Here is a 144179-nt window from a genome sequence, read left to right as displayed (position 1 = left end):
TCAAATCTCAGGGCCTCACCTCCCTTCAAACAAAGGCATTTCAGAGTGAACTACTCTGTTGCTGGTCACCATCATGCAACACTCCTGGATTCTAATGGAATGAGTCTCCTGAGGTGCACTCAACATCGCCCACAAACTTCATGTGCATTTATGGGAATAACCAGAAAAGATAAGTTAAAAGAAATTAGAGGTGCAAGAATGAACAGATTCTTTCCTTGAAGGTAAATAAAGAATGACTATACAATAAATAAGATGCTTCTAGGTGTTATCATAATCATAAAATATAATAGTATCTTATTGCTAGATAGGAGATAATAATAATTGGTTAATACTTGTGTCTCTTCTTAGCAAAAACAAAGTCTTTTTCCTGCTGAAATAGGCAGTCATTAGGATAGTATGTATTAAATAATTAATAACTATTTTTATAATCATTAAAGGTAATATTTCTCTTGCAGTTATTACTGTCTTATTGTACTGGTCATACACATTCATAATAAAATCTTTAAAAATATTTTAAAAGCTCACAAAGGAAAATAAGAACACAAAACCCCACTACCCAGATGATGCTTGTTGCCATTCAGTTACAATTCTTTCAGGATGTAAGAAGCTAGCAATCTTTTCTCAATTTCTACACACACTGTTTATATACATATATGCATGCATACAACATTTACCCATGCTATTTTTAACATAAGATACATGTTGTTTTATATCAACTGTATTTTATTTAATATATCATGAACATTTTAATAACTTCAGATTTACTTATACTGTTCTACTGATTGCCCATTATTCTTTTACACAGATGCATCTTTATTTCTATATTTCACAAAGTTACCATAATTCATTTCACTGATGAACTACTGCTTTTGATATAGACAAATAACACTTTAAACTCTTTCATTTTTCCTTAAGCCTTGGGCAGGTTTTTCTAAAAGCCAGTTACTGCAGAATATGTGACAACATATTTTACACGACACATTTATAATTCTTCAATATGTTCCTCGGCATGCAAGGAGGCTTTGAGGCAGAATATATCTTTGAAGGCAATTAACACTAAACTGTTGAACCACTAAAATACATGATTATTTGTATTGTTTAAATTTTGTTGAATCCAATTTTTCATTATTAAAGTAATTCAGCAGTTGCTATCAAGTTCCCTGAGAGAGAATATACGCTGCTTTAATCTTTAATCACATAAGTGAGGCTTATTAGATATAAAGTTACTTTGCTTAATTTAAATATTTCCTTTAATAAAAATGCACAATATAATTTAAATATTTAATTCTAGTGGCTTCTCTGAACTGTGTATTGCTATTGAAGGTGCATTAACAGGGGGAATTTAAAGACTTAGTAATGCACTAGATAGAAATTTTTAACATTCTTTTACAGTAAACTCATTTTGTATAGTAATAAGCTTTGTCATTGCAAATGAAATGCACCACCTGCCACAATTAGTGTTATGCCTCTTATTTTTTTAGTACATCTCAGAGCTCTAGTACAGTGGCATAATTTGCATTGTTATAGCTCAGGAAAAAATGCTAGAACTTGATTCAGAATATGTCTTCCATACCTGGGTCTGAGGTCATTTAATGTATTAGTTACCAGTTAGGTACCATGAAATTTTTAAAGAAAGCACAGGGCTGGTAAAATCAGGGCAAAAATTAATATATAAGTAGCTAAATCTTTCAGGAAAGAGCACTTGACTCATGTAATCTAGTGAAAATTGTTGTTGCTTAGTTGCTGAGTCCTGACCAACTCTTTTGCAACCCCATGGACTGTAGCCCACCAGGCTCCTCTGTCCATGGGATTTCCCAGGCAAGAATACTGGAGTGGGTTGCCATTTCCTTCTCCAGAGGATTTTCTTGGCCCAGCAATCAAACCCACATCTCATGCATTGAAAGGTGGGTTCTTAACCACTGAGCCACCAGGGAAGCCCAGTGAAAATTAGAACCTCATATTAAAATATAAATGTAATACAACTTATCAAGTAAGTGTATTAAACTATGTAAAGGTAAAGTTGTAAAAATAATTATATTCAGCCAAAGCATACAAATTACCTTTCCAACATTCTGTGGGAAAATGGGAAGAAACCTAAAAGAAATAGTCTATTGAATAGACCTGATTTTATTAATTATACTTGAGAATAGTCCTTAGTAGGTTGAATATTGCACCATAACCATTAAATTTAAGACAATGATGAGGCCATTAAAACAACTGTCAAAAACATAGTAAATTATATCTCTCGATTTTGAGGAAGGTTATTAACAGTATTTCATTCTCTATCTTCCAAATTCCATTTAAAAATCACCGTAGAACATATATGTAAATGAGAATTAAAAATCACAAAAGCTCTGACATCTAAAGATAGAAATAGGAACCATAAGATATATAGATAAATAAAGATAGAAACAGAGATGTGTGCTGAATTAGAGAAGCCCAATTCTTGGATAGTGCTTTCAAAGTGTGCAGATGAACCCCTTTCAGGAGAAGACGGGGAGATAGGAGATTTTAACTCTTCCCTTTACATTGACCCTGGGTAGAGGAGGAAAGGCTCTGGAATGGGAGTGCCTTTGCCTTCATTAACAACTGTTCCCTTGTTCGCTGTGATCTTGTAGGTTTCATGGACACAAACCTCAGTGAAGGTGGGAGGTGGGAGTAGGGGGTTCCTTCCCAGTTGTATGAGGCTGTACTAGAGGTGGCGTTTATGGCAAGAGTACCTGTTTTTCTTATGAGTACCTGGCAATTATTCTTTCCTTTGATTTTTTTTCTTTGCTGTCATGGAGTTTCACTGTACACATGCAGATTGGTATTCAACCTAAGACCCCAAGAGACACTTCTGTAGATTTCCAGGGTTCTTTCTCTACGTAATTCCCTCTTTCTTCCTTTTCCATTTGCTATTGCTGGTTTTGAGGATTTCAGATATTCAATAAACGGCTTTTATTGTCAGTTTCTTGAGAGAGATCACTAGTGTACAGTCATGAACCTGCCCTGGCTATGCAATTAGTGATGTAATCTCTCCATTAAGCAAGCTCTGCTATCCAAGCAGACAGTATTTAAGAGTCTAGTTATACTCATAAAGAGAAGGTAACATTGTAATCACAGTTAAATTTCTGAAGTATACTTTTACCTAATTTTGAACATCCAAGTTTCATATGATACCTGTATTAGTCCAGGGTTTTCCAGAAAAACAAAACCAATGAGATATGTTTAGAGAGAGATAGAGCTTAATTATGGAGAAGGCAATGGCACCCCACTCCAGTACTCTTGCCTGGAAAATCCCATGGACGGTGGAGCCTGGTAGGCTGCAGTCCATGGGATTGCGAAGAGTCATTCAGGACCAAGCGACTTCCCTTTCACTTTTCACTTTCACGCACTGGAGAAGGAAATGGCAACCCACTCCAGTGTTCTTGCCTGGAGAATCCCAGGGATGAGAGAGCCTGATGGGCTTCCATCTATGGGGTCGCACAGAGTCAGACACAACTGAAGTGACTTAGCAGCAGCAGCAGAGGTTAATTAGCTATAAGGAATTGACTCACACAATTATGGAGGCTGGTGAGTCAGAACTCTGCAGTGTGGACCAGCAGGTTCAAGACACAGTTAAGCCAGTGGTGTAGGTGAAGTCCAAAGGTGGTCTGCTAAAGCTTCATTCAGGTCTTCAACTAATTTGAGGAGTCCTACTCAGGTTATCAAAGGCTATCTGATTCACCCAAAGTTTGCTAATTTAAATTCTAATTTCATCCAAAACCCTCCAAGCTGACACATAAAAGCAGCCATCACAATAACATTTAATGTTAATCCCTTAGGCTTATTAAAATACTGAGAAATAGACAACTTACAGTAAAAAATGTTTGATAAGTTAACAAGGACATGCTCATTTTATAGGATGAAATGACAAGAGTTATTGTGAGGAGAAGGTGTGGATTAAAGAAAATAGAATGGGAAATATTCAAGAGGTTGAGATAAAGGGGAAAATGGCGTATTTGTCATATTCTGTTGTTGAATCTCGATCGAGTACCTACTGTCTCAAAGCCTTACTTGCCAGTGGCATAGAAGGAGAACTGTGAAGCCTTGTGAGCACTAATGACTGCAGGTACTGAGTCACATGTGAAAACCCTACAGTTACTGTGTGATAATTAATTAGCAGTTTAAGTCACACAAGGGCTAAGAGACTTTTTTAGCCTTAGCTTTTAGTGTAAACATTGCTAAAGAGAAAGCCATATTATACACAGCGAGGATTAAATAATTAAACTTTGTTAAAGGAGTTCCTATTCTGCCTATTGCTTCCCTGCTGGCTCAGGTGATAAAGAATCCTCCTGCCAATGCAGGAGACCCAGGTTTGATCCCTGGGTCGGAAACATCCCCTGGAGAAGGCGATGGCAGTCCACTCCAGTATTCATGCCCAGGAAATCCCATGGACAGAGGAGCCTGGTGGGCCACAGTCCATGGAGTCACAAAAGAGTTGGACAGGGCACGGCAACTAAACAACAATTCTGCCTCCCAATCCATAGCAATCAGATTGATTTTTTTTTTTTTTTTGCTTTTTTTTTTTTTAAATTTCCCTTATCAGTCTTTAGGCAGGAGCCAAAAAACGAATGTGTTCTTGACTGATTTGTGAGGAAATTTCCCTGGCTGTTGGGAGCCGGTGTGAGGACCTCCACCCATGGCAAAGGTCATGAGGAAGGAGGCTCGACATAGGCAAAGGTGGGATTGAGCCTCAGGAGTTCCCCTGGAAATTCTTGAGCATCTACCCCCATAACCAGAGCCTGCCTACTTTACTACTTTGTGCTCTCACCTACACCTCTGACTTTACAGGGGGCTGTCCCCCACCACCTCTTTCGGAGAAGGAGTTAACTTAGAGCTCCAGTTAATAATAATTCCTGGGCGTGATAGGAGTGTTTCAATCTACAAACTCCTCTGAAGGTTCTCTAACCTGCCTAACAGGCTTGTCCGGCCACATGTGATTGCTCACAGCCTCCCAACCGTGAGAGGCAGGAGATGCTTTAAACCTTCTAAAACCAGGTTCCTTAGAAAAGTTAGAAAACCATTAGTATAAGTATAGTGGGCTGATTAGAAATTGTATTGGTGAAGGGTTTTTCATTTGTTGAGCCAATGTTTGTTGCTAAGTCTCCACATCCCCTGCCCTTACACACATTAATGAATATATAGAAGAAATAAGTATTAACCTTTGATATTAATCACATTAGACCTTAGGCTAAGCAAATTCTTTCCTTAATTAAAACCCACTACACCCTCACCCTATAGGAATGTAACTTTATCTGGCACCTTCGGAAGGTGGAATCTTTTTTAAGAATAATCACCCCTGGAGAAATAAGTGTCCTGGTTGACTGACTGCTGTCACAAGGAGAGGATCATAAATTGTCAGCAGGCCCCCTGGCCAGAATATGATGTAACACCCCTAAGACCTCTGTATACATTTGTATGTAGCACCTGACTTTGATAAAAGTCAGGACTGCTGACCCCGCAAGACTTTTGCATAACATCTCAGTGTATAAAAGTAGACCATGGAAAATAAAGAATTGGGATCAGTTTCTCGAAATACTGGTCTCCCCATGTCGCTCTCTCTCTCAAACTCTGGCTGAGTCTCCATCTGGAGCGCGGAACCCACCAAGCTTACTAATTTTGCCTGGGCTTCTAAGATCCGACCGGGGAGGCCTCAGTGTCTCCTCTCCTTCGGGAGAGTAGAAGGACGCCTGCGGCCTACATAAGTGGTGCAAACTTCTTGTCTTGAAGTTTTATTGGTCTCCCGCGTAAACCAAGCTATGCAGCCTCTTTTCTCCACTGAATTTTCCTACTGAGCTATCCTCATTCTATTACTCTTTACATCTCTAATTAATATCTAATTGAAGCTATTGTATCCTGATCCTCGCCGACGCCGTCCTTGCTTTGAACTCCCTGGATCAGCCGGGGCTGGACCTCGGCACTTGGCTACCTTATTTTCTTTTTTCTCCCAGCATACTTTAATATGTAAAATTCCTTTGCTACCTTGATTCCTATCCTCCACCCTCAAAAACAAGTGCCCTATCTGGTGATTAGGAACATTTTAGTCCAACTCTGCAGTCACACTGTCTGAAATGAGGGATAGAGAACAGGACCTTGTGCCTTTTTTGTCTGCTGTACGCCGTACTCTCCCGGAGTCAAGGGTTACTGAGCCGCCTCCGTAATCACAAGGTTCTAAACACTCATTCAGACATCCTCTTTAATCTCTAAACATATCATAAAATGGCTAATTCATTTGTCATTTTATTCCTTCATTTTTCAGAATAACATGCAGACTATTCTTATAGCTCTCCTACCACAGTTTTATTTCAATGTTTGGAAACAACACAAAGGCATATGTAAACATAAGAGTGAGTAGATGATGCTACAATAAATATCAATGAGATCTATTTTCATTAATCATCCATTCAAATGTGCACTTTCAGGCTTTCTAGATGAAGCTATCTCCCACAATACGAAAACATTTAGGTAAGTGTTGGTGAACATTATGTGCAGCCGTGTGATAACTCATGAACATTTATATGAATCTTTCATTGCCCATCCAAATAAATGCCACATTGAGCATTCAATATGTTTGAATGTGCAATCTCACACAAAAAGTATCCTCTTTCTTTAAACCATAATGTTACATATTGCCTTACCATCCAGCTTTTAATATCATATTAGAATGTGATTCTGCACATATCATCTTTGGGATTTTGTGCTATGAGCCATGGGATGCTCCTATACACTGCTGTCTGGATCAGTGGACCTGCGCTCTGTTATCCCACTGCAAACAGAAGGAAGAACAGAGGTGCTTGTCACTTACATCAGGGTCTCTTACTGAGTCTTTCAGTTAGTGAATCTCAGTGTCATTAAGGGTGATCTGAAAATTAAACATTGCAAAGCATTTCCAAAATTAACAATTGACTGCTTCACACAGCAAGATGAAGAAAATCCACTTCAAACTACAGGTGGTATTTTTTTTTTCTTCCCTTCTTTTTATTTTCCTTTAAACCTCCAAGAATTAATTAAACAGCCCATTTTTCTAAAGCCTACTAGAGATACTGGGCTTGCTGAAGTTAGCCATTGTAAGAAGTGTCAGACACAATCTGCCTTTTTTACTATAAAATCCTGGGTTTCTTGAAAGGAATATATTGTCTTTCTCAGAAAAATGTTAAGTAACAAAAACTCCAACATTCGTAAGTTAAAATAGCTGTCATGTGTGTCAACACTAAAGACAGTACAGAATAAACCTGATGAAAATTGAATCAACTTCATACCCTCAGAAACTACAGTTAAAAACAGGGAAAAATAAAGGTCCTAAAATTCTTATGAATGCAAAATCAAGGAATGACCAAACAGTGCAATGCCATTTTCAATCACTTTCTGTAGTAGATGATACAGTGTGCCACCCAGACTCCCCCAGCAAGACTCTGCTGGAGAGGGTGTGGAGAAAAGGGCACCCTCTTACACTGTTGGTGGGAATGCAAACTAGTACAGCCACTATGGAGAACACTGTGGAGATTCCTTAAAAATCTGGAAACAGAACTGCCATACGACCCAGCAATCCCACTGCTGGGCATACACACCAAGGAAACCAGAATTGAAAGAGACCCATGTACCCCAGTGTTCATCGCAGCACTGTTTATAATAGCCAGGACATGGAAGCATCCTAGATGTCCATCAGCAGATGAATGGATAAGAAAGCTATGGTACATATACACAATGGAGTATTACTCAGCCATTAAAAAGAATACATTTGAATCAGTTCTAATGCGGTGGATGAAACTAGAGCCTATTATACAGAGTGAAGTAAGCCAGAAAGAAAAACACCAATACAGTATACTAACACATATATATGGAATTTAGAAAGATGGTAACGATAACCCTGTATGTGAGACAGCAAAAGAGACACAGATGTATAGAACAGTCTTTTGGACTCTGGGAGAGGGAGAGGGTGGAACGATTTGGGAGAATGGCACTGAAACATGTAAAATATCATATGTGAAATGAATCACCAGTCCAGGTTCGATGCAGGATACAGGATGCTTGAGGTTGGTGCACTGGGATGACCCAGAGGGATAGTATGGGGAGGGAGGTGGGAGGCAGGTTCAGCATGGGGAACACATGTATACCCGTGGTGGATTCATGTTGATGTATGGCAAAACCAATACAATATTGTAAAGTAAAAATAAATAAATAAATAAATACTGAAAAAAAAAAAAAAAGACTTTAGACTGTCATTCCCATACCTTTGGGGAACACCAACAGCTGTGTCCCTCTCCAGAAATTTCCTTCAGCTCAAGTAAGCATCTAAACTCAGGTCGGCTACCATCCCCAAATGGTCTCAAGGCAAGGCCACTCTAAAGGACCACCCCAATTCCAGTGCTTCCTATGAAACTATGAGTTTATCTTGGTGACTCACTGAAGTTCAGGTTCTCTCTTTGTCCAGTTCTAGAGTGTTTATATCTAAATATTGGTATTGAGGGCACTGCCCAAGACACCTTGTTTTTTGCTGTTGTTGTCTTTTTTGCCCCAAACACTTTCCACTTGAAAATCTCCCACTCATGGTCTGTTTTCCAGAGTTCTGACTTACAACAATGTGTCAGCAGTGGCCCAGGTTAATAATTCTTAATATGGGTTGTTGAAGCTGGATGCTCTGGCAGCAAGCTGGCAAGGAAGACTCCATCAGTGGTGGTAGGCACAGTCCTACAATTTTAGCAGTGAATTTATTAAGTCCCTCACCTTTGGTGAATTGCTTTGGTGTACTTTCACAGGTACAGTATCTCAGGCTTTTGCGTGGCTGAGGAAAGTATTAGTTAGAAGGAAATCATGCCAGGTGTCTCTTATTGCATGACTTTGATGCATCCGAGAAAACCAATAAAAGGCCTTGGGGGATTAATCACCAATTGAAGGTGAAGTATAAAATTCAGAGGGCCTCTGTGGCAGCTTATATAGGGACTCTTATCTCCTGCAGCTAGAGACAGGGAAAAAAACTGAGTATTCTGCCCAGGAATTAATTATAATAATAGCAGAGAGCCTTCCAGAGAAGATTGAATTGTCAGTCTTTCCTGCAACAGTTGTGCCAGTGATAGATCCCTGGTTGGAAAGACTGAGATCCTGAGGCTCGAGTTGGGGACATTTGGGTTGATGAACTCCTTATATTAACTCCAGATCCCTTAAATCACCTTGACTTGAAGAAGAGGCCTGCTCCTTCCTAATAAGGGCCTGCACTCCTCCACTGCTTGAAAATTACTGAGTGATCACTGCTTAACAAGGAAACATGAACACCACTCAGCACCTGGCTGTTAGCTCCCCTTTAGATTCCAAGCTGGGGAAGTGCTGGGCAGGTGAAAGGAGGCAAGGAATTATGACCCCCAGGGCACCTCCCAGCAGACTCCTCGTGGGTCCACAGGACTTAGTCATATACATGGAAAGGAGCTGGGAGAATCTTACTGAGACTGCATCCTGATGGTCCTGTATCAAAAATAGAACATGAGATTGGATAACAGTTCCTTGATTTATTAAGAAGGGGAGAACTGTCTTGCGATAAAGGGTTTGGCAGCTTGACAAGATCTCAAAGGACATGTCGAATCAATGTTAAGATAGATCTTGGAAGCTTGGAGACAGTGAAAGCCCATAAGTAGAGTAGAAAAGTCAAAACAGCCATGGCAGATGTGGGCAAAAGGGAATTTTAAAAATTAATAAAAATGGCCAAGCTACTGGATTATATATGGCCTGAAAACCCACCGGTTAATCATGTCCTGAGGGAGAGCCTGGGATACTCCTCAGTTCCAAAAGCAACAGTGAAACTCTGGTGCAGGAACATCATTGTCCTTGAGAAGCTCAAGGACAGCTATTGTCTGTTGGCAGGACTCAGGGCAATAAAATACTGTCATAGAGCCGTGTTCTCTGCAGATAAGAAGGACGATGGAATCTTGAAAATACAGAGGTCAAAGGTAGCAACTAACCATCAGAAGCAGCGTGGGTGCAGCTGCCATGATGAGTAGTGACACAGGTATGGCTGCCACAGGCGTTGCCTCTCAAAGAGTTTCCCTTCAGACGACATGAAATAATGTTAATACTACTGGTATGAGCCTCCCCCAACACATGCTAAGACTGAGACTTGGGACTGGCTCCGTCACTACCCAGCAAGCAGAGGAAATGCAATCCTGAACAGAAGGTGGAACATTGACCTGAGACATGGCCTGACCCCTCATATTCACACAGGTAGTGATCTGTGAAAACAGCCTTGAGGAAGAGAACACCTTTGTAGATGTGATGGGGGCAGCGAGGTATCAACATGGAATTCAAGTGACCCACTTGGATGCTCCTGTTGCAACTTTCCTCTGAAATAATTGTGAAGAGACACAAGCAGGAAACTTGTCCTGGGGAAATGATGATCACCAAGAGGTTAGAACCATCATGAACGGAGGTCTGAATGAAACCACTAGATAAGCCACCAAGACTTTCAAAGCTGCCTGCCGAGGGTGAAACGGGGAGGCAACAGTGAGTACAGGGTATGGCCCCATGACCAACAGCAATAACAGACACTATTTGTTCAACCAACCACTGCCACCGTTCCCCTGCCACAGTCCTGCCAGGACCCCACTTCCTATGAGCTGATCCCAGCCAACGAATGATTATGGCAGAAACACCAGTGCCTTCCAATGGGCTACTTTGTCTTCAGGATTCTCCATAGGTATGACTGAAACTCTCATAGACATGTACTGAAGGCTGACATTTATTTTCCTACCCAGCCCCCCTTCCTCCCCTCTTTCTTCGAGGGGTAAGTCTTGCATAACAGTCTGATGGAGCCCCCTGCCTCCTGGTATTCCTCACAGTCCTGTCCTCCAGTACATCTTTTGCATGTCTAATCCTGTCTTAGCTTCTGCTTCTCAGAGGAAATGGGCTAACACATCTGTGATCCCTAAGAGAAGGGAAATGCTTGAGGTGAGCCTCATGTTCGCACTAGTTGCTGAGTGCATGCCACTTTCTGAATTAAAGTGTAAGGAATTAGAAGCCAAACAGAACATGGTTTGCTGTAACACAAAGTTGAAAAATCTCAAGACCAAGCTAGGAAAGAATATTACTGCATAAGTCCATCCCTAGGGAGCTCAAGCACAAGATAAACAAATGTATAGCGAGATAAATAACAAAGATTCACTGCATTTGGTAGATGGAGATTGACTGGAAAGGGGAACAAAGGGCATTTCCAGGATGATGGAAATGTTCTATGCTCTGATCAGAGTGCCAGTTATTGCTTATAGACTTTACCAAATTCATCAAATTGTACCCTTCATAATAGTACATTTCACCAAATGTCAAGGATTTTGATATATTTATTGATTTATTGGTAATGAAATAAAAATGACCCTTGCCAAAGTCCACAATGGACCATGAGAGTGAATAGCTAACTCCTTGTTACGCTTTTATGAATACCTCAATTCTCATATCTAATTACTCCTTTAAGTAAGTCTTTCTACCTTGATCAGACAATTATTAGGGTTGTTGGTTTGATGTTCGAGAGTTTTGAACTCTATCTTCAAAAGATATAAACATATTAATTTATTATATTTGAAGTGAAGTGAAAGTCTCTCAGTTGTGTCTGACTGTTTAGGACCTGATGGAATTCTCCATGGAATTCTCCAGGCCAGAATACTGGAATGGGTAGCCGTTCCATTCTCCAGGGGATCTTCCCAACCCAGGGATCAAACCCAGGTCTCCTGCATTGCATGCAGATTCTTTACCAGTTGAGCCACAAGGGAAGCCCATTACTATATATACATGTTATTAATTTAATGAGGCAATATAGTTAGGGGAAAACTCTCCAAGTTTAAGATTCAGAAAGACGTGTATATTATGCGAATTTTCTAGAATTACAGGATAGCTACATAGCTGTGAATTCATAAATGTAACTTAAATGGGATAAGCCTGCTAAATAAGAAACGTGCCAATCAGAAAGGATCAAGATTAAACCAGAAATACTACATGCTGCTGCTGCTAAGTCGCTTCAGTCATGTCCAACTCTGTGCAACCCTATAGACGGCAGCCCACCAGGCTCCCCCGTCCCTGGGATTCTCAAGGCAAGAACACTGGAGTCGGTTGCCATTTCCTTCTCCAATCCATGAAAGTGAAGTCGCTCAGTCATGTCTGACTTTTAGAAACTCTTGAAGATAAAAGTTTTATCAGCCAAGGAATAGACTTACAGAAAGAGAGTTTTGGCCATCAGCCTTCAAATACATTAGCCCACATCCCTATGCTGAAACAAAAACAAAAAAACTTTGCTCTTTGACACGTAGAGCTTTTGTATAGTGATGACAAAATTAATATGTCAGAGTCACTAAATTTGGTGGCTAGATGTTGGATCATGAATAATTTACTGTGGAAGAGTTGCCACTTTGTGAAGGATTTAAGGTATGGACTAACAAACCTTTCTTTTCTAACAGTATTATTCCTTTTGCTTCACCTGTTTTTATTTTCTGTGATTTATATAGAAAAAAAAATATTGCTAACATTTATTCTGTCTTTAAATCTCATATCCCTTCAGACTCTACAGACTTTGTCAGCTTGGATCTCTATCCATGATAGATTCAACTCTACCTGCCCAGTATGGATTTATCGCCTAAGTATTCATCTCTTAATGATTTATTATTAAATCTTATCTTTTGAGTCAGCTATTAGATCTACCAGTGGTAGGTCGTATTTTTCTGCTAAATTTTCACTTTCTTCCTAGTAAGGGGTTTACCCATCCTCATTATGGGCACATAGCATGCAGGTAGGCCCCTACAGTACTAACTCATTGATTTGGGTCTTGGCTACAGGACAAGCTGTAGCTAAAGGAATGTGAAAGAACAAAGCATACAGAAATATCTGAGGGGAAGCTTAGGAGACATCAAGAGTTCCTGCCAGCTGCCTTTCTAAATGTCCCAAATAAGGCCAGCTCCCTGAGGCTGGAATCTAGAAGGAGAAAACTTGTGGATCAGAACCACAGAACTTGAGCCAGGCCAATGACATCTACCATGAGCAAGACCTAAATATATGTTGTTGTGAGCCACTGTGATTTGGGTGGGGTCACTTGTTATTAACAAAGCTTACTAATAAAATTCATATGCTGAATTAGGAAATAATCAAAATGAACACTTGTGACAGCAAATTTGAACCCATTTTAGCTGATGGATCACATAAGAATGAAGAATAGGACTTCCCAGGTACCTCCGTTGGTAAAGAATCCTCCTGCAATGTGGGAAACCTGGGTTCAACCCCTGTGTTGGGAAGATCCCCTGGAGAAGGTAATGGCAAACCACTCCAGTATTCTTGCCTGGAAAATTCCATGGATAGGGGAGCCTGGGGCCTGACAGGCTACAGTCCATGGGTTGCAAAGAGTCGGACACAACTGAGCAACTAACACACACACACAAACAAAAATAATTAAGCAATTTAAAATTCACATTAATACAGATAAGAAAAAACTTAAATATGGCAGCAACTACAGTCCAAGATTGCTAAAAAATGATTTTTTTGTCTTTTGGTTATAATTATTTAAGATTAAGTAACTAGTGTTCTCATCGCTTAATCAACACCTGCATTTGAAAAGAGGTCCCTTTTTCTCCAACAAGTCCTCACAAATGAAAGCTGTTCTTCCTTGACATGTCATATAAATCAAGGCCAGTAATAGGAGAAATATCCTTTTTGGTTCTCCATTACATATACAAAACATCTCTTCATATCCTCTGATGCTTATGCCATCAGTAGTATCCTTCTCTACCACCTCTGATGCTATCATTTATAGAACACAGACTCAATGCACACGAGTCTGAGTAAACTCCAGGAATTGGTAATGGACGGGAAGGCCTGGTGTGCTGCAGTTCATGGGGTCGCAAAGAATCCAACACGACTGAGCTACTGAACTGACTGAACTGAACAGAACACCTACTCACTCACCGTAATTAAAGGCCTGCTCAACTCACTCAGTCCATACTTACTCCTCTTGTCCTCCTTGGTGACTTCAAATAATCATCTAAATGATCCATCTGAAACCCTAGTCTTTGCATTTTGTCTCATCTCTAGCAAAATTTGGTTTCACCTCAATTTAGTCTCCCATTGCCATAGATATTCTGTATCTTACCCTGCCATTAGCTTATTTTCCCCTGAAATCCACACTGTTAGTATCTCACTCTTTGAGTACTGACTCTACCTTTTGAACTTTGTCCTGTAGCCCTTTAAAATTATTTCAGTTCAGTTCAGTCACTCAGTCATGTCCGACTCTTTGTGACCCCATGAATCACAGTACGCCAGACCTCCCTGCCCATCGCCAACTCCCAGAATTTACCCAAACTCATGTCCATTGAGTTGGTGATGCCATCCAACCATCTCATCTTCTGTTGTTCCCTTCTCTTCCCGCCCTCTATCTTTCCCAGCTTCAGAGTCTTTTCCAATGAATCAGCTCTTTGCATCAGGTGGCCAAAGTATTGGAGTTTCAGCTTTAGCATCAGTCCTTCCAAAGAACACCCAGGACTGATCTCCTTTAGGATGGACTGGTTAGGTCTCCTTGCAGTCCAAGGGACTCTCAAGAGTCTTCTCCAACACCACAGTTCAAAAACATCCATTTTTTGGCACTCAGCTTTCTTTATAGTCCAACTCTCACATCCATACACGACCACTGGAAAAACCATAGCCTTGACTAGACAGACCACTATCTTGAAATTTCATCCTCTTGAGTTACAGACTTTACACATCTGTACCCCTTTTTTAAAAATGTTTGGAAGTATAGTTGATTGACAGTATTGTGTGGTACCATTCTGCTTTGATTCCCCTTTTTCCCATATTAGGTTTGGTGGCCCTTTCAACCCTTGTTAATCACTGTCAACTCTTTCCCTTTGCCATTCTTGTCTGGCAAAACCTCAACCCTGGTTGAATGCAAGTATATATATATGTGTTTGAAACCTGTATAAGTGAGCTCAACTGGAAGTAGGAAGTAGTCATATAACCATACAGACATGTCTCTCCTTAAATTCATGAGCTAAAGCCTCAAATAGACAAGGATTGCCTAAAAATAATGCTACATGTCCTAAATAAGTTGGCTTTCACAGGCTTTGAGATATATATATATCTCAGAAATTTGTTTTCCTCAAATACCTTCTTATATGATATCTTCTATTTCACTTAATTTATTGTGCACTGTATAATGACTTCTGGCTGGCCTAACTTCTCTTGCCTTTAGGGGCTTCCCTGGTGGCTTAGATTATAAAGAATCTTCCAGCAATGCAGGAGACCCAGGTTTGATCCCTGGGTTGGGACGATCCCCTGGAGAAGAGTATGGCTACCCACTCCAGTATTCTTACCTGGAGGATTCCCTGGACAGAGGTGGGCTACAGTCCTTGGGGTCGCAAAGTGTCAGACATGATTGAACAACTTAACACTTTCACTTCTTTTTCATATAATGGCTGCTGTTGTATTCGTTATTTATGTCATATCTGCCTAGCCATTTTCTGCTTCCTGGCCATTGTATTTGCTATTCTCTTAGCCTATAATTCTCTTACTGAGTTCTGTGGATTCCTATATCCCTCTCATTCAGCAAGTTCATTTCAACCATTACGTCCTCAGAGAGCCCTTGCCTGACCATCTTATTCAAAGAAAAACACCTTTATTACCCTCCGTTCCATTGCCCTGTCGATTCCTTCACACACTAATCACAATATGAAATTATCCAATAAATATTTTGGCTAACGAATAAATGAATGAATACCATCTGCAAATCACTTGATAATAGTTTAATTCTTTTTATAGTCTGTAAAATGAAGATGTAATAGTACGTGTAATAGTCATTTTTTAAACTTGTAAAGTGAGAGTGTGAGAGTGTATTAGTACACATGATAGTGTATGGTTTACAAGGTCTCCTGCAGGATTCTAGCCATTTCTTTAATTAATACTTTAACTGTAAGTTGTGAATAACTATCACAGGATTAAGTGGATAGTTGAATCCTAGTTGTACTGGCAGTTTGACATGTCTTTTTATGCTTGTTCTACCAGGTGTTGTCAGAGAGCTATCTAAGACTAGTTTTAAGGCTTCCTGTAGGTGACTTCATCTTCAAAGGGATCGCAACATCCATGGACAAGAATCCACTGCCCAAATATCTCTGCTCACCTTAACAGACCTATGACAAATATCTCTAATACCAAGGACACACGTTCAAAATCTTCATAGGTTCTAGGTTAGTCTCCCCAGGAATTCTATACATCATAAATGTTATAGTCATAGTCCACTCATGTCAGAGAACTCCCTGTAAACACACTACTCTGTCAGAAAGATTGTGAGTGGATAAATCCAATCAGCGTTCTTCTTCCTATCTCTTTCTAAGACATGCAGTCAAAAGGTAAAGAGTTTCACATTTAGGTCACACAGGAGGGATAAAATCGCCAGATATTTTTGATCTTCCCAGTAGAATTCTAAAGCACATTTATGTATTTTTCTAAGGATAGGATCACAGTTGTAACTAACAAGCTATCACAATTAGATAAGGTGTATATTTGTGAGCATATGGTTAACCACAATGCCACCATTACTGCTAAGTCACTTCAGTCATGTCCGACTCTATGCAACCCCATAGACGGCAGCCCACCAGGCTTCCCCGTCCCTGGGATTCTCCAGGCAAAAACACTGGAGTGGGTTGCCATTTTCTTCTCCAATGCGTGAAAGTGAAAAGTGAAAGTGAAGTCGCTCAGTTGTGTCCGACTCTTAGCAACCCCATGGACTGCAGCCTACCAAGCTCCTCCGTCCATGGGATTTTCCAGGCAAGAGTACTGGAGTGGGGTGCCATTGCCTTCTCTGATGCCACCATTATCCATAGCTATTTACACAAAGTTTTCTGGTATAATGTAGGGATATATGATAGTGGTAATGCAGTGTGTGTGTGTGCTCAGTCGTGTCTGACTCTTTGTGACCCTATGGACAGTGGTAGCTGGCCAGGCTCCTGTGTCCATGGGATTTTTCAGGCAAGAATACTTGGAGTGGGTTGCCATTTCCTCCTCCAGGGAATCTTTCCGACCCAGGGATCAAACTTGTGTCTCCTGTGTCTCCTGCATTGTCAGGCAGATTCTTTACCAATGAGCCACCTGGGAAGCCCCTAGTGGTAATGTAGAAGACAGATCAATTATTTATATTATGAGGCACAGGTCTTATGTTAATTAGACTCATTGTTTTTCCTTTATTCCCACAGGTGCCCTCTAGGGAATACCTATTGATTCATTCCCCTAGAGCAACTTTCTCTTCTGACAGACATTTGTAGACTTGGCATTTGAAATTTTGGTTAATAAGAGCTTTATTTTGTTACTTTAAAAAAAGCTGATATTGTGTAAAGTTCAATACATTAGACAGGTTAATCATGAAGTATATAACTTTTAAAGGAATCATTTACTTGAAGGACTGCAACCCAAATATCTGCAGGGGCCAAGAATTTAAAGTATAAATGAATTTTTAAATTCTGGAATAAACACAAACAAGAGAGAGATGAAACAGCTGCTGCTTAACTTCACCTAATTACTACCATCAGAGTAGATGAATCTGATGTTAACAAGTCTTATGATATTTTGAAAAGAAATTTGAAGTATTGACAACTAATTTTCTGTGTGTGTGTGTGTGTATCTTATTTCAGTCATTTCCTCATTTTGTGGGAAAACAAAATGCCTTTTACAGGCTATGTTGGTCACTAGTTTGCCAGTTAATAATTACCTCAATATTATTTTTCTTTAAAATCTTCAAATGACAAATTAAAAATAATTTGAAATGTCTGCTTCACAAAATTCAATTTACATAGAACTGTTCTGTGTTATAATATGTACATCAAAACAATATTTTCCAGAGATACTCACTGAATACTATTTTAACTATAAAAGCAATTACTTGAATATAGATATCTGGAAAGAGATAGACTTACACAAATGATTTTTTAGCCTTGAACAATTTTTATTACTATTTCTCTTTTGCTTTTATTGTGATGAATGGAAAGTCATATAAAAAGAAGGTGGGTTCCATAAAAGAAGATATTAAGTGAGTGATTAGATTGGGCAATCTTATGAAATATAGATAATAGAAGAAAAGATAAATTGGGTGAATCAGATACAAGACAGACTTTTAGAAGGTACAAAAAGATTAAAGAAATCACAATCCCAAACAGTAAATTCCCTAGGTGGTGACACGCAAAATTGCCTTTGAAGTGACCACTATTCAATAGCTGAGCAGTTTGAAGTGATATTGAGCCTTATGGTTATTCTTGTCCTGGTAGATAGCTTCTCCCATCACCATTAAGCACAGAAAAACAGCAAACTGAGAACACAAAACGTATCACTGGGTAATAAGGTAGGGCATCTGGAACTTGCCAAAGCATATATGGGGTGTGTGTCTGTTTATTTTAACATTCCAGAGGTGTGTGCAGTAGGAAATAAAACACCAGGAGCTACGTCTAAAAGAAATAACAGTTTATAAACAATTAAAATGTGAACTGTGAGCAAAAGAAGTGCTTATTTCCAATTGAGATATGTTTGACAAACAGAAGGTAAAAGATGTCAGAGAATATTTCAGATGGATATTACAACTTAAAGAATATTTGACTAATAGTACATAAGAATTGTCTCTTCTAAGGAAGTTCATGTTTTGAGATTAAGTATTAAAAGCAAAGGATGATGTAAGTGACATGCATCACTTAAATAATGCGTTAAATGATGGGGAAAAATTGAGAATGGCAATGATGGAATTTTTCCTGTTGTTCCAGTTATACTAGATTCATGCTTGTATCTGGTACCTAAAGTCAAAACCACTCTTGTGCTGTAAGCCTAGTAAATTTGGTTACTATGAATGAAAATAGTAACAGACAGTGAATATAAATATTAAAAAATATGTGAAGATTTTATGAATTTTTACATGGGCAAAACGAATTGATACAGGATGAAATTTAAAGACTAGATATTTTGTCCAGAAACAAAGAGCTTGAGTTGCCTATTGGTGAACAGCTGAATTTTCTTATTAATATGCTTCTTGTTCTTATTGATAATTGATTCATGGGTAAAAGGATTTGTTTGAATAATTCTTACTATATTGCTAGGTCATAAATAAGACCTTCAAGTAGCTCATCTGTGATGGTTAATTTTATAGTTGATTAGGCCGCAACACCCAGATATTTGATCCCAGCACCAGTCTAGATGTTGCTGGGATGTGTCCTTTAGATGAGGTGGTGGTGGTGTTTGTTTAGATGTTTAGTAGTGTCTGACTCTTTGCAACCGCATGGGCTGTAGCCCACCAGGCTCCTCTGTCCATGGAATTCTCCAGGCAAGAATACAGTGGGTTGCCATCTCCTTCTCCAGGGGATCTTCTGACCCAGGTAGCGAACCCTTGTCTCTTGTGTCTCCTGTTTGGCAGGCAGATTCTCTACCACTGAGCCACCTGGGAAGCCCATCTTTTAGATGAGAGTAACATTTAAATTGGGCATCCCAGGTGGCTCAGTGGTAAAGAATTCACCTGCCAATGAGAGTCGGGAAGATCCCCTTGAGAAACAAACGGTAACCCACTCCAGTATCCTTGCCTGGTAACTTTCATGGACAGAGGAACCTGGTGGCTATGGCCCACCACTGACACTACAGTCCCCGGGACTGCAAAGAGTCAGACATGCCTTAACCACTAAATAGCAACAGCGTTTAAATCAATAAACTATGAGTAAAGCAAATTACCCTCCATAATGTGGACCTTAGCCAGTAAACTGAAGACTTTAAGGGAAAAACAGACCAAGGTTCCCCCAGAGGGATACCTGCCCCCAGATGACCTGAGAGTTGAGCAGCAATATCAGTTCTTTCCTCTTTCCTAGTCTCCAGCCTGGTAGCTTGTGCTGCAACATTAGAAACTGCCAGCTTCCACAGTCATGCAACCTATTCCTTAAAATAAATCTCTTTATTTCTGTACATACACACTTTCTATTGTTTCTTTTCCTCTGGAGATTCCTGACTACTACAGCAACATCCTCACTATTAAAATGTCACAGGTACTAGCAAGGAACACTTGGAATTTGAAATGGAAAGAAGAAATATCTATACTAGCATTCAAAAAAATGAAACACTTAAGTATAAATTTAAATATGCACAAAATGCATATGAGGAAAACTACTAAATTCTGATGAAAGGAATCACAAAGGAACTAAATAAGGGAAGAAATGATCCATATTTATGGATAGGAAGACTCAGTATTGCCAAGATGTCCATTCCTCTCTGCTTTCAACAGAATCAACACAATTCCAATCAAAATCCCAGCAAGGTATTTTGAGGATATTGACAAACCAGTTATAAAGTTTACAATGGAAAGAAAAACCCAGAATAGCCAACATAATATCAAAGAAGAATAAAGTTGGAGAAGTGAAGCGACCAGACTTCAAGGCTCACTACTAAGCTTTAGTAATCAAGACCATGTGACACTGGCAAAAGAACAGACAACCAGCTCAATGGAACAGATACAGGACCCACCCAGAATATTCAACTGATCTTTGATAAAGGAGTAAAGCAGCAACATTCAGAAAAGATTGTCATTTCATAACAAATAATGCTGAAACGCTAGACATCAACATGCAAGTACACCTTCTGTATGCTTGTCACAAAAATTAACTTAAAATAGACAGTAGACCTACGTGTAATTTGGGAAACTATAAAACTTCTAGAAAATGACACATGAGAAAATCGAGATGAGCTTGGATGTGACGATGACTTTTTAGATACAGCATCAAGGACATGATCAATGTAAGAAATAGTCGATAAGCTGGACTTAGTCAAAATAAAAAATTTCTACTCTGTGAAAGTCAAGAGAATGTACTGGAAGAAAATATTGCAAAAGACATGTGATGAAGAACGGTTATCTAAAATATACAGGAACTCTTAAACCGAGCAATTAGAAAATGAACAACCTAATTTTAAAGTGGACCAAAGATCTGAACAGATCTCGTCACAGGAGATAAACAGGTGGCAAATAAACATACTGTGTGTTACTGGAGAAATGAAATTTAAAACAACAGTGAGATACCACTACATACCTAATACATGGCCAAAACCCCAAACGCCAAATGCTGGTAAGGATGTGGGCAACACAATCGCATTCTTTGCTGATGAAATGGATAATAATACAGCCACTTGGAAGTCTTTCACTTCAGGTTTCTTACAAATCTAATCATGGTCTTGTTGTTATTCTTTAGTAGTCATGAGGTCATGTCCAACTCTTTTGCAACCCCATGGACTACAGCCCACCAGGCTCCTCTGTCCATAGAGTTTTCCAGGCAAGAATACTGGAGTGGGTTGCCATTTCCTTCTCCAGGGCATCTTTCTAACCTAGGGGCTGAATCTACATCTCCTGCTTGGAAGGCAGATTCTTTACCACTGAGCCACCATCAGTCTCAGCAGCAACAGCACTCCTTGGTATTTACCCAAATGTTTAAAACATGCCTACACACAAACACAAAAGCTTATACATGTCTGTAGTAGCTTTATGAGTGCCCAAACTTGGAAGCAACCAAATGCTCTTCATATGCATTTGGATAAATAAACTGCGGTAGATGCAGATAATGGAATGTGTGTGTCTGCTAAGTTGCTTCAGTTGTGTCTGACTCTTTGTGACCCATGGACTGTAGCCCGCCAGGCTCCTCTGTCCATGGGATTCTCCAGGCAAGAATACTGGAGTGGATTCCCATGCCCTCCTCCAGGGGATCTTTCCCAACCCAGGGATTGAACCCTCATCTCCTATGTCTCCTGCATTAGCAAGTTGGTTTTTTTTAACCACTAGCACCACCGGGGAAGCCCAGATAATGAAATATTCAGTGTTAAAAATATGAGCTTTCAAGCCATGAAAAAATATGGCAGAATCTTTAAAGCATATTATTAAGTGAAAGAAGCAAAGGGCTGCATACTTTATCATTCTAACTATATGACTTCTGGGAAAGGCAAACCTATAGATACAATGAAAAGAACAGTGGTTGCCTGGGGAGGGGGCCGTGAATAGCCAGAACACAGAGGATTTTTAGAGCAGTGAATCTACCTGTATGACATTCCAATCGTAGATATTATCCCATCATTATATTGGTGGATATCATTGTACATTTGTCAAAGCAATTAGACATATAGACCACAGAATGTACAATTCTAAGAGTCAACTACAGACCATGGGGTGACAATGATGGGAAGGTGTACTTTCATTGACTTTAACAAATGTACTGCTGTGCTGTGGGGTGTTGATAGTCAGTGAGGCTGTGCATGCTTGGAGGTAAAGGTGTGTGTGGCTGACCCACCTTGACTCCATTGGTCAGCTCCATGTTAGGCCCACAGTCCAAGCCACCCCCATTTCCTTAGGACTGAACATTTGCCTACTCATAAGGAATGCACCTAAGCCCAAAGAGTTCCCCATCAACTTTTACCCTTGCCTTCACCAGATATGAAAACTGGAAGGATGTCTTTTGCTAATGCAGATGGTTAACAGTCATGAGACCTCCAGGGGGAGGGAAAACCGCTGGTCCCAGTCCCTGTTTATGTGTGTCTCACTGCGTAATCAGGTTCTGTTTTATAGGGTTTGTCCCTTTGAATACCTCAGTACCCCTTTTGTTGGACGGAATGCAATGGCAAATGTCACAGGCCCCAGTACCCCTTTTTTGGACGGAATGCAGTGGCAAATGTCACAGGATCCTCTGTATGTGAGTTACCCACAATAAACTGCATAGTTTGCACTTTCTGGAGTTGCCTGCTTTGTTTGTTGGTCTCCAAAGTTCCTTCTCAGTTTGGAGCATATTCAGTATCTCCACCTCTCAACTGCATATGTGGGCAGTCTATAACTTGCTACTCAATATCTCTGTAAATCTAAAACTGCTCTAAAAAATAGCCTATTAAAAATGTCATGGGCTATTGAAAAACCCCACTATGAGATTCCATGTGTCTATTCATTTCTTTCCAGCTGAAGTTGAGGGCACTGCCAGTAATTAAAACATGATTTACATTAAGTTAAAGGATAAAGTTGCATTTTGAAACTAACTGCCATTACTTGTATTATTTATTCATAGGGTACTGTGTAATTGCAGATTTGTGCTGAATAAAGACAAATGTGTTCTCTTTATTGAAGAACTTACAGTCCAAATATAGAATAGAAATTTAGGAGCAACTTTAATTTTTCAGGATCATCAAAACCAGTATTCTAATAGAGGGCAATAAGTTCAAAAGATACTTGTGTGGATAAGAGTTTTTACCCAACATACATATTTATGGCTCTTGTCCCTAATAGCACATTGAGAAGAATAAGACTGTCCTCAATTTGGTCATACTGTTGGTCTCTACATATTTCTAAACTTGGCAAATGATTGTGGATGCATATTTCATAATTCTAATAAGATGAAATAAATGACATTAAATTATACTCTCAACACTTAATTGTTCAAATATGGAAAGGAGGACTCTCTTGAATTTCATTGAACCATTATCAATCATTCAGAAGTGTTCACCTCTAAGTAAAAGGTGCTCTGCTTAACAAATTCAGAAACAGCAGCATTATACAATTGGAAAGTTCTTTTTTTTTCCTGGACATTTGAATTTGTCTTATGTGTTCCCATAACTAGTTCTTGGTTTGCTTTAGTTTTGCTGTTGATGGATTTGTTTTGTCTTGTTTGGGCCATGAGAACATTTTCACCAAACTGGAAGCTTAATTCATGAAATAAACTTGCTGTCCTCTTGAAGATTTTCATATTGTAACTTGCTTATTAGAGAAAACAGTTTGACATTGTGGAGGTTTAGATTAGTATGATCACACTGAGGACTATATCCCACTGTTTTCCTTTTCCATTTCTTGCTCCAACAGTACTGATCTATTCCAAAACTCCAGCAATGTATTCCTCCCTGTGTACACATATCTTTCCTGTGCTTGTTGAACCCTCTGCCTGACTTACCTCTTAGCTGTGCAAACTCCATTTATGTGTGCCCTTTCCTAGAAATCTTACCTTCCTTGCTGCCAAAAACTTAAGTGCCTTACGTGTTTCCATCCAGTAGCCTACCTACATATGAGATACATACTTCAAACCTTACTGTTAATTCATGGTGCCTAAATGTAACTTGGGCTTCCCTGGTAGCTCAGCTGTTAAGGAATGTGCCTGCAATGCAGGAGACCCTGGTTTGATTTCTGGATCAGGATTATCCCCTGGAGAAGGGAAAGGCTACCCACTACAGTATTCTTGGGCTTCCCTGGTGGTTCAGCTGGTAAAGAATCTCCCTGTAGTGTGGGAGACCTTGGTTTAATTGCTGGGTTGGGAAGATCCCCTGGAGAAGGGAAACGTTACCCACTCCAGTATTCTGGTCTGGAGAATTCCACAGACCGTATAGTCCATGGGGTTGCAAAGAGTCGGATGCAACTTTCACTTTCACATTGCAACTTATTTTGATTTCTTTTTCTCAATCTGTCCCCTCTGAGTGAGTTGTCTTCCTATCTGCTTAGTTGCTAAATTTTATTCACTACTGTATTTCCAGGTACCTACACATTATAGGGGACTGGAATGCAAAAGTAGGGAGTCAAGAAATACCTGGAGTAACAGGCAAATTTGGCCTTGGAGTACAGAATGAAACAGGGCAAAGGCTAATAGAGTTTTGCCAAGAGAACGCACTGGTCATAGAAAACATCCTCTTCCAACAACATAAGAGAAGGCTCTACACATGAACATCACCAGATGGTCACTACCGAAATCAGATTGATTATATTCTTTGCAGCCAAAGATGGAGAAGCTCTATACAGTCAGCAAAAACAAGACTGGGAGCTGACTGTGGCTCAGATCATGAACTCCTTATTGCCAAATTCAGACTTAAGTTGAAGGAAGTAGGGAAAACCACTAGACCATTCAGGTATGACCTAAATCAAATCCCTTATGATTATACAGTGGAAGTGAGAAATAGATTTAAGTGACTATATCTGATAGATAGAGTGCCTGATGAACTATGGACAGAGGTTCGAGACATTGTATGGGAGACAGGGATCAAGACCATCCCCATGGAAAAGAAATGCAAAGAAGCAAAATAGCTGTCTGAGGAGGCCATACAAATACCTGTGAAAAGAAGAGAAGCAAAAAGCAAAGGAGAAAAGGAAAGATATAAGTATCTGAATGCAGAGTTTGAAAGAATAGCAAGGAAAGATAAGAAAGTCTTCCTCAGTGATCAATGCAAGGAAATAGAGGAAAACAACAGAATGGAAAAGACTAGAGATCTCTTCAAGAAAATTAGAGATACCAAGGGAACTATTCATGCAAAGATGGGCTCGATAAAGGACAGAAATGGTATGGACCTATCAGAGGCAGAAGATATTAAGAAGAGGTGGCAAGAATACACAGAAGAACTGTACAAAAAAGATCTTCATGACCAAGATAATCACGATGGTATGATCACTCACCTAGAGCCAGACATCCTGGAATGTGAAGTCAAGTGGGCCTTAGAAAGCATCTCTATGAACAAAGCTAATGGAGGTGATGGAATTCCAGTGGAGCTATTTCAAATCCTGAAAGATGATGTCGTGAAAGTGCTGCACTCAATATGCCAGCATATTTGGAAAACTCAGCAGTGACCACAGGACTGGAAAAGGTCAGTTTTCATTCAAATCCCAAAGAAAGGCAATGCCAAAGAATGCTCAAACTACTGCACAATTGCACTTATCTCACACGCTAGTAAAGTAATGCTCAAAATTCTCCAAGCCAGGCTTCAGCAATACGTGAACCGTGAACTTCCTGATGTTAAAGCTGGTTTTGGAAAAGGCAGAGGAACCAGAGATCAAATTGCCAACATCCGCTGGATCATCAAAAAAGCAAGAGAGTTCCAGAAAAACATCTATTTCTGCTTTATTGACTATGCAAAAGCCTTTGACTGTGTGGATCACAATAAACTGTGGAAAATTCGGAAAGAGATGGGAATACCAGACCACCTGACCTGCCTCTTGAGAAACCTATATGCAGGTCAAGAAGCAACAGTTAGAACTGGACACGGAACAACAGACTGGTTCCAAATAGGAAAAGGAGTACGTCAAGGCTGTATATCGTCATCCTGCTTATTTAACTTCTATGCAGAGTACATCATGGGAAATGCTGGGCTGGAAGAAGTACAAGCTGGAATCAAGATTGCTGGGAGAAATATCAATAACCTCAGATATGCAGATGACACCACCCTTATGGCAGAAAGTGAAGAGGATCTAAAAAGCCTCTTGATGAAAGTGAAAGAGGAGAGTGAAAAAGTTGGCTTAAAGCTCAACATTCAGAAAACGAAGATCATGGCATCTGGTCCCATCACTTCATGGGAAATAGATGGGGAAACAGGGGAAACAGTGGAAACAGTGTCAGACTTTATTTCTTGGGGACTCCAAAATCACTGCAGATGGTGATTGCAGCCATGAAATTAAAAGACGCTTACTCCTTGGAAGGAAAGTTATGACCAACCTAGATAGCATATTCGAAAGCAGAGAGGTTACTTTACCAACAAAGGTCCGTCTAGTCAAGACTATAGTTTTTCCAGTGGTCATGTATGGATGTGAGAGTTGGACTGTGAAGAAAGCTGAGCGCCAAAGAATGGATGCTTTTGAACTGTGGTGTTGGAGAAGAGTTTTGAGAGTCCCTTGGACTGCAAGGAGATCCAACCAATCCATCCTAAAGGAGATCATTCCTGGGTGTTCATTGGAAGGACTGGTGCTGAAACTGAAACTCCAATACTTTGGCCATCTCATGCAAAGAGTTGACTAATTGGAAAAGTCCTTTATGATGGGAGGGATGGGGGTCAGGAGGAGAAGGGGACGACAGAGGATGAGATGGCTGGATACCATCACCAACTCAATGGACATGAATTTGGGTAAACTCTGGGTGTTGGCGATATACATGGAGGCCTGGTGTGCTGTGATTCATCCAGTCGCAATGAGTCGGACATGATTGAGCTACTGAACTGAACTGAACTGAAGGCATTTTCTGGTCAATAGGAATTGCTTAAGAAGGATGAATTTAATTAAATTATACATATTACTCCATCAGCAGCAGCAAATAGTGTTTTATTTGAAATTCAGAATATGTTTGTTTACTGCTTAAACATCAAAAGTTAACTTAGTTAACATCCTAACCATGCATTGCCAACTTCCTATGCATCCTGGTACCCTTCTCACTTCAATAAGAAGCTGTTTATTCTTGCAGTTTCTGCTAGTTGAGCAGGAACTGTGATCAAGCTGCATTAATGCAAGCGGGATTTCCCGAGACATCAATAAACTCGAAAGGCTCCCGGTGGGCCACTTGTAGTGTCAATAAAGGTTCATAATTACTTGCTCCTTTGAGCTTTTTAGACCCAACTTCCTTTCACTCTGCTGTGAATAGGAGGCTGGAGACCTGAGTGGTTCTTAACTGTCTACATCTTAGCTGAAGAATGGCAAACATCGCCAGGGATCCCAAGTTTTTAAGCAAAGGTGTTGGCTGGTATCCTTGTTATTTTACGCTGTCAGGGGACTAGAAACTTTTTGCCAGTATTGCTCCCCTCCAGCAAAGGACTGGCGGTGAACCTCACCATTTCTAAGTTCAGGGAGGTGGAAGGCCTAGGGGCCAAGGGTGGATGACAGTTGGAGCCACTGCTCAACCTGAAGGAACAAGAAACAGAACTGAGAGAGGCTCTGGGGGAAGGACTAAAAGCAGAGAGTCTGGGTCCTGCTCAGATAGATGGGGGAAATTCTGGCTTCCAGGCACTGTCTCACTTTAGGACTGACTCCCTCAGGCACCTCCACCATACCCACACCACACAAAAACCAAACCAAGGCAAACTAAGTGGCTGAGGCTAGGGGACCCAAGACTTGGAGAGGGACTATAACTGAAGACTAGAATCTAGGAAGGAAAAAGTGCTCCCGCCACACAACAAAGTAGAAGTCAAACAAACAAACAACAACAACAACAACAACAAAAAACAGTAGAGGGAAACAGACGGTGAAAATTAGGCTAAATAGAATTTACTAACTTTGAGAGAAAAGCTTGCTGTTTTTCCTTTTCCCCCTTCTTCCTCCCTCCCTTCCTTCATTTCTTCTCTCCTCCCTTCTTTCTTCTGGGTGTGTGCATGTGTGTATGCGTGTATGGGTCTGTGTGTGTGTGCGTAAGTCTACTTGAGTTTTAAAAAGGAGATTCTGCTTTTCTCAGACTCTGATCTCTCCGCAGGAAAGTTAAAGTGGGATTGGAGTTTCCTTGACTTCTGCGTGAGGAGTTTTCAAATGGCAGCGATCGACCCTCCTAAATATCCATCAAGTCCCCGTGACACCTCTGCCATCATTGGTTCCTTGCCAGATTCTGAGCTGGGCTGGTCATCCACCACCCACCCGGAGTGGGAGATCCGCTCTTGCACGCGTGTGTTTGTCCTTTCGGGATGGAGCGGCGCCCAGCATATCAAACGTCCTCCAACCCCCTCCTCCTCCCGCCCCCTATTCACTCCCCTCTGGAGGCTGTGCGTTTGGCTTGTGTGCGCCCGCGAGGGTGTATATTTAGCAAAGACGCCTGGAAGCGGCTACCCCTCTTGCTAGCCACCCCCAGCTCTCAGATCGCGTCTCCTATCTGTGTCCCCAGCCGCGGGGTCCTCTCCAAGCGGAAGCGGACAAGACTATCTAGGTGCGCCCTGCCTCCCAGATCGAGCTCAAGCTTTGCTGTCCCGAGAGGACGAGCTGACTTTTTCCTCTGGCGCTTCTCTCTTCCCACGGTGTGCGAGCACTGGTGCGTGCGTGCGTGTGAGTGTGTGTGTGTGTGTGTGTCTGTGAGCGCGATTGTGTCTGTACACGACTGAGCTCGCGAGCTTCCTCTCTACGCACCGCGCAGGCAATGCCGGCGACGTTACTCTGCAAGCAGCAGCCGGAGACCGAAGGCAACAGCAGCCTCCGCCCCCTCGGCGCCGTGATTGGCTGGCTTTGCTCATCATTTCCATGCTAGCAAAAAGGGAAGGGCCAGTGACGCCCCCGAACCCCGCTGCAGAAGCGGCCGCCACCTCCAATGCACAAGGTGTCTCTCCTGCAAAGGAACCGAAGCCCCAGGGAGGAGGCGCTGGACCGACCCGGGCAGAGCTGGAGGGAACCGCGCGAGAGAGAGCCCCGCTCAGCGCTCGGGTACCAGCCGGAGGTCGGCCGCAGAGGACCCTCGAGACCTGCTGGGGAGATCCCGGCTCCACGGTCTCCTCGGCTTTTACAGATCTTGCCCCCCCGCCCCGCGACTACCTCTCCCCCTAAAGGAATCTTTCTATGAAGAGGAGGTGAGGGAGCTGGGGCCACCAGGAGTTTCCCGGGCACCCAAGATGCGCTCCATCAGGAAGAGGTGGACGATCTGCACGATCAGTCTGCTCCTGATCTTTTATAAGACAAAAGAGATGGCACGGACCGAGGAGCACCAGGAGACGCAACTCATCGGGTAAATGCAAAGCTTCATTCTAGGATCTGACAAAAAGTCCAGCCGTGAATGAGATGTGAATTGAAGCGATCGAGTGAGGGTTGGGGTCGTGTTGGCGGTGGGGTCCGCCTGTGAGCGCTTAATCTGGTGAAGTAAATAACAAAGGATGTTGTTGAGGTGTGTGATTTCTCCACGGCGGGTTCTCAGTAGGAGTTCAACTTGCCCTGCGCGGTGATAGTGACAGTTGCCTTGGTGCCGGGGCTCGCAAGCCAAAGAAGTCCCCGCAGAGTGTCAACAAAGAACGGGCACCCTTGCCCTTTTTAGTCCCAGGGCAGAACTCGGTCCAGATGTCTTTATTGCCCTTCCGTCTTTCTCTGTGCTAGCTCTAAAGGGAGGTACCAGCAGAAGCTGGCTTCCTGAAAGGCTGAAGTTAAAGCCCAGAAAGTAGGAAAAGCGTCTCCTCTTCTTTACAATTGTGTGTGTGTGTGTGTGTGTGTGTGTGTGTGTGTGTTGGCTTCTAGTTAGATCTGTGTATCATCATTTGAATTAGAAACTCCAGGTCAACCAGTGATACTTCCTTGTTTGCTGTCCATGGGTCAAATGCATGGGCGTCATGGTTACAGTTTTGGAAACTGGGTTCGACTTCACACAGACTAGATTTCTGCTTTTTCTTTAGTTTGTCTAGATGAGTTCAGAATCTTCCTTCACCCTAGTCAGTTCTCTAAATATCACACTTCCTTCCTCCCTCCCCCCAGCCTCTGTGACTTTGAAGTTTACCCAGGAGGTGGTTGCAACTTTGTGTTGCTTACAGAGCTTGGAAGCGTTCGTTTTTTTTTTTTTTTTTTTTTTCTGAGAATGTGACCCCTGGTTGTCAACTCTGCTCGAAGTCCTGTTTCGGAAATCCTGCCTCATCCGGAGGTGTCTGCTGTCGCTATCGGAAACTCCACACTGGCAGTGATGCCAGCCTGGTTTTTCTTTTCCCTAAAGATGAGGACGAATATAGAACCCTTGCACGTTGGGGCGGGGAGGCGGGGGCCCAGGACGGCTAAAACGTGTGTACGCGCGCGCGCACACACACACACACTAAACTTAACGCGCTCCATTTCCTAATATTCCTGCTCTTCCCTAAGTAATGAGAATTTAAGTGAACAAAACGCCGGCTTATCTGTACAGAAGACGCTGTTCTTTGATAGAAAATTAACACAGAAGTAGTCGAAGGGGACTGAAGAGAATGAAAAAGCCAAAGAGGCATGTGCGGGATGGTTGTTATGCCTCAATAAATCTCCAAATGAGCTATTCGGGGAGGGGGTCCCCGAACTGTGTGAGGTCCTTCACACTGGGAGGGGGTGGCTTGAACCTTCAGCCTGGCTCGATTGTCAGAGAAGGACTCTGCGGGGGGCGGGGGGGTGGTGGTGAATGGGTGGGCATCCCCGGGTAGACCTGGGGCTTTGCAGACGGACAAAGGGGTCTTTTGGGAAGTGGTGAACCGGCGCCCAAGGGGGAGAGGCTGAGGCTGGGCTTGGGGGTGGGGGGTCGAGGCTCTCGGTGATCTTCCGGGTTCGGTGGGCTCCGCAGACGCGCCTTGAGCCCAGACAAAGCGGCCGCGTCCTCGGCCAGGACTCCGAGGGTCGGGGCCTCAGCGGCGGGCCACCCTGCGGGGCGCGAGCGGGCGGAACGGGTTGGGGGTCTCCCCCGAGGGGCCCCCTCCCCAGGCCTCCGTAACCCGCCGGCGGGAAGGCGGGGCTCACCCCGAGTCCTGGGATGCTCCCCCTTTCCTGGGCGACATGCCTCCTGTGGCCTCTGCCAGCCGGTGTGCGCAGCCCAGGGCGCCCGGGAGGAGGAGGAAGGGAAGGGGAGTGAAGGCGGGGGGCGAGCAGGCGTCTGCCTGGGCCAGAGGTCGGGTCAGCCCCGCGGGGCTTCTCTCGCACCTTCTCCGGGCCGAGCCCGCCCCTCCGAGGATGCGCGGGGTGGGCGCATCCAGCAGGAGGAGGGGTGCGCGCGGAACGGGGGTTCTCCGGGCCCCCCTCCCCGAGAGAGCTGCCCGCCCGGGTGGAGGAACCAGCCTCTATTGCAAGAATCAGGCCCCCTTTACAAATAAAATAATAACTTTCACTGCTCCAGTCCGCCCCCGAGCGCCTCCTCCCTAATTAAAACCCGCAATCACGGCCACGCAGGGCGGCGCGCGCCGCGCCTCGCTGAAACCTGGGAGTTGGCGCTGCCCGGGGTTCGGGGTTGGGGGGGCGCACCGGGAGGACAGCTGGTTCCCCCGAGCCCACACTCGCCCCAGCGCTTTACCCTCGGCTGAAACGTGCCCCTGAAAAGCTGGGGCTAGCAGCTGATTATTTCAACTCCCGCAAGTAGTGCTTCTGGTGGCAGGGTTGACTCATCCCAAACAACGGTTCTTCTCATTGACTCTCTTTCTACCCAAGCCACGTGGAGGGGCTGGTTTCTTTGGAGATGAGTAACCCAGCGTGGCGGTTTGGCCGCCTGAACCCAAGCCAGTTCTTCGCCCGAGAGGTAAACAGGAGTCTGACCTTTGGGGGCGCCGCTGCGTACCTTGTGAGCGGGCCGTAGATTCGGTGAAGGGCAATTCCATAGTCCTTGGATCAAACATCCTTCTGGATTCGGATTTAGCGTCCCTGCTTCCATCTGGCAGCAGACAGGTAGTTTCTTTCTTTATTCCACCTGCCTGCCTTTTAACACTGGAGGTCCCACCTAGAGTCTGTGTGACCTGGTTCTTCTTATATCCAGCATAGAGCAGTCATTCCACACAGAGGGAAAAGCAAGAAACTGCCGCTCAGCTTCCCACACCAAGCATCCACATTCACACATCTCCAGAGGAATTCCAGCATTGTGTTTGTCATAAGCAATGATTGAAGAATAGGTCGAGTAATTATTGGATGTTCAGAATTGTTTCTTTCAAAGCTAGCCTATTAATTGCCTGATCTGTTGGCTAGTTAATAAAATTTAACTGAAAGCTCATTTAGGGATATAAAGGGGTCTATTCTTAGCTGATATTTTTACTTAATGATGGAAAGTGGCATTTGCCTCTCAGTTGGCATATTCTTTTACTGACTGTATTCTTTGGATATAATTAGAAATATGCTAACTTAAAGATCCTACAGATAAAATCATGTGGGTGTACTCATTTAATGAAATAATGCATTTGGGAAAGTAACAAACTTTAATACCAAATAGACATTTGCTTTGTTACTCCTTAAAACTTACCACATACTTTTTTAATGGTGGACGTTAAATGGCACTTTAACTTACTTTTCTTATTATCTCGAGATCTCTTTTTTCACTTGGCTGTGCACTTTAGGTTGTCTCACCAGGTTATCTCCAGTATTAGTTCTGAAACAGGATTGACAGTGGAGATAAGCATTCATACTCAAGAGTATTTTAGCATTGTCAGCAGTGTTCATTCCAGTTTGTTCTAGAGTAGAACACGCTCTGGTAACTCAGGAAACCAGAATCTGCATGTTACTTCATATGTTATATTTGGAATTCTACTAAAAGCCATATGCTGTAAGTTAAGGTGGCACATCTCATTGCTTTTTAGTTGTTTGACACTTAGGTAAGGAAAACACAAAACTGCCTGCTATTTCTATTGAGGCTTAGTTTGATGCAAGTTCTCTTTGCATAAATAATGTACATTTTCATTTTAAATAGGAAGTTTAACTTAAGAGAGCACATTCCAAAACCAAATCAAGAAGAGTTTACAATGAGGTGGAATACAGGGCTTTTGGGTACCTAATTTCATGAACCTGAATTAATCCTCTGTATTAGGTACTGCAGAATTAATAGAATAAATTATAGTGATGCCTGGCAACTCATATTTCAAAGAGAAAAATATTTGTAAAGTCTAGTAGTAACATTACTACTGACTAGCTTCTATCCCTGGTATTACATGGATGGCTATCTAAGTGGGTTTTTTAGCTGCGTATAAGCAGGAATACTTTATATGTTGCTTTATTTCTTTTATATGGTGTATAATTATCCCTTTAGAAGTACATGTTGAACCTTCCTGTATATAGCCCATGCAAGAAATGTTTTCAGTGCAGCTGTTTGGATCTGGGATGAGAAGCTAGGAGTGGGTGGCAACATCCTTCATGCCTTGCATTCACAGGAAGGAAAAGGCTTGTCCAAGACCAAGTACTACCAAGGTCACAAGGGAAGAACCCCCTGGGACTCATTTAACTTTATACAAAGAAGTTTGCTCCAGAGCCTCAGATTGCTGGAAGCCTGGCCTTCTCACACATGAGTTCCACTGACTTCAAGAAGTGAGACTAGTTGTAGATACTTTCATTCAAAATACTTTCCAGTAATAAAAGTCTGAAGTTTGGCTGATCACCAGTTTAGTGAAAACAAAACAATTCAAAGGGCAGAGTCATGTGGCAGCATTTCGTTAATACATTAATAAAACTGATTTAAACTTTTAAAGCACTTCTTTAAATCTTTGCAGTTCTGAAAAGGCAGCATACCATATCATAGGAATCATTCTGCTTTATAAAAATGTATCTTTATCTACCTGTCAATAAAGCAATCTTCCACAGGTATTTAAAATGCCAGCTTACTTCTTCTATAAAAGTTTATTGGTGGCAAAAATAGTTATTTTAATTGTAATGTTAGGTAGTTAGAATAGGGAAAAGGAGTCCCAAATGGCGGTGGCTAAAAGACAAGGAAGGGAAAAGCCCGCAAAAATAGAACAGAGGAAGGTTAAAGGAAGATCCGAGGACCGGAGTAAGGACTTCAGGTAGAACAGCATTCCTGACTAAGCCAAATTTGCCTAGGGCAGCCCCAGGAGGAAGAAAAAAAAAACATATAAAAAGAGGAGCCAAAGGGCTGTTTCTCTCTCTCTCTTTCCTGCCCCTGCACGCGCTGGGGCTCTCTTCTCTTCGCGTCTTTGGATCTAAGTGCCCTCAAGCCTCGAAGATGGATTTTCCTGCTATCTTCTAAATAAAATAGAACTGTAACACTGATTTGTCTAAGAGCTAGAACATGGTCCGTTCACGACCTGAGAGCTATAACAGTCTGTCCAAGACCCCCGAGCTGTGACAGGCCGAGAAGGCTTTAATGTCCGTCACTCCAAATCTTTGTTGTGACAAGACAAAAACTGAGGAGCATACAGTCGCCTGACAGTAGCAATCTGTGTTTAGAAAAAGATGAATTAACAGGCCAATTATTGACAAGATGAAGACTGGGAAGATACTGACCCCTAGAAATGTTTGTGTCCATACCCTTGGAAGTACATCTCCAAAAGTATGAAGGTTAACTCTGTACATCCACATTTTCATTCATATATAGTTATCATGATTAGACATGTAATATAAAAATTGACTCTGGGCCACAGAGTAGTAATTGCACCCTGTTTCCTTACATCCTAAATGACCTCTATAAAATGACTATTATTAGCCATGCCTAGGCATGCGAGTGTATCGTTTTCATCAGTAGAACAGTTTAAAATATTAATTTTTATAGACTTCTAAATTTTACAGGGAGTAGTTGCATTTGATGCTTTGAGTTGCTTCAAATTGGAACTACATGTTTCAAAAAGAATGCAAACCAAAATACCAAACTATAAGCCTCCAATTACAGAATTCATCTAGCAGCTGTTGTACAGGCAGTGTTTCCATTGATAGTAGGGGAGGATTGCCTACATAATAAACACAGATTTAGACTTTGTGACTGAGCAAATAGCCATGCTGCTTTTTAACTATGTTCTTGAGATTCTAAAAAAAAAAAAAAAAAAAAAAAAAAAATTAAGAAGTGACATGTAAAGAAATACAGATTTGAAAGGGCTAGGCCATAGACAGGAGGCTTTTTTTTAATTCTCTGAGTCTGGATTTACATCAATAAAATGCCAAGAAATAGTCTACTGAACAATGAACAGTTTCAACTATAAAGGCCCTAAGGGCCTAAATGCCATCATAGATATCTGTCACTTACAGTCAGTACCCCTGCTGTTAGTATGCCTCATGATATACTTGCCCTATGCTGTTGATTGATGGGGGTAGCACAGTTGATTTTTTGATATAACTGAAAATACCAGTAATAATGGCTACTGAATGAGTATTCCCCCAATTGCAATCTCTTATCTCCCCACCCCAAACAACTATCAGAAAAGCACCTCATTGTTGAGATTTTTTTGAGACCAATGTAATTTCAGAATTGGCACTTCAGTTGTTTTATAAATTACTTTTACGTGCAGAGTCCCATTTAATACTCACAAAGTCAAAGCATATTAGTTAATATTTTTGCAATTTTCAAGGTAAGGTTCAAGCCACCTCATCACAGAGGATGAGATGGCTGGATGGCATCACCGACTGGATGGACATGAGTTTGAGTGAACTCTGGGAGTTGGTGATGGACAGGGAGGCCTGGCGTGCTGCGGTTCATGGGGTCGCAAAGAGTCGGATATGACTGAGCGACTGAACAACTGAACTGAACTGAAAGCCACGGTGGCTTGGAAAGAAAGGATTTAGGTGCTAGCGAGCAAGAGAGTCACAAACATGCCTAGATCACTTGATAGCCAGCGTCTTACTCCAAAACAAAAGCTCTTTCCGTTATGTCTCATGTCTCCTGTGAAAATAAAATTACTATCTTAGGAGTCACAGTTACACAGATGGAGGAGAACTGGCCAAACATCCTGTCTCTATTGTTACACACAGCAGGGAGGGAGGGATTAAAGGGGAGCAGAACTTTGATGAGAATTTTTTCCTTTAAGTACCACAAAGGTCTTTTCTTTACACGAAACAAGTCTTTTCTTTACACGAAACCAGTTTTATTTAAAAAGAGTAAGTGAAATAATAAGTGTAAATGATTGCCTGATAAAGTCACATTCACCTAATCTTTGTAATAATACCTTTCATCATGCTTATACTTCTTCTAACATATAGAAAATGTTGTATCTGTAAGCTGTCAACCAGTAATCTAAATCGGGTATTATGATATTATACAAAGTGTTTCTTATTTTTACAAAGCTTTTATTGTGTTCTGTTCCAGAGATGGTGAGCTGTGTTTGAGTCGATCCCTTGTCAATAGTTCAGATAAAATCATTCGGAAGGCTGGTTCTTCAATCTTCCAGCATTCTGTAGAAGGTTGGAAAATCAATTCCTCTTTGGTCCTAGAAATAAGGTGAGTTTCTTTAATAAGGCATAATGAATTTCACATCATGTTCGAGAATACACTGGATTTGGCAAATGTACATTGAATGCTTGATTTATAGTTTAAGTGTGAATACTTCAGTAAGAGTGGACCAGTGTTTAATGTTGCTCACTGAAAGATGTGAAGTCATAAGACTAAAATCACTATACAGTCAGAAATATAAGGATGGATATATGAGTTTTTAACATACTGTCTTTATGCTAATGAAATAAAACATTCAGCAGAACCCTAATATTTAACATACTTTTGTCTGTTAAAAGTGGACATATATTTTGAGAATTATCTTTAACTTCTCTAAAGTCTTTAATAATCTTGTGTTTTCTCATACTGGATACAAGTAAAGCCTATTCAACTGCTATTTTTGCCAACAGTTATAAATAAATTTTACTTATTCTATGAGTACTTATTCAATAATTATATCCTAAACAGGTAAAAATTAGCAAATAAGATTTCTAGAATAGAGGTTTATTCTTTGTAAGATTCTGTTATTTTCACTTAGATAAGCTCTTGAAATCAAATACAGCGCCTATCTATATTCATTATATCTTGTTTTCTTCAGTTATAATTCTATAACTAAGAAGAAAGTTAGGGCCTTCGTAATTATAGAGGAAACAAGATCATTTTCACTATAGTTACTTTGCTGTGTTGGTTGGCATGTTTAAATCAGAGCATTTCAGTAAATCAGAACTCTTTAAAAGTTCAAGAGAACAACCATCCTTTACATAATAAAACATTGCATTTTTCTAGCATTGGTAAAATGCTAATTACTCAATGACTGAATATTAACATATAGATTTTGTAAGAGTGGCTTAGTGGTTAAGAGGGTAAGCTGGCTGATCTCTTTGGGTTTCTTCCTCCTCACTTCTTGCCTCACATCTATATATAATGTAGAATGAGCCACTTGAAGGAAGGATCCACTACCCTCATCTGCAGTGTATGCATAGCAATTCGTAGAATGCATTGCATCAAAGGCACTCACTACATGTTAAAATATAATTGGAAGAGTGGCTGGAAATTAAAAAGAGATGGGTGCCATGGAAATGCAGGAATTGGTAGACCTCTTTGTTTTAAAACTTTCAGTCTGACTGGAGTGGAAACAGGAATCAAGCCATGCAATGTCAAGTGGTGTCTGTTTGGTTGTTTTTAGCTGAGGGTGAACTTTGTATATTTGAAGGCAGAGTACAAGAACAAGGAGATGAGTAGCATCTGACTGATGTAGTACAACTCTGACAGTTTATAATTCGATGTCTTCAGGGTAGAATGTGTGCAGCAATCAATATTTATTTCCAGTGGATAAAAAGAAACTTCAAACAGTTCTAATAAATTAGCAAATTCCTTATAAAAGTACAGATTTTCATATTCTCTTGAGAGATTGAAAAATGTGTGACTCTGGGCCTGTACTCCTCCTAAGACTTCCTTGGCTAAAACCCAACACTAATCATGGTATCTCCAGTTGGACAGTTTTATACCTTGGCTCTGATTTCTCATGATACCTACCTAGTGTCATCCTTACTATCTCATACTCCTATGCCCACATTGAAATTTAGAAACCCTGTAAGAGATGAGATAATTATGAAGGAAAAGCTACAGCATGTGGAACTAGAAGGGGCCATGAGTACAGTGTGTTTGAGTTTAGAATGGAGTAAGGATTTAATATTTCTTAGAAGTAGATCAGAGAGAGAGAGATATGGGTGATTAAAAAGAAAATATATGATCTACAAGAATGGCTAGAAAGAAAACTTTTAAGTGTGGATGATTTGACAAGAAAGGTGTCAATTACATAAGGTTCTATAGATCAAGTAAAGTACTGAAAGAAAGTAAAATCAGAAATTGAAATGCTTAATATAATTATTATATCTAATAATTAATGTAATGAACATATATAGCCATGCTGAAATAATAAATCAGGTAAAGTCTAATAAATAAAAATACATAATTAACAATATATTAATCAATAAATCTGGCCATGCCTTCTTAGTATCTGTGAAAAAATGAATACTACATAGGGGCATGAGGCTCCATCTATTGCTGTTTTTAAGATATTCAAACTAAAAGTATTTAACATAAGTTGACCCAAGCAATTTATTGTTACAACTTTACAAATTAATGAGAGTTGCATTCATATATTTAAGGGTGATTTATCTTCAATTATAATAGTTCATAATGTGAATGAAATGTAAATACTTCTTTCATATGGTTCTCCTTAGCAGGTAAAGAAGTAAACAACTAAACAGTGAGCAAATATTGAATAAGACATACAAAGTTGTCACTTCCTTTCAAGGAAATAATAATTTATAAAACCATTATTGCTCAATATGCAGTTTATAAAAATTATATAATTGCCTATCACAGTAGTGACTAGTAAGTATCAATTTGACACCTAATATAAAAAAATGTAGAATATAAAATAGCTAGTTAGTGGTTTAACTTTCTTTTTAAGTCCAACCTAAAACTAATCTTAAAGTATTTTGGTTATTTTCCTTTGTTTTTCCCCACACCTGTAGCATTTATGAAGAACCATATTAAATTTGTGTCGGTGAGTGGGTGTGGGCCTATTTTACAAGTGTTTTCAAAATTCGACTTTGAAGTTTTTGATTAAGACATTAAAACTAGTCAATTTTGATCTTACATGGTTGAACAGTGCTTACAAATCTTTCTCATTTTTGAAATCTCATTAAACTTATAATGCTCTTGTGACATTCCTAATAAATTATTTATCTATTTGCATTAAAATGTGAAACAGTCACTGAAGATAAATTGTTTTCCCGTACTTTTGTAGACATGCTTTTCTTTCTTATTACTAATTCTTCCAGCCCTATATACACTCTGCTGCTTGCATATGCTCATCAAGAAAGGATTCATATATATTCATCAAACAACTGTACCTCTGAGGAGTTATCTGAGAGAGATGATTTCATATATTAGTTCATTGTACTTTGAAAACTCATCGAGATTTTGGGAGGTTTACACATCCCACAGCTAACTTCACAATTAAACTAATTAGCTTGGTTAAAGGCTTGATTTTATTGTTAGTAGCTTGTTCTTTACACTGTAAGCTAAGAAATGACACGTTTAAGATGCATCAGATGTTGTCAGTATATCTGTGAACTATGTACTGAGAAATTGTACTAGTCATGTCCAACATTTGTGACTTGACTTTTTTTTTTCATCTTTGGGTTGTTTCTTTTTGTTCCCTCATTTTTCATGTGTTGACTGGAAATCTAAAGAATTACAATACCAGGTATAAATGTACGGAAATGTATGAGCTCAGCTGCTGCTGCTGCTAAGTCGCTTCAGTCGTATTCGACTCGGTGCGACCCTGTAGATGGCAGCCCACCAGGCTCCCCCGTCCCTGGGATTCTCCAGGCAAGAACACTGGAGTGGGTTGCTCATCAGAACCAGAATAAGCACATCATGATTAGTCAGCAAATAGATCTTCAACTCTTAGTGTCATTATATAACAAAGTTCTTCACGGGATAAAGTTGGTAGGTTGACTAACCATAACAGCAAATTTGTATGTGCTCCGGCTGTCAACAATAATTTGCTGTTGCAGGCACTGATTTACTTTAGAAGAAGGTCCATATACAGTTCCACTTGTTCAGTAAGTGACCATCTTGGGTCTCACAGGGCGCTAGTTCCCCGGTCACTCTTCAAAGCCAGGCCTCTCTGACTGTGCAACCAGAGCATCTTATTATGAGATAAATATTTTGGAGGGCTCAAGTTTAATACTAAAAGTGCATACTATTAAAACACATCTTTATGTAAAGTTCACAAGGTGGAGTTTTTTTGCTCTAACATAATAAAATATAACAGTATTCATCCAGTATTGCCAAATGCTGAACCAAATATCACATGGCTGCCTGACGTGTAAATTAAACTAAAACAGGCTTTTCTTCAAGCTTTTTTGAGACAGTTTTGCCTTTTCATTTGGTTGTGTTCAGAATTTCTTTATTTTAACACTAACTAGAATATCTTTCCTATAACAACTAGAACCCTAAGCTCAGAAGCTCTAACAAGCTATAGGTTATGTTTTTGTTTTGTTTTGTTTTGTTTTCAGAGCTTTAAGGCACGTTACCTTGCATAATTAATCTTTTGAAACAAAAAATTGTCTGCTTTCTCTAGGTTTAATGAAACACTTGGCATTTCTTAAACTTTTTTTTTTTCAGTGAAAACAATTGAGTGATTTTTGTCTAGAGTCAAAAGTTTGCAAAAACTGATTCCTAATATATGTGTATCACTACCTAATTCATTTCTCAACGTGTGATGCCTTCCAGCTGTAAGATTCGCCTCACAATACTTACTGATGAAGTCAACAATGTCATTTAGATTAAACTTTAGCTGCCACAGCACGTGTGCTTGCTGTTGACAAGAAACCTACAGAGAAGAAAGAGTGGCACCTGGTGATAGGTTAGCTATATTTAACATTTCACAAGTGAAAACAATGTTTAGTAAATTAATTCCCCAGGACTCTGCAGCTGCTATTTCAAGTGGTGGGTGACGTTGAAAGGGAAGTTGTCGTTGAAAATTCAGTTGAAAAGTTTCTGTATAGCATCTATTCCTGTCAGTTTCAGTCTAAACCAGTCTTTCGGTTTAAGCCAACTTTGCCTAACAAAACATTATCTTTATGACTAACTTTTTAGTCTTACCAAAAGTGAAAAATATTTTCTGATTCTGTCAGTTTATCGTTAAGACAGTTGCTGAATTTAGGTGTTTGCTTTTCGAATAGGGTTTCAGAAGTCACATTATGCTTACAAAGTAACAGTTAAAGACCTGTAAGGAATCCTTCAGGGCTTCCCTGGTGGCTCAGATGAAATCCTGCCATTGTGTTGTTCTTTGAAGCCACACACAGAAAACACAATTCTCTGCTTTAAAAAGCTGGTAATAACTTGACCACATATTAGGAAAGCTTACACTGGTACAGCCTGCATATTCAATATTAGATTCTGTTGATTCATGCTTCCAAGTTCAGAAATTGGAGTTTTCTATCTCTTTCCAAAGGTTTTTTTTTTTTTTAAATGAGCTGTTTTCATTCATGTCAATTTTATCTTGTGAGCAAAGCATGTATGTTCCCCTTGGTAATACTTAACATGTTGTTTCAGTTCAACATAAGTACACAAGCTTTTCAGGCTTCCAATGACGTTCAGTTAATTATAATTAAGCACTAGTTTTCTTCTTTCTGGGGCTTCCCCAGTGGCTCAGCAGTAAACAATCTCCCTGAAATGCAGGAGACCTGGGTGCCATCCCTGGGTCGGGAAGATCCCCTGGAAGAGGAAATGGCAACCAGCTCCAGTATTCTTGCCTAGAAAATCCCATGGACAGAGGAGGTTCATGGGCTACAGTCCTTGGGGTCACAAAGACTTGGACACGACTAAGCACCCACTCACTTTCTTTTTTCTGCTTTTTTTTCTTCAATAGATTTATAGTCTGAACAACAATTAGACTTAGCAAATCCATATAATTTTTATATTACATTAAATCAATAATCTAAAAAATACAGCCTACTGGGGAGGAAAAAAAAACAACTAAATTTTCTTTACTGCTTCCAAACAAATATCAAGCATTTTCATCAATATTTTCACTCATTGTAATTATTTTCAGTCTTTATTGTACCCTAGACTAAGAATTTTAGCTCAGATAATATTCAAAGCATAGGTTTAAGCCCAAAGAAATGAAAAGTTTGGTTGAATGTAGGAAAAAGAATAAGCTGGAGGCATTCAAGGTCCACCTCCCCTGTTCAGCTTAAGAAAGCAAATTCTATGGCAACAATTGTTCTGAGTTTTATCTAAGAAGCTTACATTTTTATATTTCAATTAGTCTGTGTGAATTGCTGTTTTGTATTCTGTTTTGTAAAGTACTTTATTTTTACTGCTTCCATTAAAAAAAACAAAACAAAACACTGTTGAGCCTGTAAGACAGCATTGGAATAATACATACAATAATATCATCTGTACTTAATACTTATTTATCACATTAAGCATTATTTTTTCCTGAACTCTTAGAGTTCACTTTTTAAATATCAATTTTCCCTAAGAACGAATGAATTGAAGTGTTCTCTTATCTAAACTCAGAGATTTAGAGATCTGTGTTGGAAAATATTTTTACTGCTAACTTTTTATGACACAGCAAAGATACTGAGATTGGAAAGTCCCTCTTGCCATCGGTTGACAAGCATTTAAGTGTTAACGTTATGAGTAAGGGGATTTTCCCTTTTGGATTTCCAAGCTAAAGAGTCCTTTTTCAAAGCCGGACCTGTAATCTATTCACCTTAGGCTTGCAAACATACCACAACTCCTGAGTTACATCTTCAAATACCTACAGCAACTCCTTTAAATTATGTTCAAAGGAAAATGATAAACATCTTCTAGTTTGTCAATTCGACCACATCCGTGCAGTCTTTAAAGTCAAGCTTGTCATTGTCACAGGAAATGAAAAAACAATGGTTAAAATACAGGTATCAGGCATTACTTAATTTTTTCACCAGAGAAGTAAGTGGGAGTTAATATGTACAAAAGTTGATTGCTGCTCTTGGTGCTAGTTAACTTTTACGAAGAATCACATGTGCTTAACATAATGAAAGGCTTCTGAATCTTCTGCAATTCGTATGCTCCATGGTTGCTGATTTCAACAGTGATTCTCTTCTGATGTAGTCTGTACTTTGTTAAGATGACTATTATGATGCCTTATAAGGTTGGTTAATTTTAAATGTTCATTTGTAGGTCATTTATATACATTTTCCTGTATAAATTTTACCCCTTATGAACCTGATAATCCAAATATTTGATAAAAATTTTAAAAATGTCCTTTTTTTTTCAGAGCTAATGGGCATATTCCTTGTGTATCAAATCTGGACAAATAAAATATTCAGTGATCTGGTTTCCTAATTAGATCACACGTTCAAGTGGGATGTGTTTAAAGCAAACCAAAGTAAAACCAAAGGATTATGGTTTTCTTAGGGTGTATGCCCAGTAGTGGGACTGCTGAGTCATATTATAGTTTTATTTTAGTTTTTTGAGGAACCTCCAAAGTGGTTGTATCAATTTACATTCTCACCAATAGTGCAAGGGGGTTTCCTTTTCTCCACACCCTCTCCAGCATTTATTGTTTTGATGGTTTTTGATGATTACCATTCTCACCAGCGTGAGGGCCATTTGTAGTGATATGGATGATACAGATTGAAGTAAGTCAGAAAGAGAAAAAACAAGTACCACATATTAACACATGTGTATGGACTCTAGAAGAACGGTACTGATGCACCTATTTGCAGGGCAGGAATCGAGAGGCAGACGTGGAGGACATTCTTGTGGAGACGGTGGGGGAAGGAGAGAGTGGGACGAATTGAGAGGGTAGCAGTGACATTTGTAATGTCAGTTACACCTTGACTACCATGTATAAAAGAGATCGCTGGTGGGAAGCTGCTCTGTTGTACAAGGAGCTCAGCTTGTCGCTCTGTGATGATCTAGGTGGGTGGGATGGGGGAGGTTGGAGGAAGGCTCAAGAGGGAAGAAATATATGTATACATATAACTGATTCGTCTTGTAGAGCAGACACTAAAAAATTTGCAAAGCAATTATATTCCAATTAAGAAATAAATAAAAAGTAAAGGAAAGATTCTTGTTGTTCAGTAGCTGTTATGTCCAATTCTTTGTGACCCCATGCACCTGTAGCATACTAGTCTCCTCTGTCCTCCACTAACTCTCAGAGTTTGCTCAAATTCATAACCACTGAGTCGGTGATGCCATCTAACCATCTCATCCTCTGCTGCCCTCTTCTCCTTCTACCTTCAATCTTTCTGAGCTTGAGGGTATTTTCAAATGAGCCAGCTCTTCGCATCAGGTGGCCAAAGTGTTGGAGCTTCAGCTTCACCAACAGTCCTTCCAATGAATATTCAGGGTTGGTTTCTTTTCGGATTGACAGCTTTGATCTCCTTGCTGACTCGGGACTCTCAGGAGTCTTCTCTAGCACCGCAGTTCGAAAGTGTCAATTCTTCAGCACTCAGCCTTCTTTTTGGTCCAACTCTAACATCTGTACATGATTACTGGAAAAGGCATAGTTTCCACTCTCTAGATTTGTCATAGCTTTCCTTCCAAGGAGCAAGTGTCTTTCAATGTCATGGCTGCAGTCACCATCCTCAGTGATTTTGGAGCCCAAGAAAATAAAATCTGTCACTGCTTCCACTTTTCCCCTTTCTATTTGCCAAGAAGTGAAGAGACTAGACGCTATGATCTTAGTGTTTCAAATGTTCACTTTTAAGCCAGCCTTTTCACTCTCCTCTTTCACCTTCATCAAGAGGCTCTTTAGTTCCTCTTTACTTTCTGTCTTTAGAATGGTGTTAAGCAAAGATATTAGTTGTTTTACATCCCTCTTTGCTAGTCATGCTTCTGCCTTATCGGGGAATTTCCCTTTTGTTGGAGTGTTAGGAAGAGATCATATTTTTTGCTCATTAATAAAATTTACAAATAGTGATGAAGCTTAAACAGTAATATCATTAGAGGAAAATGTATCTATCATATCACAAATATTATAACAATGACTTTGTTTTGTGCTTTCTGAAAATTCAAGCTTGGAGTTAAAGCACTTCAGTAAATAATATCCAACGTCCAACTCAGAAGACTGCTTTCTCAGATTGCTTCTAGTGGGTCTCTGTTTGGTAACTTGAGGATCAAGCAGTCTTAGACTTTTGTAAGCTAGGTTAATAGATATTTCTTTGTTAATATATAGTGAAAGTCACTCAGTCGTGTCTGACTCTTTGTGACCTCATGAACCGGGGCCTGCCAGGCTCCTCTGTCCATGAGTTACTGGAGACATTTGGGAGGTCCCAAATACTGAACTTTCACACAGTTTAAATTGTAAGCCATTGCTCGAGTTACTTCCTTCTATCTCAGCTTGCAACTTGGCTGTTTCATGTCTGACTTAACCTCTTTTGGTGCCTTGCTGAAAGGGGTAACCAACATAGCTATCCAAGAGCAACAAGCTATTATATGTAGAATATGACTCTCAGGTTATTACAGACCACAGTTTTAGCAGGTACTATCCTGTATCATGCCAGGAGTCACCAGCTTTCTGGGCAACTGTATCTATTTTCTCATTTTCCATCATCTAACTTAGCATAAATGCATATATTTTTATATAGCTTCTCACATCTTTTAACCAATTTCTTTAGTAGTTAGGGGATAGGCTAAGCTTCCACAGAAAGGAGACTTTAAAATACAGTGGGTCACAGGGAGCTCGGCTTGGTGCTGTGATGACCTAGCGGTGTGGAATGGGTGGGCGGGCGCAAGGGAGGTTCAAGAGGGAGGAGATATGTGTGTACTTAGAGCTGATTCACCTTGTTGCATAGCAGAAGCTACCGCAACATTGTAAAGCAAGTATCCTCCGATTAAAACTTTTAAAAAATTCAGTGGGCCAAACAATTTGGAAGTTTCTTCCTCCTATAGGAATATACTTGATTCACTCATATCCTGTTTAAGAAAACTAACTCAGATGACCAAATCCAGCTATACTTGGGTTTGGAAACTTGGACATGTTCTAGCTGAGCATCCATGTCCCCAAGTAAAACTTAGAAGATTTGATTAGGAAAAGAGAGAAGGGAAGAAAGAACACAGAAACAGTGAGTTGTCTCTGCCATACAAGGTCCAGTATTCTATCTGTCCATGTTTTCCTCTAATATAGCCATCCAATTTCCAGGATTCTTGAGCTTGGAGGAAAACTTTCATAAGTACATATTGCTGTAGTTTTAACATTACTTTAATTACAATATACACATGATTTGGTAAATGTCAATAATTTTATTGGAACAATCAGTCCTTTAACAGAGTTAACTAAAGTATAATTCCAAACAATTTCAAGTTTCTTCTATGCACCTTAACTAGACAATATTGAACCAAATAGATGATTATGGATAATTAATAAAGGTTGGCAGAATACTATCAGGCTCAGGTAAGTCAAGTCATGGCAATAATATTTCATTTAATAAACTAATTTTCTGTTTCATAGATAGAGGGCCTTTTTCACTCCACATATAGGTGTATATAGTGTATATCTATTTACAGAATCATTGAAAAACTATGTGAAAATGACTTTTTAAAAATATATTTTATTTCCTATAGTATCAACTTAATTGGTGGTTTAATTACCAAATGCATTTCTTTATAAATGATATTACCTCATTATTGACCAGAGACGTGTTAATGAATTTTTTGTTACCTTATTGACCACATTATTGACCAGAGATGTTTCAATTTCACTTACATAACAAATTGCTTGCCACCGGCATTAATTTCTACAAAAATCCCCCAGTCAATAACGTGTCTCCAGTCCTTGGATGTGTTGTCGTTAACGGGGAACTTTGCTTGTATCTCAAATGCAGGAAGAACATTCTTCGTTTCCTAGATGCCGAGCGAGATGTCTCCGTGGTCAAGAGCAGTTTTAAGCCTGGTGACGTCATACACTATGTGCTGGACAGACGTCGGACACTAAACATTTCTCAGGATCTGCACAGCCTCCTACCTGAAGTTTCACCAATGAAAAACCGCCGATTTAAGACCTGTGCCGTTGTTGGAAACTCTGGCATTCTGCTAGATAGTGAGTGTGGAAAAGAGATCGACAGTCACAATTTTGTAATAAGGTGAGTTTTCTTCTGTTGCTAAAATGTGTAACTTCTTCAAAGACCTTTTACTTAGGACTAGAACGCTGGCAGAATATGTAAATCTAATATTAATAAAGAATTACTGAAAGCTAAACCTAGCATTCATCGACAATATCTTTATCTGTGTAGTATCCAAATTTACTCACCGTGAAATGTCAAATTAAAATTATTATATCATTGAAAGAAAAGGTGATCTTGTAGCAATAATTCACACCAGCTTGTTTTTTTATTTTTTTTGCCAAATGATAATTTTATTACATATAATACATAGAAAAACTATTTGCTAATAGATGTAATTACTTATTATAATTTAATTTATTTAATTGTTTATTACTATTACTGAATAGTTCTTCTGTGTATAATTTATAATATATTTATAATTATTCTTTTCTATTAGTGAATGAATTAATTCACTTAATTGCATTTATAAGCCATTTATATTCAATAAATTATTTTACTTATTCACAAAATTATGAACATTACTCTGCAATGATATAACAGATGTAACTTAATTTTACTGTTTTAACAATGATTATTTAGCATATTCTAGGAATATACTGTAGCAAATTTATATTTGATACCTTGGGCCAAATTGATTTCATCATTCTTTATATGTGGTATTTGTGAATGTTAGTATATTTTGATTTTTCAGTTTTCTCATGGAATTAAACATAGCTATTTGTTTTTCATTGATGTTCAACAGATATTTGATGAATCATGTGTTTGGTTAGCTTTTGATTAACTGAAAGAAAGACAACCGTAGACTTAGGATTGTAATGATGACATAGATATTATCATTTTTTAATTCTGTTATTATTTTTAAATAGATTTGTTGTTTTTTTATTTCTTCAGAAATACTTGCTAAATAAATGAAACATGTATATTGAAATATGAAATACTACAATATAAAGATAAATAGGAAAATATGCTGATTTGCCATGTTGACAAATAGCTTGAAGTCTTGAAGCTATGCGGGAATCCTGCTTGTGGTAGTATCTTGAAAAAAATTTTTTTTGAACTATGGTATTAAAAATAAATATAATAAATATTAATCATAAATAGGCCACAGTTTTTTTATAAAGCAATAATAGCCATGAAAAATCATAAGAGAACACTCAGGGAATATAATTCATAACAATGAATATTGCTACAAACATTTTGTATAACTATCTTACTTTGCTTAGTCACATGCAGGGTTAGTGATTGATTTGACATCAGTTGACCCTTTATTTATTATTATTTTTTTTAATTTTATTTTATTTTTAAACTTTACATAATTGTATTAGTTTTGCCAAATATCATTGAACTGAGAGGAAAACCCTGTGAAAATGTAGGTATACAAACAAAATTGTGTCCCAAGAGGAAACAAATTGTTTGATGAGGGAATGATGGTGGAAATGGAAACAATGAGCTTAAGACATTGAAGTCTGTATGAAGTATGGTTGGGAAGAAAAAGTAAGGCTTCTAGAATTTCTGAAGAGATTAAAATCAGAGCTCAGATAAGATGAGGAGGAAAAGATTTTAGAGTATAGAAGAAATTTCAGAAAGTAGATAATTTGTAAAGATCATTAATACTGGAGGGATACAGGATTCGAATGTATCCTGTATCCTTATTAAAAAAGACTGACTCCTTATTCCTACATCTCTTTAAACCTCAGCATTGAGATCTACATAATGCACTGGGTTCAACCTCACCTCTAACTCTGAAATTAAGATTGTAATGTCAGCTAACACCTCAACCAGAGCACATAATTATCTCTTCTTTTTTGTGGTGAGAATAATTAAGATCTTGTGTTTTCGCAGCTTTGAAGTGGGTAATGCAGTACTGTGCCTATAGTCACTAGGTTGAATTAGATCTCTTGAACTTACGTGTTTGTTGCAGGTCACTCACTAATGTTTCAGGGCTCCCCAGGCGGCACTGATGGTAAGAACCCGCCGGCCAATGCAGGAGACATAAGAGACGTGGTTCAATCCCTGGGTCAGAAAGATCCCCTAGGGGAAAAAGTGGCAACCCAAGCCATTCTTCTTCCCCGGAGAGTCCCATGGACAGAGAAGCCTGGTGGGCTACAGTCCATAGAGTCACAGAGTTGGACGTGACTGAGCGACTTAACACACGCTGACGTTTGAGCATTTGCAAATGTAGAGTGTTTTTAGGCACTGTACTTCAGAAGTTCTTTATACTTTTCTCAGCTATGATTATTTGAAAAGCTTATTAACAATATCACAATAGTGGTCAATCCTTAGTGTCCCTATGGTCTTACCAAGAAGTATAAAACCCTGAGGATAAGCATTTCAATGAAGGCATAAGATTATTGCCATAATTACTTTTTTTTTTTCCCTTTTACTCCTATTTTTACTAGTTTCTGAAACTAGAAGCTGGAATGTTCTACATTAAAATATGTACTAGGAAAGCCTAGCCTACGGATGGGTTTCTGATTTTCCAAGAAAAATTTCAGCAAGAATACATTTAACATTAGAAACAGGTAATCCCTGCAGTGAAACCTGTTTTTTTGGTCATAGTATCTAGTCTGGAAACCCATTCCTTTGAGTCTCTTGGACACAAGAGACTTCAGTGACACTTCGTTATACCAGACCTCCACCCTTCCTAGAACTCGACTCTTCCCCCGGCGTGTGGCGTATCATCCGTGTGCATCTTTCCTTCCCTGGCTGTATGTGACCTTTTGTTAGTGTCTGTTCTACTCTGCTGCTGCTGCTAAGTCGCTTCAGTCGTGTCCGACTCTGTGCGACCCCATGGACTGCAGCCTACCAGGCTCCTCCGTCCATGGAATTTTCCAGGCAAGAGTACTGGAGTGGGGTGCCATTGCCTTCTCCAGTTCTACTCTACACCAGCAGAAAGGATTTTTGCTTTAAAACTCAATCAAAACCCATTCCTTGAAACATTAATAGTTTCCCATCCAGGTCAAACTGGTTAAAGTCACAAATTCTAGTAACAAGTTTTAAAAATCTTCCAAACTTCCCGTCTTCTCAGAGCTCTGTGGTGTGCACGTGCATTTACTTAGGTACATAGTTTTAACTGGTTGTTTGCCTGTATCACCTATTGCTCCCAGGTTGTTTGTTTCTCTTTTCTTCTTGTTAGATAATAAGTTTGTTATGGGAGAGAGAACTTATGTCTGATCTCTTGCCGAGGACACTGTTGGTTCAGTGACCCCTCAAGGATCAGATGCACCCAGGTATTATGTTCAATTTGACCTCTGACATGAAGCAAAGCATGCTTTTTAGATAAAATATTCATTCAACATTAGATTTCAAACTTTATCTGTATTTTTTCTGAAGGTGCTTTAGAGGAATGCAATGCTGTCTTCTTTGTTTAATGATGTACAGAATGCACTATCACGTGCAAACAGCAATCTCTTGCTCCAAACAGTTGTCCTATTGAAAAGGAGAGCAAGGTGCATGGAATAATTGTCCTGTGAAATGTATCGGTATTTTGGGAGAATGTTATTTTTAATGTCCCACAATATTTTTAAATAAGCTGCTTAAAACTGCTCATGTTATGTGTCTGCACACGTAGTGATAGCTATACACAAGAATTGACACACACACACATCGTCATGCATTTCTTCTCTTAGAGAGATACTCCCTCAGGGGCTCTTTGTATTAGAAGTTAATCAATTAAATTAAATGCTGGGTTTGCAGGGATATTACACAAAATGGGAGTTCGATCAATATCAGGATGCTTAAAGGGGAAAAAATGAGGGTCAGAAAAATCAAAACCTTACTCTGATTCTCTAATTACTAAATATTGAACTGATTTGTAAAATCTAGGTTTCACATGTACCTAAAAAACAGAAAAATGGGCATAAAAGAAATATTTTTATTTCTTAATAAAAATGCCTGAAGTCATAATTCAAATATTAGCATTATGTCCACACGTGCTACACTTAAGACCCCTAATCTGTAATTCTTCAATCGGTGAGTACCATGCTGCAAAGAGGAGGCCAGGACAGAGTACAGGTGGTCAGTCACTCACTCAAATTGAAAATATCTCTCTTTTCTGGACTTGAAATCCTGTCTGATAGAGAAAGTTCATTAAGGATGATAAAGTTCTTGTGCTGTTAAAGATCTTGTCATATAGCTCCAGATAAGCAAAAATTCAATTTAATCTGGCACCAGTGTGTCAGATATAAACCTTCTCTCACCTCGTAAGCATTAGAAACATTGTCCTATTGATGTTAAATTCTGTATTGTATATCTGGATGGCCTGACATGCTAAATATTGGAAAGAGAGAGAGAGAGAAAATCAATGCTGCAAAGGAAGACTATTGCCCAACATAGAGTCCAGGATTTCAAGCAGAATTCATTGTCTGTGATAGTGGATGAAGTTGTATACCTTTCTATACTTTAGTTTTCTAATTTAGAAACTGATATTATTATGTGAACTATTTCTCTATTCCTGGAGTGTTACAATTTACCTGCTCATAGAACCTAGAATGGTACAATTGTCTCTGGACAATGTCAGTGTTAAATTTACCCTATATACTCATCTAAAGGTATGCTGTAAAATTTCAAGAATTTAGAGTTTGGAAGACATTTATGCATCATTTATGTATCAGTATAAGTAAAAGAAAACAGAGTTAGAAAGCTCCCTTCATGCAATCTGTTTAAAAGTATCTTTAAATACTTTCTTGGGTCTTTTTTTTTTTCCCTTTGCTTTGTGTTAGGTATAGGTATAAAGTTATTTCAACAGTTCACATCTTAGACTAAAGAATATATCTCTTTAGTGGTCAAAGTTGGATTTTGCAAAATGATATTTAAAGTGCTTTTCAATTGTCCTGCAGTTTTGGGATGCTTTCTCATTTTTTGGATGCTTTAGTCCAATGTGTATTTACAAAAAAAAGTACATTATAATATTTGTATTGTTTATACTCAAGAATGTCATAGAATTAACAAGAGTGGTTTTCTTCTTTTTTTTTTCCCTGCCACTTTATTCTTTTAACTGAAGGATAATTGCTTTACAGAATTGTGTGGTTTTCTGTCATTCATCAGCAAGAATCAGCCATAGGTAGACCCATATCCACTCTGTCCCTCCCGAACCTTCCTCCCATCTCTCTCCCCATACCACCAACAAGAGTGGTTTTTCTAATGAGAACCAGAAAAGTAAGGTATTTCCTAAAACTAACGCTGAAAGGTGCTGAAAGACCATCTTCCCTGGTTCTTCTCTCCACACCCTCCCCCCGCCCCCATCGTGGTGTGGAAGCGACTGTGCATTCTTTCCATTTTCTGGGCTTGTGTGGATGGTAGGAAATGTCAAGCATCTGCCAGTGCTGGTTTTTCATAGAAGAAGGACAGCGTCCAGCCTCATCGAAAGTAAACTGAGCCTTGCAGTATACTGTCTTTGATGCCATATGGGGGACACTGAAGTGAAGTCAAGTGAAAGTTGCTCAGTCGTGTCTGACTCTTTGCAACCCCACGGACTATACAGTCCATGGAATTCTCCAGGCTAGGATACTGGAGTGGGTAGCCTTCCAGGGGATCTTGCCAACCCAGGGATCAAACCCAGGTCTCCCGCATTGCAGGCAGATTCTTTACCGGCTGAGCCACGAAGGAAGCCCGGAGGGCACTGAGGGAGGAGTTAATAACAGTTATAGTTCACAGCTGACACATTTTGACCATCAGCTGCCGCTCCTCTGTCTCCATGCTGTGCTTAAACAGAGATGCTAGAAGCAATGAGTAAGACTTAAGTGATTCAGACATGGTTAACCAAGAGCTGCAAAACACTTTGTGTTGTTCTGGCTGCTTGAGATTTCAGTTAATTTTGTTTATTGATTGCTCTCTTTCCACCTTTCATTTATCCATTCTGTCTTGTCCCTGTCTTCCTCTCGGATAGACAACTTTGCTCATTTTTCCTTTGTTAATCATTATTCTCATCTCTTGCCATGTTTGATTAAATCCTTTCTAATTTCCTTTTCATTAGTGTTTTTTCCCTAAAAACACAGGAACAGCAAGGATAGATCACTTAAAATATCCCTTTAAATGTATACATATTTATATAAATAAATCTTTGTCATTTAGATTGAGATTCTGAACTAGCAGCATTGACATCAGTTGGAAGCTTGTTGGAAATACAGAATGTCAAAACTTGCAAAAGACCTGCTAAGTCAGAATGTGCATTTGATCACGGTGCCTTGGTGCTTCTTTTGTGCGTTAAGGTTTGCCATGTATTAGAATTCCCAATATGGCTAAACAGCATGCTCTAGAGAAGCTGGGACTACCCAGTATGTCTGCTTTATGTAGCCTGTATCTTCAATAATCTAGCACCAAATTTGATACATTGAGACATGTGCTGTTTATTGAATGAAAGAATTAATGTAGGATTTGAGAAATTTTTGGTTTGTATTCAAGTTTTATTGTATTAAATTTATACACTACTGAATTTCAAAATTAATATTTAAGAAGAGTCATGTATAAGGTTATTTATGGTCATTTAAACCTTTACAGCAGAAGGCAATGGCTCCCCACTCCAGTACTTTTGCCTAGAAAATCCCATGGACAGAGGAGCCTGGTGGGCTGTAGTCCATGGGGTCGCAAAGAGTCGGACATGACTGAGCGACTTCACTTTCACTTTTCACTTTTCACTTTCATGCATTGGAGAAGGAAATGGCAACCCACTCCAGTGTTCTTGCCTGGAGAATCCCAGGGACAGGGAAGCCTGGTGGGCTGCCGTCTATGGGGTCGCACAGAGTCGGACACGACTGAAGTGACTTAGCAGCAGCAGCAGCAAACCTTTACAATTAAAAAGAAAATATAGAAATATGAGTAATATAATGAAATGTACTAGATGTTGGGAATCAGAAAAGCTGGGCTTTTGACAATTACTAGATTCATTATGTTGTACACCTGAAACTAATATAATATTATATATCAACTATAATTTAATAAAAAATAAAATGGAAAAAATAAAGCCATAAAATGTAATAGTGCACAAATATCTTAATTTTTAAGCATTATCATTTCCAGTGTCCAGTGATGATGATAATAATAGATGTATAATTTCAAAGTGATTTTCCAAGTATCATATGGGAAATATAATAAAGAAATGTATAAACTGTAAATCTAAACTAATGATGAATGATATTAAAGCATACCTTGCTTGAGTTAAATGTCATAGTTGAAAGTTAAATTTGTTACTGCATTTTCTAATAGCCATGACCATTGGCTGGAAATGCAAATTCTCTCTGTTTTACATAAACAAGAAGTCAGACCTTCCCCAAATTTGTCAACTTTATCAAACATGTCTATAGTTGATACTGAATAACATATTAGATAATATGAAGACACAAGAACACTACTCAAGAGTGTCTATAAAATCTGAGTGTATATAATTAGAAATAATTGTAGTGAAGTATATATTTCTTCAGGAAACCCAAGTATAAGATAAAAATGTTTTACTTTATGATGATCTAGCTTCCTAAGAGAAGGGATGAGATGTTTCACAAAATGAAAAGATGGAAGAACTGACTTACATTGACTGATCCCAGTGTATTTTTATAACTCAATCAGTGTTTCATTCTCCACTGGTAGATAATTTATGGGAAACTTTAAATCATTCTCTTTGACCTTCTATAAATGCTAACTCTTTTATAGCAAAATAGAATCTTTTCTGGGAGAAAAAATTATGCTTGCTTTTCCGTGTGTTCACAAAAATGGCCTTGTTTTTTTTTTTCTTCCACTCTCACTGAGGATGTTCATCATTAACTCAAGTGTTTTAACTGCAAACAACTAATTTTTGGTAGTGAATCTGGTACAGGCATTAGAAAGATTTTTTTTTAATTCTTATTGATTAAGATAACCACATTATATTTTAGAAATAGCAACATTGATTATTCAGTATGTTATTCATATTTTTGATCTATGAAATTTTATACTTTTCAAGAAACTACCACTGTTATTTCTATTGATTTAACCATAAAATTCATATTCTAGGTAGAAATCAGAATTTCTATTTATTTCTAATTAGTTATGGTTTTTAAAATTAACTTAGAACTAAATATGGAATTTTTGTGGATTGTGATGTGAGTTGGGCTTCACTGGTGGCTCAGTTGGTAAAGAATCCATCTGCAATGCAGGAAACCTGGCTTTGATCCCTGGGTTGGGAAGATCCCCTGGAGGAGGGCATTGCAACCCACTCCAGTATTCTTGCCTGGAGAGTTCCCATGGACAGAGGAGCCTGGTGGGCTATAGTCCATGGGATCGCAAAGAGTCAGACATGACTAAGTGATTAATAAGCACATGTGATGTGAGATAAGACTCTAACTTTTTTCCTTATAATCATGTGACTGCTAGGTTGAAAAGATTTAATCCAGAAGGAAAAAAAAAATTTTAATGGAAGTAACAATGAATTGACAAGCTATTTTAAGTTTTAAAATGCTTATCTCATTTTCTAAAAATGCAGTATTAAATACAGTTTCTTGTCTATCAATCCAACAAAGATATTTAAAATCCGTAATATTCAGCATAAAGTTATGTTGATATTGGCACTCGTATTAAATGCTTTTAAAAATGAAAACTGATACAACTTTTCCAAAACTAAGGTTGACAGTGTCCTCCAAGCCTTAAAAATAGTAGATTGCTTTATTTACCATTTCCAGTTCTAGGAATCTACCCAAATGTGAACACCTATTTAAGTATAAATGCATTTTATAACACAGAGCAAGAAAAGGATGAGTAAATCATTGTACACGTGAATGATACGTCATTCAGCACATGAAAAAGAGGAATCTCAGGCAGAGATGAGTAAGCATGGTCTTCAGAGAAGGCAGTGTTTGGGACTCCTCTGCTATTAGGTTCTTAATGAAACAGGCTGTGGAAGGGGAAATGGCAAGGTATGCTGGCCTTAAATCATGAAGGATTGTTTCACATGATATCCTATAGTCCAAAAGACGGCCTTGCAGTTTATTGGTTTATTTATTTGTTCTTGTTGGGATTTTGTTCTTCCTATTGTAAGCAGGAGAGGAATATAGAGGTAAAGAAGCATGAGCATATTTGCAAATAAAAAGACCACGATAATGAATAAATCAAAGACAAGAAAAACAAAGAGCACTCAATAAGATACTAGAGGAGGCAGATGTGATGAATTACAAATCACAGGACAGAGTAAGATGATAGACTTCAATGGGAAGAGTCATACTAATGTAAAATATGGTGGAGATCATCCTTCCCTGACACCAGAGAAGCATTAGCAAATGGGCAGTTCACCATTTCCTAGATTTTCAAAATATGGCTTCAGTTTGGGGGTTAAAGCATTTGCTACCTGCCTACCAACGTTCCAAAAACTGAGATCATGGCATGCAGTCCTATCGCTTCATGGCAAATAGAAGGAGGAAAAAGTAGAAGCAGTGACAGATTTTATTTCTTGGACTCCAAAATCACTGCAAATGGTGACTGCAGACATGAAATTAAAAGATGTTTGCCCCTTGGAAGAAAAACTATGTCCAACCTGACAGCATATTAAAAAGCAAAGACATCACTTTGCCGACAAACGTCCACATAGTCCAAGCTATAGTTTTTCCACTAGTCATGTACAGATGTGAGAGTTGAACCATAAAGAAGGGCTAAGCGCCAAAGAACTGTGGTGTGTGTGCTTTGAACTGTGGTGTTGGAGAAGACTGAGAGTCCCTTGAACTGCAAGGAGATCAAACCAGTTAATCCTAAAGGAAATCAACCCTGAATATTCATTGGAAGGACTGATGTTCAGCTGAAGCTCCAAAACTTTGGCCACCTGATGTGAAGAACTGACTCATTCGAAAAGACCCTGATGCTGGGAAAGATTGAGGGCAGGAGAAGATGGCAACAGAGGATGAGAAAATACTGAAAATAGTCTAAATATGGAGATAATGAGGGGCAAAATAAGAGAGTGACAGTGGGGATACATGGTGGAAGGCAGTTTAAGAAAATCAAAGAATATATGAATTGTATAATTTATGGCTCAACGGACGTGAATTTGAGCAAACTCCGGGAGACAGTCAAGGACAGAGGAGCCTGCCCTGTTGCAGTCCATGGGGTCACAAAGAGCCCAATATGACTTAGAGAATGAATAACAACAAATAATTCATGGAAAGGGCAAGTAATAATGAGTATGAGGATGCCATGTTTTAAAACGTAACATATTTTTGGATGGCAGAAAATGGATCTTGAATAATCCAAATTGGTTTCCATTGGTTCCTTTGAGAAAGTTAGGCTTAGGTTCAGTTCAGTTCTCTCACTCAGTCGTGTCCGACTCTTTGCAACCCCATGGACCGCAGCACACCAGGCTTCCCTGTCCATCACCAACTCCCGGAACTTGCTCAAACTCATGTCCATGGAGTCGGTGATGCCATCCAACCATCTCATCCTCTGTCGTCCCCTTCTCCTTCTGCCCTCAGTCTTTCCCATCAGGGTCTTTTCTAATGAGACTTAGGTTAACATACCACATTTTGTCATAGATCAGAGAGTCTAAATGACTTTCCTGAGTGTACACAGTAAGTTGAAGAAGGAAACAGTAGAACTGTTTCCTCTCAGAGTCTAATACTTTATTTTTAAGTGAAGATTGGAAATGCTTGTCTTTTTAAATATTTGTTTATTTGCTGGCTGCACAAGTCTTAGTTGTGGCATGGGGGTCTTCAGTCTTCAATGTAGCATGCAGGTCTTTAAATTATAGCATGCAGACCCTTAGTTGTGGCATGTGGGATCTAGTTTGCCAACCAAGGTTTGACCCCAGACCCCCCCTGCACTGGGAGCACAGTCTTAGCCACTGGACCACCAGTAAGTCCCTGAAAACATTTATCTTTTTAAATTAGAAATAATAGTATTGCACTAGAGTGTGAAGTTTTTTGGTTGCATGTTTATTCTGAAATGTGGAGACCAGTAAGAAATGATCTTAATTAGGAAATATTTCAAATTTTGATGACTTAACATGAAAAGCAGAAGAGGGAAGGCCATTTTTAATGTCTGATATTTCCACGAGGTACCAGCAATTCTTTAAAGGCTGGGTTAACAAAGCAAATTGAACAGCAAATAAAATCACACACACAAAAGCTGTGTGGATGGTAACTATATATGGCAATCCTTTTGAAATATGTACAAGTATAAAATAACCTTGTGTACCTTAAACATATACAATTTTATATGTCAATTATGTCTCACTAATGCTACGAAAAAAAAAAGGCAAAAAAGCTTAAATAAACACCAAACCAACCTTATAATGTTTAGCATTTTCTCCAGTTGTGGTCTGTGGATCATCCAACGAGAATTCTTTTCTTTTACTAAGCACTTGCTGTGTGCCAAAAATATGTCAAAATATTCTAGAGACAGATAATAGAGCAGGAGACTCATGACCTTTTTTCTCAGATAATCAAATGTAATAAACCCTTAAATAAGATAAATCTGGTTTCAAGTTCCATCTTTTCCATCCAATTTATTTTTGGTCTTAAATGATTTATTTACTTCTCTAAACCCCAGTTTCTTTATATGTAAAAGAAACTTTATATGATGAAAATAATCTCTTTCTTCCCTTTTTCTGTGGGTATAGATGATATGTGTGAAATTGACTAGAATAAATCCAAATACACGTCAGCTATTCAGTAAATGTAGATCTTCCTTCTTTTTGATGGTATTAGCATTAGCATATTGGTGGTATACTCATGGTGGTAAAATTATATCTGTGACCCAGGAACACAGAAGATGTAAATATTTGTGCTTAAATGGTCGTTGTTGCTCAGCAGTACGTATCCTCTCATGAACTGCAGTTACAATAATACTCGTCAGAGAGTTCAGAAACTTGGATCCCCTGGCTGGCATTGCCTATAAATATAGCTGTGTGACTTTGAACAAATACTGTAAACCATTTGGGGCTTCAGTTTCCTAATATGCCAAATCTAGCCGTTGAACTAGATGGACTCATAAATTCCTTTCTGGCTCTAAAAGTCTATGACTATCTTCTTATGATTCAATAGACAACTTTGGAATAGAGCCTGTCAACTTGCATTGTGGTTTGAATTTTTTCCCTTCTGGTTGTCATGTTCTATGAATAAATTTCCTTCTCATCAATCAACTTGTATAAATAGCATTCTCTGCTTAATACTGTGTATCCTCTAATCTGGTTTTCTGTTTCCTCTGGTCCAGGAGTATATTGCCTTGTCTCCTGATGTATGCGAGCCAATGTTAAGACCTAAAATTATGGGAAGGGTTTTACTTCTCAGCCAAAGAAAAACAAGACTAAGTTTTTGTTTGTTTCTTTTTAATTTTGATTGAAATATAGTTGACTTACAGTGCTGTGTTAATTGCAGGTATGTAGCGAAGTGGTTCAACTTTACATACATAAACCGTTCCCCTTTGATAACTACGTGCTTAGTTGCTCAGTCGTGTCTGACTCTTTGCTATTCCATGGACTGTAGCCCTACATAAGTTTGTTATTTATAGATCAAGATTAAGTTTTAATGATTTATACAGATTATTCTAAGTGTGATGAGGTCAGGGCCTTGGGAAGTCACCATACGTACAAAATACATGAGGAACTGGTGAATAAAAGTACTGTCAAAAGAGAGAGAAATTGTTTCACAGCAGTATCATTTAGGATAGTTTTGGGAAAGGACCCTGACATTTTTGTTGGAGATAAGACCTCCCACTTCTCATATATACTTCACTCAGTTCAGTTCAGTTCAGTTGCTCAGTTGTGTCCAAGTCTTTACCAGCCCATGGACTGCAGGATGCCTGGCTTCCCTGTCCATCACCAACTCCTGGAGTTAACTCAAACTCACATCCATGGAGTCGGTGATGCCATCCAACCATCTCATCCTCTGTCATCCCCTTCTCCTCACACCTGCAATCTTCCCCAACATCAGGGTCTTTTCAAATGAGTCAGTTTTTCGCATCAGGTGGCCAATGTATTGGAGTTTCAGCTTCAAAATCAGTCCTTCTAATGAAAACCCAGGACTGATCTCCTTTAGGATGGACTGGTTGGATCTCCTTGCAGTCCAAGGGACCCTGAAGAGTCTTCAACACCACAGTTCAAAAGCATCAATTCTTTGGCACTCAGCTTTATTTATAGTCCAGCTCTCACATCCATACAAGACTACTGGAAAAACCATAGCTTTGATTAGATGGACCTTTGTTGGCAAAGTAATGTCTCTTCTTTTTAATATGCTGCCCAGGTTGGTCATAACTTTTCTTCCAAGGATCAAGTGTCTTTTAATTTCATGTCTGCAATCACCATCCGCAGTGATTTTGGAGCCCAGAAAAATAAAGTCAGCCACTGTTTTCACTGTTTCCCCATCTATTTGCCATGAAGGGATGGGACCAGATGCCATGATCTTAGTTTTCTGAATGTTGAGTTTTAAGCCATTTTTTTCATTCTCCTCTTTCACTTTCATCAAGAGGCTCTTTAGTTCTTCTTCACTTTCTGCCATAAGGGTGGTATCATCTGCATATCTGAGGTTATTGATATTTCTGCTGGCAATCTTGATTCCAGCTTGTGCTTCCTCCAGCCCAGCGTTTCTCATGATGTACTCTGCATATAAGTTAAATAAGCAGGGTGACAGTATACAGCCTTGACGTCCTCCTTTTCCTATTTGGAACCAGTCTGTTGTTCCATGTCCAGTTCTATGTGTTGTTTCTTGACCTGCATGCAGATTTCTCAGGAGGCAGGTTAGGTGGTGTGGTATTCCCATCTCGTTCAGAATTTCCCATCTATTTCACTGGTGTCCACCAAGATTCTTGGAACTACAGCTTGATTTATGCCATTAATGGAATCTTTTTCCAGAATATTAGAATTAAATTTGGTACCAAATGTTTATAGTGATTGTCTTTTGGGGGAGACTTGCAAGTGCCCTATATTTGAAAAGTAATTGGGCTCCTGTTCTTGTTAGTGTTTGTGTGTGTGCATGTTTTCCATGTAGTGAATACCAATACTATTCTTAAATTGGAAATGAGAACAATTTTAACTTTGAAAATTATCTTAAAGACCTGAGGTATAGATAAGACGAGTGATAAACAGGGACTTAGGAAATTTGGGGTCATGTTACAGCTCTATCACTACCTGAATAATCTGGAAATATTTTTTTAAACAAACACATAAAACTGAAACTTAAAGATTTTGTAGTCTGTTGCTTTTAGTATTCTGTCTTTAGTGCCAAGTGTAGTGTGTGGGGGCGGGGAGAAAATGAATATGTATTTTAGACAATGAAAATCATTTGGATGCAGTATTGTGCAGTAAATTTTGGATTCATAATGTTTTAGATACAAAGTTGGATTTAAATCCCAACTCTGAAGGTTCGTAAACTGAAACTTTTTTCTTCATTTGTAGGATATGATTACTTACTTATACTTAATTATTTGGATGTGCTGTAAGTTTGAATAACAGATATGTATAGTATCTGGCATAAGGTAGTATATGATAGGTCTTATTATGTTTAGTGAATTATATAAATGATCAGACTAAACAATGTCAAGAGCATGGTGATCCTATAAAGAATTGAGAGGGACTTTTCTATTGTGATTAATAATTGTTTAGAAAAGAAGTCCAGAGTTAGGGTCCACAATTATTTTATAAGTATGGAAATCACATATGGCACAAATATATGTCTCCTAAATAACAAATAAGAAGCATTTACTTGAAGTTTTAAATGGAAGCAGTGACTCCATTAATTTGTAGTCATATCAGCAAGTATTTCTTCATTCAACTAATAATTATCAAGCAGCCACTAGATGACAAGATCTGAGGGATTTCAGTCTGTATTCGGGATATAGGGATAAATTACATGGTGTATTCTGTTTGAAGTTCACAGTCTGATGGAGGAGACAGTCTGATGGAGAGAGGAATAACAAAACAGGACAGTAACAGTAATAATAACAGTAAAAATGGAACTAAGAACATAGCATTGCTGCCAGGTACACACAAGAAATTAATTATAAAAGTGAGTGAAACTGAGTTTTAAAGCTGTTCAACTTGGGACAGGAAAATAGCCCCCTTTCCACAAATGTTGTGTTTGTATGGATATGCTTGCCCCTGCTCTTGGCATATACCATCTTATCGAAGGATTGCAGGGATATGCTTTTCATGCTTTTTAACTTCAGTGATTGAGATCGTTAATAATAATCCTACTTACCTTTTAAACATACATACACATGCCTTGTCCCTCAGTGTATGTTTTCAACTTTTCTAGGCATGATCTTCTGTATGTAACTTAAGAAAGCTATTAACATTTGGAATGTATTATTTGATTCCTTTAATACAAAAATGTTTCTGATACATTCTTTAATTATCTGCTGAGATTTCAGAGTCTTGGGTAATGTTAATGTATAATAGACCTTTAGGCATATCTCAACTTTTTATGTGATGTTTAACAAAGAAACAGAACACCGTCTTGATTAACCGGTAACTCAAAGTATCATTTATACAAACCATGGACTGAAACTGTGAGACTTTAATGAAAGGGAGAGGGGGACCCCACCAGTCAGTGAATGCTAAGCAACATAGTTTCTTTTCTCCACCTGTCACCCCTGTATATTCTCTTATAGGTACATTTTGACTTGTGAGTGTTTTTAAAAATCAGACTGAAAAATTACTATCGGCCTTTGGAACTCCGCTAGGCTTTCCTTGCTTGTTTTGAATGATGATGGCTTTGCACACAGAAAACACAGGTCACCTAGAATAGGCGCGTCAATGAAACAGATCGCATTTCTTATTGTAATGTAAGTAATTCCAACTAAAAAGGATGGTTGTGTTTCAATTTTTGTGTATTTCAGTTAGCACACCTTCTGAGGGTTAAACATTTTATCAGCTTCAGAGTTTTCAGCTTAACACCTGTTTATTAGTATGTTTGGTGATCCTTAATTCACTTCCCCAAACACACGCTGTATCAGCTTTCTAATGAAACGCCTTTAATATATTTAACAGAACAAACACATTAAAAGTGAAAATTGAAGTGGTTGTACAGAGAATCAGAAGATTTAGTGCAGAGCTCACGAACTGACGCCCTTGGGGCACAAACCAAGTGGTAGTTTTGTTTTCTTTGGCATTTATCATCATCAGCCCACGAGAGCCTGTCCCCTTTAAATGGGGAAATAGCCCAGCAAAATTGCCCATTTTTCAGAGTTATGTTAACCTGTGACCCAGAGGCCTGTGAATTTTCAGGACTTGGTTAAGAGCTTCAGCAGCACTCCTAGAAGACTTAAGAGATCAAGTAACCACTGTAAATTAAACAGATTCTCAATTCACATACACAGAATAACCGATGTTATTATTATAGTTAGCTTAACTAATTGCATTAAAGAGATAGCAACCCTATACAAGCAACTACATGTAATGGAGTTCCATATGTGATAGAATAGAGATAAGGTAAATATTTTAGATCAGTGCTACAGAAGCAGTCGATTCTGCCAAAGAAAACATATAAAGCATTGCAAAGGATATTAACCTTTGAGTTTTAGGAAAAGATAGGACATTTTGAGGTTGGAGGCTAGAGTGTCTTAGAGAGGGAGTAATTTCACTCAGAGATGTTCATCATAAATAAAGAGACACAGACAGAAAACTACATGGAGTAGTCTGATGCCATTGGGATACAAGACAGGCAAACATGTAGAGAGAAAATTCTGGAAAGAAAGGGTATGGGCAAGTTATGAAAACCCTTGGACTGATGTCACTGAAGGTTTTGGTTGGGATAGTATTGTGATCAAATATGCTTATTAATTGGAGAAGGCGATGGCACCCCACTCCAATACTCTTGCCTAGAAAATCCCATGGACGGAGGAGCCTGGTGGGCTGCAGTCCATGGGGTCATGAAGAGTCGGATGCGACTGAGCGACTTCCCTTTCACTGTTCACTTTCATGCATTGGAGAAGGAAATGGCAACCCACTCCAGTGTTTTTGCCTGGAGAATCCCAGGGATGGGGAATCCTGGTGGGCTGCCGTCTGTGGGGTCACACAGAGTCGGACACGACTGAAGTGACTTAGCAGCAGCAGCAGCAGCAACATGCGTATTAATAAGATGATACCATCCTTGAAACAGACAGATCAAATTGGAGTCCGGGTTTTATAGAACTGGTTAGAGCAGTGTTTTTCAGTACTGTTTAGTAAACATTACAGCAAGAAATACAACTTACATCATGATATCCTCCTCCTGTTGCTTCCCCAGCTATGGTCATTAATGCTACACACATGTAAACCTGAAATAAATTTCCATAAGGTGATGTGCATGGAACACTGTCACGTTCTGTTATAATCCATTTTATTCTCCTTCATTCTTTAAAAATTGCAGATCAATTCATGATTCATCAGTTGTTATAGCCAAGTAGTAATCAATTCGGAAATTATTCCAGTGATAGTCCAGACGCACATGGCAGTGCCTAAGCTTTGAAAATACCGATAAGAATGAAGAAGAGAGAACTTACTCAGGAGAGATTTTCTGAGATGGATTTTTAGGGCTTTGTGATGAACCAGATACGGAAGATAAAAGAATTGTGGAGATCAAGTCCTTCTGGTCAGTCAGAATGTGACTTTCTGCTAAATGGAGATAGAGAAAGACCCCCTTAGAATAAATATGATGTAATTAATGTGAGATGGCCTCGGCCTGCCTTGTGATATTAGGAAATGAAACATTCATTTTTATCCACGCATGGTATGATACTTTTCTGAATGCTTGGTGAGTATCAGAATACCTGACTCTTCTGAACATTATATCAACCTTCTTTCCAGGGGCATGTGTCAAATAGATTATATATACTAAGTAAGAAATCATCGTTTAATCTTGGATTGCTCTGGGAGATGGTGAAGGACAGGGGAGCCTGGCATCCTGCAGTCAGTGGGGTCCCAAAGAGTTGGACATGACTGAGCTACTGAACAAAAACCAAATGTATGTGTATACATTACAACCCTGCTGATCCAGTCTGGGTTGAATCCCAGGAAATCTCTGTAAAAGATCAGAAAAAGCTATGTGTAAGAAAATTAACTACAGTGATGTTCACAATAGTGATAACCTGGAGAAAACTAAATGTTTACCAATTGATTTTTATCCATTCCAGATAGAAACTGTTTTATATTTTCAAAGAATAAAAAAACTATATGGCAATTAAGAGGAATAAACTAAATTTACATATCTAAATTAAAATCTTAGTTAATGTTGAGTGAGAAAGAAATTTGAAGAAAAATATGTTCAACCTGTTACCAGTTATACAAATACAAAAAAACATAAACTAGATGTTGTCTATGAATGCATGAATAAAAGCTTAAAAAACGGGGAAAAAAAAAAGAAATGAAAAGAAAAGTGCATTTGTAGTTTAGAATGACAAGTTTTTGTCTTCTTAGACAAGAAAGTTGTGTCAGCGTGATATTACTGTGACGAGTTTGCTGATATCATCACGAAATGTTAGAAAATTCGAGTGTTTCCCACCACCACTCTAATGCTCACATGGTACTTAGTTTATTAACACTATGAATTGCAAAGAGAAAATGTTATAGTTTTTCTGCCTTGGTTTTCTGGCGTGGGTGATTAAAGTATCAGCTATAATATTTCATGAATGCTGTTTCTTTCCTTTTAATGTACAACATAATTTTTAAGAACATAAATTCCATGCTAAATCAGTTTTTCCCTCTGTAGAAAAAATAGTAACTGCTCAGCAACCACTGAAAAATGGTTCAGTTCCCTGACTAGGACAAGAGGGCTGAAAAATACATCCTAAGAATCTTGCTTGGTTTTCCTTGTCTTAAATATTTCCAGTAATGGATTTTTACCAGAAAAAAGGAATTCCTCAACAGGAATTTTTTGCCAGAATTTTTTCAGAAAAGTTAAAATGATCCTTCATTTTAATTATAAAGGAAGTATTTATAGTGTATGCTTAATATTCATTTCATATGCATTTTCAAGAAACTTATATGTATAATTCAAATAAATATTAGTCTTGCAACTATATATATTCACTTTGTGAAAAAGAAAACAATCACATGCATGGAAATTCATTTGATTTAGCACAGTATGTTCATTCTTTGGCATCCCTTTCCTTCTCCCCCCTCAGAAAAAAACTTAAGTTTTATTGAATAATATCTGTGCAGTTGTAGCAAATTTGCCAAATGGGTGATGCTATTTTGATTTTGACTGAAGTATGGGAATGACATAATCTAAGATATTTCTCTGTTACGTGGATCATTGTCTTCTAGAATGAGTTTGACTTTTTTTTGATTCTGTGATTTCCCTAGAAATAATATGACACTGTTTTCCCACCCTTGCCAGTAATATAAACAAATCTGGGTTTGTGAAAAGAAACCTCTTTTCTACTTAGTCACTTAGTCATTTTCATGCTATGTGTCATTTGCATTTATTTCTGTCAACTTGAGGATTTTATTCATTGTTATCAGCAAGCATAACGCACGATGTGTGTTTCTGTGTTTTTGTGTTCATCTACCATACTGAAAATTCAAATCTTCAACATGATGCTTCATTTCAAACTCTTACACTTTGTCTACTACATAATATTATACCACATATAAGTCATCTGTTAACCCTAGGCTTCCTATTTCAAAAAGTGACATCAACTAGCTATTTAATCATTTTACTAGCATTTTTAAAAATCCTTTCTTTCAAGAGACCTGAAGTGTAACTATTGTTTTGCTGTGTTAGATATTTAAAACCCCTTTGTTCAATAATTGCTCAATGTTTGGGGAATGTTGTGAGTGAGTGGCCTTGTAGAATATGCTTAAGACCAAATGATAAGGCATTCTGTTCCTTACAGGAGGGTTGGGTGAAAGATGAACATATAGAGATTTTCACTGATTCTGAAAGAAATCAGTGTGTAAACAGTGTCAATTAAAACACCTGTCCTGGAGTAATTTTTAAATAATTATCTTTTATTTTCTATACACTATGTCCTTAAACTTATTTCTTAATCGGCTTTGACCTAGTTCCTCACCCCTAAGTGAAGATAATACCACCCCTGACCTCAAAGTATTGCAAAAAGTATTGGCTTCAGTTCTACTACCTTCACCTCAGGAAAAGCCAGAGAGGCTGAGAGGTTGCGTGTTTCGGCTTCCCCTAGCAGAGTTGAGAGGGTAACCACAAAGCCTAGAATAAAACCAGGTATTAGAGAGTCAGTGTTCTCTTGACTCTTCAAGCTCAAAAACAGGATGGGAGCAGCTAGGAACCATGTGCTTCCTCTCAGGGCAGAAAAGAAAAGAGGTCATCTCCCATTTCATTGTCAGTTGACAAATGTGGTTCCCAGCTTATGATGGTTTCAGTTAAGGGATTTCAGTGTTAGTACAGCAAAGAGTGAGATTGGCTAACAGAAAAAAGGGTGTGTTTGTAAAATTATGTGATTGGAACTTGTCTGAACATTAATGTGAGAAAGAATGAAGATAAGGCTGTAATCCACTTAGTTGTTATTGACATCCTCCTGTATCACAGTGCATGCTGTTTCACCTCAGTGTCTCCAGTGACTAGTTCTGTAGGTAGCACAAAGGTATGTAACACACACTGTGGGATATGTAAACATGTGGCTACTTGAGCATTTTCTTATTGCTATTACTAATAATAAATGTCAGGATCATACTTTGGCGAGATTACATCATTGCCAACTAGCACAAAGAGTAAGATAGCCAGAAAAAAAAAAATTCTGAGCAATGTATTGTATTTGCACAATGAACTCTTAAGGCATATCTGTTGAACTTTTGAAAGAGGGACCTCCTAGTTGCTTAGACTGTTCAGCCATAACTTAAGGGAAATGCAGAGAATATTGCCAAGTCTACAAGATATGTCTTGCTGGAGAATGAGGTGGTTTTGAGCGATCATTGTGAAATAAACACAGCTTTCCTAAAAAATTAAATAAATTAAAATGCCTTAAAGAATATTTTATATAGCCATGAGATAAATGAAAGTGCCTTCAATTCTACATAAAAGGACTGTTGAGAAGGCATCACATCTAGCTTGAGATCACAGAAGAAATTTCAGAGGTCTAGGGTGGAAATGGAGCTGGCTGCATTCCCAAAGGTTTTAATCAGTCTTGGAAAATAAACACAAATGAATAGAAAATTGGGCAGCTTTGAATAAGCATCGAGTTTGGCCACCATACCTAATTCTTAGATATGGTTTCATGTTTTTGATATGTCAAAATAGTTGGTCAGTATAAAATTTTGGGGCTTCCCTAGTAGCTCAGATGATAGAGAATCTGCCTGCAGTGCATGAGATCAGGGTTCCAGCCCTCAGTTGGGAAGATCCTCTGGAAAAGGGAATGGCAACCCACTCCAGTACTCTTGCCTGGGAAATCCCATGGACAGAGGAGCCTGGTGGGCTACAGTCTATGGGGCCGAAAAAGAGTTGGACACAACTAAGCAACTAACACACACACACAAATTTAATTTGGCTAAAGAAGCAGAACTTGAGTGCATTAAATATTCTGTATACTCGGTAGTTTCGACTCACAGAAATCCACCATTTAAAAATCGAGCCCTCTTCAATTTTACAAGATTAAGAATAACGTGAAATAATGCTTCATAAATGCTTGCTACCGATTCTGGCTACTTTTGATTATTGTAATCCCTGAGAAGAGTTATTAAAAAGGAAGATGAAGAATGTGTGATTGCAAACCTATTTATAATCTTGCTCAATCAGCACCATTGCTACTAGTAATGCTGTGAAGTTCACAACGAGTCTACTGAATTGCTGGAGTACAACACAGCTGGTTGGTTATTTTGGCCTCTTTAATGCTTGCCCTGATTATATGATTCAGCTAATTATATGACTACATATCTAATCCAACCGCAGCAAAGTTAATTTGCTGGCCACATGTGGACGTGATATTAATCTTTCCTTCCAGTAAAAACTTAGGCATAGGCACTCCAAACAAAAAGAACAAGCAGGCGTGCGGAACCAGCATAGTCGACATGTCACGGTGTGTCCTCTGTCCACTATTTTCAGTACTCCCATTTCCATCCTTCACAAAGCCTGATGGGGCTGTGCTTGGGTCATAGAAACTGTACAGCGAAGCTCAGGTGAACTGATGATTCTTTGATCGCCTGATGCCCTTTCGGTTTGCATCACAGCCACTTAGCGTTTTTTACCTCCTCAGATACGTTAGTTCCCTCTTGATCACCCCTGTTCTCCAGAAATCATGTTATTCTGCTAATTTCCTTTTGTTTCCAAGGTGGAAAGTCCCTGTCTTTCAGCACCCAGCTTTATTGATGACTGCCTTATTAACTCTTCAATAACACCTGGCCAGACAGTCCTGTTTCAGAAACTGAGCTGAGGCTAAGAGTGGGTGTTTGCAAACATGAGATGTGGAGGGGCTTTTTTTCATGTGATAAGAAAAAGGAATGAAAAGCATACACTAAGTCTTTTTTTTTTTTCCTGAAAAGATAATTCATTGGGATGTTATCTTGGCTGTCTTGAACAGGGATGGCTCTGATTACTTGTACAATTATAGAGAAAATGACATTTATAGATATTGTTTTTCCTCTGGTAGAACCCTCTGAAAAGGATGGCTGAGGTATCATTACAGCAGAAAGATCTGTCTGAAGCTATCTCCCCAGACAGGACATGTTAACTGCCGTGTTAGCAAGTGCTATCTATTTTTTTACCTAAGGAAGGGGAAGTGTCTGCACCCATGTTGTTCAGAATGTATTTCCACACTTTCCAAATACATCTTATAATCAGCTTGGTTAGAATTTTAGACTATTTTTGAAGCTGATGTGGAGCGCATTTTAAGACTTTAAAAATAACCATATCCTTAGTCTTCTGTGAGTTACACTGTAAGATGCTCAGTTTGTTCTGTTCGCATGTAGCTGTTCTTTCCCAGGGCAGTCCCATCGCTAGTATCCTTACTGTGAGAGGAATGAGGAATAACTAATCTCCAACAGGGCATGGATCATGGATGGAGACAGATAAGTACTCTATCACATAATCTAGTGGGTATAATTAAAGTTACATGACTTGAGATTATTTCTAAATAATATGATGATGTGTTAACTTTGTTTTCTCTCAGTAGCTCAGTCTAGATAACAGAGACTCTGCTTAATTGTGTGAGATGAAAGATATTTGTTGTGTTAGATAAGTGTTGTCAGAGATCTAGGAAGTAATCAGATATATTAATTAAGAGAGATAAGGAACGATATATAAGCCAATAATTTTAATAGAAGAACACACACTTTACTTTCTAATTCAATTTAACTGGTTTGAGATTTAATTAATGTGGAGAAATGCAGCAGGTAGAGAAATGTGAGAAACTTTCATAATGCAGTCAAACCTGCAAAAATGCAGCGAGAGGAAATTAGTTTATCTTCCCTTCACTTGAAAGGTTGATGTAAACAACCAAAAAGAAAAGAAAACAAAAAAAAATCTGTGAAAGTGTGTTTTCATGAATGTAGATTCAAATTATTTTTTCCCCAAATAGCAAACTCTTGTTTGTTAAAAATTTAATTTTTCACTGATCAACTAATTAAAATGTGCCCTTTTTTTTTTTTAGCAAGTTTAACTATTATAAAATTTAAAAGCTGTTTTTCAAGTTTAATCAAATCCAGAACTCTTTGTGACAGAATCAAAGTATCACAAGTGGAAGACAAATTCCAGGTGCTTTCCAAAGCTTTCTTAAAATGCAAAAATCAGGTTACAAGAATAGAATCAGTATCAGGTACTTAGTGAGGCCCAGGAGCTCGGGTGTTGAGAACAGGGGTCCTCCTCCACAAAGGGCTCATGTCTGATTAGTAGGGAAGGCAGGTGTTTTGAGGATGTCCTCAAAAGGGACAGAAAGATATCTGATCCCTTGGTAGAGGATTTTTCTCTGGAAACATCTCAAAGAGGTACATTAAATGCAGTAACTCCATTTTCTTACTTTTCCTCCCCATTTAGGCCTAGGGAAAGCAATTACAAATAGGTTTGTGGAAAATGTTGCAAGGAGTTATATTTTTCCCTTAACCTCAGGGTACAGAAAAGCCATCTCCACTTACATATGTTTAGAAACTTGTTGAAATGACTTAAGCTTGACAAGTGGTGCAGGTTAAACTATCAGGTCAAGTATGTTTGACTTACTTCTAGAACAGCATGTGGCTTAGACTGCCTACTTCATGGCAGAGCTCTTATGAATTTACCATCATAAATTCCCCTATTAGGAATTCATATCTTGTGGTTTTATGAAGATAATAGAAATAAGTATTCTTCAACAACAGGTTGTGTTAATATAAATGACAATTTGAGCCCCATTATAATCCTTATTGAAGACAGTACTGTATTCCTGAAAGTGTGATGACTTGCTGAAAATGTAATTTTACCAGGCAGATTATGTTTTTTTTTCCCTACCTGGTTAAAAAAACTGAAAAAGGAAAAACATGCTCACTCCGCTTTTTCTTTTCATGAATGCCATTTTATAAGTGAATGCTTCATACTTACTTTTCATTTGTCCATTAATTTTTTCCCTCTTCAGGTGTAATCTAGCCCCTGTGGTGGAGTTTGCTGCAGATGTGGGAACTAAATCAGATTTTATTACCATGAATCCATCAGTTGTACAAAGAGCGTTTGGAGGCTTTCGGAATGAGAGTGACAGAGAAAAATTTGTGCATAGACTTTCCATGCTGAATGACAGTGTCCTTTGGATCCCTGCTTTCATGGTCAAAGGAGGAGAGAAGCACGTGGAGTGGGTTAATGCGTTAATCCTTAAGAATAAACTCAAAGTGCGGACTGCCTATCCATCACTGAGACTTATTCATGCTGTCAGAGGGTAAGTGTCTGCAAAGGACCAGTCTGTCCTTGGCACAATGGTGCATATACCTACACAGTTTCCCTAGACCAGAAGGAACTTCAGTAATTTATATATATATATATATATATATATATATATATATATATATTTTCTATTGTTTTATAATGGCTACTCTGCTTACCAACTTGAATTTTATTTACCTACTATTTTATTTTAGCGCTTCTCTTCTTTGAAAAGGCAAACATATGATCTTGGCGCTTACTTTTATCTGCTTATGAACAAACTACTGATTTTTATATGTTGCTGCATTAAAGAATAATAAGAATTCATAGTATAATTTGATGAATTTGGGGTAAAAACTATGAACAGAAGTGCTAAATAGCTAGTGGGCAATGTTGTGGAAGCTTAAATGTTAAATGTCTGTAAGAAGCAATTAAATCCCATCTGTAGTTAAGAGGCCAACCAGTGATAAAGCTGGCTGAGATAATATGCCTTAATGCTTCCCCACTAAAGTCACAGATGCCACTTTTATGGATTATGTCAATATTTTCCTTTTATTAATACAAGCTCAACAGAAAGACCTCAGGAGTAGACTCTTGTCTCAAAGTGGCAAATAACCAAAAGGCTAAATTCAGTCATGCATACATACGTGTATAACATGCATAACACAAAGATAAGCAATACTGTATATTTATTAAATATCTACTGAATGTCAGATACTCTAGATTCAAAATTGAAGAGCTGATCACTGCTTTAGAGGAACGCATAGGCTTTCTGGTAGAAATAGAGGCCTGTACAGTGAGCTAAGGCATAAACAATGATAAGGGGGAATATTGTCTGAAGTGTAGAATCTGTTCCTCATGTCAACAAAGAAGTCCTAAAAATCTAACATCTGAACTGGACTTTTAATGCAAGAAGTGATTTTTAAGAACTTTAAAGTGATTGTCAGGGGAAAAAAGAAGAAACCAGAAGGAAATGTTATTGCATCATTAGAGCAAACTGAGGCAGGAAAATAATTTAATGCGTTGTAAATTTGTGTAATAATGGAGTCCATTTTGGTGCAATAGGATACAAAATAACTTTTGTGATCTGGTTCGGAAGATAATCAATTTTATCCTTCCAGAAGCATCATTAGATATGTGAATTTAGGAGATTAAATCTTGTAACTGCAGACTGTATTGACAAGGAGAAGTGCTAGTGATACAAAGACCATATAGGCTTTTGTTCAATTTACTCATAAAATGATAAAAATGTAGAGCAAAGTCAGTGGACATGAAAACGATGGGCAAGTTCAGGGTAATTAAATACAACGGACAGGAGTCCCAAAAGAAAAATCTTTTCAAACTCAGAGTTAAAAATAGCTTACTTTATACACTGTCATTTGGACTGGGCTAAGGTGTTTTCTGTTTTGTTTTTCTTATTGAGATAATTTCCTTCAGGAATTTGTCATTTCTTTGTTTAATTCTTGAGACAGTTTTTTTTTTTAATTGTTATTCTGCACACAATTAAATTGCATTCTTGCAATTAGATCCTGGTTATTCAACTTTCATTCTCTTGACATTTGGCATGAAGTTTTAACAAAGATAAAATACATAGATTCAGAAGATAAGTAATTTTTTTTAAGTTACTGATTCCTGTAATTACAGATTGAGTCTGGAAAAAAAAAAAAGATGTGTTCTTAATAGAGAGCAACTTTGTAATGTGTTGTGCTAGGAACATCTTTTTAATTTCTTTATTAATCACATGTATTGCAAATATTTTTTCCAGTCTGTGGTTTGCTTTTCACTCTCTAAATGGTGCCCTTTGATGTACGGGAATTTAATTTTAACAAAATCTAATTTGGGCTTCCCTGGTGGCTTGGAGGTTAAAGCGTCTGCCTCCAATGTGGGAGACCCGGGTTTGATCCCTGGGTCGGGAAGATCCCCTGGAGAAGGAAATGGTAACCCACTCCAGTATTCTTGCCTGGAGAATCCCATGGACGGAGAAGCCTGGTTGGTAGTCTACAGTTCACAGGGTCGCAAAGAGTCGGATATGACTGAGCGACTTCACTCACTTCACTTAATTTGGTCTATATTTTTTCCTTCATTTAAAAATTGTGATAAAGCACACATTCCAGAAAATCTACCATCTCAACCATTTTAAGTGTACAGTTTAGTGGTATGAAGTGCATTCGCTTTGTTGTACAACCATCACTACTATCTGCATGCAGAACTCTCTTCCTCTTGCAAACTGAAACTCTTTATCTTACAACAATTGCTCCCCATCCCCTTCTCCCCCCACTCACTGGCAGTCACCATGCTACTATCTGTTTTTATGATTTGGACAACTCTAACTACCTTATTGGAGAAGGCAATAGCACCCCACTCCAGTACTCTTGCCTGGAAAATCCCATGGACGGAGGAGCCTGGTAAGCTGCAGTCCATGAGGTCGCTAAGAGTCAGATACAACTGAGCGACTTCACTTTCACTTTTCACTTTCATGCATTGGAGAAGGAAATGGCAACCCACTCCAGTGTTCTTGCCTGGAGAATCCCAGGGACGGGGGAGCCTGGTGGGCTGCCGTCTATGGGGTCGCACAGGGTCGGACACAACCGAAGCGACTTAGCAGCAGCAGCAGCAGCAAATACCTTATATGCGTGGAATAATACAGTATTTGTCTTTTTATGACTGGCTTATTTCACTTTGTGTAATGTCCATTGTTTCTTGTAATTTTTTTAAGTTAAAATTTGTTTTGTCTGACATTGGTATAGTAACTCCTGTCTTTTGTTTTTTAGTATTTTGTGTGTCTATGTGTGTAGTGAAACATTTGAATTTCTTTCTCATTTCCTTTGTGTGTATTCTAGAGCTATTTTCTTTGTGGTTACCATGGGGATTTCATTTGAAATCTTAAAGTTATAACACTTTTATTTGAATTTATACCAGCTGAACTTCAGTAACACAAAAAAGGTTTTGTCCCCACTACTCTCCATTGTTGGTGTCACAAAATTATATTTTTATACATGGTGTGTCCCAAAACGTAAACTAATATTTTTAATGCGTTAGTATCCTAAATTACGTAGAAAACAAGATTTAGATATAAACCAAAGGTACAGTAATCCTAGATTTCACACTAACAGTTTTTAATGTATTAATCTCTTAAGTCATGTAGAAACAGATGACAGTAGTTACAAACCATTGTTACAATAATACTTTTATAATTGCCCGTGAATTTACCTTTAGGGAAATCTTTCTTTCTCCACACATCTTTTTTGATGTGTTAAAGTTGAGTATCATTGATTCATAGAAAAACAAAGAAGTCACTCTGTCCTCTCTTACACACACACACACACACACACACTCTAACACATTCATATACATATATGCTTACATGTACACATCCATATACACATCTGCATGCATATACATGTACATATACCACTCGGGTTTCCCAGGTGGCAGTAGTGGTAAAGAACCTGGCTGCCTGCCAGGAGACATAACAGACGCCCATTCAATCCTTGGGTCTGGTCGGGAAGATCCCCTGGAGGAGGGCATGGCAACCCACTCCAGGATCCTTGCCTGGAGAATCCCATGGACAGAGGAGCCTGGTGGGCTACAGTCCAAAGTGTCTCAAAGAGTTGCACATAACTGAAGTGACTTAGCATGCACACGTACACATACACCAGTGATATCTTAAGATTAAATACAAATATTTTTAAGTAGTCCCTGATTGTAGGAAACTAATAAGAAAATTCAAGGTTACTGTGAATGAGTACTTTCCCAATAGATTATTTTTCGTGCAGATTTATGTTCACAGAAAAATGGAGAAGATGGTGTAGAGATGTTCCATATACTCCCTGCCCCCACACATGCATGGTCTCCATGGTCAAAATCTTCCACCAGAGACCTACATTTGTTACGATTAGTGGACCTGAATTTATAGAACATCATCACCCGAAGTCCATATTTTATACCAGAGTTTACCCTTAATTGTACATTCCATGGTTTTTGACAGATGTTATATGACATGTATCCACCGTTATAGTATCATATAAAGTTTCCTTGTCCTAAAAATCATCTGTGCTCAGACCGTCATCCCTTCCTCCCATTAACCCATAGCAAGCATTGACGTGTTTACTTTCTCCATAGGTTTTTGCCTTTTCCCAAATGTCATATTGTTAGAACCATACAGTATGTAACCTTTTCATATTGGTTTCTTTCACTTAGTAGTATGCATTTAAGTTTCTTTCATATCTTTTTACCGCTTGATACCTCATTCCTTTTTTAGGGCTAAATAATGCTTCATTGTTTTGATGTACCAGTTTATTCTTTCATCTATTTCTTCTAAGTTTTAGCAATTATGAATGAAGCTACTAAAAACATCTGAGTGCAGGTTTTGGAGTGGACATAGTTTTCAACTCATTTGATTGTTGGGTCTTATGCCTGGAGAATCCCATGGACGGAGGAGCCTGGTGGGCTACAGCCCATGGGGTCGCGAAGAGTTGGATGACTGAGTGACTTCACTTTCACTTTTCACTTTCATGCATTGGAGAAGGAAATGGCAACCCACTCCAGTGTTCTTGACTGGAGAATACCAGGGGCAGAGGAGCCTGGTGGGCTGCCGTCTATTGGGTCACACAGAGTCGGACACGACTGACGTGACAGCAGCAGCAGCATGATATGAGTATGTTTGGTGTTGTAAGAAATTGATAAATTGTCTTCCAAAGTGACTGTATCATTTTACACTCAAACCAATAATGACTGTGAATTGCTGTTGTTCCACATCCTTCTCTGCATTTGGTGTTTTCAGTTTATATTTGGGTGATTTTGATCATCCTAATAGGTATATAGTGATACCTTCCCTGTTAGCTCAGCTGGTAAAGAATCCGCCTGCAATTCATTCCTGGGTCAGGAAGATCTGCTGGAGAAGGGATAAATTACCCACTCCAGTATTCTTGAGCTTCCCTTGTGGTTCAGCTGGTAAAGAATCCACCTGCAATGCCGGAGACCTGGGTTCGATCCCTGGGTTGGGAAGATCCCCTGGAGAAGGGAAAGGCTACCCACTCCAATATTCTGGCCTGGATAATTCCATAGACTGTACATGGGGTCTCAAAGAGTCACACATGACAGAGTGACTTTCACTTTCACTTGTTGTTTTAATTTACATTTCTTTTATAACATATGATGTGAAGCATCTTAGAATATGCTTATTTTCCACCTGCATCTCTTCTTTAATGAGATGTCTGTTGAAGTCTTTGGCCCATTTTTTTTATTGGAGAGTTTTTTTGTGTATTTTGGATAACTATCCTTTATCAGATATGTCTTTTGAAAATATTTTCTCCAAGACAGTGACTTGTCTTTTCATTCTGTTCCCATTGTCTTAATGAAGTCCAGTGTATCAATTATTTTTTTCATTGATTGTGCTTTATGTGTTGTATCTAAAAAGTCATCACAAACCCAAAGTTATCTAGATTGTCTTATGAGTCATCATCTAAGAGCTTTATAGTTTTGCATTCTACATTTAGATCTATCATCCACTTTTAGTTAATTTTTGTGAAGGGTCTCAAGTTCTTTATCAGGAGTCATTTTTTAATAAGGGTGGCCAATAGTTCCAGCACTGTTTCTTAAAAAGACTGTCTTTGCCTTTTGTATTATTTTTGCTTCTTTTTCAAACATTACTTGACTAAATTTGGGGGGGGGTCTATTTCTGGTCTCTTTAACTGTTTCATTTGATCTATTTTGTCTGTTGTTGCCAACATCATATTGTCCTGAATACTGAAGCTTTATGGTAAGTTTTTTTTTTTTTTCCCCTCAGTTTTATTTATTTTACTTTACAATATTGTATTGCCTTGAAGTCAGGTAGTGTCAGTCCTCTGACCTTATTCCTCCATCAATATTGTGTTGACTATTCTGGGTGTTTGCATCTCTGCATGAACTTTGGATTTGTTACTTTATTCCCTAGATTCTGGTTTTTCTCTCTCCATTTACTGACAACAGCAAAACACTTAATCAGAGGAATGATTGAAATAGGGCATTTTCAATAAGTTAGAATCTAGATAGAATTACATATCTTTAACAACAGTAAATTCACATAGCCCCTTTGCATGTATTTTAAACATAGAAAGTGCAAAACTTTTTACTAATTAGTTCATCAGTCCTCTCCTTTTATGTTTGTCTTATTCACTTTTCTTCCATAAACTTTATACATATAAAATGTACATAATAAAATACCATTTTCTAAACATTTTATTCCAAAGAACAACAAAGTCAAGCTTCTGACTACTAGTGAAGTCTGTGATATGCTTTTAATTACTGTACTTTAGGTATTTTTGACAAGACTTATTTTGTATTCTCCAGAAAGAACTTAACTTGCTACTTTCATGCTTACACAGCAGCATCTTTCCCCTCAAGGTCAAGTTCTCAACTGTGGCCTAAGGTATAAAAGGTAGCCCTAAATTTACCTTTCACCTTTCAAGTAACATTGGAAATTTGTACATATGATGTTTGTGAAAGGTTGTTTCATTTATGCAACTAATGGAATTAACACATTGATTCATGCAAATGTAGCATTTCAACCTAATATTTGTACTCTACAAAGTTACTGAGACTCAGAAAGAAAATAAGGAAGTGGGAATACTGATGAAACAAAGAAGATTCACATGATATGAAACCATGAGCAAACTCCCCAAAGATATATTCTTGACGTATAAACATACGTCACATGTCTCTGAAACCCTGTGGTTAATACAATTCAGGAAAATAGTTTAGAGAGTTTTGTGTCCTCTATGGATTATTAGCGTTGTGTCTCATGAGAGGTCTTTCTTGCAGTCCATGCATTTTATGATGCACGTTATCACAGTATTAAAATGGAAAGCCTCTTCCAGGTACTACAGTTACAAATAGAAATTTTAAATGATTTGGAAACCAAAAAAGTCCTTGAACACCCATGAGAATCATTTAGTTCCCATACTGTCAAGCTTCATGATTTAAATTTTTTCCTCTCTGAAAATTATGATGGCTTACCAACTTTAAGCATCAAATTAATTGCACATGTTTTAAAGCTCTGAAAATATAACCATCAATCACAAAATTTGATATGGTTTTTAATGTGGAGTCATTCTTCTCAAGCCATGTTAAGTGAAACAGGAGGGGAAAATATCTCTATTTTCTAATTTTGAAACAGTCTTACAAAATAATGAAAGAGTAGTCTAATGGGGAAAATTTTAAAAATAAACTATAATTACAAATTAAAGTGAATACATCAATGTTACACTGGTTTGGGATTGCAAGCTGTTCATTTGTATTTATTCTGATGCTTCACATGTCTAATACTCTTATTACTATGTTGTAATTTCCCTTGTGAAGAATGGAACAATTTTCCTAAGACTTTAGGAGTGAAGAGGGAATTTTTAAACTTTAAAATGACTTGTTGAAATTTTAAAAATGTGATTACAAAATATAAAAATCAAGGTTTCTTCTTTATATATTGATAACAAAATTATCAATGTATAACCTGAAATCTGAAAAGAATTTAACCCAATAATGTGATTTAATATGCAATTTAATTATTCTGTAAGATATATTAAATATATTTTTGCAAAATACATATTAGGCAAAAAATTCTATTTTTATAATTACCAAAATGATTTTTAAGGAAATGATAAATTCAATTCATACATATTCTTTACTATTTTATGTGAATTCTCTTTATGACTTTCTTCCTTAACTTTTAGCTTAGAATATGTATCTACCCTTGTATTTGAGAAATATTCCAAATGATTTTTTTCTTTGAAGGATAATTTTGCAACTACAAAAGAAATGTGCAAGTGTGAGATAAGTTGACTATATGACTGCTTTAAATTTGCTTGGAATTAAGAATTTCTATTTGAAATGCTTGGGATAACCCTCATGACCTACAGCAATATCATTCAAATTGGAGTTCACAGATGTATTTCTCACGTTCTGAGAAAAAATACTTATTCTCTTTAAAACATGTTTTTATATTGATCCAAATTGAGAACACTGGCTTACAGAATTTTAAAAAATTACTTAGGAGTTTGACCTCCAAAGACAGTCAAAACAAACCCTTCTTATTCTGACCATAGACAAGACTGTTTACAATCTGGAGACTCAGATTTATATTCTATAAAATGTGGATATTGACATAAATAATCATCGAGATCCTTTGGGCTTTTGAGTTTCACTGATTCTGTTCTTTAGTTTTCTTACTCACATGAATATTAAAAATGCCACAAACATTTGTACTGAATTTTCATAAATATCCTCAGGAATATCCTCTCTATAACCTTAAGGGAGCATCATTTAACTTTTGATTTTCACGATAACTGAGGTAGCTTTCTAAAATATTCCTGCTTTAAAGTCATTTGTCTAGGAATTTAAATATTCTTCAGGTTTTTCAAGACCAGAATTAATTAAGAGCCTCATCAGAATGTTACACATGCACAAACACATTCATATACACACATAAATATGTATGTGCATATATGAAGATATAAAAGAGATAATTATATATGTTTGTTATGGAGCCATTTATCTATTGAATTATTCTTTCTTTGATTTCTGCAGTTATTGTTAAAAAAGCATAGATCTTTCTATAAATGCAAATTATGGAAAATTATTTCTGGAGAAGTGTTTATTTCTTGCATACTTGAAAAATAAAAGTAGTGTTCATATATGCTGTATATACATACTCACAAAATACATTCTTATATAATACAATTATAATACATTAAAATATATTAATATATTATTAATACCTTACATATATTTACTGACTAAATAATGTGTAATACACTGTTTTATATGTACATATATAAAGTACAGTATACTAATAATACATATGTAACAACTTATTCCATGCAGGTTGCTTTGCTAGACCTTGTGTGTGTCAAACAATACTCAAAAATACATTGTCTTACATTGCTTAATATACAGCAGTCTCCCATTCTGTATTTATATTGTTGGCATTTATTTTGCCATCTTGGATTTATTATTTCTAGTAATTTCTTCTTGTGTTGGAGGACTAAGTTTCCTTCTATATTGTTTTGAGCTCAGTTCAGCTCAGTTCATGAGTTGTGTCTGACACTTTGCGACCGCATGGACTGTAGCACACCAGGTCTCCCTGTCCATCACCAACTCCCGGAGGTTACTAAAACTCATGTCCATTGAGTCGGTGATGCCATCCAACCATCTCATCCTCTGTCATCGTCTTCTCCTCCTGCCTTCAATCTTTCCCAGCATCAGGGTCTTTTCCAGTGAGTCAGTTCTTCATATCAGGTGGCCATTGTACTGGAGCTTCAGCATCAATCCTTCCAATGAATATTCAGGACTGATTTCCTTTAGGATGGACTGGTTGGATCTCCTTGCAGTCCAAGGGAATCTCAAGAGTTTTCTCCAATACCACAGTTCAAAAGCATCAATTCTTTGGCACTCAGCTTTCTTTATAGTCCAACTCTCACATCCACACATGACTACTGGAAAAACCATAACCTTGACTAGATGGACCTTTGTTAGCAAAGTAATGTCTCTGCTTTTTAATATGTTGTCTAGGTTGGTCATAACTTTTCTTCCAAGGAGCAAGCATCTTTTAATTTCATGGCTGCAGTCACAATCTTCAGTGTTTTTGGAGCCCAAAAAAATAGTCTGTCACTGTTTCCACTGTTTTCCCATCTATTTGCCATGAAGTGATGGGACCAGATGCCATGATCTTAGCTTTCTGAATGTTGAGCTTTAAGCCAACTTTTTCATGTTCATCAAGAGGCTCTTCAGTTCTTCTTTACTTTCTGATGTAAGGGTGGTGTCATCTGCATATCTGAGGTTATTGATATTTCTCCCGGCAATCTTGATTCCAGCTTGTGCTTCTTCTAGCCCAGCATTTCTCATGATGTACTCTGCATAGAAGTTAAATAAGCAGGGTGACAATATGGAGCCTTGACGTACTCCTTTCGCTATTTGGAGCCAGTCTTTCATTCCATGTCCAGTTCTAATTGTTGCTTTCTGACCTGCATACAAATTTCTCAAGAGGCAGATCATGTGGTCTGGTATTCCTATATCTTTAAGAATTTTCCACAGTTTGTTGTGATCCACACAGTCAAAGGCTTTGGCATAGTCAATAAAGCAGAAATAGATGTTCTTCTGCAGCTCTCTTACTTTTTTGACAATCTAATTGGGTGATGATAATTTGATCTCTGGTTCCTCTGCCTTTTCTAAATCCAGCTTGAACATCTGGAAGTTCACGGTTCTTGTACTGTTGAAGCCTGTCTTGGAGAATTTTGAGCATTAATTTGCTAGCATGTGAGATGAATGCAATTCTGCAGTAATTTGAGCATTCTTTGGCATTACCTTTCTTTGGGATTGGAATGAAAACTGACCTTTTCCAGGCCTGTGGCCACTACTGTGTTTTCCAAATTTATTGGCATATTGAGTGCAGCACTTTCACAGCATCATCTTTCAGGATTTGAAATAGCTCAACTGGAATTCCATCACTTCCACTAGCTTTGTTTGTAGTGATGCTTCCTATGGCCCACTTGGCTTCGCATTCCAGGATATCTGGTTGCAGGTGAGTAATCATATCACTGTGGTTATCTGGGTTGTGAAGATCTTTTTTGTACAGTTCTTCTGTGTATTCTTGCCACTTCATCTTAATATCTTCTGCGTCTGTTAGGTCCATACCATTTCTGTCCTTTATCAAGCCCATCTTTGCATGAAATGTTCCCTTGATATTTCTAATTTTCTTGAAGAGATCTCTAGTCTTTCCCATTCTATTATTTTCCTCTATTTCTTTGCATTATTTCCATTATATTATTACTGAAATGTTTAAATAACTTGAATTTTTCTTCTTATTCAGAATATAAGATATATTCTAGTTTATCTATATATTTCATGATCAGTAAACTTATTTCTTGATTTTTTATTAAATAATGTTATGTTGAACAATGGGATATCACTTAATATAACCTCCCAAATTTCTCAGAGTTTTGCTGAATCATTAATGTTTTCTTTTAGCATGCAGCCTGTAAACTATTATAGCTGAGTATTTAATTCCCAATGCAGTAAGCAAAGTCGTAATTCCTAGTTTGTGGATTTCAATGTAGGAAGGAACAACACGCCTTACAGAAATGATATCAAATGACATCTCTAGCTTACCCCTTATCTGTGTAGCTCTCTCTCTGTTGTAAACTATTTAATTGGTTAAGTATACTTTTCTATTAAAAGAAGCACATATTAGTTCCTTTGTTACAATGTATGATTTTCAGTATGGTTCTTACAGATAAACACGTTGTATTTTCATACATGTTTCAGCATCAATGTCTATTCCAGTAAGACTAACACAAAAATACAGTATCAAAGACTTTATTTTCTGAACTTATCTTTTAGGTGTTAAAACCTGTCACTTTTAAATGAGTGTAACGATAAAAGGCTATATAAAATTAGATTGATCCTCTGCAGGCTAAATTCATGTGAATGGCATGTACTTGCAGAAGAAGTTGAATCAGACCAGGAATTCCAATAGAATCGTTGGTAAAAATATACACTGACATAGACCAATACTAGACTTCAGGAAACTTGAGTTTACCTCTGTTATACAAGTGGATTATTTTAGAGTATTGAATCAACTCAAAATTGAATAAGGAAAAGCAATTTTAAAAGACAGCTTTGAAAATGGAGACACTCACTCGGAACGCTTTCTGAAAATGGCTTACTTGTTTTAAATTTAGTTTTATGCCAAAAACACTTCCATATGGTTTCCATTTTGACTAATGAGCAACACAGCTGTAATACTTCTTTGTAAAACATGTATCCTTCTTTAATGCTTTTGAGCAGCTAGAAACTGCTTAATCGGTATTTTAAATGTCATGATATTTCCATGATGGAATATTTCTTCCCTTCCTGGCAACTCTGATATCCACCCGTCCGCATTGCAGGGTTTCTTGATATCTTAATCTAGTTGGCCTTGAGCTGTGGTACTGTTTTCTGGCAGCTTCCATCATTCATATTTTATTGTGGAATGTGACAGTATAAATAGCTTATATCTGAGAGGTCATTCATAGGTGTGTGGCTCCACAGGACCCTGTGGGATTGCCAGGATGTCCTCAGCCAGCCTGTTTTCCAGTTCTTGATTCTTCTCATTGAGACTAAAAGCTTTTGCAGGGTATCTAGAGTACTTTTAAGGGAGTAGAGAATCCTTCATGGCACTCACTGATATTGACGTATCCTGGAGCTTCTCCTTGATAGGCATTTTTTTTCTTTTCTCCACCTAGATCATTCTGCTTCTTCACTTTAAAGGTAAGAGCCAGTTGGACGCAATTCCTCACTCTTTTATTTATTTATTTTTTTGTCCTAAGACATCTTTATTTATTTATTTTTATTTATTTTTATTTTTTAAATTTTATTTTTAAATTTTACATAATTGTATTAGTTTTGCCAAATATCAAAATGAATCCGCCACAGGTATACATGTGTTCCCCATCCTGAACCCTCCTCCCTCCTCCCTCCCCATTCCATCCCTCTGGGTCATCCCAGTGCACCAGCCCCAAGCATCCAGTATCGTGCATCGAACCTGGACTGGCAACTCGTTTCATACATGATATTTTACATGTTTCAATGCCATTCTCCCAAATCTTCCCACCCGCTCCCTCTCTCACAGAGTCCAAACGAGACAGCAAAAGAGACACTGATGTATATAACAGTCTTAATTCCTCACTCTTGTCCCTTTCTCGGAAATTAACCTGGATGTCTTTTCTCTTCAGAAGGGATGTATATTTCAAATAGAACAACCATCAGAATATATGATTATTTTTTATATTGTTGTCTGTCTTTTTATATTGTATATTTCATGAGAGAAAAGGTTGATTTATTCATCCCTTTGTATACCTAAGAAAAAGTATGAAATCTCTGTGTTCATTATATTGGGGCCTGGGGCCTGGCGCCTGGGTGCAAGGGGAAGGAGAATGGAGTCATGAAAAAGAGCCAAGTTGTGCTGAAAAAAGACTTTGAAGTTTTGTTTAAGGGTTCATTATTTAGAGCAAAGCAGCAAGCAGAAGGAGGAAATGACTTTTTATAATATGAATCTGGATACCACTGGGAATCACATTAACCATTCAGCTTATTTTGAAATAGAAGGAAATCATGGAAATAAGGAAGGCTTGAAACTCAAATAATGAGGTTAAAACTAGAATAACTTGTCTTTCCCACAATTTATTAATTAATCAACTGGTACACATCAAGAACCATCCTGTGCTCAGTATTCACAAAATTGTGAAAGCAATGCTTACTAAACTTTACCAGCCTAAGTTGTTGTTAGAATGAAAATGTAAGAATAAGTTCTAACTAAAAAGTAAATAGGTCATAATAACGAAGTGTGACACAGGAACATTCAGACTACAAATTCATCCTGGCCACCTGAGGAATATTGTCTTTGTTCCATAATTTAGTAACTTAATGTTTTCTCTTGATTATTGTTTTTCAAAATCTCTCTCTCTCTGTGTATATATATATCTGTGTATATATATATATATATCGTATATATATGTATCTATTATTGTTTGATTATGATGCTTTCTAAAAGAAAATGGTTATTTAAAACATGTTAATGAAGAAAATAAATTTATTTTTATCATTTAAAAAAATTCCTATACTGACACTTAGTATTCAGAACAAAGGTTTTCTCTGCTATTTTAAGAGCTACACAAAATATTCATGAATTTATTTCATGGATTGTATTCATTACTTGCTTTTGGTTCTTTTATTTCCTTTCTACTCTGAAGACCCGATCTTGTAATGAGTGGTAGAAAATACATAAATAACATTAGAAATTCCCTTGTTTCTCTGACCTTTAAAGAAAAAAGAACACGGATCACTATGCAAAATATGTCTTGAATTAATCTGCATAAAGCTATTCTAATTTAAGTTCAAGTGATCTAGCAGTGACTACATTCAGAGACTTCTTATATACATTAAAAAATTAGTTGTGAATTTTAAATAATAGGCAAATATATAATAAATTTTTAAGTAGTATGACTATATATTGTCTAAGTTTGCTGAGGAATGTAATTGAATCAAAGGTCCCATAAATCTTTTAAAATGTACAGTTTCTTGAAAGTGGTTAAGTGTTAGCTGCTCACTTGTCTCTGACTTTTTGCGACCCCATGGACTGTAGCCAACCAGGCTCCTCTGTCCATGGAATTCTCAAGCCAAGAATACTGGAGTGGGTTGCCATTTCCTTCTCCGGGGGATTTTCCCAAACCAAGGATCGAAGTGGGTCTCCTGCATTGCAGGCATATTCTTTACCATCTGAGCAGTCATTTCCTCCAATTAGTATTGTACTGGGACTCTCACTTCATGGGCCTAAGTGAAGGTAAAATCCTAAGGTATTTTCTCCATTCTTACAAACAGATAGTTTTTATCATATCCTAAGAATTTTAGCCTTCTAATACGCTATTATTATCCTCATCCATAAATTAAAATTCTGTCTGTTTGGTAGAATTTTTATATATGCCATGAGGATTCCTCATCCCTCAAAAGATTTTACTTCTGTGCAATTTGAACAGATTTTTGTCTCAAGGAAAAATAACTACCTAAATTTAAGATATTCAGGAGAGAGCAGCTTAGATAAGCAGTAAGCTATACATAACTGATAAGTAATTTTTACTTAATTGCAAATAAATTGTTAGAATTAAAGGAACCAGTAAAATTGCTCAGTCGTGTCCAACTCTGCGACCCCATGCCTACCAGGCTCCTCCATCCATGGAATTCTTCGGGCAAAAATACTGGAGTGGGTTGCCATTTCCTTCTCCAGGGGATCTTCCCAACCCAGAGTCAAACCCAGGTCTCCCACATAACAGGCAGACGCTTTGCTGTCTGAGCCACCAGGGAGGCCCTAGGAGTAAAGGAAAGTAATCATAAAGGCCCAGTGAATATACATTGGGAGCAGCAGTACTGATATTTCTGTGCTACTGTTGCTCATACCCTGCCTGTGTGTCCTTATCCAACTGGATCATGAAGTTAGATCTCAGTGAAGGTTAGTACAAAAAACTGTTGGTGAAAAGTCACTGCTCTGTATTTGATATATACCTGCTGCATTCTTGCTTTTATGTGAGTTTTCAGCTCAGGACCTTGTTACCACAGCAATGATATTATTTAGCTATATTCCCTGATTAAATGTTCCTGGAGAGAGTATCAGTCAAATATTAGTGTATTAAGAACTCACAGTCATTCAGTTCCACCGTGCTTTAACTTTTATCCTCCAAACCTTCATCCAATGACCATGTTGATGGTCAAATGAAATGTGTTACAGAGATTAGGCTGGCAGTTGCTATCTTATCATTAATTCCTTACTAAACATGTAACAGGTCTTATTTCAGGCAGTATACATTTCCACTGTCAACACCAAATTGTTTCACCATAATGGAAGTATGGGTCATATTGCTTGTCCTATTCTGTAATTACTCATTTAAAGCAGGCTTTTTGAAGAAAAAAAATGTCCTTCTAGAGACAGTAAAGTCAGTGGGAGAATGCATTTCTCCTTCTTTAAAAGATAAGTAAAATGGTAAAGCTGAAGCTCCAGTACTTTGGCCATCTCATATGAAGAGTTGACTCATTGGAAAAGACTCTGATGCTGGGAGGGATTGGGGGCAGGAGGAGAAGGGGACAACAGAGGATGAGATGGTTGGATGGCATCACTGACTTGCTGGACGTGAGTCTGAGTGAAGACTCACGGGAGTTGCTGATGGACAGGGAGGCCTGGAGTGCTGCGATTCATGGGGTCGCAAAGAGTGGGACACGACTGGGCAATTGAACTGAATTGAGCTGACTGAATAAGGGAATAGTGCAATAAAGTAACTAGGAATTCTTGGATACTTAGCTTGTATAGGGTCCATTGAATGACTTACATGTACTGACTTTCCTTGGCCTTTGTCATAAAATCAGACAAATTGGCCAAAATTAATAAAGCTGTAGCACCAGCAACTGAGTTCAGATTTAGAGCTTCCTTATTTCAAGTCATAATATCTTTTCAGTTCACAGTTGGATGAAATTAAATAGCTAAAACAATCATGTGACATCTGGATATTCTTCCATAACTTAAAATGCAAGGGATTCTATATTAATATGTTTTGATGATTTAGTCTAATAGAATCTAACTTTATTTTTTCCTTTGCTTCAGTGAATCTTACTTAAAGCAAAATTATTACAGCTAAAGTCATGATTTTGCATTTTATTGCATTAAATCATCTTACTCATCTCAACAAAATTTTGTAAACTTTGTAACAGAAATTACTTTATAGCTATATATAAAATTTTCACAATATGACAGCCTGATCTTATATTACAGTATCTATTTTTCAGTAGAGTTTGGGAAAATTGTACAGTCATTATAAATACTTGGCAGTGTCTATTTTAAAATAATAAAAAGTTAAAGAAACAGTTGGAGTGGAAAATTGGAAGTTTCCCAAAACTCTCATCTTTGTTTTTGCTTCATGGTAGTCATGATTAAAAAAAAAAAAAAAAAGAAATTGACACTTTGTAGAATTCATAGAATTGTAGTCATATAACCCATCAGCAGGTCTCTGTTATTAAAAGTCACTAATAGGCAAAGTCAGCACATTTTGTAGTTTATTTAGCTGGAAAATATTTTCTTTCTTTTTTCCCTAGAACAGATGCCTACAACAGTATTAACTGTCAGTTTCAAAATTAGTAAGCTGATTATTTTATGGAAAATAACACAAAATATGTTTCAGACAAATATTTTAGTAGTGTAAAAAGCATGGCATTCCTATCAGACTGGAAAAGTAATGAAATACAAAATTTTTCATTAAAAAGTTTAGATTAAAGTGGCAAAATACTTCAAGTCACATAATTCCACATTTGGAAGATATGAACAGATGTGTTTTGGCATGTTTACCCGTTCACCGATTATAGATGCAACGTATTCCAGGAGCTGGGCAGGGTCTGAAACTGCAAAGAAAGTAAAAGAAATGTGGGTTTCCTCTAGTGATGGATTCCCCTCCTGCTTTATCCAGAGATTCATATAAGGAAGAGACATGGTAAGTTGCGAACTCCAGCCCAAGGAATTTGGCAAATGCCTGGAACCTCCAGTAGGATATATGAGCTGAATGGACTCACTGAGCAGAGATGCACAAAACAGTTTCCAAGCAGGATCAAAGGTTAACTAGAAGAGAATAGACCAAGAATTCACAGGAGTGCCTATTTGCAAATTGTCTAATAGCTAAATACTGCATAATAGTCCTCTTTTGAGAGAAATAAATAGAAAGATTTCAATAAGTTATGGCTTGACTTTTAATGAAAGACTATTCATTAGAATCCCAGTTTACACAAAGCTGTGAGACCCAGACAGTGATTTCACACACTAAATATTTTTCTAGAAAGGGATGGAAGGTGATAAAAGGAAACAGGTATGCAACCTGGTAGCTCAGAAGGTAAAGAATCTGCCTGCAATGCAGGATATGAACAGAAAACACATCTGTTCATATCTTCCAAATGTGGAATTATGTGATTTAAAGTATTTTGCCACTTTAATGTAAACTTTGTAATGAAAAATTTTGTGTTTCACTTTTTGTCCAGTCTGATAGGAATGCCATGCTTTCTGCATTACTAAATGCAAAATCAAACCCAGACCCAGGGTTTGATTCCTGGGTCAGGAAGATCCCCTGGAGAAGTGAACGGCTACCCACTCCAGTATTCTTGCCTGGAGAATCCCATGGACAGAGGAGCCTAGTGGGCTACAGTCCTTGGGGTCGCAAAGACTCGGACACCACTAAGCAACTAAGCATGCATACAGCTACTAAAAAGAATAACCTGTTTAGAATTAATTCAAGGTGACAGAACAAAATTATATTCAAATAGATTTATGTGTCTCTCTTCTTTCTCCATCGTGATATATGGTGGGCTTGACGTGTCCCTTGCTCTGGTTTTCTCATTTCACTTGGTGTGCACAGGACCTAATCCCTTGGACTTTTGACAGCATGCCAGGCACTAAATATGATGACGAGGCATACTGGGACTGCAAACATATTACATGGAGGGAGATTTACTGGGAAACAGAAGAGGAAGAAACAATTACAAAAAAAAAAAGTGACACACTGCTATTTTCATTCACTTTATTCTTTTGGATCTAAATAAAAGGAAATCTTTGTAGATTGGTTTTCTTGTATCGTGAAGAAACTTGGTGATAGGGAAATCACAAACACAAACATAGCCTGTCTGGGAAGGAGACTGAAAGCAGACTGAACTATTCAAAAGCTATGCTGTCCCAGCGGGCCAGGAGATGCTGGAGCCGTGCGGTTTCCTCTCCAGCAGTTAATGTGCTAGGAAATGACTCTGCATTGCCCAAGCCTGTGACTCACGATGAACTGAACTGTTTGGGGAATTTGGCATCCTCACTCAGGGTTCTGGACCTTTTAACACTTAGGTTTGACTGGGGACTTTCTCAACAAGCTGATGGTGGATGATTTTAGGGAACACTTGCATAACTTGTTCTTTATTATGTTAGAGTAATATATTGAAAACTAGTTTTGTAGTTTCTTTGAAAATCCCCCATATTTTACCCTAAGTTCAGTTCAGTCACTCAGTCATGTCCGACTCTTTGTGAGCCTATGAACTGCAGCACGCCAGGCTTCTCTGTCCATCACCAACTCCCAGAGTTTACTCAAACTCATGTGCATTGAGTCAGTGATGCAACCCAATCATCTCATCCTCTGTCATCCCCTTCTCCTCCCACCTTCAATCTTTCCCAGCATCAGGGTCTTTTCAAATGAGTCAGCTCTTTGCATCAAGTAGCCAAAGTATTGGAGTTTCAGCTTCAGCATCAGTCCTTCCAATGAATATTCAGGACTGATCTCCTTTAGGATGGACTGGTTGGATCTCCTTGCAATCCAAGGGATTAACAGTATAAAGGAATCTCTGAAATTGTCATGTATTTATATACATATATTAAGGCAACTATATACTCTGATTTGGATTTCTTTAAAAATATCACTATAATCTTCCTTAAAATAAGTAGAAAATATTTTAAAATATTAAAGAAGGTGTGAGGAAATGCATAACTGCTGAGAAAACTTTAACTTACTTGAAAAGCATTTCAGATTGTCATTTCATGCATTAGAAAATTTTGTCAAGTCTCATTGATAAAACCACACATAATAAAAGTTCAGGATCAGAAATAGTTTAAAAAGATTAGAGATGTGGTAAAAATATTTGAAGGATATAATTTTAAATATAGAGATACTTTCAGTTCAGTTCAGTTCAGTCACTCAGTCATGTCCGACTCTTGGCGACCCCATGAATCACAGCACACCAGGCCTCCCTGTCCATCACCAACTCCCGGAGCTTACTCAAACTCATATCCATCGAGTTGGTGATGCCATCCAGCCATCTCATCCTCTGTTGTCCTCTTCTCCTCCTGCCACCAATCCCTCCCAGCATCAGAGTCTTTTCCAATGAGTCAACTCTTCACATGAGGTGGCCAAAGTACTGGAGTTTCAGCTTTAGCATCAGTCCTTCCAAAGAAATCCCAGGGCTGATCTCCTTCAGAATGGACTGGTTAGATCTCCTTGCAGTCCAAGGGGCTCTCAAGAGTCTTCTCCAACACCACAGTTCAAAAGCATCAATTCTTCGGCGCTCAGCTTTCTTCACAGTCCAACTCTCACATCCATACATGACCACAGGAAAAACCATAGCCTTGAGTAGACGAACCTTTGTTGGCAAAGTAATATCTCTGCTTTTTAATACGCTATCTAGGTTGGTCATAACTTTCCTTCCAAGGAGTAAGCGTCTTTTAATTTCATGGCTGCAGTCACCATCTGCAGTGATTTTGAAGCCCCCAAAAATAAAGTCTGACACTGTTTCCACGGTTTTGCCATCTATTTGCCGTGAAGTAATGGGACCAGATGCCATGATCTTAGTTTTCTGAATGTTGAGCTTTAAGCCAACTTTTTCACTCTCCTCTTTCACTTTCATCAAGAGACTTTTTAGTTCTTCTTCACTTTCTGCCATAATACATAGGTAATTAGTATATATCAAAGAGGCTGATCCTTAGACACAATTGAGCTATAAACCCCTCATTTTACAGAGCATACTATTGAGACCCAGTCTGATCCAAGACTACTTGTAGATATTCAATTAGTGGCAGAGCCTGTATTGCTGATTTCAGCAGCTCACTTTCCAGCAATATCTCTGTATAAGAATGTAGCTTTATATTAGCATGACAATATTTGTGCCATTTTATCATTCCTTTTGAATGTATGATTTTTGACTATAATAAAACTATTAATTTATGTAGCTTTGTACTCTTTGCCAAAATGATATTAAAAAAGTGAATGCATTTCTATTTATATCTTATCACAGATCTTGAACTGTTTCTGACTTGTGTTTCCTGGCCAGAGATAAAAGAATGTTATTTTTCATAGACAAAAAGAGGAAGCAACTGAGGAAACTCTGTTTAGCTAGGGACTTATACCACAAACTTCAGACACAAGTTCCTAAGTAATCCTAAAATTGAATTCCATTTTGTTTCCAACTCTTAAGGAAATAACACAGATCCTATAGCTGGGTTCTGAAGCATTTCATTAAATTGAACTTCATGTATCTACCCAGGCTTTCAGCTGACTTCTGCAGAGCAAAACCAAGATCTCTTCTAGAAAACTGAATGATTTTGTGCATATTATTTGTAAACCTCAAATCATCTATATTTGAAATATTTTAACCAAAATTTGAAACCCGTTAAGGACCTTTAGGAGAAGGAAATGGCAACCCACTCCAGTGTTCTTGCCTGGAGAATCCCATGGACAGAGAAGCCTGGTAGGCTGCAGTCCATGGGGTCGCACAGAGTCGGACTTGACTGAAGCGACTTGGCAAGGACCTTTAAAATTATTTGCCCAGAGAATCAGTGAAATTTGTATCATAACTGAATAACAAATCTTTTTTGAACTCAAATTTATTTATTTTAATTAACGCTAATTACTTTACAATGTTGTATTGAAGTAAGCCAGAAAGAAAAACACCAATACAGTTATCAGTTCAGTTTAGTAGCTCAGTCGTGTCCAACTCTCTGTGACCCCATGAATCGCAGCACACCAGGCCTCCCTGTCCATCACCAATTCCCAGAGTTCACTGAGACTCACGTCCATCGAGTCAGTGATGCCATCCAGCCATCTCATCCTCTGTCGTCCCCTTCTCCTCCTGCCCCCAATCCCTCCCAGCACCAGGGTCTTTTCCAATGAGTTAACTCTTAGCATGAGGTGGCCAAAGTACTGGAGTTTCAGCTTTAGCATCAGTCCTTCCAAAGAACACCCAGGGCTGATCTCCTTCAGAATAGACTGGTTGAATCTCCTTGCAGTCCAAGGGACTCTCAAGAGTCTTCTCCAACACCACAGTTCAAAAGCATCCATTCTTCGGTGCTCAGCCTTCTTCACAGTCCAACTCTCATCCATACATGACCACAGGAAAAACCATAGCCTTGACTAGATGGACATTTGTTGGCAAAGTAATGTCTCTACTTTTGAATATGCTATCTAGGTTGGTAACGCATATATATGGAATTTAGAAAGATAGTAACGATAACCCTGTATGTGAGACAGCAAAAGAGACACAGATGTATAAATAACAAATCTTACATATTCTAAGTTGCTGAAAGGCTATAGGAACAAAAAATAATCTGTTTGTTTGTTTTTTTTTTTAACTAGCTTTGTTCACATGGTTTAAACAATTTTCCTGGGAAGCTTATTGTGCATGACATTGTCTCACAACTGACTGAGAATACCTAGTGACAACTGTGTTTTCTAGTCTATACATTTATTATTCCATGCAAAATAATCATTCATGAAGATATACCTGAGACAATTGTCAGAGAATATATTCTAAGTAGCTGCAATGTTGATGACTTAGACCTCAGTCTGTGGACTCAAGTCTGTATTTATTTGAAATTCAGATTAAACTAACTGCATTCTTATAGATAAATAAGCAAATGGCTAGTTACACTGGGACTTCTACTTTAGTGTTTAATTTGGCAGGTTTTTTCTCTAGTGCTCCCAACATAATTTGTTGTTAATGTTTGGACTGGAATGAGAAAAATATACTTTATATATTATTTCTGGTCAAAACAGATTTTTTAATGTACTGTTATGGCATATATTTGGCACTCATGGTGTCTATTTGGCACTCATCTCTTTGCTAGTAGTATAACTAATATAATGTTGGGCTTCCTTGGTGGTGCAGATGGTAAAGAATCCGCTTGCAATGTAGACCTGGGTTCGACACCTGGGTTGGGAATCCCCTGAAGAAGGGAAGGGATAACTCCAGTATTCTGACCTGGAGAATTCCGGGGACAGAAGAGCCTGGTAAGCTACAGTCCATGGGGTCGCAAAGAGATGGACACGGCTGAGTGACTTTCATACTTCATACTTCACTAAAATACCTGCTTTCTCTCATTTCTCTTGTAGAAACACCCTATCACTGTTTCTGTTCCTCTTCTTGATTATGGAGTAGGGACATCAAACTGATGACTAACAATTCATTTCCAGCCTATTGATCTGTTTAACAACACAGATATTTTCAAATGAAATTTGTTGCCAATATTTAAGGTCCTTGAACTATCAAATAAAAATTTTAATCTTTGTTGATTCTTTAGAAGATCTGGCAGTGATTGGTCCTTCATTTCTTCAAAATGCCTGTGAGCCAGAACTGAACTGTTGTCTTCTGTGTCTAGCTGTTGTTATCCTGTTCTTCATCATTCACACAGCCCTTTATCTCTTCCATCCTGACAGTCAGCCTGATTCACTTATCATAGTTTTCCGCTGTATCCAGCTCTTAACCATTCGTTTCACTGTTCTATTTTTGGGGAGGAGAGTGAGGTATAAACATATATGGCAATGATTCAGACAATCTTAGAAATGGAGAAAACTTTTCATATCATCTAACCAAAATTCTCATTAAAAGTAATGACATTTATGCATGTTTGGACAGGTTAGGTGACTTACTAAGATTTGCATATAAACAGTAGTTTAGTCTCAAATATCCATCTATTGATACTAAATGTCATGCTCTTTTCACCATCTTAAGAAACTGGTTGTGAAATAGTTGCAGAAAATTACTCAGCATTTCACCAGTAGAGTTTCTTTTCAGGCAGTGTGTGCGAATAAATGTTTAATATCAACTCTCTGGGAAAACAAACCTGGATTACAGCATTTGCTGATAGTGTAAATACTCCCACCTTGTTCAAATCCAAGCTACCAATGAGACATCAACCACCTTATAAAAGTCAAGAAAATTTAGCAATAGCTATTGTCAATCATTGAGCCACATCCAGCCCTCCAGAATACATGTCTGATTCAAGGATCTTGCGTATATTAGAGAAATTCAGTTGACTAACATACATGCTTATTAAACAAAATCATTTCTATTACACTGGCAACCCTTATCAAAAATGTCTATCTCACTTATGAGAATATTTGCCTTTTATTTTATCTGTTATCATGGCTTAGATCAGCTAATGGAAATTCACTGACAATACTGATACATATAAAAGCAAAATCAATCACTCTTATATAATTCATCTCTGGTTTATTATTCTGACCAAATATAAGCATGCATAATGGCTCATTTATATGATAATTTCTAAAGTGGAGTCTTTGATTGTTATTGACTAAGGAAAAAGTACTTGAGTTCTTTATCTGCTATTGAGTTTGGCCTGGCTAAGCACTTTGAATGGCATTCAATTTTATTTTGTTTTTCAGAAATGGATATGTACTATAAGCTTTTTATTATCTAAATATTGTTCTTTTTTCTAAAATGTAAGAACTCCTAATCTTATTAATGATAGCTATGATATGGCAAAATTCTTATGTTCTAGTTTCTCTATTGTAAATGCTTGAAAGTATTTTGACAAGAGTCAAAATTTTCCATTTTATCCTGCTTTTTGACATTGATTCTCATAGGTAAGAGAGTCATTTACCTACATAATTTGAAATTTCTGATTTATTAATGACATAACATGAAAACAAAGATAATATATAAAAATGGTAACGATCTATCTGAGCAAGTAAAATTGTATTGTCATTTACTTTAGTCATAACTGAAAAATTTAAGAAGATAGTTTTGGGTAAAAATATTATAAAGAAAGCAGAAGTAAGATTTAATACTTATAATAATAATACATGATTAAAATATATATGTGCATGTTACTGTGCTTCTAATTCTATATTAGATATTCCAGGAGGCTAATGCAGTTTTCTATGGAAATAATTGTTAATACATGTTAAAACTCATTTGAAAATAAAAAAAATTTATGTGTGAAGTAGCAGTTCAGATTTATAGGAAAAATATTTCGTTTAATCTATGATTTACTATAACTAGTTATTTATTTCAGAAATGTTTATGTTAAGTAACTGAAATATTGTTTTCTTCATATTTCATAATAAAAGCTTCTCAGCAAAGAGAATTATAACCAAACCTTTTCCAATACTTGAAATCATCCGTTCACCATTACTCTTTATAGCAGTTTTAATATTTTAATTGAGGAGGATAATTTTTCATCAAAAAACCGACTATATAGAGCCATACAGGCAAAATAGTGGCTTCCCAGGTGGCTCTAGTGGTAAAGAAACCCGCCTGCCAATGCAGGGGAGGTAAGAGATGCGGGTTCAACTTCTGGGCTGGGACGATCCCCTGGAGGAGGGCATGGCAACCCACTCCAGTATTCTTGCCTGGAGAATCCCATGGACAGAGGAGCCTGGCGGACTACAGTCCATAGGGTCACATAGAGTCGGACATGACTGAGGCAACTTAGAGTGCAAGCAGGCATGCACAGGCAAAACAATACAGTGGGTGTTTTATCTAAAACCCTCTTAAATTCATTCGAATGTCGTTCCACTATAACCATCGCATCTCCAGCATTTTGCTCCTACTTCCTGGAGATGGCGTGCTGAATGCCATAGAACCAGTAAATGCTATTAGATCAGATCAGATCTGTCACTCAGTCGTGTCCGACCCTTTGCGACCCCATGAATCGCAGCACACCAGGCCTCCCTGTCCATCATCAACTCCTGGAGTTCACTGAGACTCACGTCCATCGAGTCAGTGATGCCATCCAGCCATCTCATCCTCCGTCGTCCCCTTCTCCTCCTGCCCCCAATTCCTCCCAGCATCAGAGTCTTTTCCAATGAGTCAACTCTTCACATGAGGTGGCCAAAGTACTGGAGTTTCAGCTTTAGCCTCATTCCTTCCAAAGAACACCCAGGGCTGATCTCCTTCAGAATGGACTGGTTGGATCTCCTTGCAGTCCAAGGGACTCTCAAGAGTCTTCTCCAACACCACAGTTCAAAAGCATCAATTCTTCGGTGCTCAGCCTTCTTCACAGTCCAACTCTCGCATCCATACATGACCACTGGAAAAACCATAGCCTTGACTAGATGGACCTTTGTTGGCAAAGTAATGTCTCTGCTTTTGAATATGCTATCTAGGTTGGTCATAACTTTCCTTCCAAGAAGTAAGTGTCTTTTAATTTCATGGCTGCAGTCACCACCTGCCGTGATTTTGGAGCCCAAAAAAATAAAGTTTGACACTGTTTCCACTGTTTCCCCATCTATTTCCCATGAAGTGATGGGACCAGATGCCATGATCTTCCTTTTCTGACTGTTAAGCTTTAAGCCAGCTTTTTCACTCTCCTCTTTCACTTTCATCAAGAGGCTTTTGAGTTCCTCTTCACTTTCTGCCATAAGGGTGGTGTCATCTGCATATCTGAGGTTATTGATATTTCTCCTGGCAATCTTGATTCCAGCTTGTGCTTCTTCCAGCCCAGTGTTTCTCATGATGTACTCTGCATATAAGTTAAATAAGCAGGGTGACAACATACAGCCTTGACGTACTCCTTTTCCTATTTGGAACCAGTCTGTTGTTCCATGTCCAGTTCTAACTGTTGCTTCCTGACCTGCATACAGATTTCTCAAGAGGCAGATCAGGTGGTCTGGTATTCCCATCTCTTTCAGAATTTTCCACAGTTTATTGTGATCCACACAGTCAAAGGCTTTGGCATAGTCAATAAAGCAGAAATAGATGTGTTTCTGGAACTCTCTTGCATTTTCCATGATCCAGCAGATGTTGGCAATTTGATCTTTGGTTCCTCTTCCTTTTCTAAAACCAGCTTGAACATCAGGAAGTTCACGGTTCACGTATTGCTGAAGCCTGGCTTGGAGAATTTTGAGCATTACTTTACTAGCGTGTGAGATGAGTGCAATTGTGCGGTAGTTTGAGCATTCTTTGGCATTGCCTTTCTTTGGGATTGGAATGAAAACTGACCTTTTCCAGTAAATGCTATAGACATCAAATATGTTCCATTTGTTTCATTAATTGTTTTTACCCAGATGAAGAAGCAGTTAAGAAGCAACAGACATAGTATTTGATTTAGGGAAAGCAAGAAACAGAGTATTTGGAGATGAACAAGTAAATCCTAGTGAAAGTTTCCTGATGCTTACAGGACCGGTGGACACCATTTATTTTATGTTTTCTGTGGCGAACACTGGCAGAATGGAAGAACGTGTGTGTGCGGGTGTTTGTGTGTGTGTGCACACACTGTGGTGTATGTTGTGCTGTGCTGGAAGAATCACTTGGCACAGTTGGTGACTTCTACCTTCTTCTGTTATTTATAGTTCTTCACTTATCACATAAAGTAAAGAATTTCTTTTGCTCAGCACACATGTACACACACACATTGGAGAGGGTTAGTATTTTGAAGAGTTTGGGGTGAACAGTATATGAAAGGAAAATACATAAAAGTAAAATTGCCTGTGCTTTAATATTTTAGGATTATCCTCAAGACAGAATTTGGATACATAAGACTAAGATACAAATTGGCTTATGACTGTCTTATGTGTTCTCCCCAAATTTGAATAAAATATTGAAAATAAAGCTGCAGGACTCTACCTACCTATTCATCATCTACCTATTAAACTGTCTGTCTATCTATCTATCTTATACCTGCCCTCTCTTTTTTTTTTTTCTTTGTAAACCAATTCAGCCTTGACTCCTGAAGTACCTCTAACATCATGACTTGGATTTTACAAGTGAAAACAGAGCTAATAATCAGAATGACCTCTTATTTCCCTCAGGTATAATGGGTGTGTTTATGTGTACGGGTGTGTGTTTTAGCACTAATGACAAAATTCCCTAAACTTCCATTAGAGCTCCTGTGAGTAAAGTCAATAGTGATAATAACTGACATGGGAGTGTTTCTGCCTGGAAATTGGAGAGTCAGTCTCCAAAGTACTCCATTTCAATGTCAGCACAGAACAGTGGCAGTTTTCTCTGATGGATTTTATTCTTTTCCAAATATCAATGTTATTGCTGCCAAATGTAAGTAAAAATTAAATCCAGAGATGATAAAATACTTCCTAGAAATTTTTTTCTAATTATGCATAATTCAAGTTTATTATTTTTATTCCTACAATTGTTTGTCCCCTTCAGAGATATAGAATGATAACTTTGACAAGTATAAAGTAAACTTGGAATTTAACTTTGCCATAGAAAAGTGAAAGTTTTTTAATTCTAGGTTACACTTAATAAGAGTGCCATATATTTAACCAGGAAAAGCACATTGACCTATTTTTCTATGTTAGATTTTAGAAGTATTCCTACTTCTTTGCATTTTATAAGTTAATATAACATACCTACTAACTAATCTCAGAATAATACTCACAAAAGTTCTAACATGGAGTGAGTATAGGACTCTCAGACACATTTTACTTTTTAGTAATTTTTAAATTTCCAGTTGAATTGATGTAATGCCAATTAAAAATGGCTTGGCCAAGTTAATAGCTTTACTAAGATCCAGCTCAACCTAGTTTCTAGGGCACAAACTCTGAAGGGAGATTGTTATTTCCCAGTGCGCAGTACCTGCTCACTCTTTGGGCCTATTCCTCCTGCTCGTCTATGCTTCAGGTTTCAGAGCTGTAAAATGGGGTAATTAAAAATATCTACTGCATAACATTGCTGAGAGGACCATTTGAGTTATATATAAAGCATAGAGATTAGTGCCTGACACATTGTCAGTACTAAACAAGGCTTGGCTCTAATTAACAGATCCCTGAAAAACAGGTTCAATAAATTACCCTTTGGGTAATTAAGAAAAGTGTATTTTTTATTAAAATATAGTTGATTTACAATGTGCTGTTAATTTCTGCTGTACAGGAAAGTGATTCCATTTTATATACATATAAATAGTACATATATTTTTATAAGTAATATATAAATTCAATTATGTATATTTTATATATAAATATATATATTATATACGTGTGTGTGTGTGTGTGTACACATTGTTTTTTCTATTCTTTTCCATTGTGGTTTATCAGAGGACGCTGATGTATCCTCTCTGCCATCCAGTGAGCCCTCGTTGTTTATTCACTCTATCAGTAATAGTTACGTCTGCTAACCCCAGTCCCCCTCTCTGTTCCTCCCCCACCGTCTTCCCCTTGGCAACCACAAGTCTGTTCTGTATTTCCATGAGTCGATTTCTGTTTTGTAAGTGGGTTCATTTGTGTCATAGTTTAGATTCCACATATAAGCAACATCAAACGGTATTTGTCTTCCTCATTCTGACTCACTTCACTTAGTATGATAATGGCGAGTTGCACCCAGGTTGCTACAAGTGGCATTATTTTGTGCTTTTCATGGCCGAGTAGTATTCCATTGTATGTGTGCCCCACATCTTTATTCATTCATCTGTCGATGGACATCTAGGTTGTCTCCATGTCTTAGCTACTACAGATAGTGCTGCTTTGAACATAAGGGTGCCTGCATCTTTTTGGATTAGTTTTGTCTGGATACATGCCCAAGAAAGGGATTGCTAGATCATATGGCAATTCTTTTAGTTTTTTGAGGAACCCCCATACTGTTCTCCATAATGGCTGTACCAGTTTGCATTCCCACCAACAGTGCGGGAGGGTACCTTTTCCTGTATATCTTTCCAGCATTTCTTATCTGTAAAGTTTTTAATGATGGTCATCTGACTGGCATGAGGTGGTACTTCATTGTACTTTTGATTTGCATTTCTCTAATAATTAGTGATGTTGAGCATCTTTTATGTGTCTTTATTTTCTGTGTGTGTTTCTTTGGAGAAATGTCTATTTAGATCTTTCTGCCTAGTTTTCAATTGGATTGTTCTTTGTTCTTGAGTTGTATGAGCTGTTTGTATACAGATTTTGGAAAACAAGCCCTTGTTGGTTGCATCTTTTGAGAATATTTTCTCCAATTCTGTAAGTTCTCATTTCATTTTGTTTATGGCTTCCTTTGCTGTAAAGAAAAGCTTATTTCTCTCTTCAGATATCCCTCTCTTTGCTGCCAACCTCTTCTTTTGCTGATTTATTTAAATTAATAGCAGGTAGTTCTAATAAAACATATTGAAATAAATGAAAATCTTTAGCTAAACTAATAGGAGACCCTGCAATTATTAATACTTCTTATGCCTTACCCTGATATCAGAATGTACTCTACTCCAGATGTCTGTGTTTATATTCCTCTTCACTTCTATAACTCCCTCAATTTGGTTTGAAGTTAACTGATGTTTATCTTTCCATTCTGGTGAATATTAATAATGGATGAATATGTCTACTGCATACTAAGAGGGGAAATATGTCTATTCTAAACTTGGCAGGTGAAACAGATCTGCATTTGTTGTTGGGAAATCTCTCTCATCTTTTCTATGTTATTTCTGAAATATTATTTGGCAACCACAGCATCCATAACGTCTTTTTCCATTTTAAACTTCATCTTAGACCTTTCACGTGAGTGACAAATACAACTTCTGATGCAACATTTAGTAAGAACAAATACAAAGCATATTTTAGCTACTAGTAATTTCCATACTGCATGAAGCACATTGTCCAGAATTTGCCTTCTGTAACATCATACATGTTCCGATTTCAGCTGGCCCCATAGGTTGTGACTGAAAAACATTTTTTTTCAAAGTTAATTATTTTCCCATGTATTTTTATATTTCTTCACCCATATAATCAGATTATGTTTGGGGAATATGGCAACATCATTCAAAATAAATAGAGAATCAGACTTGGCTGTCAGAATATCTAACATTTCTGTAAACAATTGACTAACTCCCCACACAGTAAGCTCTGGAGTGTTTTCTGATACCAAATGACCAGTTGTCTAATTCCTTGGACAATAAGTATATGTCCAACAATTGAATCCACTTTTGATAAAATCTATGCAGAGTTATCATAGGATGCAAAATTGCTATAGCTATACGTGAAGGAATATAAATTGAAAATATATATAAAATTCTTTCTATTTTTCTTTGTTTTATGCCTTTAAAAAAATCATTTAAGAAGGATAGGTCAGTTTCATCAAAAGTCATCACTTGAGAATGAGAAAAAAAAATTGAAGCATTCAGAAATTCAAAGCCATCAAATTAAAGTAAGTCACAATAATTCCTTCCAGCAAATATGTTTTGATGCCCCCATTCAGTTCAGTTCAGTCACTGAGTCATGTCCAATTCTTTACAGCCCCATGGACTGCAGCACACCAGGCCTCCCTGTCCATCAGCAACTACCGGAGCTTGCTCAAACTCATGTCCATGGAGTCAGTGATGCCATCTAACCATCTCATCCTCTGTCGTCCCTTTCTCCTCCCGCTTTCAACTTTTCCTAGCATCAGGGTCTTTTCCAATAAGTCAGTTCTTCACATCAGGTGGTCAAAGTATTGGAGTTTCAGCTTCAACATCAGTCCTTCCAGTGAATGTACAGAATTGATTTCCTTTAGGATGGACTGGTTGGATCTCCTTTCAGTCCAAGGGACTCTCAAGAATCTTCTCCAACATCACAGTCCAAAAGCATCAATTCTTTGGTGCTCAGCTTTCTTTATGGTCCACCTCTCACATCCATACATGACTACTGGAAAAAGCATAGCTTTGACTAGACGACCTTTGTCGGTAAAGTAATGTCTCTGCTTTTTAATATGCTGTTGAGGTTGTTCATAACTTTCCTTCCAAGGAGCAAGCGTCGTTTAATTTCATGGCTGCGGTCACCATATGCAGTGATTTTGGAGCCCAAGAAATGAAAGTCTGTCACTGTTTCCATTGTTTCTCCATCTATTTGTCATGAAGTGATGGGGCCAGATGTCATGATCTTAGTTTTTTGTATGTTGAGTTTTAAGCCTGCTTTTTCACTCTTCTCTTTCACTTTCAAGAGGCTCTTTAGTTCCTCTTTGCTTTCTGCCATAAGGGTAGTGTCATCTGCATATCTGAAGTTATTGATATTTCTCCTGGCAATCTTGATTGCAGCTTGTGCTTCATCCAGCCCAGCATTTCTCATGATGTATTCTGCATATAAGTTAAATAAGCAGGGTGACAGTATACAACCTTGACGTATTCCTTTCCCAATTTTGAACCAGAATCCATGTCCAGTTCTAACAGTTGCTTCTTGACCTGCATCCAGATTTCTCAGGAGGCAGGTAAGGTGATGTGGTATTCCCTTCACTTTAAGAATTTTCTACAGTTTGTTGTGAAATGTCCCCATTAGATACCAAATTACAGGCATTGTCAAGTTTAAGCACATTTCTCTTTTATGTGAGATAGACAACCAAGAGGTTGCTTTGTTTAATATCCAAGTAAAGTTTTAAGAAATGCTGAATCCTAAGCTATTCTATTCTCTCTGCATGTGTTGCTAGCTTCCTTCAGTTGTGTCCAACTATTTGCAACTCTTGGACTGTAGCCCAGCAGGCTCCTGTGTCCATTGGGTTCTTCAGGCAAGAATACTGGAGTAGGTTGCCATGCCCTCCTCCAAGAGATCTTCCTGACCCAGGGATCGAACCCAAGTCTCCTGCAGCTGCTGCATTGCAGGCAGGTTCTTTACAAACTGAGTCATCAGGGAAGTCCCACTACTCTTTCTATGCCCCACAAATTAACAATTGCTCCTTTTGTCACTGTAGGATTTCATGCTTCATTTCTATTTATTATTATTTCCTTTTTTGACTCTTGTAATTCTGTTAAAAGCAGACATCAATATTATATTCACCTGCACATTTTGTACATGTCTATGTGTTTAGATTGCATCTTATACTAATATCCCTTATTATTATATTGGTACTCACTAAGATGATTTCCTAAACTTTAACTTTCTTTTCTCCTTTCACCTATTCGTTCACTTTTTTTATTGAACATATGCTATATGCCAGGTACTTTGCTCAGTCTAGGGTTCAGACTTGGACTAAAGAAATACAGTTTCTCCTCTTCATGATTGTATTAGTACCAGGTAATTACAGGGCAGTGTAACAAGAGCTATGACAAGGGGAGGTAAGGGCACTGTGGGAGGATCACTTCTCAAAGAAATGAGAACAGGGGCTTGATGACAAGAGAAAGACCTGCTGGAGAAGTTGGTGCTTCGTTTATTTATTAGTGAATTAATGATTTATTTCTTTTTGCCATGCCGGGTCTTCACTGCTGTGCGGGCTTTTCTCTAGCTGTGAGAAGCAGAGGCTCCTCTAGTTGCGGGCCACAGGTTCCCATTGCAGCGGCTTCTCTCGTCGCGTTGCAGGGGCCCTAGGGCACAGGGGCTTCAGCAGCTGTGGCTCATGGGCTCAGTAGTTGCCTCTTCCGGACTCGAGAACACAAGCTCGATAGTTGTGGCACGAGGTCTTAATTGCTCCTCAGCATGTGGGATCTTCCCAGATCAGGGATCCAGCTTGTGTCTCCTGCATTTGCAGGCTGATTCTTGACCACTGAGCCTCCAGGGAAGCCCTGAAATTGGTGGGTTAATGCAAGGAATGGGGAGGGAAGTGTTTCAGGCAGAGAAAATGACAGATTTAAAGACAGATGCCTTGTTGCAATTATTTCACTGTATAATATTACAACACTCATGTAACACTATGTACCAGTCACTATTACAAGTGATTTTTACACTATGTAAACAATCCACTAAGCTAATTCTGTTGTTTCTTTCATTTTCCAAATAAGGAAACAGAGAAAGTAAGAAGTTAGCTCAAGTTTACGCAACTACTCAAAGGCAGAGCCAGAATGCAAGTTGTCCAGCTTGTTCTGATAAGCTGTACTCTTCAGTGCCTGTTACACTGGAAAGGCATTAAAATTCAATTTTAATTTAGGATGCTAGGTATTCACTTTGGAGTCTAATAAAACCAGTACGATTATTTTAGAGACCAATTCACCATAGCTAAAATAATATGAATCACCAAAAAGTCTGTGTGTCATTTATCATGAATCAGAAGCCCATAACAGAACAAGAACTCACACCACTTCCACAAAGATCTGCTGTCTTCCTCCCCATGTAGTGTTCTCTGCCAGGACCCAGGGAGAGCAAGTTCATTTAATCTTTGCTCTCCAGGGATTCTCAGTTCTGCCCAGGAAAGTGAGATGTTAATCAAAAACAGTACATCAAACTTACAACAAATGCAACCAAAGAGATGCCTGTGTGATATGAGGGCAGAGAATTTGTCATATTCACCTTTGAATTCACCACACAGTGCCTAGCATCTGATTAAACACAGAATGATTGAATGATTATAACAATGTGTTATGAGGGGAAGAATTACTTTCATCAGTGTAAATCATGAACTACTTAATTAAAAGGGAATATTTTGAGCTCTGAAGTATGGGTTAGATTTCCCTAATCTAAGACGGTTAGCTCAACCTGTAAAAAATGTAAAAAAAAACCAAAACAAAACAACTTGCTTGACACAGGAGATGAACAAAATCATTAAAGAATAACCAAGAACAGTGAGGGAATAATTAAGAGAGGGAGACAATGCACAAAAGAGTTTGACTAGAGTAAGTGTCTAGAAAGCTTCAAATCCTGTAACAAAGAACTTTATTCTTTTAAAAGTAGAGAATCAGCAGAGGTTTGTGAGCAAGAACTGATCAGACCAGAGCAGTATTTTCATAAAATTAGTCTTGTTTTGGGTAACCAGAGCTATAAGAATATTATAAAGGCTAATTTGTTAAACTGTGTGCACATTTCTGATAGTCTAAAGAAGGCCAATAAATATGAGAAGGAAACAGATGTGAAACTTAGCTAAGGGTGTATTGAATTTTTAGAACACTGTGATACGTTTCAATGCATTAACCTGTATTATCTGAAAGAGAGTGAGTCACGCTGAAAATAAGAACAATTTCCTTCACTTCATTGATGAGAAGAACAAATCTTTCCTCTTATTATTATAGTTGCTGTGGTCCAAAGCATGTTTGAAAATGAAACATCTGTGGTACGGAAATATCTTCAATATTTTATAAGAATTGGGCAGGCTTCCCTCAGGCATATGTCCCAGATATACAGTAGCACATTTGAGGTCTAATTGCCAAACTGTGGTGGGCCCACAGAGCCTAAAGGAAAAACTAGTCCACGTGGAATTAACTGGAAAAAAAAAAAAAAAGCTGAAATCCAAAGTGTGGACTGATTTCTATCAGAGCTCTTGTTTGAAGTGTGAATGAACACAGCACATTTAACTTATCTAGATATGAAGTCTCCACTCTTGATAACTGGTATCTGTATAGACCATTATGAAGTGTTGTTTTTTAAGCAAAATTAGTTGCTGTTTAGAGCTCAAAGATAAATTCTGAGTGTCTTGAGGAATCAACATTTTACACAGAATTTTGGCTCTAGATCCTGAGAGTGTACTCAAATGCTCAAATATTGTTCATTTGCATATATAGTTTCCTACTATGTCTCAACTCCTGTGTCACCCATCTACCCCCCTCAAAAAAGTGTAGAAAATTTACCTTGAGTCAGATGAGCATTTTTTAAGTAAAATGATTTTTCTGGGTCATCCCCTCAGAAATGGTCACATCTGACCCATCTCGGAGCACTCTCAGTTCAGTTTAGTTCAGTTGCTCAGTCCTGTCTGACTCTGCGACCCCATGCACTACAGCACGCCAGGCCTCCCTGTCCATCACCAACTTCTGGAGTTTACTCAAACTCATGTCCATTGAGTCGGTGATTCCATCCAGCCATCTCATCCTCTGTCATCCCCTTCTTCTCCTGCCCTCAATCTTTCCCAGCATCAGGGTCTTTTCCAATGAGTCAGCTCTTTGCATGAGGTGGCCAAAGGATTGGAGTTTCAGCTTCAACATCATTCCTTCCAATGAACACCCAGGACTGATCTCCTTTAGGATGGACTGGTTGGATCTCCTTGCAGTCTACCTAGCTAATGACTGGACTCCACCTCCAGTGGAAGGTTAGGTAACAGAGTAGCAGAGAAGGAAGGAAAAATGGATATGATGAGCCAGGTTGGAGATGGGAAACGATGCTGGAGAAGAGCTGTATGTCTCTGCCTGGGAAGAAGGACAACAGTCATGAGAACTGTTTATTGAACATTTATTTTCTCATTTAATCCTCATAATAGGATAATAGATGGATTTATAAGTCTCCTTTTAGGATAAGAGCACGCCTTGTTCTGTACTCGCTCCCCAGGAGAGTACCTGGAAGATAGTAGACCATAAGAGCTAAGTGGTCACTTAAGGACTGGAGCATAAATGAAAAAAAAGAGAAATATTTCCAAAAGTAATTTATAATGTTAAATTTAAAATATAATTATATTGATCCACTGGTAAAATCAGCAACTTCAATTTCAGTTTATATTATTAAAGGGAATTGTCAATGTGCACTCAAAGTCAGTCCTATCTGTATTTACAGTAAGATTTATTTTGAGAAACAGTGGGTCTAAATTTTAAGAACTAATGTTCTTAATGGCCTTACTATATTTTAGCATTTTGTTCTTGAAATACTACTTATATAGTTACAACCTAAGCAAATGTAATAAAAAATAATACTTAGATTTTAGGTCATATGCAGGTATGGTTATATAAATACATATGACTGTGTACTTAATCCTTGGTAGAAATCATTTGTCTGTATCTCTTTTAAAAATTAATTTTAAATAATCAAAAATTAATTTTAATTAATCAAAATTAATTTTAATTTACATTTGTGTCTATATTTGTGCTCAATAGTACATACAGCATAAATAATAAATAGATAATATAAATCTTTATCTTTTCAAATTGCACTTTAGAAAGATTTGTTTTGCCTAAAAGAGAATATGTTGCTAGATAGAAACATTGTGGTAATTCTGAAAGGTATGCTCAAGCATTTTAGAGGTCAAGAGCATAAGTGATTTATTATGTCCATTTTCTGTTTAACTTATGACTTTCCTTTCCCTATTATAAATCTATCACTGTCCATAGCTTTTGCTTTTCAACCTTTTCTTTATTACTCTAAAATAGAATTAAGGTGAGGAAAAGCTTCAAGTAAATGAAAAGATTTATCAAAGCATTTAGGCAGTAGCTGGGAGGAGTTAAAAAAATGGATAAAACAGGATATATGTGCTTGTTTGAAAAAAGACTAAGGTTTAATTTATAATCCAGGAGAGGGGAAAAAAAGACAGGAGAGGGCATCAAGCCTGAAGATAATGGCTTTGAAGAGGGAAAAGAGACAGTGCTGGGCAAAAACTCTTGGTTCATAAGCTCTCATCTTTTGCTCAGTTAGGGAGTGGTGTGAACCGAAAGGGGCTTCCCTGGTGGCTCAGACGGTAATGAATTTGCCTGCAGTGCAGGAGACCCAGGTTCATTCCCTGGATCAGGAAGATCTCTTGGAGAAGGAAATGGCAACCCACTCCAGTATTCTTGCCTGGAGAATTCCATGGACAGAGGAGCCTGGCAGGATGCAGTCCATGAGATTGCAAAGAACTCAACACAAATCAGCGACTTTTACTTTTTCACGTGAACTGAAGCCCTTTACCTCTGCTGACTTGAATTGACACCTGTGGACTAAGCATCTTTCACACCCCATACAAATTGCCCATCCTCTCTATTAGGCTATATTGGAGCCGTCTACCTAGAGCTGCCACAGGCAAACTGCACGTTTAATCATGAAATATGGCCTTAGATGTCTCTGGAGTCCCTTACGTGAGAAAAACTAGGACCCAGGCTAGACTTTTGACCCAAAAGGAGTTTTGTTGCAAAGATGTGCTTCAAAATCTGAAATTCAACCTATGTCCCCCTCTAACATAGAATTTTTTTTTTTTTTTTTTCCTTACAAGCCTCTTTCAGAAAGGTTTTCAAAGAGGTAGCTGCTTTTCAGGCACAAAGTGGGGATGGAAAAGCTGAGAGTAATGCTTCTTTCTTCCGGGTGTTTTAAATATATTGGCGCATTAGTCTCTTGCATTGTGGTTAGTTTATACAGCCCCCATTTGGTAAGGAACTCAAGCAGTGAAGGAAGCAATGACTCACATAGTTCTTTCCCGTGATTAGGGGGAACTCATGTTTTGTTATTACAATCACAGATTAGCTCTGGTTGGCAAGGTGTCTCAGAACTAAATTAAGATGCTTTGTTTTTTTTTCACTTCATACCTCTATATAGACTGAAATAAATGGATGTGAGGCACGGACTTCAGTTTGAAACTTGAATCACTTAACCAGTGTCTCCCAACAGTGTGAGTGTGGTATCAGGAAGAAGCGCTACAATGGGACACAGGAAATCCCTGACGATAGAAGGCTTAGCAGGCTCTCACAGAGCCGCAGGATGTCCCTGCTGCCGTGAACGTCCCTGCTATTTAGGGAATGGAAAAGGGACATCTTGAACTTCTCAGAGTGGCCTGTAGCCACACGTGCAACTTTGTCATGGAAGCTGGGGAGGGCTTGGTTAAAGCCAGGGCTGACCCACTGCGAGAAAACTCTCTGGTATCCCAGCTGCCATTCAGAATGTGAAATCCAGGATATGACCTGTCAAGATGAGCCACTTCAGCATATTGTGGCAATGCAGCTGTCACGGAGATACATAAGTCTCCAGAGAAAAGCATTCGAACCGTTTCCATGGTGGAATGAATACAAATGCAGAGCTCCGTCACATTTGAATGTGATTTTTTTTTTTTTTTCTAACAGGATGGTCTGCACTAAATATGCAGATGGGTGGAAGTGACCCCAGTGCCTCTTATCATCTTTGATTGCTGAGCGTTTTCTGGAGGCAGACTTGTTCAGTATTTCCCTCCATCTGTATTTGAGAGGGTTAGGCAGTGTTTGGAAATCAGACGGATTTAAAATACACGTTGATGTCCTTCTCTTTCTTCAATGAAGACAAAATTGCTAGATTCCCCCAAGGTGTTTTAAAGAAATGTTTGCAGAACAGATGATTCCATAACCCAGATTTTAAAGAATTACTTCATATTTATTCCTTGCTATGGAACTTATTCTAGTCAATGTTTTTACCAACTTATAGCACTAAAACCAAAACTTATAATAGGGTTTGAAAACTTCTCCCTTGTACCATTAATATCAAGAGGAGTTCAGTGAGTAAGATGAGTGATTATATAAGCATTTTATTAATAGGGAATTAACGTACATGGTCCCTCAAGTGTGTCCAAATAGATGACAGTAAATCAATTTTAGAGCAAATTTCTTTTCTTTTAATTTCATTTTTAAAGCTTCTAAAAAGTAGGAAATAGGGTCATTTTCTTGACAAAACTGGCTGAAATGAGTCTCATAACAAAAATGCCAGAGTTTTATCAGGAATTATGCAGATCTACATTGTCAACTAACAAACTTCATTCTAATAGCAAAAAGGAAATGAGAGAAACATTTGATGCAACTAATACTGGAGTTCAAAAAACTTGCTGTCTCAAACTAGTTTTGATTTTAAGGCAATATTGTCATCTAGATATTCTGATATTTAATGTACCTGTGAGATATCTGTGGGCTTCCTAGGTGGCACTGTCTGGCAGGGCAGGAGACATAAGAGATGCGAGTTCGATCCCTGGGTCGGGAAGATCCCCTGGAGGAGGGTATGGCAACTCACTCCAGTATTCTTGCCTGAAAAATCCCGTGGACAGAGGAGCCTGGCGGGCTATGGTCCATAGGGTAACAAAGCATCGGACACGACTGAAGTGATTTAGCATGCACACATGTGAGCTATTTGTATGTATATATCTTTGCATAGCAAACTAGTGATGCATATTACAAATATTCATATGTTTATTTACATGTGCATTCCTATGTATTAATGTATAATTAATTGTACTGTAAGTGTAGTATGCACCATGTGCTGCTGCTGCTGCTGCTAAGTCTCTTCATTCGTGTCCAACTCTGTGCGACCCCACAGACGGCAGCCCGCCAGGCTCCCCCGTCCCTGGGACTCTCCAGGCAAGAACACTGGAGTGGGTTGCCAATTCCTTCTCCAATGCATGAAAGTGAAAAGTGAAAGTGAAGTCGCTCAGTTGTGTCTGACTCTTTGTGACCCCATGGACTGCAGCCTACCAGGTTCCTCTGTCCATGGGATTTTCCAGGCAAGAGTACTGGAGTGAGGTGCCATTGCCTTCTCCGATGCACCATATAACTATATATATATATAGTTATAATATATATATATATATAATGGCCATACTTAATAGTATACTTGTAGGGAGATTCACATTATTAATTATAGTAAAATGTCCTATTTCCCAATCATAACCAATATTAATTTGTTTCAATCATTTATTTCTTGCTTCCAACAGCTCATTTTATTTAACAAATATGTCTCTGCTTACTGTGTAAAACCGTTAAATAGATGAATATTTTGTGTTTGTGTGTATATAAATTCAGAACTTGTCTATTCCAAAATACCTGAACGCCATCACTGAACTATGAGGTAACCTTAAGACCTCCACACATGTCATTTCTTCATTGCGCCGTGACAGATTCCCCCTCCCCCAAGTACCCATCATATTCCCCAGATGGCTTAGCCATCATCATTGGCAGATTATGAATAATGTTTTAGGTTGAACAGATGTAAGCAATTTATAATTTTTCCCCTTTCTGAACCAGCTTTGTTTTGATAAGTCAACTGGAAATTAAAATTTAAAGTAGAACTTCATTTTTGAAAAGGAATATTCCAGTATTGTGCATCGAACCTGGAAAAAAAAAAAGAAAAGGAATAGTGTTTTCCCACATTAGACTATGTAGTCAGCTCCTAAATATGGACAAGAGACAGTCAACAGGGAAACTGGTCAGAGTATGTGACTAAAATCTGGAAGATCACCACTTAGCATTGCATCGCAGTTCCAGTTTCTTTCGTCTATAGAACCACATGTAAAAAATAGTTTTAGGTCATTCCAAACTAACCACACTTCTATTACATCTTGAAAAGACAGTTTTTAGCTAGTGTAAAAATTGCCTGTTTTTCTCTTTGGTTAACATACTCTTCAAAGATCTAGAGTTCTGGAAATGCAGAAAGTGCTGATGAAATGTTAAGAGAAAAGGAAGTGAACTATCCTTCTGGCAAGGATTTGATTTATTGTGCCAAATTATATTTTAAGTAAACTATACAAATTAAAATTATATTTTGACCTTAATATAGTCAACTTAAATTGAGACTTACTGGCAATCCAGTTTCAGGAAAAGCTATTCACAAACTATAAATCGAATATACTTTTGTAAAAAAAAAATTTTAAAAATCTACCTATTAGACAGGTCTTAATTCTGTAGCTATAAAATACATATGTATCTATACCTTGATCATCCATTTGCAAAAAATATGTCTTTTTCTTACCATAGTCAGTTACTGGGCCTAAAAAGCCCTTTTTGATGTCTAGAATTCAGTCACTGTCCTGTTCTTCCAGAGCCTGTTTCTGACCTGATAGTTCTTGCCATAAGAAGAAAAATTATAATGAATGTTTTTAAATGTCTTTAAGGTTTTTGAGACTAAATTAATTAGAAATTGGTCTAGATTAGAAAATTAAGAATACTTAAATGCTGAAGAACTTGGGAGCTCCAATTATCAAAGACAGTTATCCATACACATTTTGTGTCTGCACTTATTACTACATTTCAAAATCATCCAGGAAACTTAATGTTAATACAGTAAAATATTTTAGGTAGACTGTGTGGACAATCCTCAAAGCATTTTTAAACTTTGACCCCTTTTAAAACCCACAAAATCTCATACCCTTTAATTATATTTGCAATTTCAAAATAAATGGTATGACTTAAACCATTAGTCAAAACAACTATAATGTTTATTAATCTCCTTCTATGTCCACTTCACTCCAAAAATCGACCTGTTTCCCCTTCTTCAGTGAATAATCACTGGTTCTAATGAAGCTGGTTAAAGATCTTATTTACTGAGTCTCTCGTTGTAAGCAGACATTTTTAAGAACTTATTAGGTATATTTTCTTACTTAATTGAGGGACTCTCCAGAATGCCCTACGTTGGCTCCTTTTGTTCTCTTGGAGCCTATAATTTAGTGCTCTTCAGATGTATTGCTCAGTCCCTGAGTTCCTGAGTTTGCTTTCATTTACCGTTGTTAGACCAAAGATGAAAAGGCTTGTGCTCATGCCTGTACAAAATGAAGGATCCTCTGGACAGCTCTTACAACAGAGTCTCCGTGAATTTTAATGATTTGCAGCCTTTCTGGGATTGTGTTTCATTTATCTTCCATATTTGAAAGGATGAATAGTAAGATAGCAACTGAGACATTTTGGGGATGTTTTATTTGTTAAGCAAAGCCATAGAGATTCACTGTGAGATTTCTCCATATTTTCAGCCTGATCACTTTTATTCCAGAATGTAAATGTAATTTATTCTCCAGAAGTACCTACTCCCTTTCTGAACCTGTATATTCCCCATATTCATCTCTTGCTTTCTGTACTCTACGTGTGTTTCATGCATTAATGAAGTTTATAAATGCAACTTAGGTCAGCCTACGAAACAATATTACATGAATGTGTTAACACAAAGAGAAGCAGATGGTCAGGAATACTGTATACATGCTTTGTAAGCCAACTCCCACAAATTGCTTATCTTTAGACTTTTTTTTTCCCCCAAGTAGAATCAATCATCAGAGAAGTGATTTGAGATTCTTTATTATGGAAATATTCCTCTTGAACAACAACAACAACAACAAAAAGGCATTTCAATTACATTTTCATTTTAAAGAGAGTTATGTTTCACCCTCTTGATAAGTTTATTGTTATGAAGTCTGAGGTAATTATCTCCATCAACTTATATTCTTGTTTAAAGTGTGAAAAGAAAGTTTTGTGACTCTCATTTCTGAATTTCTATTATATTGGTATGGCTAAAAGAAAACAAATCTTGGGAAATAAATGTTTGTCTTAGGCAGTGCCTCTAAATTTATGTGAGTTTCATGATTGCTATATTCAGTTGAATTGTATAGCTCATATTCTGGATGGAAACCTAATGATTACTTCTTCCTGCCTCTTAAAATTTAACAAGTTTAAAGGAAGTAACTATTGGGTTTTTTGTTTGTTTTATTTTGTTTTGCTAGATGCTCTTTGAGCCCTAGTTGTATAATGCAGGCAATAATTCAACAAGTTCTTTAAACAAAGTAAATTAACTAAACTCAAATTGAGTGTTACTTAGGTGTGTGCACAGGTGATGTCACTGATCTTACCTAATACAATCACATCAATAGAATAAGACTTCCCGGGTAGATCCAAGGTAAAGAAACTGCCTGTCAATGCAGGAGATGTAAGTTCAGTCCCTGGGTGGGGAAGATCCCCTGAAGGAGGAAATGGCAACCCACTCCAATACTCTTGCCTGAAAAATTCCATGGAGAGAGGAGCCTGGTAGGCTACAGTCCATAGGGTTGCGAAGAGTTGGACACAGCTGAGTACAAATGCAACATCCTAAAATTTATTTGTATATGAATTCACAGTATTTGTATCATATTCAATTTCTCCAATATTCCCAGAAGGTAAGATGTTCTAGTTCAAATTTATAGAACAGGAAACAGAAACAGACATGACAAGGAGCAGCTGAATCTCACAAAGCAGATTCCAATTTGAGCAGAGCACACTCTGATAGCTGACTCTATTTTAAGTCCTAGGATTTTCCATAGTACCAAAGCAGCATAGTTGTACAACACAATAAGATCAGTTTCATAGTTGCTTCTGAACTTTTTTTTTCCATTTCTTGTTTTGAGATAGATGATGTGCTTACATACTCAGTCATGTATGGCTCTTTGCCACCCCATGGATTATAGCCTGCCAGGCTCCTCTGTTCATGGGATTCTCCAGGCAAAAATATTTGAATGGGTTGCTATTTTCTCCTCCAAGGGATCTTCCCAATCCGGGGATCAAACCAGCATCTCCTGTGTCTCCTGCATTGACAGGAGGGTTTTTTGTTTGTTTGTTTGTTTTTACTACTTACACCACCTGGGAAGCCCAAATAGAGGATAGATATTGTAATTTTAAATTATTTGTTATTTAGGTCCTGTAGGCTTATAGTTCTCTACCCTTTAATTTTTTGAGTTGTGAATTTATATTAATAACATTAAAGGAAAATAATTTTTGGCTTAGGACCTTATCTCCTTCTCAGTATGAGGTATAGATGTTCATTATTACATTTTTTTAAAATATAACAGCTGTATTGCTACATAATTTACCCTCAAGGTAATTCAGTCTTTAAATTATATAATTAAATCACTATAATGACAGATTTGGGCAACTATTATCACAATCAATTTGGGGACATTTTCTTCACTCCAAAACAGTCAATACTTATTCCCCCCTAAACCCCCAACTACAGCTCTTGGCAATCACTCATCACATCCATGTAGCATGTTTCAGTATTTCATTTTGTTTGTCATGTAATATTCCATTGTATAGATAGATCCACATTTTACTTATCTGTTAATCAGTTGATGAACATGTGAGTTGTTTTCACTTTTTGCCCATAATGAATACTACTACTAGAAATATCTGTCTGCAAGTTTTTATATGATCAAATGTTTTCTGTTCTCTTGATAATTATGAAAGAGAAACTGAGGAAGACAGACTCTGGCCAAAATGATAACAGATTTTATTCAGAAACTATTGCCATAAGGGAAGAGACTTCAGAATCAAACTGAGTTTAGTTCTGAATACAGCGGAAAAAAAAAAAGGTAGAAATTTATGGCCATTGTGCAGAGTATGGGTTGGAAAATTCTAAGAGAAGACAGGGGGTTCAGGGAGGTGATTCTTACTTAATAGGCTTAATGAGACTCTTCTAAAGTTAAGCCAAGAACTTGAACATCAAAGTTAGGGTATGAGAAATTTGATCAGGTATCAGTGGTGGTCAAATAGCAGTGGTAGAGAGATTCTCACTAAACTAACTTGGCAGGATTTTTGCTAAAACTGGCCTCAGCAAAGATGGCTACAGAAGGCCAAAAAGTAGAGGCCTAGTTGAGAGAAGGGCAATGGCTGCAGGATAAGATAACTCCATGTTAACCTTTTGAGGAACTTGCAGACAGTTTCCAAAGAGGCTGTCTCATTTTCCTCACAGACACAGTCACTAGCACTTTATAATGGTTCCAGTTGTTCACATCTTCACCAATAATCATCGTCATTTGTCTTTTTATTGTAACCATCTAGTAGCTACAAAATTCTCTCACATTTCCCTAATGGATGATTATATATATTGCCTTTTCATGCGAAGGTTGACCATTTGTATGTCTTCTTTGGAAAAACGGCTATCCCTTTACGTACTTTTAAAACTGAGTTTTTGTCTTTTTATGATTGAGTTGTAGAAGTTATTTATGTGTTTTAGATACAAGCCTCTCTGCAGATATATGGTTTGCAAATATTTTCTTCCATTCTGTGGGGGTTTTTTCTAACTTTCATGGCCTCATTTGAGGCATAATTTTTTTTTTAATTTTGATGAAGTTCAGTCTGTTTTATCTTTTGTAGCTTGAGCATTTTGTATTGTACCTAAGAAGGGTTTGCCTAAGGTCATGGCATTTTCCTTCTGTATTTCTTCTAAGAGTTTTAGAAATTTGGGTCTATGACCCATTTTGAGTTATTTCCTGCATGTAATATGATGGAGGGGTCCAGCTTCGTTTTTTCAGCATTGTACTTTAACTGAATATTATGACAAGCATTAGAATAGGGGGAAGTCCTAGGCAAGGTATAATTTGTTACACAGTAGCCTGATTATGTAATGCTGTTTTCACTTTTGTACTTTTCCATTGCAAAGAATAGTATTTACATAATGTAATTGTGTTTACAGCTGAGTTTCTGATTATTTTATTTTCTCAGAAGAACATTATCTTTTTGATATCTACTAATGGTCTTCTATTCAGCAACTATTTAATAGTGATTTATAAATTTAGTGATTCTGCCTATACATATGTTGAAGGAATCAGGATTAAGTGAGACTAAAAAAGAAAAGATAGGAAAATTAGCATTGATTCCATTAGATTGGACTTTCATCAACTGCACATTGACATCTGGAGGGAGTAAAATTCCCAAATATTTATTAATATTTGACATAATGAAAAATATTATTTATCACCATATTGCCTTCAAAATTTTAAAGATAAAAATTTTAAATTATCCCCTAATTAAACTTGTGGAACAGAATTATACCAATAGTATTTCTAGTGACAGGTAGCTTTAGCATATTGGGCTTCCCTGGGTGACTCAATAGTAAAAAAATTCACCTCAGTAGTAAAGAATCTTCCAAGTAAAGAATCAAACGTGCGTTTGATTCCCTGGGTTGGAAAGATCCCCTGGAGGAGGGAATGGCTATGCACTCCAGTATTCCTGCCTGAAAAATCCCATGGAGAGAGGAGCCTTGCAGACTACAGTCCATGGGGGTCGCAAGAGTCGGACATCGACATGACTTAGCGACTAAACCACTACCACCACCACAGGTCATAAACCCTGCTTTGCTGGCATTGTCTCAGCAATATTCCTTCACGGAACTCTTCTCTCAGCCAGAAACCCCTTTCTCAACTTACATGCTCATAGAAAGTTCTTTACTGAGTGATAATTCCATGCCAAGGACAAGGTTGTTTTCTAAATGGTCCATCTCTTCAGCGTCACACACTTTATGACAGGAATAAAAATAGAGAATACTGATCTATATTTGACTACCCTCCCCAAATGTTATTGTTTTTATACTTGCTGAGAAAGCTTAAAAGAAGTACTTTGAACTTGCTTATGACTGTCTTGATTCTGATTCTCACTGGGTTTTGAGAAGAACTCTGATCTTTGGCTGATGTTTAGTTTGTACACTTTGGTAGTAAGCATTTTTCATTATTTAGTGGATTATAGATCACATTATTATTGAATGGATTATAGATTGCATTTGCTGCTCCTTACTCCTCTTAAAATAGATTTGAGTGCCAGACCTATCTGGAAGGTTACTGTAACCTGACTTATTGATGTAAACTGGGCATATCCATTTGTAAATAGTCTGAATGAAGCTAAAATAAGATCATCAGGCCATTAGAAGAGTTGTTTACATTTTGTTACTAAAGTAAAATGGACTTCTATTGAGAAACTGTGCTTATGTTGGCTGGGGAATGTGGAAGTATAATCTCTAAGTGCCTCCTTAGAATACATGTTTATGTAAAAAGGGGAAAATCTCATGGATAAATCACTGCGATCATTTTCACCTGCCAGTATCTAAGCCATTTTTGAAAAGTGTTAGGATTACCTACTCTACTTACTCTTAATTCCTCTTTCTTTTCTTGTAAGACTCCCTGTCTTATGATAAATGACTTCACTGCTTCCTTTTAATTTTAGGAGGAGAAATGTAAAGTTTCTGTAATTTTTCATTTTCAAAATGTCACTTGATTCCTCATGAAGAGGACCATTCACAAAGTGCTTTAGCGTTAACCTCATTTAATTCCTTCATCACACTTCAAAAGACTGTCCCCCTTCTACCTTGCCAATATTTCACCTTTTGGGCATCACCACTTCCTCATTCTGGCACTTTAGATTATACATTCAGTTGTCTTTCAGAATTCAGTTGGGTTATAACAGAAACTAATTAAAGCCTGTAGCATTATGTCCATGTTATTATTATTATTTTTATTTTTTTACCATGGGCTGCATGTGCCATTTCAAGATTTTAAACATTAATGCTTAAAATTATGATGGATGATTTTATAATTTTTAGATAACAAGTATCATTTCATTGTGATTTGGAGAGTAAATAAAATTGTCTGCTCTCCCATTACAACTATTACAGGAAACTAGAATTGTTTTTTCAGCAAGGATGACTTTTACAAAAGAGCTATGTAATGTTGTTGAAGGAAGAGGACACATGTCTGTCACATGACATGTTATCAAAGTCGGAATAATTTATAGTTAATAGCAAGACAGAAAGATTGGACCGCTGTTCGGTTCAGTTCAGTTGCTCAGTCGTGTCGGACTATTTGAATCCCCCATGAATCACAGCATGCCAGGCCTTCCTGTCCATCACCATCTCCCGGAGTTCACCCAAACTCATGTGCATAGAGTCAGTGATGCCATCCAACCATCTCATCCTCTGTCGCCCCCTTCTCCTCCTGCCCCCAATCCCTCCCAGCATCAGAGTCTTTTCCAATGAGTCAACTCTTTGCATCAGGTGGCCAAAGTACTGGAGTTTCAGCTTTAGCATGATTCCTTCCAAAGAAATCCCAGGGCTGATCTCCTTTAGAATAGACTGGTTGGATCTCCGTGAAGTCCAAGGGACTCTCAAGAGTCTTATCCAACACCACAGTCCAAAAGCATCAATTCTTCAGTGCTCAGCTTTCTTCGCAGTCCAACTCTCACATCCATACATGACCACTGGAAAAACCATAGCCTTGACTTGACGGACCTTTGTTGGCAAAGTAATGTCTCTGCTTTTCAATATGCTATCTAGGTTGGTCATAACTTTCCTTCCAAGGAGTAAGTGTCTTTTAATTTCCTGGCTGCAGTCATCATCTGCAGTGAATTTGGAGCCCAGAAAAATAAAGTCTGACACTGTTTCCACTGTTTTCCCCTCTATTTCCCATGGACTGCTGCTACTAGTGGATAAACACTCACATTCCTCAGGCAGAATTCAGGTATTATTTGTGAGCTTTTATAAACGAGAGCTTTAAGTGTAGGAGAAGCCATATGTAGAATCTCATTTTACTGGTAAGTAAGCCAAGGCTGAATAAGTTTAAGTAGTTTGCCCATGGCCACATAGATTGCTGAAGAAAAAACAAAACCAAAAGGCCAACATTGCTGCACTTTCCCACTGTTGACTGTTGTCACTTGGAGACGGCCAAGGCATGCGTATGCTCCATCTCATTAACACTACAGATCTGTAAGGTGCCAGAAATAATACATTAAGCAAGCACTTACTAAGTACTCAGTGTGTATCCAGCACTGAGTTAAATATAAAGCGATAAAAATAGAAAGAGAGCACTGTGCTTTATGTAATAAAGTTAAGCTTCCCTCTTAGGATATAGTGAAGTTATCTTTACAAAGGTATACATTATACCTCCACCTTCTCTCTTTAATCCCTACCTGGGAATCTTTCTAAGGGAAGGTTCTTTAGTGTTAAATTTTATTGTGCAAACGGAATGAGATTGTAGGTCAAGAGGACTATTTTCTGTCTCTTTTCTACTGCCAGTAGTGTTGTGAAGCTGGCTTGTACTACCTTGTGAGAGCTGATTTTGCCATCCCTCCTCCAGCTCAGTGCTCACTGATGTCAGCTTCAGTTCAGTTCAGCCACTCAGTCGTGTCTGACTCTTTGTGACCCCACGGACTGCAGCACGCCAGGCCTCCCTGTCTATCACAGTTCTCGGAGTTTACCCGAACTCTTGTCCATTGAGTCGGTGATGCAACCCAACCATCTCATCCTCTGTCATCCCCTTCTACTCCTGCCTTCAATCTTTCCCAGCATCAAGGTCTTTTCCAAGGAGTCAGTTCTTCGCATCAGGTGGCCAGAGTATTGGAGCTTCAGCTTCAGCATCAGTCCTTCTAATGAATATTCAGGACTGATTTCCTTTAGGATGGACTGGTTGAATCTCCTTGCAGTCCAAGGGACTCTCAAGAGTCTTCTCCAACACCACAGTTCAAAAGCATCAATTCTTCATCACTCAGATTTCTTAATTGTCCAGCTCTCTCATCCATACATGACCACTGGAAAAACCATAGCTTTGACTAGACATACCCTACAGTATGATGTCAGCTTAGTGGTTGCAATTAGCCCTGATGGGAATATTTACACCACAGAAATTGACAGGTGCTACAAAAATGCAACTCTCTCTCTCCACTAGCTAGTGTCTGCTTTAAAACATTTACCATCAGGTCAGTGTGCAACACCAGCATTCATTGGGCAGAATTGGACAAGTTATTTTTTTTACTTCTTGAGCTATTAACTGCACCTTATGTGAAACAGGGATAGTAATATATCCTATAGCATATATCACAGGATTTTAAGAGGAACATGTGAGAGTACTTTGAAAATGTATGATGTGAAATTAGTAATATCACAATAATAGGAGTTGTATATTCAGTGATAAAACATGAAAGTTTTGGCAAAGCCAATATAGTGTAAGTGGATGTAGACGTTCTTACCCCTATATGTACGCTCAACCTGACAGTGTACCTGGTGAGATGAAAAGAAGAGTGAATTCAGAGTCAAAGAATCAGGCAAAAGACTCATTTCTGTAGTATACATCAAGTAACAGATAAGTACCAAATACAATGTAGATTATTAGCCCTAAATAGTAACCCTATTCCTTTTCACAAGCTCTGAGCTCTCTATGCCTCTGATGAATTAGGCTTATGAAGGTGGATAAAATATCTTCTGTATGTATGCTATGAAGGGCCTCAGCAGAAAGAATTTTCTGTCTTCTTTTTATCACCTATTCAGTACAAAGCTCTGCATATAAAGGACACACAGGAAAAAATTACTGATAAATTTGACCTCTTGAGGTTGCAAATTCCTGCTTTCATTTTAATGACACTTCAAAATACTTTTAGAACCCTATTCAAATCTGCATGAAAATCCCTACCCTTTGATTCAGTGTCACCGCCTTTGGCATTTTCAATGTGGTTAAATAAGTTACATATTGAAACTACGAAATCATCTTCTGACTTCAAACACTTTTGAGAGTGCTTATGTGGAAAAGTGGGTACTTTATACTGGTCAGCTCTTATTTACCTTTGAAAAAAAAAAAAAAAACAAAGCCAAGAAACTTCCCTCCATAAAACACATCACTATTGATACTAGACTGTCAATCACCAAAACACCCTACAGTTGTTTATTTTTCCTGATGTGAACTCTGTGTTGCAGATTGTCCTGAGGACTTGCTGTTCCAAGATGAAGGCTTTGTAGAAGCTAAGGAATCCTATTCTTTTTTAGCCGAAATTGAAATCATCATAGCCAGATAGATGTGGGCTTGTCATTCTCAAATTCCATGACCTTAATCTGGTTATTTAACCTTCCCAAGCCTTGGTGTCCTCATCTGTTAAATACATGTACAGGTTTGTGGTAAGGGTTAAAGGAAGAAGACTACATATATGGAACTCTTAACACTGTCTCTGGCCCATTATAAATAATACATTATTATTACTGTTACTACCTTTTAATAAATTGCTTACTCCTGGGTTTACTCCTATCTTGCCAAATCACGTTAAATATGCTACTCTGTCCTTTTGTTTCCTCACATAAGAATTTGGTATAAGATCTATCACTTTTTGCTTCTCTGGAATAATAGAATTAATTCATGGTGGACTAAATTATTCTCAATAAGTACAGTGAGAACTCAGTGAAGTTCTTTTTTTAAAAAAAATATCACCAACCCTAGTTTTGTGACAAGCCAAGCTATCTCAGCAATTCTAAAAGGTATCATGAAGGTTACCACAAGAGTTTTATGAAAAAAATAAGTTTTATGCACTTTTAAAATCAAATCATGTTATGTAGTATGCTGCAGACTGGGAATACAATGAAAGGACAATTTGAATAGTTGAAAATAAAACAGCAGTGATATTCCATTTCAGAATGCCCAGGGATGATTGCTTTGAAGTCTTAAACTTTATAATCTGAACACACATACTCCTCCTAACAATGAACTTAAATAATGACAAGCGTGGAAGACACAATTCCAGAATACAATATTCAGATATTATAAAAGAATTAGTTTAGGGGAGTGGAGTGTAGAATTGGTAAGATGCAAACATCTTCTGCAAAGATGATGAAAACGAATTCTTTCATAATGTCTGAGATTTCTGCAGACATTGTACACCCAGAAGCCACACTGTTTACCTTTAACAGAATCTTCCTCTGGAGCCAAGCTCAAAGCTCGGTCGCGAGAGGGTAAGTATGAGTGGAGAAATACAGAAGATTCATTGGAACTCAGAATGCACAGGCACACTGGGCTGTGTATTCCACTTCCCATCCCAGAGAAAATAATTTCTGGACTCTTGAATGGATATTTTGCTTATAGTATAATATTAAAATAAAACTGTTGGCACAGTGGGAATTCATTCTCTCTATTCAAATTCTTCTAGAAATTTCCTTGGTTGATTTCAGGAAGAAAAATATTTTAAGAGGAAAAAATATATTACTTCTAAACTTTTTGACTTCTTTGTTTAAATATAAATACAAATTAATATTCCTTGTTTGCCAGTGTGTTGAGTGTGAGCTATCATCAATACGTTAAATACTACTTTGAATTTAACATTTTTTGCTTTAATTTCAAAAACATGTGTTTCTGAAAACAATCATGCATGTTGGCTCCTGAAGTGATTATTATCTACCTGATTATGAGAGAAAAGTAACCTGTTGCAGGCTTTAAAATCAAAAAGCATCTATTAAGTATGTTGGGCAGAATTTTAGAAGCGGAGACCTAATTGAAATTAAAAGGTGTTTATTTGGAGTTTGTTAGGAGACATATATTTGCCCAGGAGATATATATTCAAGAAACACTTGAATTGTGTACCACAGAACTATACAATGAAGGAGGCTTATAAAGGAAAACAATCTCAAGGTTGCAGTTAGTTACATGAGTGGTGGTGGGTTAGTCACTAAGTCGTGTCCGACTCTTGTGACCCCATGGACTGTAGCCCACCAGGCTCCTCTGTCCATGGGATTCTCCAGGCAAGAATACTGGAGTGGGTTGCCATTCCCTTCTCCAGGGGGTCTTCCTGACTCAGGGATTGAACCTGGATTTCCTGCATTGCAGGCAGATTCTTTACCAACTGAGCTACGAGGGAAGCCCCTAGTTACATGAGTTGTGTATCAATCATTATAATTGGACCTGGCAAAAAGTAAGGGTGCTTGTTAAGTAAAGCTTGGTTGGAATCTGAAATGGTTGCATAGTCACAGGGAAAGACCTTGAGAGCTGGAGGCTGCAGCTGCCAGGTGCTGTTGGGAACACAGCTGGTGGTGAGCTTGGGCCTGGTACAGTTCAAAGACAGTTAACATTTTCAGTGGTGCAGAGATGTGTCTGAGACCAGATCCTCAGTGACTGCTCAACTCCTTATTTTAAGCTTGTGATTACCCATTATAATATCGATTGGTCATCAAATGCATTTGCTGTGAATGTATTAAATACTAAAGAAGGTAAAGGGAACAGAATGGGAGGAGGAAGCTAGAGCTGGAACAAGAGTTTCACGCGGCTTCAGGGAGCATGCAGTTTCACGGAGAGAGATTTGAAACAGTAATCGAATCTTGTAAACAGAGGAAACCCTAAAGCCATACGGTCAGATGGTTTTGTTTCTCAGCTAAGGAAACACACCACTGAGATGAAATGACACATCCAACCCATTTGTAGTTTCAGATGTTGCCGGGAGAAAGTACGCTGTGGGCACGGGATTTAAGACTGGATTTTGTGGGCTACATGGAAGTTCAACTACTGTTACTCACTGTGTGTCAATTCCTGGGCCGGAAAGATCCCCTGGAGAAGGGAATGGCAACTCACTCCAATATTCTTGCCTGAGAATCCCATCGACAGTGGAGCCTGGCAGGTTACAGTCCACAGGATCGCAAGTGTAGAACACCACCACAACTGCGTGTCAAGCTTTATGCTATGTTCCTATGTCCTTACTACCTCTTTTACTTTATCCTAACAATGTTGTGTTTGTCACTGAGTCCTGTCTGACTCTCTGCAACCCCACAGACAGTAGCCCACCAGGCTCCTCTGTCTGTGGAATTCTCCAGCCTAGAGTACTGGAGTGGGTAGACCTTCCCTTCAGGAGAAGGCAATGGCAACCCACTCCAGTATTCTTGCCTGGAAAATCCCATGGTCGGGGGAACCTGGTAGGCTGCAGTCCATGGGGTCACTAAGAATCTGACACAACTGAGCGACTTCACTTTCACTTTTCACTTTCATGCATTGGAGAAGGAAATGGCAACCCACTCCAATGTTCTTGCCTGAAGGATCCCAGGGATGGGGGAGCCTGGTGGGCTGCCGTCTATGGGGTCTCAGAGAGTCAGACACGGCTGAAGTGACTTAGCAGCAGAAGCAGCAGCAGACCTTCCCTTCTCCAGGGGACCTTCCTGGCCCAAGGATCGAAGCCAGATCTGCTGCATTGCAGTTATTACCGTATAAGCTATAACAATGTTATATGTTAAATATTATTAACCCAAGTCTGAAGAAGTAAAGTAGTTTTCCCAAGGACTCATAAGCATTATATTATGGATTCACACCCATAACTTCTGACAATAAATTTGGCCTTCTATAGCACACCAATGTGGTGAGTAAAGGCATTTCAAGTTGCATTCGTTTGAAATAAGAAATGGGACTGATATGTTGGAGGAAGAGAAGATAAGATACCTTGCTGGGAAGCAGAAATAACTGTGGAAAGTTTTACATCTATAGAAAGTTACACGGCAAATCCAGGGTGAGCTTGTTTCATACAAGACAGAGTATTAGAATATTAAAGTAGAAAGGAAGGGAGGGAAAGGGGGATTAATAGTCTTTGAAATAAAACTGAGCCTAGCTGATAGAAAATATCCTATGTATGTCTATGAATGGTTGTAATATATATTGATTCAAAACAGCTAGGGAAACAAAAGGATTCAGCACCTTGTAGCAGTAATTGTCAATTTGTCTTTGGATTATAGGTAATACTTTTCTTCTGCGTTCATTTCAAAGAAATAGATATGTGGAAACTAGATTATTTGCTGAATTGAAAACACTGCTGAATTTTAAGCCATAATAGATAAGAATTTGAAATAAAAATTAGAACAGCTTGTACTGAATTGGAGTATGAATAGTTCATTATTTTATCAGTTAATTGCCTTCCATCTTTTTTCCTAATTAGAGTTAAAAACTTAACAGTCTATTTCAATGAACTGTTCACAAGAAATCTGTAGTTTTTAAATGCCAGCTTGTATATAAGTAGATACTCACAGATTCTTTTTAAAATTGTACTGTGTTCCTGGACAAATACTGAATCTTGATAGTTTAGGTTGGCCTAAACGATTTCAAACATAACTTTAGAGCTATCGGAGAAGGCAATGGCACCCCACTCCAATACTCTTGCCTGGAAAATCCCATGGACAGAGAAGCCTGGTAGGCAGCAATCCATGGGATCGCAAAGAGTCGGACACTACTGAGCAACTTCACTTTCACTTTTCACTTTCATGCTTTGGAGAAGGAAATGGCAAGCCCCTCCAGTGTTCTTGCCTGGAGAATCCCAGGGTTGGGGGAGCCTGGTGGGAGGCCGTCTATGGGTTCACACAGAGTCAGACATGACTGAGTGACTTCACTTTTCACTTTAGAGCTATATTAAACACTCAGTAAACTTTTACTGATTGTATTTGGTTTGGCTCCTTATAATTTTTTTTTAATTTCACAGAATGTTACAGCAATAATTATGACTTTAGTTCTTGACCTGCTTTAGATGATTTTGTTTAAATTTATCTGTTACATATTGATGCCATTTATTAAGGCCTTTTCTCCTGTGATTTCTTTCTAGAAACAAATAAGATGTTATTTATTTTCATTATTTCTCAAAAAATGTCAGTTTTTAAAAATTATTCAAATTGTCGTATGCCAAACATCACAAAAGTTATTTATAACATGATCTTGTAATTACACACAATGTGACTTTGATGTCCCATACAAATGCTATAGTGTTACATTTTTCTGCTCCTATCTATTTTTCTCCCACTTTAGAAATCAGATAATTCAGCATGACCAATGTACTGCCAAGTGTTAGTCACTCAGTCATGTCTGACTCTGACCCCTTGGACTGTAGTCTGCCAGGCTCCTCTTTCCATGGAATTCTCCAGACAAGAATACTGGAGTGGATTGCCATTCCTTTTTCCAAGGGGATTTTCCTGACCCAGGGATTGAACCTGGGTCTCCTGGATTGCAGGCAGATTCTTTATGGTCTGAGCCACCAGGGAAGCCCATATATTGCCAAACTATTTCCAGTAATTGACATTCCCTGATGGAAATGATTTTTTTTTTTTTTTTTACTAAGCTTACTTCATTCACTTTAAAAATTTATAAATGCACTTTTTAAACTAACCAACTGCCTCAGCTGACATTTGTAACCACACACAAATCATGCTCACAAAACTTTCCTATAATAACCATTTCATCTTAAGAACACCTGCTTTCTCAGAGTGGAGAGAGCTGCCGGCTGTATCAAAGTTTCTTCAAAGCCTCCAGGCTGTAGTTTATGCTCCTTGCACAAAATCCATCTGTGGTTTCTTCATGATGTTAACAGTATATGTGCTACGGGTTTTGCTCCTGCCTTTAGGTTTTGAGAAAATTCTTAGATGTTCTTCTCTAAAAATTCCTTAATAACCTTCTTTACTAAGAATATGCTTTCTCAAAACACTTGCGTTAACAGAAAGTTCATAACGCATTTCACGTTGCTCACAATATTCAGCACATGCCCTTTACCCAACAAGAAAAATAAAAAGTGTGAAAGGTCAATACTGGTTCAAAGAAAAGGCAGGAAAGAAGGAAAAAAAGGAAAACAGGAATAACAATGGCTAAGTATATTTCCCCTGTTTTGGATGTTTGTAGTGAGGTCTGAAAGTCCAATATTTCTTTAACCAAATTAAATAAAACAAAGTTTGGGTTTTTGTACTCATTAGTGTAGATGTATTTGATCCAGCCAGGAAAACTTCATAAATTACTTTTTAGAAAAGAAAAAGGAAAACAATATTATGTAAAATCTAAGGAAAGGATTTAAATATAGCAATGACCAGAATCGAACAATCTTACCCTCATATTTGGATAGCCAGTTATATATTTCCTTGAATAGGAAACGATAATAAAAACAAAAAACAAACAAACAAAAATTTATTAAATTCATTTGTAACTAGACCACTTTTGATCTTGTGAGTTTCTACCTTGTTCTTTCATTTGCACTGTATTTCTGTCTTGTCTTTTTCCCGCCCCCGCCCCCCCCCAACTTGCTCCATTTGACGTCTCCTTTTCCCAGGCTCTAGGGTTGTATTCCTTCTTCCTTTTGATTTCTGCCCTCAGTGGGTAAGGTTGGTCCAGTGGGTTGTGTTGGTTTAGTATTGGGGGTTACTTGTGCCTGCATTCTAGTGGGAGGAGGTGAGTTTATCTTTTTCCCCTGCAATGGACAGGACTATGTGAGGTGGTATGATTTGGGGTGTCTGTGGGAATCCCGTCTGCTGATAACTGGTTTTGTGTTTTTTTCTTGCTTGTTGTTTGGGAGAGGCGTCCTGCACTGGGTACCATTGGCAGCTGGGTGCTGCTGAGCTTTGTATGCAGGTATAGTCCTTCCTGGAAGTTCTCACTGATTAATAGTCCTTGGGATTAGGAGTTCTCTGGCAGTGTAGACAACTTTTTATATCAAAGAAAATCCACACTCTTCCTTAACTTTAGCTGACCCCATATAAGATCATGACTGTGGCGAGAGGGCTGGGACGCCTCCTTTCCTGTTTGAGGTGGTGATTAACTTGCGAGTGTGCACGCTATTCAGGTGAACAAAGCTTGGAAACAAAGGTGGATCAAACATTTTGGAGTATTCTATTGCCTTTTTAAAAGAATAGTATAAAATACTTACCAGCATTGAAAAATATTTTTCTATCAAATTACAGCATAAGCCGTGAACGATTTACAAATATTTGTTACTTGTGCTATGTTTTTGTTCTTCTGTGGGTTGAGGCAGTATTCTTAATTAGCTTTAGTAAAATGTGACTTAGAAATTGGAGTTGAATAAGTCAGTATAGTACAGTGTTGGGGGCCAGCGCGAGGCACTCCGCCAGTGGCAAAGGTCATGAGTAAGGAGGCTCGACATATGCAAAGGTGGGATTGAGCCTCAGGAGTCCCCCTGGAAATCCTCGAGCATCTACCCCCATAACCAGAGCCTGCCTACTTTACTACTTTGTGCTCTCACCTACACCTCTGACTTTACAGGGGGCTGTCCCCCACCACCTCTTTCGGAGAAGGAGTTAACTTAGAGCTCTAGTTAATAAAAACTCCTGGGTGTGACAAGAGTGTTTTAACCTACAAACTCCTCTGAAGGTTCTCTAGCCTGCCTGACAGGCTTGTCCGGCCACATGTGATTGCTCACAGCCTCTCAACCGTGAGAGGCACGAGATGCTTTAAACCTTCTAAAAACAGGTTCCTTAGAAAAGTTAGAAAGCTATTAGTATAAGTATAATGGGCTGATTAGAAATTGTATTGGTGAAAGGTTTCTCATTTGTTGAGCCAATGTTTGTTGCTAAGTCTACACATCCCCTGCCCTTACACACATTAATGAATATATAGAAGAAATAAGTATTAACCTTTGATATAAATCACGTTAGGCCTTAAGCTAAGTAAATTCTTTCCTTAACTAAAACCCACTACACCCTCACCCTATAGGAATGTAACTTTATTTGGGTGGCGTCTGTTTTAAGAATAATCACCCCTGGAGAAATAAGTGTCCTGGTTGACTGACCGCTGTCACAAGGAGAGGGTCATAAATTGTCAGCAGGCCCCCCTGGCCAGAAGATGATGTAACACCCCTAAGACCTCTGTAAACATGTGTATGAAGCACCTGACTTTAATAAAAGTCAGGACTGCTGTCCCCATGTGACTTTTGTATAACATCTCAGTGTATAAAAACAGACTCTGGAAAATAAAGAATTGGGATCAGTTCCTGGAAAGACTGGTCTCCCCATGTCGCTCGCTCTCAAACTCTGGCTGAGTCTCCATCTGGAACGTGGAACCCGCCATGCTTACTAATTATGCCTGGGCTTCTAAGATCCGACCGGGGAGGCCTCAGTGTCTCCTCTCCTTCGGGAGAACGGAAGGACGCCTGCGGCCTATGTAAGTGGTACAAACTTCTTGTCTTGAAGTTTTATTGGTCTCCCGCGTAAACCAAGCTACTCAGGCCTCTTTTCTCCACTGAATTTTCCTGCTGAGCTATACTCATTCTATTGCTGTTAACATCTCTAATTAATATCTAATTGAAGCTATTGTATCCTGATCCTCACGGACGCTGTCGCCGCTTCGAACTCCCTTGATCAGCCGGGGCTGGACCCCGGCAGTACAGGCAAAGCATTTATGTTTGGATTTTTAATTGAAATGTGAAAGATTTTGGAAACTTGTAGGCATAGTTTCAAGTCCTCTTTTTCTGAGAAAATTGCTTAATCACTGCCCAATTACTGTGCCTTTTGCAGTCATATTTAGCCCTTTCTGAGAAGATTCTATTCTGCCGGTTCTATAAATGTTTTCTTGTAGTTCTTTTTAATATAAGATTCCACGGTAATATTTACTCACCTTCTAGGTCCCTTGGCTATTCATGTGACCTCGAAATGAGCAAGAAAATAAAGGATAAGAAAGATAAAATAAATGCATTCAATTTTCTAAATGCATGAGAAATATATTATTCCTTCAGCAATTTTTTAATGTCACTTATACAGTTACTTTTCACATTTCATTTACTTTATACATAGTATGCTTGCTATAGGTTATATTGAATGCTTCTCTAAATTCTTCTCTTGTGTGTATGTTTTTTCTTCCCAGTTACTGGCTGACAAACAAAGTTCCCATCAAAAGACCCAGCACAGGTCTACTCATGTATACACTTGCCACGAGATTCTGTGATGAGATTCACCTGTATGGATTCTGGCCATTCCCTAAGGATTTGAATGGGAAAGCTGTCAAATATCATTACTATGATGACTTAAAATATAGGTACTTTTCCAATGCAAGTCCTCATAGGATGCCGTTAGAATTCAAAACATTAAATGTGCTACATAATAGAGGAGCTCTGAAATTGACAACAGGAAAGTGCGTAAAGCAATAAAGCACACCTGAAACATACAAGCAGACTGAATATGCAGTTCTTTTCTGAAGATGCTCCCTAAGATTTGAAAAACAGGATCCAATACAAGACTGGGTTGCAGCATCCACCACTTACCTGAAAGGTGATTAAAGAACATTGAAATACCTGCAAAGTGCTCTAAAAATTAAGTATTTTGACTTCAAGGGTCCTAGTAAGTGCCACTTCCACTCAGAACACAGTTTGAATGTATAATCAGTAGTGTTTACAAGATCCAGCAATGCACTCGTCATTAGTTAACGAAGCAAAAATGTTCATCACTGTTGGGTTGCCACTGCAACGCCAAGCACATGAGAAGAGGAACCCAGGAACACAACTCAGCCCTTGGGGAAACTGAACTGTCCTGTCAGCAGAAATCAAGATGGAAACAGTTTGAGCAGTGAAATCTGTAAGGTTAAACAACTCAAGTAAATGCCTTCAGTCAGGACTCTGAGTCTGATCATGACAAACTTTATGTTTTGTTTCTGTTCTTGTTTGCCTTCTGGAGTCTCTTTTTTTTGAGGGTATAGGGGTGCTTTGAAATCCTTTCTGAGATAAATATGAATGAGATAAATGACCTTTAAGTGATCGTTTTTAAAGTTCTTATATTTTTAAACAGTTATCACACAATAACTTTGTAAAAAAAAAGTTTTATTGTGCACAACTGTAAACCTCCCAATTTTTTCCCAGTGGTTTCACTCAGTAATCTCGAGCCACCCTAAAGGAAAGACAAACTCTGTGTCATCTGAGATGGTAAAATTAGCAGGAAAAAAAAAAATTACTTTTGGTACCAAAGATTATACTGATGTGTCTACATGAGAAACCAGTCTCCTTTCATGAAAATAACATATTAGTATATTACGAGGCTACTAATGTGAAAATTGTCTCTAGGTATTTAAAATTTTCCAAACTCAACCTTCATTTTTGTTTGAAGGAAGATTCCACAGCTTTTACATTTCATAATGATATTCTGGAAGCATTTTGCCCGTTAGAGTAAATGTTTGACTGGTAGGGCTGAAATGTGACTTCCAGTTCTTTGATATCCCACTTGTTAATTCAGATAGAAACATTGACTTGCTCTGTAGATGACTGTTAAAATTTCTTAGTTCAGAAATAATATGATTAATAGAGTGCTGTTTTCATCACAGAGATAATTTTAAGAGGTTTAACAATGAGACTGTATGTCAGTATTTTGAACTTCAGATTAATTAAATTGACCAATATTTTTTCTATAGTTAAATTTATTCACATTATCACATTATTGTGGTTCCAGAGGAGCACATGAAATTATTAATAAAGTGATTTTTGAAATTTTTAACATATAACAGAATTGACCAACAGGCCAATTTCTGGTAATTACTACGCTGGTAGGTAATTCTGACGGTAAATTGTTTCTTTAGAAAGCAGAAGTGCTTCGTTCCCACTTCTACTCTTGGCCTGAAACAACATAGGTTACTTCTTGTTTCTTAGGGAAGGCAATCTGCGAAAAGAAGAAATAGCATGAGGAATATATATGTTTTGTTTCTTGGCGAAGAAGGCCTGAAAAAGAATAAATAGCATAAAGAATATACACATATATATATATATATGTATGTTATCAAGAAAAAGGATATTCATAGTAATACAGTTCTCAATATATTAATAATATGTGGCATTCTTTTTAGAAATATGATAGAACCTTGGGGTATAGAAGATTATATTTTCTGAAAACTTATGTGTCTCAAATAAAACAAAATAGAATCCACAAAAGAGATACATAGCCAAAAATGGATAGAATATGATGTACTTTTATCACTGAACCTCTTATTATTGGGAAGTTTTTTAAGGATTAGGTCCATATTTTGAATGTAAACTTGAAAAGTCTGATTTACCCAACCAATCAAAAGTAGGCGATTACTTAATTTGGACTTGCAGACAAGCTGTTTGAGTAGTCTTTAATTTAAATGTAATAAACATTTTGAAATCACAAGTCAGTTCTTATAGATAAGATACATCTCAGAACTCATTGAAGGTAAAAAGCAGCATCAAGGTACCTTGCCATTTTGTCTGCGCTTTCAACAAATGTGTTTAGACAATTTTAAGGCCACAGCAAAAGCATCCCAGACATTCACTGTTCCGTGCATTGATGTTCATCTCATAAATGCATTGAGTAGTGCCTTTTTAGCTTCACATTGCTTTGTTACCCTATGCTTTATGTTCTCTAAATACGTTGCCCAGTTCTGAAAATTCTCAGCATCTAAAAAGGGCTTCAGTATCGACTGAGACTACTTTTGTTCATCTCAGGGAACTTTCAATACTCAAGAATGAATTTAGTTAAAGGCGTTTAGTGTTCAAAGAAGACAAACTGTACAAGACCAATCCATTCCCTATTGTAGTGCTTTCCATCTCCCCTCTGCCTTCACCATCCACTATGGCCTTCTTACAGGGGTGGGGCAGGGAGATTACTGAAGGCTGACAGCAAGAATAAGAAAAAGAATTCAGATCTAACGAATCGGGGCAAAAGCGATCATGATGAAATCAAATTATAAGTACATACTTGAAATATTTGTGTTTGTTTTTTTTTCTTCTGAGACTATGTTCACAGCTTTAATATTTTATTTCCTTTTCATGATTTAAACCTGTACCTGGCAATACTCAGGCAGCTGAGTGTGAAACACTCCTGTCCCTTCGAGAACATGGTTGTTACTGTGCTGTTGACATGAAGAGGCCATGGAAACATTTCATCATTATTACCCAGCCTGTTCTATACTTAATATTAAGTTGCTGGAATAAAAAATAATAAATCAGTAACAGATTTTTCTGGGCAGATCTGATGATTGAGCCCACAGGACTGATGAAATGAGACTGAAAGTTTTTCTGTCTGAAAGAAGGTGCTGGGCATTCAAATGTGTTTATGTATTGTATATCATATGAAATGTATATCAGTTGCTAATGGGAATTTCTACATATATGCTTACAGAAGCAATTTATTTAAATAACGCTGTAGGTAGTGTACATACCAACTAGTTGTTAAGCTACTACGCAGGAAGAGGGTGAACAAAGTAATTTATTTCTGATTGAGCCAGTTAGTCATAATACCACAGTGTGGTGTTTGGTTCATAAAAGAGTTGTTTTATGTGGTTATTGTTGAGAGTATCCATAATTGTGGAAGGGGTATAGGAAGAGTTATGTGTAGTTAGTTGTGACCTCTACCAGTTTGAGAGTTTCCCCATCAGACATGATCAATATACCAATGTTTGACAAGTTGAGTGAGAGAGGGTTATCGTTCCTATCTGATGAAAGAAAATCCAAATAAAGCCCACCTAGAAATAGATATTTTATTATATATGTGCTATAGATATATCTACATAGTACAAATAGACATGTGTGATGCATATATACAATGTTATATATGTGTGTCTGTGTGTATACACACTGATTCTGTAATATACACACACTAGATTTGTGTTACGCTCATGTCTTCAGGGTTTGCGCTGGGAAGCACTCTGGAGATAAGACCTCTTTAGAATAAAGAAGTTCTTTTGAAACTTCAGTTGCTAACCTGCTTTAAAGGGATCTACTTTGTAACTGAATTCTATGTCGTTCATACCTAGAGTTACAATGAGGGTCTAGTATATCCAAATCTTTAAAAAAATTAAAAAAAAAAAAAAGTCTTCAAGCTGGCAATGTATTTGAATTGCAATTTTCAGATTGTGGCTCCAGAACCATTGTCTCTGCATTTAAGTAGCATTTGAATTGCAATTTTCAGATTGTGGCTCCAGAACCATTGTCTCTGCATTTAAGTAGCACCTTTTAATAATTACTGTTTCTTTGTGTAGGCAAAAGCACAAGAGTTACAAATGTATATAGCAGGGGGAAAAAAAAAAGAGTTTACAGAGATAGTATTGCTGCATAGAATAATTGCTACTGAGTGTTTCTTATATCATCTGTGGAATTGAAAGATGAGGTTTATTCTGTCCAGTTCATTCTGTTCAACACTGTTTCCCTTTTGTTTATGTATAGCAATCAGGTGTTATTGTTTTATCATTTGTAAAACTGTAAAATAAATTAAACCCCATTTTTTTTCATGTTTCTCTTATCTCTTATATCTACGAGGTCTGTTCCGCTTTGCACGTCAACATAAGGTGGGTGATACCAGCTTTAACAAGCTTTACATAGGGTTCCTGTTTTCCCTCCCCGTTAGCCCCAGCTATTTGCAATTTAGCCAGTCATTTCTTTAAAGTGTATACGGAGCGATATGGACAATATCAACACTCTCATGGACATCCGGGAATCCTGAACAGTTTGTGTGTGTGTGGTGCATTGTGTTTGTAGTTGAGGGGATAGAGTGTTACATAAGCTACAGTCGTTTATATCCGATTTGTATTCCCAGTGACTGCTGTCAGTGAGTCACTCCAGCTTCACGGCTGAAGAAGCCAGTGGCTCCTTACGCGTTCTTATGGCTGCCCTGTGACTTGTGATTGCAAACACTATTACACCCACTTGCTCTTGTTTGCATCTCAACTTCCAAAGGATGATCCTAAAAACCACATTTTTAAAGCTTTCATGGCTTTCTAGAACTGACTATTCTGTTTTCTGACTGCATTATTTTCTCCAGAAATTATTAACTTTAGTTTCATGAGGTCACTTTTTACCTTCTGTAATTTTAAAATATTTGCTGGAGACCAACAGTGAACCATGAACAAGGGTTGGTGAATATCAATCTTGTTTGTTTTGCATAATTTTTTTCTTTCAAAGATCCATATACAGTGGGCAATCCCTGTTTATTCTTTGGATATAATCAGACCTCAACATGCGCCCATGAGATGTGAGCTGCAATATCCCATTTTTATAGATGTGAGATTATGTGATTCGCTAAAGGTCACAAAGCCCAGAAATGAGAAAACAAGGATTTGAATTCAAGTAGTCTGTCTGACTTCAGTGTACATTTTCTTAACCATCAGGTTTTGATGCCAATACTGATGGCAATACTTGCCAATAACTGGCAAGAAGTTCCCTTGGAAACTCAGTTTGCAAGTTAAGTCGTTATTTAGTGAGCATAGATTAAAAGCTGAGGTAAGTCTATCAATTCAGTTCAGTCACTCAGTCATGTCCGACTCTTTGTGGACTGTAGGCAGGGTCATATAGGCAGCATCATAATTTAGACTTGGGAGCAGTCTAATAAGTGAAAAAGGAATGATCATCTCTAATGACCGAGCTGCACCTTCCAGGGCAGTATCTCCTGTATGGTTCTCCATAAATACTGTTAATTCTTGCTTCCTATATTTTTTCATGGAAGCTGGATTACTCTTATGTTAGAATCTGACTTTATCACAAAATATATGGCACTGCCTTTAAAGTCTAATTATGAGATTTCTATACAAACATTTTGATTGAATGAGTATTTCCTCTCCATTAACAATTTAGCACTAAATATTTACATAAATATCTTGAGGTTGAAACTCTGCGAATGACTAGGTTCATCCATTTTATATTGATTTTTTTTATTAGTTTCTTTCTTTTCCTGAGAATGGAAGTAACCTAGTCTCCAAATTAAGGAGCAGTTTAATGATTTCCCCTATATACTGGCTTCATCATGCACGAGCCCATAAAAGCAAAAACTAAAAAGATCTCAGATAGAAGAATATCAGCATTGTTCAGTCTGTTCCTAAAAGATAGATTTCAGTCATGCAGGTGCTGAATTTCTGAAATCTCAATCAACAAATTATGAAATGCTAATGTAAGCATCTGTTAAAAATATTTTTGCTTCCAGATTTCTGATTTCTGACTCCAACGTGGAATTTCTCAAGTAAACACAAGCAAACACTGGTCCAGGACTCGCACGACAAAAATATGCTCGGTGGATGACAACTCTGTATGTCTCTTCCTTGCAGATTCAGAAAATATATTAACATAGGAAAAGATCAGCGAAATCTTGCAATAAAGGAAGAAATTTCTGTTGTTTAAAAGTCATACATAATTTGTATAAAAATCCTATTAAATATGAAATTATGTTGTTTAGAACAGCGTTTTGGATAACACTTCTGAATATAAATACCAGTACAGAGAGAACAGATAAGAGCTTCGGTTAGAAAGGTCGATGCTTCCTTTACTCAGTGTTTTTTCTTTTCCCATAGGGTAAAGTAGTTTTGAAGAATATTTTCAAATAGGAAAATATTTTAAACATATATTTATTCTCTACACTCTTTATATTAAATTTTACTAACAGCTTTTCTCTCTTCTATAATAATAATCATACCATGACTACACTCCTAAGAGCAGTCCCAAACCTAAACTTTATGACTCATTCCAGACAACACACAAATAAGTTAGCATTAATAGCACAGGAAGAGAAAAAGCCTGTAATGAGGTGCTAATTTGCGTTTTCTAGAACCACTCAGCGTGTTGCAGTAAGCGGTCTCTCTGCTATCTGTCCTGCACCGCTTCCGTCACTCCAGCCTCCATCCACGCACAGATGGGCTGCCTGAGAACCCATCTGCCGGGGCTGCCAAAATGTAAACACTCCGCTGGCAGCAGATGTTTCCAGGAAAGAGCACCTCCACCAGAGCTGTTCTGCTTCGGCTTCCACGCGCGTTGATCTCCACGATTGGGCATAAGGTCATTGTGTCCAAATAGATCATTTGTCTCTCAGGTACAGAAGAATCACAAGGGAGGTGCAGGATTCAATGTGTGATATTTACCACGTGCATATATGAAGAAACGTTTCTGAAGACTCTCCTAATAAGTCAAGAGTTTTCTTTTTTAAAATACAGGCTTTTAGAAAGATCCTATTTGCTGAGCTCTCAAAGGTCAAATGTAGGCTTAGCAAAAGAAAAGTAGGTATACTTTCTGCTTTTCTATGGACATCCTTATAATTGTTAGTGTTCTTGTGAGTTGTTAGAATAATCATCTGTATTCCTGGTTCTCAGTCCTACTTTTTTTTTTTATCAATACATAGGCATATAATTTATGGGGTAATTCTATTTAATTCTACAGACCCTGATGGCATATTTTCTTATGTGAGTTTATAAACTCTGTTAATATGTCTGTCTTTGTAAGTATTATATAAAATATGCAAGTATTGTCTAAAAAGAATTTATCTTATAAAATAGTTACATTTATTCAACATTTATAAAGTAATACTCCCTACTAGGCACTCCATGAAACATGAGGAATACCTTTCCTCGTGGTTATCAAAATTTACATAAAAGAAACAAACATGAAAATAAATAATCATATCCTTTAGTAGCAAGGATTCCTATTCCTAGAGTGCCCAGAGAGTTAGGGGAACATAGCGGGGGCCAGAAGAGGACACAGGCTACTTTGAGTGTGATTTGTAATCAGGTGGTCAAATCAAGACAAGCTATAGCCATTAACACAGATGATCCAAAGAACAGAATCCAGCTGTGGATTTTGTTTGTTTTTGTTTGTAATCTAGCCAGTTTGAGAAACTATTACCCTAAGAAACTGCAACAGTCAACAGTCCCTGCTCATGGAAATTACTTTCCACCCCAGCTCCTGACCATATTTCCCCAGAATCATTGTTGAATTACAAGTTTAAATAAAGCTGATCAGGTCAGATCATATCAGTTGCTCAGTCGTGTCCGACTTTTCGACCCCATGAATCGCAGCACACCAGGCCTCCCTGTCCATCACAAACTCCCAGAGTTCACTCAGACTCACGTCCATCGAGTCAGTGATGCCATCCAGCCATCTCATCCTGTCGTCCCCTTCTTCTCCTGCCCCCAATCCCTCCCAGCATCAGAGTCTTTTCCAATGAGTCAACTCTTCGCATGAGGTGGCCAAAATACTGGAGTTTCAGCTTTAGCATCATTCCTTCCAAAGAAATCCCAGGGCTGATCTCCTTCAGAATGGACTGGTTGGATCTCCTTGCAGTCCAAGGGACTCTCATGAGTCTTCTCCAACACCACAGTTCAAAAGCATCAATTCTTTGGCGCTCAGCTTTCTTCACAGTCCAACTCTCACATCCATACATGACCACAGGAAAAACCATAGCCTTGACTAGACGAACCTAAATAAAGCTTAAATTCATCCTAAAACAAGCACTTACTACCAAGACCAAGTAGCCACAGACCTTTTGAAATTATCCACCACACAAAAGCCTCCACTTCCAAATGTCTGTTTCAATATTTACTTTGTTTCCAGCTTGAAAGAATGGCACATGAAAGAAAGCATCTTGTACTTACTTCCAAGTAATGAATTTTTAGACAAAATAAAGATCAGAGTTTTAATTTTTTTTTTAATTAAAACTCTGTATCTTCCTGCTGCGCAGCTTCACTTGGTTCTGATGTCTTCAGATAACCAGCATCTTCAAAAATCGCCCTGAGTGACTTCTCGTAGCCCTGGGCCGTGATCAGCTCATCCACCAGGTAGGATTTTTCTTGTCTTCTTTAATCTCTACCCATTCAGTGAAGTCGCTCAGTTGTGTCCGACTCTTCTCGATCCCATGGACTGTAGCCTACCAGGCTCCATCCATAGGATTTTCCAGGCAAGAATACTGTAGTGGGTTGCCATTTCCTTCTCCAGGGTATCTTCCCAACCCAGGGATCAAACCCTGGTCTCCTGCATTGCAGCCAGACGTTTTACCATCTGAGCCACCTTTAGAGATCTTATCTATTCCGATGCTTTGTAAAACAGATGTATGGACATTCAGAGAAAATAAAATTAAGGACTCTATTCATAGAAAAATGTGCACATGTATGTCATAGTCACAGTACAGAAAGAAAGAAAGTGACTCTTTGTGACCCCATGGACTGTAGCCTACCACACTCTTCCATCCATGGGATTTTCCAGGCAATTGTACCAGAGTGGGTTGCCATTTCCTCCTCCAGGGGATCTTCCCAAGCCAGGGATGGAACCCAAGGCTCCTGCATTGTAGGCAGATGCTTTACCATCTCAGCCTAGGTTCTTTTAAAAACATAGCTCAAAGAGATTTTAGTACAAATAGTCAAATGGACAAATGCTCCCAAGAAGCAGAAGTGTGGAACCAGGGTACCATAGACTCAGTATTTGTATCCCTCCAAAATTCCTGTGTTGAAACTCAGTCCCCAGTGTCACAGTATTTGGAGGACCTCTGGGAGGTAATTAGGTCAGGAGGGTGGATTACTCATGAAAGAGATTAGTGCCCTGATAGAGGGAACACTGGGGAGCTCTCCATCTCAGCTTCGTATGAGGACACAGCAAGGAGACGTCTGTCTTTGAACCAGGAAGCAGGCCCTTACCACAACACCAGTCTGCTAGTGATTTGAATCTAGTCTTCCCAGTCTCTAGAACCGTGAGAAACAAATGCTTGTTGTTTATTATATTTGGTTTCTATTCTATTACAGCCACCTAGTCTAGTATATTTGGTTTCCTAGTGGCTCAGATGATAAAGAATCTGCCTACAATTCAGGAGACTCAGGTTCTTTCCCTGGGTCAGGAAGATGCTCCTGGAGAAGGGAATGGCCACCCACTCCAGTATTCTTGCCTGGAGAATCCCATGGACAGAGGACCCTGATGGGCTACAGTCCATGGGGTTGCAAAGAGTCAGACACGACTGAGTGAAAAACACCCACATACCATATTGGAGAAGGAAATGGCAACCCCTCCAGTGTTCTTGCCTGGAGAATCCCAGGGACGGCGGAGCCTGGTGGGCTGACGTCTATGGGGTCTCACAGAGTCAGACATGACTGAAGCGACTTAGCAGCAGCAGCAGCAGCAGCAGCAGCATATTGAATGGGCTAAGAAGTGGGGAAAGTGTAACAATAAAGGAGAAAATAAAAGCCTATATAAAAGATATGTTTTCAAATTGACTTCTGTGAATACTGAGTGTGTAATCCCACTTGGACTATCTGGGGAAATTTATGGTAAGGATCTCAGGATTCAAGGAATGTAAAGAAGCAGCAATTACCCATCAGATCCTGTCTCCCATTGAGTGTTCCTTTATGAGTCATAAATTCCCTGAACTTCTGAGTTGCACACATGAATTCTCAGCTAGCTCCCACAGGTGAAACATATGCTAGAAATGCCCCCAAGTGGCGTGCAGTTCTCCAAACTGCCGGCTGGCTGTAAGCTTTACAGAAGAGTTTGTATGGGGAGATGTTTTGCAGCTGTAGTTCTATCATATGTAAACAGTTACAAGTCATAATTGGTATTCATCATCTCCTTCCTTAGAGCTCCTTCATGCAGCTCGTGTGGGTTTCTTGCCCAAAGGGGTGACCCAGCCTTCAAGGAGTCTGGCACTTGGCTGACTTGTCTGTGGCAGACCTGTGTTCTGTGCTAAGTCACTTCAGTTGTGTCTGACAATGTGTGGCGGACCTAAATGGCTGCAATTATCCAGTTCAGTTCAGTTCAGTTCAGTTACTCAGTCGTGTCCAACTCTTTGCGACCCCGTGAACCGCAGCACACCAGGCCTCCCTGTCCATTACCAACTCCTGGAGTCCACCCAAACCTATGTCCACTGTGTCGGTGATGCCATCCAACCATCTCATCCTCTGTCGTCCCCTTCTCCTCCTTCTTTCCCAGCATCAGGGTCTTTTCCAATGAGTCAGCTCTTCGCATCAGGTGGCCAAAGTATTGGAGTTTCAGCTTCAGCATCAGTCCTTCAACACCCAGGACTGGTCTCCTTTAGAATGGACTGGTTGGATCTCCTTGCAGTCCAAGGGACTCTCAAGAGTCTTCTCCAACACCACAGTTCAAAGCATCAATTCTTCTGTGCTCAGCTTTCTTTATAGTCCAACTCTCATATCCCTCTCAGGTTTATTTCTGGGCCCTGAAACACCAAGATATGCCCAGGGAATCTTCCTGGTCCCAAACATGCCCATGTCCTTCCCCATCAAACAGCATGCACTCTGACCCTTTGTCATGATCAGTGTAGATACCCTGCCAGCATCAGCACCTCTGGCTCATTAGCATGAGCAGCCCAATTTCATAAGGTGTTGATTTTAGCTTCTGGTTCATTGAGATCTTTACTGTGTTCCCCGGAAGAAACATTTCCCCAATAAAAATCAAAAAAAGAGTCTAAATTGTGAGTACATGAAACACAGTTTCCCGAGTGGATTGACAAGGGTAATGGGAAGAGAGCCAATGGTACCTTTATATTTCTTATGGAACTGATATTATAGACATGATGGACCCAGCACTTTATATCGGCCATTAGTTTAACAGATAAGGCACATAGCAAAGGACAGTAGACAAAACATGCATGGTATTGAGGCTCTGAGCTTTCATTTCACTTAACAGTTAAGAGGTGGTCCCCTCATCATATTAGTTTGACCCTTTGTGGTGATAAGGTGTATAATGAGACAAGTAGATTTGCCATAAAATTGTGTTCTTCACAGGAGGAAATTTTTATGATCTCATTCTGATGAATTTGGTATTTTGTAAGAGCCTAGACGGTAAGGTTGGCCAAGTACTGCATGTGGGAAAGCAAATCCACATCCAAAATTATGTCAGTGCTAGTAAGATTAAATCGCTGCTTCCTCCGAGGTTGAAAGGGTCTACTGTCAACGTGCCTCCAAGTTGTTCAAATTGAGGGTCAGATTGTTCAAACCAAGGGCTCTGGTTGTTGCCATTGACAGTTTATCATTCAGTGTGGTCACAATAGCTAACAGCCAGAGTGAGAGGGAACCCACATTGTTGGGTTCATGCATAGCTCCGTCTCAGCCCTAATGGACAATCTATCCATCAGCCCATTATACAGACATTGTGCTGGCTGAGAAATAAGCTGACTGGCGGGCCATCTTGTCCACTTTCCCGCTGAAATTCTCTTCTGTCACAGAGGCTTTATGTCTATCAGACATTAATGTGAGACATACAATAATCCACAGGCCTTGTACCTTATCCCAAATCCTTCAGCATATGATACTCCAGTCTTCCTTCCTTCTGTCTTCCAATCTTTGTCTGTCTAGGTCCCAATTCAGCAAAATGAATGACCAGTGATACTACCCCCAACTCTGCTCACTGGGAGGGTCTTTTCTCACCACTGACCTGTAGAACTGTACCTAGACTGGGTGGACGTGCAGCAGGTATCTGTTTTCAGCTTACATCAAACTGGTAAGCTGACCCATCTGAGAACCAGACCAGAATTTTCCCTTTGTTGTTTGGTCATAGGGAACTCCCTAGGAGGCCATAGATGTGAGCTAAGGGATAAACAACACTTCATTAGAAGTAATTGATATGGAACTTCCCTGGTGGTCCACTGGTTACTATTCTGCCCTCCCACTTTAGGGGGTGTGGGATTGATCCCTGATTGGAGAACTAAAATCCTGTATGACTTGTGGCATGGCCAAAAAATAAAAATAAATAAAAATTTTAAAAAAGAAGTACTTGGGGTCTTCACTGGTGGTTCAATGTCTAAGAAGACAACTCCTTCCCAATGCAGGGGGCCTGGGTTCAATTCCTGGTCAGAAAACTAGATCCCACATGCTGCAACTAAAGATCCCACATGCCACCACTAAGGCCCAGCACAGCTAAATACATAAATATGTATCTTTTAAGAAGATGAAGTAGTTGATGTGGGCCTCCTGGCCACCTGGAGAATGGAGATAACATACTAACTCCAGTAAGAGGTACAGGGGAAATGGTTGTTTAAATGACACTGGGATTGAATGTCTAATTGACAGGCAGTTGAAAAGTATTATGAATGATAAAGAAAAGGGCTCCCTGGAAGCTTAGACAGACACATTCTTTTGAAGTCAGAGAAAGCTGAGAACCTAGCCCAAAACAATCATCTGAAGAACCCAGCTCCAAAAATGTAGAACTCTTCACCAAGAAAACTTATTTTATCAAAATCAGGTCCCTAGGTGGCAAAACATCTATTTCTGCATTATTAACTATGCCAAAGCCTTTTCTGTGTGGATCACAATAAACTGTGGAAAATTCTGAAAGTGATGGGAATACCAGACCACCTGACCTGCCTCTTGAGAAACCTGTATACAGGTCAGGAAGCAACAGTTAGAACTGGACATGGAACAACAGATTGGTTCCAAATAGGAAAAGGAGTACGTAAAGGCTGTATATTCTCACCCTGCTTATTTAACTTCTATCCAGAGTACATCATGAGAAATGCTGGGCTGGAGGAAGCACAAGCTGAAATCAAGATTGCCGGGAGAAATATCAATAACCTCAGATATGCAGATGACACCACCCTTATGGCAGAAAGTGAAGAGAAACTAAAGAGCCACTTGATGACAGTGAAAGGGAAGAGTGTAAAAGTTGGCTTAAAGCTCAACATTCAGAAAACTAAGATCATGGCTTCCAGGCCTGTCACTTCATGGGAAATAGATGGGGAAACTGTGAAAACAGTGTCAGA

General features: G+C 38.3%; 1 protein-coding gene across 1 annotated transcript; it reads left to right on the top strand.

The window, feature by feature from the left end:
• Window positions 1-29010: 29010 nt before the first annotated feature.
• Window positions 29011-134939, top strand: ST8SIA4 (ST8 alpha-N-acetyl-neuraminide alpha-2,8-sialyltransferase 4). Its single transcript, XM_055565535.1, has 5 exons — window positions 29011-29435; window positions 36420-36551; window positions 46949-47206; window positions 71621-71914; window positions 130591-134939. Exons 1-5 carry the CDS (start codon window positions 29323-29325, stop codon window positions 130871-130873), a joined length of 1080 nt encoding a protein of 359 aa, XP_055421510.1. The 5' UTR covers window positions 29011-29322; the 3' UTR covers window positions 130874-134939.
• Window positions 134940-144179: the final 9240 nt, after the last annotated feature.

The sequence above is a fragment of the Bubalus kerabau genome, chromosome 1 (genome assembly GCF_029407905.1).
Source record: "Bubalus kerabau isolate K-KA32 ecotype Philippines breed swamp buffalo chromosome 1, PCC_UOA_SB_1v2, whole genome shotgun sequence".
In the NCBI taxonomy this organism is placed as follows: Eukaryota; Metazoa; Chordata; class Mammalia; order Artiodactyla; family Bovidae; genus Bubalus; species Bubalus kerabau.
This window is presented reverse-complemented; position numbering and strand designations above follow the sequence as displayed.

Coding starts and splice junctions, on each gene's coding strand:
- ST8SIA4 (XM_055565535.1), top strand. CDS start 29,323: ATGCGCTCCATCAGGAAGAGGTGGACGATCTGCACGATCAGTCTGCTC. Junction 47,207..71,620: donor AGTCACAATTTTGTAATAAG/GTGAGTTTTCTT, acceptor TTCCCTCTTCAG/GTGTAATCTAGCCCCTGTGG. Junction 71,915..130,590: donor CTTATTCATGCTGTCAGAGG/GTAAGTGTCTGC, acceptor TTTTCTTCCCAG/TTACTGGCTGACAAACAAAG.